The 143727-nt window shown below is 42.5% G+C and overlaps 5 protein-coding genes and 1 long non-coding RNA gene across 10 annotated transcripts; 1 reads left to right on the top strand and 5 right to left on the bottom strand.

Annotated features, from left to right (window-relative positions):
- Positions 1-11581: 11581 nt before the first annotated feature.
- On the bottom strand, positions 11582-12709 carry LOC129199822 (E3 ubiquitin-protein ligase Topors-like). The gene has a single exon (XM_054810869.1). The coding sequence runs from the start codon at positions 12707-12709 to the stop codon at positions 11582-11584; it is 1128 nt and encodes a 375-aa protein (XP_054666844.1).
- A 22673-nt stretch (positions 12710-35382) lies between these two features.
- On the bottom strand, positions 35383-44169 carry TMED7 (transmembrane p24 trafficking protein 7). The gene is made up of 3 exons (XM_054810624.1): positions 43816-44169; positions 40709-40954; positions 35383-38322 (listed from the first exon to the last, which is right to left on the bottom strand). Exons 1-3 carry the CDS (start codon positions 43993-43995, stop codon positions 38086-38088), a joined length of 663 nt encoding a protein of 220 aa, XP_054666599.1. The 5' UTR covers positions 43996-44169; the 3' UTR covers positions 35383-38085.
- A 35051-nt stretch (positions 44170-79220) lies between these two features.
- On the bottom strand, positions 79221-89635 carry CDO1 (cysteine dioxygenase type 1). Of its 3 annotated transcripts, XM_054810627.1 has the most exons (6): positions 89263-89635; positions 86782-86859; positions 84688-84845; positions 82030-82203; positions 81874-81882; positions 79221-80021 (listed from the first exon to the last, which is right to left on the bottom strand). In XM_054810627.1, the coding sequence occupies exons 1-6, from the start codon at positions 89457-89459 to the stop codon at positions 79957-79959; spliced, it is 681 nt and encodes a 226-aa protein (XP_054666602.1). In that variant the 5' UTR covers positions 89460-89635; the 3' UTR covers positions 79221-79956. The 3 variants fall into 3 exon arrangements, with proteins under 3 accessions (XP_054666602.1, XP_054666600.1, XP_054666601.1); XM_054810625.1 differs by lacking the exon at positions 81874-81882 and having other exon boundaries at positions 82034-82203; positions 89263-89598; XM_054810626.1 differs by lacking the exons at positions 81874-81882; positions 89263-89635 and adding an exon at positions 88684-88707 and having other exon boundaries at positions 82034-82203.
- A 1853-nt stretch (positions 89636-91488) lies between these two features.
- On the bottom strand, positions 91489-94033 carry LOC129199725 (uncharacterized). Its single transcript, XR_008574725.1, has 3 exons — positions 93919-94033; positions 93329-93393; positions 91489-92080 (listed from the first exon to the last, which is right to left on the bottom strand). It is a non-coding gene; the product is annotated as an uncharacterized LOC129199725 (long non-coding RNA).
- Positions 94034-99027: 4994 nt separating this feature from the next.
- Positions 99028-105121, bottom strand: ATG12 (autophagy related 12). Its single transcript, XM_054810632.1, has 4 exons — positions 104782-105121; positions 104482-104618; positions 102868-102930; positions 99028-102528 (listed from the first exon to the last, which is right to left on the bottom strand). The coding sequence occupies exons 1-4, from the start codon at positions 104948-104950 to the stop codon at positions 102469-102471; spliced, it is 429 nt and encodes a 142-aa protein (XP_054666607.1). The 5' UTR covers positions 104951-105121; the 3' UTR covers positions 99028-102468.
- Positions 105097-143099, top strand: AP3S1 (adaptor related protein complex 3 subunit sigma 1). 3 transcript variants are annotated; one of them, XM_054810629.1, is made up of 7 exons: positions 105097-105300; positions 107762-107853; positions 110293-110404; positions 118689-118760; positions 129322-129429; positions 141799-141941; positions 142598-143099. In XM_054810629.1, the coding sequence occupies exons 1-6, from the start codon at positions 105232-105234 to the stop codon at positions 141925-141927; spliced, it is 582 nt and encodes a 193-aa protein (XP_054666604.1). In that variant the 5' UTR covers positions 105097-105231; the 3' UTR covers positions 141928-141941; positions 142598-143099. The 3 variants fall into 3 exon arrangements, with proteins under 3 accessions (XP_054666604.1, XP_054666605.1, XP_054666603.1); XM_054810630.1 differs by lacking the exon at positions 142598-143099 and adding an exon at positions 132415-132456 and having other exon boundaries at positions 141799-141932; XM_054810628.1 differs by having other exon boundaries at positions 141799-143099.
- Positions 143100-143727: the final 628 nt, after the last annotated feature.

Genomic DNA, 143727 nt, shown 5'->3' with positions numbered 1-143727 from the left:
GGGGTGGATAATGTCCTGGTTCTGGCAAGGATAGAGTTAATTTCACAAAGAGCCAGGACAGGTGAGCCAAGCTGGCTGGGGGCTATTCCATACCATGTGACATCATGCTCACCATAAAAGGGGGCTAGTGGGGCAGGGGCGGGTTCGGTGTGGCTCCGGGACAGGCTGAGCGTCCGGTTGGTCAGTCGTCGAATCGGTAAATTGTTCTTTGTTATCACCCATTGTGAATATCTGTTATCAGTACTGTTGTTGATTGTTTCCATCTCCCTTGCTGTCCCAGTAAACTGCCCTTATCCCAACCCTCGAGGCTTTGCCGTTGTTTTTTTTTTCCTCCTCCCCATCCCGCCGGGGGAGGGGGGAGTGAGTAGTGCGTGGCACCCAGCTACCGGCTGGGGCTAAACCACATCAAGAGCCTTCCTGCCCTCAAGCAGATCAACACTCCCACTCAGCCTGGTGTCATCTGTGAACTTACTGAGGGTGAACTTGATCCCCTCATCCAGACCATTGATGAAGATATTAAAGAGAACCGTCTGCAGTGCTGAGCCCTGGGCAACACCACTTGTGACAGGCCACCAACTGGATTTAGCTCCATTCGCCACAAGCAAGAGAGGTTCTTTTTCCCGTTTTACAGACAAGCCACTGGACCAGAGGGGGGCAAATCCTTCCGTCTCAGGTCCCGCCGTGAGCGTGGGGAAGGGGTTCCAAGGCAGTACCTGAGTCAGGCTAGGGAGCGAGGCTGTCTCAAGTCCATCTTAACTGCCAGATCCCAGGACAGTATCGCAGCCCTCCTACTCCACTTCTGAAACCTAACAACCTTCACACTTGTGCTTGTTTATGCTTTCAGCCCACACAGGCCGGCATGGCTGGTATCATGGATGAAATCACTTGGAAGAAGATGGGTTACGTGCCTAGATTTTGGAGATAACACAACCTAATAGCAAAGTCCTGAGGATGAGCAGCCGGGTACTTTGGGGACATCTTTACACTCTCTAGACCAATAAATAACACTGACTGTGCTCTACCAGGCACTCTGAGTACAGACAGGACCCCACGGGTTTTACGTACCTCTGACTTCAAGCTCCGCTGGCCCTCCCTTCCCCCCGCAAAACTGCTGTATATTTTAATGTTGACTCGGGTGTTTCAAAACTGCACTGCCCTCCCTTTTGGCTGCCCTGTGGCTGGGCTGCAAGACGTCTGTTGAGAGAGTATTGCTCTGCACTTTTCCGTATATCCACAGAGAGAAGAACAAGAAATCTGGCCTTAAAGAACCTGCGGTCTACCTGGGCTAAAATAAAGGACTTGGAGAAGGCACCCTCGTACCCTCTGTGCAGGCAGGAAGAAAAACGCAGCGTTTGAGAACTGAACCCACACAATTATTCAGGGGCTTCGTTTTTGCTAACGGGCGTCAGCATCATCTTCCTCTGCAGTCCTGCAGTTATCATAAGGCCAAGTGCACGGAGGGAAACAGTGGCTGAACAGAGACTGACCCCACACTGCCTTCCCCCAGCTGTCTTGTAGGGCAGCATCTTCTCCTTCAGGGTGCGTTGCAGAGAGAGGGCGAGCGTTTAGCACAATGCATTCAGGCGTCATTACAGAGAGATCCTATCCTTTTCTTGCTCAGCCTGTTACAACCGGTGTTTGCCAGACGGCGTGGCTATATTGCTCCCCAGCGTTTCTTTTCATAAGGCTGAGAACTTGTAGCCTGCTGCTAGCTCACCTTATTTGCGGGGAAAGAGAATGGTTTTGGTCTGAGCCCTTCCACAAAGGCAAGGCATTAACAAGGAGAGCCACATCCCTGGTGCCCGGTGAGGGAAACACCTTTCTCTGGGATGAGAAAGTAATGACTCGGATAACAGGCACAACAAACAGTCTCAGGAGTGTCTGATTGACTGGGTATGGGAGATGGGTGTCTGTCTGAAGTCCACTGAGGATGAATAGCAAACAGAGATAGCAGAAGGAAACGTGGGAGAGTTAGACCTTCCTGGGCCCTGGTGGCGATACCCCCTGACACATCGCCTTGTTCCCTGGGAGGAGGCAATCCTTCCCCAAGGGTGGAGGAGACACTCTGGTAATGCCACAGGTGGTGGGATAGCTGGAACCTAAAGCCAGTGGGAGGAAACGAGAAACCTGGAGAAGCAACAGTATCGGTGATGCTGAGTCTTCAGTTCAGTGGAGCAAGTCCTGCCCATTCAATGTATCTCAGACTCGGCGGTGAAAGAGCAGCAGGATAAAAAAGGCCTATTTCTCCTTTCAGAAAAGAGCTTTTAAGAAAACGAGCCAAAGGGGAAATGTCTGATTCCTGCCAAAGCCATATTCTCTTTGTTCTCTCTCATCCATTGCCTCTTTAGAGGGCATTTGGCATACAGCCACATCAGACCATTGGCATGGAGGGAGGGATGTGGGGTCAACAGGAAAAGGTCAGGTACTGGGGGTATCTGTACCAGCAAGCAGTAAGGGAAAAACAGTCAGCCTGGATGCCTCCAAGAAAGCGCCAAACATTTTTGAGAACCTGGTGTCCTACAAACACTCACGATGAACTTCTTCCTATCCTCTACGGAGATGTGTTACCCTCTTATAACCCAATGGGAAGATGACGCATTCCCATGTGTGTAGCCCAAGGAGAATGCCTTTAGTGTCCTTCTACCAAGCAGAGATGAAGGGACAGTGAAGAGGACACGGCTGTGTGGCAGCTTTGTTTAGGGTGGCTGGGAGGAAGAAGAGTGCAAGTAGGTATAGGCAGTGCTTAGCTCGCACGGCCAGATCTTGCCCAGGCCCAGGCAAAGGTAAAGGGCAGCAACTTAAAGAGCAACGTGGGGAACAGCAAACTGGGAAACTGCTGCGGGCGTTTGCACTGGCGAAGGTGCAGAGCTGAAGCGACGGAGCTACAGATGTTCAGTTAGTTGAATTAGCAGAACGACAGAAGGTCCATTAACATAAGCTTTCCCCAAAGAGCGCGTGAAGGAGGTAGAGATGCCCTCAAAGGTCGGCGTTAGAGGAGTCATTCTGCGGGATGCAAAGCTCACGATTACGTTACGAGGGGGCAGTTTCCTGTTGCTGGCTGTGGCACAGGGATCTGCTGGTGCGCAGAGAACGTGTTTGTTCTCTCAGGTGGAGAGTTCTCCAAATGGCAGCAGCTGAGAGAAATGGAGAGACCTGCAGGGGAGGTGCAGGGCAGTCCCACTTGTACTGGGGCAGTCCGAGCGGGGCATAATCTGCAGCGGACTGCCCACATTTCCTAGACGAGAGCCACCCCACAGCTGGGATCACAGGGCACGTGGGAGGCAACAGAGAGCGTAAAGGACAGCAAGAAGCCGCTGGTGCGGGCAGCAAAATCTGTTACTAGAGCCGGGTAACTGGGCTTGTGAAATCAAATGACAGCCTGCTGCTGGGCACAAAGGCAGCAGGCATCATGCAACACCTAGAAGTGAGGCTCCACGGTTAGAACTTGGCTCACTGTGATGCCCACTGTGTGGTGGAGGCTGAGATCAGCAAGCAGTGGACTGTGACATCACCAGGCAACAGAGTGTGACCTCGCATCCCTCGCTGCTTATCTTGGGGTGCCGGCAGAGGCTGGCCCAGCCTGGCTCGTGCCTGGACTCCTGCCGAGCGTGCCTGCGAGGTCTGGAGGGTCGAGCGAGGCTTCTCCCGGTGCTGGGTGGTGCTTTGGGGGCTGCCGTTGGCAGCTCTCGGTGCCCGTCCCGGAGCCGTCCCCTGTGTTTCCCTGGCCCTGCCTGGTTCAGGCAGCCGGGCACCGCGGGGCCAGCTTGCAGCAGCGGAGGTGAGCCGTGTGGGGAAATGTGCCCCCGGGGTGGCCGTGGGGCAGGCGATGGGGCTCTGGGAGCTTGGAGGGTGTCCTTCTCGAGGGGCCTGGGCATCTCTTCCTCCCATCCGTTCCCTGCCCTGGGACAGGGAGTGACCTTGGACTCTCTCCATTTTGCAGAGTGTGACACCCACCGCTGCAGCGCCAGTGAGAGGGAGCAGCTTGTAATCCTCAGCGCTCCCCAGCCCACCACAGCGCACAGGCAGCACGGCCATGGAGACAGAGTGGAGCTGCCCCATCTGCGGTGACGATCAAGAGGACGTTGCCTACATGTCCCCTTGCCTCCACCAATTTTGCTTAGGCTGTGCGCTGCGCTGGGCACGGCAGAAGCCAAACTGCCCCCTGTGCAGGTCGGTGACGACGACCATCTTGTTCTCTGTGCGGTCGGATGACGATTATTTGATGTTCGACGTCCCAGGCCCCACTGAGCCACCGGCTGAAGACCGCCAGGAGGAGCATGGGGCTGTGGGACCGGTGCCCAGGCCTGAGGTGGGCGGCTTCACTCCTGAGGTCTGGGCGGACTTTTTCAAGAGCCACCCAGACAACATCAGGCCCCTGCTGCCGTGGCTGCGACAGGAGTTCAGGGTGATGTTAGAGGATCGCAGGTGGGAGGTGGCTGCGGCAGAGGGCACCGTTGTGGCCCACCTGTGCCTCTACGGGCTGGATGAGGAGGCGTTGGTGCAGCATCTGCAGAACAGCCTGACGGAGCACACGGGACCATTTGTCCTCTGGCTCATCGTCACCGCTGTGCGCCTGTTTGGCAGGGAGATCCACAGGCACCTGGGCCAGCAGGACCCCCGAGCTGCCGGGGAGGAGGACAACAGCCCTGCAGCCAGCTCCAGATCCACCAGCCCCAGCCACACCAGCTCCCAAGGGGCGACTCCCACCTCCCACCCGGCCTCCTCCAGCAGCCCTGCAAGGTCCAACGGGGAGGAGGAAGCCGGCACGTCGCAGGCTGCTCTGCGAGGGGATTGCAGCCGCCCCCCATCTGCGCCCGCCCCTGCAGAGCAGGAGCAGCCCCAGGAGCAGCCGGGGGAGGTGGTGGCAGCAGCAGGTCCCTCTGCCCGGGGCTGCAGCTGCAGCCCCTCCACTCCCAGCCAGGGCAGGGACCGCTCACCTAAGGGACACTGGCACGCCCCAAAGAGGAGGGCCCCCAGCCCACAGGACTCCCCCCAGCCCTGCAAGAGGCTGCCCCGCCGGCAGCACTAGCAGGGTTTCTTTATTCAAGGAAATAAATGCCTGTTTCACTGACACAGTCTCTGGGTGCTGCTTTCTCCCCCTTCTCCCGGTGCCTCTCCCTCCCCCTTGTGCCACACCGTGGTGGCACCAGTCTGCTGGGGGGCAAGGCCATCGGCCCCTGAAGCCTCAGGCCATGTCCATCCTGCTGGAAATCCTGCTGCAGTCACGCACCGCATTGGAACAGATGCCGAGGCCAGAGTAGGCAGGAGGCAAAGCTGGTTCTGTTGCAGGTCCAATGGCCTCAGCCTGCATCCAGTCCCTCTCTCTGCCCAGCTAGCAACACTTCTGCTCTGGTTTCTGTCCGCTGTCTAACGTCATGCAGGGCAATCTTACTATGGAGAGGGCTGTCAGGAGGTATGGACTAGGGGCCGGGGCATCTGAGCCAGAGATAAGCCTTGGGGTAACAGGATTTGGCAAGTACGGTGTGATTTCTTCCAGCCCAAGCCTGTAGCAGGAAAAACAAATCCTTCAGCTTTCACCTCATGCCGGCTGGCATTTCTCTTCTCATTTGACCAACAGACAAAGTGCGTTCACCCGTGCACTCACATTCTCCTAAAATCTCACAGTTACTGTACGATGATAGTTGGATTGTTTTGTGTTGTGTTGTGTTGTGTTGTGCTGTGTTGCGCTGTGTTGCATTGTGTTGCGTTGCGTTGCGTTGGGTTTGGTTGCTTTGGGTTGTGTTCCGTTGGGTTGGGTTGAGCTCATTTTTGAGCTGTAGAAACTAATGCCATCAACCCATGCTGTCGTCTTTATAGCTTAGCATAGCATAGTACAGCATAGCATAGCATACACTAGACTAGACTAGAAGAGAATAGAATATTTCAGTTGAAAGGGACCTATCAACGATCATTTAGTCCAACTGCCTGACTCCTTCAGGGCTGACCAAAAGTTAAAGCATTGTATCTTTTGGGACAGCAAGGACAGCTGGCTTCCTCTTCAGCCATAATGCTCACGAGTCTCGGGCTGAATGGGCTTCTCTGGCTTTATAAAAGCTATTCCAATGTCAGATCTAGACAGCAGCACCTGACTTGGAATCCTCTAATCAATGTAATTAGTTGTGCTTGTGGTAAGGTAGTGTTCCGTCCAAATGAAAACAATCCCTGCATTGTTTGTATGTCTCGACCAAACAATACATCAGTTCCTAAAATATATTCATGGAATGGTGCTAGTCACACGGAGGTAGAAAATGGAGGGTTTTTCCCGATAGCTAGGGTGACTACAGTTCTTATTGCTGGAGTGGCAGATCCACCTAGACAACAGATATAGGCAGTAGCTTTGTGTGGAGTCACCGCACTATGTAAAACAGTCACTTTGCCCCAGTACGCACCAAAGCTAAAACCGATATCTCCCTGCCCGAGCGCCATCAAATTTGTAGGGATACATACGAGTGTCGGTCCCCCGGGTGGTATTCTGCCACAGACGCTCGACCTTCGGGGGACCCGCCTTCCCTTCGTTGCCTTTTTCCAGGTAACTTCCACAGGGTACTAGGAGCACGGGGAGCTGAGGGTTTAACATGATTTTGTTGGCTAGCGGGTAGTTTCTGCTATCGCTAAAAAAGATCCGAAGTTGGTAAACCATTTATCTCATCCCTTGTCACTCTCCTGCTTGCACTAAATCCATCCACGTTTGTCCCCTAGTAACTTTGCCAGTAGTTTTTAATACTCCACCCAACTTCTTGCCTTTACCCTTCTGAATAATTCCAACTTGTTTCTCTGACCCTCCGCCCGCTGTTGCTAGGGCCCTCATTTAGTTTACCAAAACTCCCACAGTTCCCATAGCAGGCATCACAGTTCCCAGCAAAAGTGGCTTTAATGAACTTGGAGCCCCTTTAAGCAACTGTGTTTTCATTTGTAAGGTTATGTCTGCTCCATCAGGACCAACACCATCTATTAATCCAATAGCTACTACTAGTTGCCATAATGCAACTGTCCTTTCCTCTATAGTTCGCCAGTTTTCTACAGCAGCTGCTAGCTCACCAGGTGTAGGGTACACACCTACAACAACAGCACATAACCATTGATACAACGAAGGAGCTTGCACAGGATTACCAGCACCATCACATGGAGATCCTATTCTGGCCAAATAGTATTGCACTTGAGCATCTGTGGACAAAGGACTCATCAGGTTTAGTTCATCCCTCAATAAAGCCAACGACCCCGCCCCATTGTCCCTGGCTCTAACCATCCAAGCTAACAAAGATTCACCAGATTGCTGTTGAAATGTGGTTAGAAACTCTCGTATTTCTTTTGGGGTATATGTCCTACGCTGCTCAATCACATTACTGCCTATCTGCTGCTGTTCTCACATTTGCACCAACGGTCCAGCTTGCACAAAGGACGGTCCCGAATCTTTTTCATATTCAATCTTGGAGTCTGAGTCAGAGGAGCTACTCCAAATATTACCATCCCATTCTTCAGGATTCCACGTGGGATGCGACACAGCCACCCAAACTTGTGTGACAGTTGCTGGAGCCTTCCCATATTGCCCTTGTCATTTATTCGCTACTCTCAACATCAATTGCTCAATCTTGTGGGTTAAATCTTGACTCTTTTCTGCTTGGTTAGTAATAACCTCTTGCATTATAATTTTCGCATCCTGTAAATCCCCATTCTCCCGTTCTAACTCTTTCACACGTTGTTGTAAAGCTGTTATATCATCATCCAATGCTTTTATCCCAGTGAGAAGAGCCCACCCTAACTTTCCCACCAACTTCCAGGATGCCTCTGAGGCATTGCGGAAAGGCAGGCTTCTTATAGCCAATTCAATCGCCCTCGGGGTTACTTCTTCCCCCTTTGCCAGTTCTGGCCAATCTTCCGGACTGGCCAGCTTAGTAAGCAACGCGGCTACCGACCCTCACAGCTGCATCTGGGGCCACCCTGGCACACCGTGCGGACGTGCAGCTCCATCTGAGCTCTGGCCTTCCCCTTTCACCTTTCTCAACCATGGCATTGCTGCTTGTGTATCCTGCCGACTACGCCACTTGTCAGATCCAGGTGGCAGCACCCGACTGGCCTCCGCCAGTGGTGACACCGAACCAGACCCAAACAGGGTCGGATACACAAACACAATGCACGCACAGATGATCAAAAGGCTTTTATTACCTCAACGGCCCAGCGGGGGTTCCCCAGTAGTTTCCCACAAGAGGTAAGCAGCAAGCGGGGAGATCCCTGGCACCGCAGAGCAACGGCCCGTAGCGGGGAATGATGTGCACGAGCTCGTGAAGTTTTTATGTGAGGATGTCCATGCACAATAAATTGCTACTGAGAGACAGTCAGAGCATGCACAAAGCACTGGCGTGAGAAGGTTCCTCCATCCTACAGCAGCAGCTCTTCCCCGCCCTTACCTCCCCATCAGTGGCAGATGCAGCAAACTCACCATCCCGCAGACTTCCCTCCCCCAGGTCTCAGCTCTTTCACTCCCAGGCTTGCAGTCATTTTCCACACTTACTTTACAAGTGTGCCAAGCTGCACCTCATTTATAGTCCATGCAGTATGGAGACGTTCAGTCCACATTTAAAGACTAAAGGAGTGGTGAAAAAGAGAGATGAAATTACTTGTTAAAAAGAAAAACTAACACCAAACCCACATGAAACTCACATCAACACAGATGTAGAGGATTTCAAAGCCATCGTTGCATTGCTACGGTCTTGACCACTGATCCACAGCTGCATTTCTTCCTGTGGTGACATACTGTTAGGTGCTTATGGTTCAGCTTGTCCATTAATCAGACTTTGCCTTCACCCAGGCCTCTTGCTGAAGCACACACTGTGATGAAGAACAGGCTGCCCCTCAGCTGCCCATGGTCAGCCACACACTGCTTACAGCCAGAAGGATGTACAGGCTGCAACGCATGTCTTCACAGGAAAAATATGTCATGTTATCCCTGGACGTGTGGCAGTCTCGCCGTCACTGCGTCAAGATGGTGGGATATGGTGGGCCCTGGCCGAGGCATTCTTGGCCCTTGAGGCTATGCACCGTTGGAAAGCAGATGAACCACCGCCACCCAGCGCCGTGGGGACAGGCGGGTCCCTTCAGGCACCCTCGGCACAGCCATGAGGCAACGAAGCTGTTGCTACCGCCAAAGCTGCGTTTTACCCTGGACCCTCTGCAGAGCGGGGGTGTTACCTCATTAGCCATAGCCCAAGCTCACGGTGCACACACAAAGCTTCCTCAGTCCCTGGGTGCCCGGGACCCCTCTGGAGGAGAAGGGCGGGACGTGGACCAGCTCGCCCACGGCTAATGGCCACCTGCCCACAAGATGGCATCCCCAGGGTGAGGCGCAGGGGCCTGCAGGCTCACCCACATGGTGGTACTTGTCCCTCTAGCAGTAACCTGTGAAAGAAGGACACACAGGTGTTTACAAAGATACCGCGGTTGTGAAATAGCTGTCGGGGACCGTGACAGCGTTACCCCGCCATCGAAGCTGGCCTGTGCGGCAAGCCTGTGGCAAGCCACGCGGCACGGCGCTTCTGCACGACTCTCAGACGCTCTCTTTTGCCAGGCTCTTGGTCCGCTCAAGCAGGAAACGGCTGCAGCAGCAGGACTCATCTCTTGCGAGATGCTTGGCCATGGCGGGCACTCCAGTGTGATCCGTGCTGGAAATGCTGCTCAGCTTGCATTCCCTGAGCTGGGAGGTACCAGTGTGTGCAACTTCTAGGCCATGGGGGGAAAAAAGAGGTGTTTCCACAGAAATAAGCCAGGTGACTCCAGAAATATCAACAACCCTGTAAGAGACTTGCAAATTTATTGTGATGGAACTGTGTAGAAAAATACTGGTGATTTAAAAGCTCTAGACTTCACTGCTCCTCCCAGCTCTCCTCCTTCTGGGGTACAGGACGAGCCACGCTTCTCCATCACGTCCTCAGGGATCAGGCCTTCAGCTAAACAGAAGGAAATGAGTGGGCACAAATGGACAACTGTTTGAAGGAGGCTGAGGTGATGCAGCATACCTTTGGTTTGGCATTGAATAGCAGAAAAACAACCTGCCTGGAAAAGACCTGCATCAGAGGAGCTGACATGTAAAGAGCCCTGAGGCCACGTAAATGGATTTTTCGGGTCTATACAGTGCTACATCACAGACAAGGTGTGGAGCAGGCTCTTCTGCTGCCTGCAAGAGCAGTATCTTTCCTGTTTCAGAAGGCAGTGGTGGTGAGAAGGATGGAAAAATGAAGAGGCAGTTGGGCTGTGTTCCCAGGCCTGTGAACTCAGTAAGGTTTGCCCATTGCTAACACGCAATGCTGTCTAATTTCTCGCCTTTAGAGATGTGCTGCTTTCTAAAACGGACTGGGAAGGAGCACTGTCCCCCTCCATCAGCCTCGAAGGACTGTCTCCTTCCTTCATCTGCCCAGGAGAGACTCTGGCCTCTGCCACTGGCCAAAGTGCATGAGAACAGCAGCTTCTCTTGAAAAACAAGACTTTTCCTTTTCTCCCACACTTCCTGAAGTCCTTCCTTCCCGCCTCCTCCAAGTAACGCCCAGCACAATTTGAGGTATTCTCTAAGGCACTTTGCACTCTTGCTCTTTCTCAGAAGACTGAGACTCCTCAGACATGAAATCCCAAATAAATCACAGAAAGAGAGCCATGTCATCAAATGTGGCAGGCCAGATTCTCAAGAAGCAGAAATTGATACAACTCTGCTGAAATCCTTGGAACTAAGCTAACTGAAATTAAGTAAAAGATGAAGGACCTGGGCTGTAGCATAAACACACTGTTACTTGTTAGTCTGGTGTTTGAAGTGGCGGAATGCAGTGTCCAGTGCTGAGAGATGTTGCGCACCTTCAAAAGATGTCAAATTCTTTGCACCACTTGCATTCCCTTCACCTAACACTTCCCTCGCTGTCACATACCCGCTTTCTATCTGACATCCACGTGACTTTTACAGTGGCTTCTCTCCAAGTTCCTCACACAGGGATACTGGTCAGTTCCTGCACTTTGCTTCTTCCGGGGGGGATAGCGAGGAGTACCTCCCAAGCTGTTCCCTTGCTCCCCTTCTGCATCTTGCCTGTGTGAGGCTGTTTCCCAGCTGAGCTCCTCTCCGCCCTCCCGGGAGCACTTTCTTGCCCCCCGGGCTTTTGTGGGCTGAATCGTGTCTGCAGATGGCTCAGGCACATCTAACAGGGTGGCCACAGGGGCTCACTGCGGCCAGGAGCACATGGCGGAACAGTGACTACCTGTTCAGTTACTGTGCTCGCTGCTTGCTACAAATAGGTCTCAAAGCTGCAATGTTTGCAGCGTATCCCATACACTACCCTTCTCTGTGTTCAGAATTACCTGTGTTAGGGATTTTGGAGAAATATCAGAAACAAAAAGATGAGGTGCTACATGTGACTACTTCTTCCTTCCGTCTTTGGCTGCATTTAGTCATTAGTTCCTGCTCTCCGACAAAAGGATCAGCCAAAATACAAACAGAATGTGTCTGACAACCGTTTCCAAAGTTTTAAAGAACATCAAAGACGTGGACTGTGTCAGGGAAATAGGAATTTATTTCCTTTTCCTTGAAAGAAGGGTTGATGGAGCCCTGCTAGTGCCGCCGGCGGCGCGGCCTCTTGCAGGGCTGGGGGGAGTCCTGTGGGCTGGGGGCCCTCCTCTTTGGGGGACGCCGGTGTCCCCTGGATGAGCGGTTCCTGCCCCGGCCAGGAGCGGAGGGGCTGCAGCTGCAGCCCCGGGCAGAGGGACCTGCTGCTGTCACCACCTCCCCCGGATGCTCCTGGGGCTGCTCCTGCTCTGCAGGGGCGGGCGCAGATGGGGGGTGGCCGCAACACCCATGCAGGGCGGCCTCCGAGATGCCAGCTTCCTCCTCTCTGTTGGAGCTTGTAGGACTGCTGGAGGAGGCTGTTTCTGGGGTGGTAGTCCTCTCCTGGGAGCTGGTGTGGCTGGGGCTGGTGTGGCTGGAGCTGGCCGCAGGGCTGTTCTCCTCCTCCCTGGTAGCATGGGATCGCTGCAGCCTCCAGGCCTCCTCGCTGCACCGGTGCATGATGACATCGATGAGGCCATGGACCAGTGGTGCTGCGTATTCGTCAAGCACAGGCTGCAGCGTCTGGACCATGACCTCCCCATCTGGACCGTAGAGGCAGAGGGCGTGCAGGATGATGCTCTCCACTCTCTTTGCCAGCCACCACTGGGCCCCATATATTGCCTCCAGCTCCTGGTGCAGCCAGGGCAGCACGGGATCGAGGAGACACTGTTGTCGTTGGAAAAGTGCTGCCCAGACCTCGAGGAGGAGGCCACCCACGGCCTCAGGCCCTGCAGCCCCCTGCTCAGCTGGTGACAGTATCCCCTGCGGAGAGGATGGAGGGGACACCACAGGGCGATGGGGGCTGTTTTCAGCCAGGTGGCCAGAGGTATTTCCTGACTGGCTGCTGGCATCTGGTGAGTCTTCAGGGTCTGTGGCGACCCATTCTAGATAGTCGTCTTCTCCCAGCACAGAAAACCTGGCACTCTGTATCGGTCTTCTGCAGAGTGGGCACACTGGTGTCTCCTGCATCCACCGCACGATGCAGCTCACGCAAAATTGGTGGAAACAGGGCATCACATAAGCAACATCATCTTGAGCACCGCAGCAGATGGGGCAGCCCCACTCTGTCTCTGTGGCCACATTTGCGCTCTCCGGCCTTTTGGGAAGAGCTGAGGATGAGAAGTAGCTCCCCATTGCTGGTGCTGGGTCTGCGAAAGGGTGTCGTGCGCTGCAAAATGGAGAGAGGCCACGGTCACTCGCTGTCTCGTGGTAGGGAGGGGATGGGAGGAAGAGATGCCCAGGCCCCTCGAGAAGGACACCCTCCCTGCTCCCGGCTCCTCAAGCCCCATTGCCTGCCCCACAGCCACTCCGAGGGCACATTCCCCACACGGCTCACCTCCGCTGCTGCAAGCTGGCCCCGCGGTGCCCGGCTGCCTGAACCAGGCAGGGCCAGGGAAACACAGGGGACGGCTCCGGGACGGGCACCGAGAGCTGCCAACGGCAGCCCCCAAAGCACCACCCAGCACCGGGAGAAGCCTCGCTCGACCCTCCAGACCTCGCAGGCACGCTTGGCAGGAGTCCAGGCACGAGCCAGGCTGGGCCAGCCTCTGCCGGCACCCCAAGATAAGCAGCGAGGGATGCGAGGTCACAGTCTGTGGCCTGGTGACCTCACAGTCCACCACTCGCTGATGTCAGCCTGCACCACCCACTGATGTCACAGTGGGCCTTCTGCTTCTGCAGGCGCACAATATCAGGAGAAAAAAAGTATCGCTTCTTGTTTTCTACTTCTACATGTTCGTGTTGCAATCTCTTGGTCACCTGCAAGACACGCCCATGACTGTGTGTCTCGTCCCCACTCCTGAGGCCTCGCAGATGTCTCCTGCAAAGGGGAGCGTGGTGGGAGCAGTCAGCGTGGACTGCCCGTGGCTGGATGATGCCTTCCCCATCTGGCTGCGTTTCCCTGTGCAATGCCGGGATCTTCAGGAGGGACCTGGGTGGTCAGAGGCCAGCCCTGGGTGAGAGTCTCCCATCCTGCTGGGTTGTGCCCCCCGCCGGCAAGGAGAAGCCTAAAGGGCCAATTTGCTCCAGCCACATCCACTCCCGCTGGCACTCGCCCACAGTGCCAGCTCCCTCTCTGCTTACCGACTCTGCCATGCTTTGGGTAGCTGGTGCTCCTGGCCAACTGTTGCGTTGCTGGTCCTCACAAGCACTAGCGATGGGGCCTGACCCTCTAGATGCAGGAAGGAGTGGTAGCTGCTGTCCCTCCAGAGTACGGTAGAAGGGCCACAGGTGCCCTGCTCACAACTCCGGGGAGCCCAGGATCGATCACCGCGTGGGCCGTGCTGTGCCATCATCCGTTCTTGCCTCTAGCTCTTACAGTCATTGAGAGTCATTAGTCCAAGCACTTCTGTTTTCTGTTAGAAGAGCTTTACCTGTTAGTTTTGAGTTTGATTGTGTGACGGTGCAGGGTGCTGCGTAGGTCGGCCACATGGGTCTGCCCATTAAAATCTCGTGAGGTGACAGCCCATATATTCTATTTGCAGTGCTTCTCGTCTGCATCAATGGGAGAGGCAACTTTACCTCATTGTGCTACCTGGAAGCCACGAGCAGCGTATGTGCAAGTTCAAAATGAGTAAGGGGATGTTTGACACAGTTCTCTCTGCTGAAGCAGGTGTGATGGCAGAGCTGCTTCTCAGTGCTGGTCTGTTCTGCCTCGCTGGCGATACTGTGTCTAGGTGGACAAAGCTTGTCCACCTAGGTGTTTGGCCATGAGGTCACCCCTCAGCCTCCTTTTTCCCAAACTAGACAAACCCAGAGTCCTCATCTGCTCCTCACAGGACATGCCTTCCAGTCCTTTCACCAGCTTTGCTGCCTGCCTCTGGGTGCATTCAAGGACCTTCACGTCCTTCTAAAATTGTGGCACCCAGAACTTCACACAGCACTCAAGGTGAGGCCGCACCAACACTGAATACAGCAGGATAATCCCCTCTTTTGACCGGCTGGTTATACTGTGTTTGATGCACCCCAGGATGCCGTTTGTCCTCTTGCCTCCAGAGCACGCTGGTGACTCACACTGAGCCTGCTGTCAACCAGCACCCACAGATCCCTTTCTGCAGGGCTGCTCTCCAGACACTCCTCTCCCAATTTGCACTTGTGTCCCGCATTACTCCGTCCCAGGTGTAGAATCCGGCATTTGGTCTTGTTAAATTGCACGCCCCTGATGACTGCCCAATGCTGCAACCTATCCAGATCCCTCTGCAAGGCCTCTTGTCCCTCGGGAGAGTCAACAGCACCTCCCAGTTTGGGATCATCAGCAAACTTGCTACTGGTGCATTCAACTCCTGCATGCCAATCATTGATCAAAATATTGAGCAGAGCAGGCCCTGGGATTGAGCCGTGAGGAGCACTGCTGGTGACTGGTCATCAGCCAGACGTAGCCCCATCCACTTGTAGAACTCTTTGAGCCCTGCCGTCCAGCCAGTTCTTCACCCAGCACACCATCAACCTGCTCATCCCACATTTGGACAACTTGTCCAGAAGGATGCTGTGAGGGAGAGTAGCTAAAGCCTTAGTAAAATCCAGAAAAACTGCATCCACCGGCTTCTCTGCATCCACTAGGTGGGTGACCTCATTGCAGAAGGACATCAAATTAGTCCCGTTAGGCAGGACTTTCCCTTTGTGAAGCCACGTTGACCGTGCCTGATGACTGCATTGTTCGTTGACTGTCTTTCAATAGCACCCAGTATGATCTCTCCCCGCTTCTCCGCCTTTCTCAAGAGGGAATACCGTAACACCTGAATGTGGCATTTATTTGGCCCATCCTCCCTGCTGTGCCCCTGTGTTGGGTTTGGGTGGCAAGGTTTTGGTAGCGGGGGGGCTACAGGGGTGGCTTCTGCGAGAAGCTGCTAGAAGCTTCCCCTGTGTCTGACAGAGCCAATGCCAGCCGGCTCCAAGACGGACCCGCCGCTGGCCAAGGCCAAGCCAATCAGCGCCTCTGTGATAACATATTTAAGAAGGGAAAAAAAAGAAGCTAGAGAGAGCTTTTGCAGCCGGAGAGAGGAGTGAGAAGATGTAAGAAACTCTGCAGACACCAAGGTCAGTGCAGATGGAGGGGGAGGAGGAGCTCCAGGCGCCGGAGCAGAGATCCCCCTGCAGCCCGTGGTGAAGGCCATGGTGAGGCAGGCTGTCCCCCTGCAGCCCATGGAGGAAGGATGAGGGGGTGTAGAGATTCCACCTGCAGCCCATGGAGGAAGGAAGAGGGGGTGTAGAGGTTCCACCTGCAGCCCATGGAGGACCCCACGCCGGAGCAGGTGGAGGCACCCGAAGGAGGCTGTGGCCCGTGGGAAGCCCACGCTGGAGCAAGTTCCCAGCCAGACCGGTGGACCCGTGCAGAGGGGAGCCCACGCCAGGGCAGGTTTGCTGGCAGGACTTGTGACCCCATGGGGGATCCCACGCTGGAGCAGTTTGCTCCTGAAGGTCTGCACCCCGTGAGAGGGACTCCATGCTGGAGCAGGGGAACGATGAGAGGAGTCCTCCCCCTGAGGATGAAGAAGCGGCAGAAACAATATGTGATGAACTGACCGTAACCCCCATTCCCCGTCCCCCTGTGCCGCTGAAGGTGAGGAAGGTTGAAGCTGGGAGTGAAGTCGAGCCTGGGAAGATGGGAGGGGTGGTGGGAGGTGTTTCAAGGTTTGATTTTATTTCTCAGTCCTCTACTCTCTTTTGCCTAGTAATAAATTCGATGAATTCCCTCTCTAAGTTCGGTCTGTTTTGCTCGTGACGATAATTAGTGAGTGATCTCTCCCTGTCCTTATCTCGACCCACAAGCGTTTTGTTATACCTTTTCTCCCCTGTCTAGTGAATGAGGGGAGTGAGAGAGCTGCTCTGGTGGACACCTGGCCTCCAGCCAGGGTCAACCCACCACAGCCCCTGAACCAGATTGTACGGTTGTTCTTGTTAGAGAACAGCCCTTGTGATAAAACCTCATCAATTTACGTGCATGTCATGCAACCATGCCAGACCAAATCCTGTACGGCCTCTTCTCCTGTGGGCTCTAGGGCTGGTTGTCTTAGGCAGAAGTCATTTATTGCACCCAGAGATGCTCCCTCTGCGCTTCATTCTTGAGAATTCCTTGACCCAGTAGTCAGCATTCCCCTACTACTACCTGTCCAAAATTCGCAGCTTTGTGAATCCTGCTTACCACTTCTTGATCACTCTCTCCTTCATAGAATGATAGAATCATAGAATGGTTTGGGTTGGAAAGGACCTCAAATATCATCTAATTCCAACCCCCCTGCCCTGGGCAGGGACACCCGCCACTAGACCACGTTGCCCAAAGCCTCATCCAACCTGGCCTTGAACACTGCCAGGGAGGGGGCATCCACAACCTCTCTGGGCAACCTGTGCCAGTGCCTCACCACCCTCACAGTAAAGAATTTCTTCCTAATATCTAATCTAGATCTACCCTCCTTCAGCTGAAACCCATTCCCCCTTGTCCTGTCACTACACTCCCTGCTAAACAGTCCCTCACCAGCTTTCCTGTAGGCCCCTTCAGGTACTGGAAGGCCGCAATTAGATCTCCCCGGAGCCTTCTCTTTTCCAGGCTGAACAACCCCAACTCTCTCAGCCTGTCCTCATAGCAGAGGTGCTCCAGCCCTCTGATCAACTTCGTGGCCCTCCTCTGGACTCACTCCAACAGCTCCATGTCTTTCTTGTACTGGGGCCCCCAGAGCTGGGTGCAGTACTGCCAGGGGTGTCTCACCAGAGCAGAGTAGAGGGGCAGAATCCCCTCCCTCAACCTGCTGGTCACACTGGTTTTGATGCAGCCCAGGACATGGTTGGCTTTCTGGGCTGCAAGCGCATGCTGCCGGCTCATGTTGAGCTTTTCATCAATCCACACCCCCAAGTACTTGTCCTCAGGGCTGCTCTCGATCCATTCTCCACCCAGCCTATAATCGTGCTTGAGATTGCGCCGACCCACGTGCAGGACCTTGTACTTGGCCTTGTGGAACTTCATGCAGTTTGCACGGGCCCACCTCTCCAGCCTGTCAAGGTCCCTCTGGATGGCATCCCTTCCCTCCAGCATGTTGACCCCACCACACAGCTTGGTGTTGTCGGCAAACCTGCTGAGGGTGCACTCGATCCTGCTGTCCATGTTGCCGACAAAGATGTTGAACAGTGCCAGTCCCAGTACCGACTCCTAGGAATGCCACTCGTCACTAGTCTCCACTTGGACATTGAGCTGTTGACCACAACTCTTTGAGTGCGACCATCCAGCCAATTCCTTACCCACTGAGCTGAGTGGTCCATCAATTGAATCCATGTCTCCCTAATTTAGAGACAAGGATGTTGTGGGGGACAGTGTCAAATGCCTTGCACAAGTCCAGGTAGATGACGTCAGTCGCTCCTCCCTTGTCCACCAATGCTGTAACCCCATCATAGAAGGGCAACAGATTTGTCAGGCACGATTTGCCCTTAGTGTAGCCATGCTGGCTGTCACTAATCACCTCCTTATTTTCCATGTGATCAAGGAGGTCAGTGGTACAACCCAAAAAAGTCATTTTTGTTGTCAGTCTGTGATTTCCACCTGCGTGTCCTGTGATGCTCTTCTGTAATGCTTTGATGCTGTTGCTGCTTTCAGAGTCTTTCAGGCAGAGTGCTGTTCTGCCCCCTGAACACCTTATCGCATCATTGCTATGAAGCTGGCAGTCCGGTTACATTGAATCCCATTGATCCTCCATAGTCCAGCTCTCTGAGCTGCCCCTTGTATCCGGGTGCTCCTTGAAGGCAGGCGTTTCAGCGCCTCTAACTTCTTTTTCAGGCTTCAGGAATAGGTGTACCAGCACCTGAAAATTTTGCCCTTACTCCAACACTGAAATTTGCACGTGCCATTCAACCGACATTAGCAGACTAATTTCCTTTCCTTACCGATTGCAATCGTTCTTTTCGTTTCCCTCCTGGTATTTCCCAAGGGGCGCTGAAGCCTAGCTGTATCCGCTTTTGAGATCACATCAGCCTGCACTGGGTGCTCTTCTGCATCTCTGTGCTTTCCCCCAGCTTCTACTGGAAGTAGTCCTCCAGAAGCCTTTGAATATTCAGGGCCAGAAGCCTCCCTTCCTTCCAATCAAAATGCAGCCTTCTCTTCTTGCTCAGGCTCCTCTTGTCCCAGAAGGCTTCCTAGTGCTTCACGGCTCTAAGTCCTTCCTTGCTACATCTCATTTGGGCTCTGGATTTCCGTGTATCCCTGCCTTTGCATGTGGAATTGACAGTGTCTCACGGAATGCAAGGTCTTGATCCTCAGCCACCTGCCTGGCAGCCAAAACGGGGCCTCTTCCATTGACCTGCATCAAGGGGCTGAAGATGGACCGAAATAAAAAGCTGTGACTCTGGAGCCTCACTTCTAGGTGTTGCATGATGCCTGCTGCCTTTGTGCCCAGCAGCAGGCTGTCATTTGATTTCACAAGCCCAGTTACCCGGCTCTAGTAACAGATTTTGCTGCCCGCACCAGCGGCTTCTTGCTGTCCTTTACGCTCTCTGTTGCCTCCCACGTGCCCTGTGATCCCAGCTGTGGGGTGGCTCTCGTCTAGGAAATGTGGGCAGTCCGCTGCAGATTATGCCCCGCTCGGACTGCCCCAGTACAAGTGGGACTGCCCTGCACCTCCCCTGCAGGTCTCTCCATTTCTCTCAGCTGCTGCCATTTGGAGAACTCTCCACCTGAGAGAACAAACACGTTCTCTGCGCACCAGCAGATCCCTGTGCCACAGCCAGCAACAGGAAACTGCCCCCTCGTAACGTAATCGTGAGCTTTGCATCCCGCAGAATGACTCCTCTAACGCCGACCTTTGAGGGCATCTCTACCTCCTTCACGCGCTCTTTGGGGAAAGCTTATGTTAATGGACCTTCTGTCGTTCTGCTAATTCAACTAACTGAACGTCTGTAGCTCCGTCGCTTCAGCTCTGCACCTTCGCCAGTGCAAACGCCCGCAGCAGTTTCCCAGTTTGCTGTTCCCCACGTTGCTCTTTAAGTTGCTGCCCTTTACCTTTGCCTGGGCCTGGGCAAGATCTGGCCGTGCGAGCTAAGCACTGCCTATACCTACTCGCACTCTTCTTCCTCCCAGCCACCCTAAACAAAGCTGCCACACAGCCGTGTCCTCTTCACTGTCCCTTCATCTCTGCTTGGTAGAAGGACACTAAAGGCATTCTCCTTGGGCTACACACATGGGAATGCGTCATCTTCCCATTGGGTTATAAGAGGGTAACACATCTCCGTAGAGGATAGGAAGAAGTTCATCGTGAGTGTTTGTAGGACACCAGGTTCTCAAAAATGTTTGGCGCTTTCTTGGAGGCATCCAGGCTGACTGTTTTTCCCTTACTGCTTGCTGGTACAGATACCCCCAGTACCTGACCTTTTCCTGTTGACCCCACATCCCTCCCTCCATGCCAATGGTCTGATGTGGCTGTATGCCAAATGCCCTCTAAAGAGGCAATGGATGAGAGAGAACAAAGAGAATATGGCTTTGGCAGGAATCAGACATTTCCCCTTTGGCTCGTTTTCTTAAAAGCTCTTTTCTGAAAGGAGAAATAGGCCTTTTTTATCCTGCTGCTCTTTCACCGCCGAGTCTGAGATACATTGAATGGGCAGGACTTGCTCCACTGAACTGAAGACTCAGCATCACCGATACTGTTGCTTCTCCAGGTTTCTCGTTTCCTCCCACTGGCTTTAGGTTCCAGCTATCCCACCACCTGCGGCATTACCAGAGTGTCTCCTCCACCCTTGGGGAAGGATTGCCTCCTCCCAGGGAACAAGGCGATGTGTCAGGGGGTATCGCCACCAGGGCCCAGGAAGGTCTAACTCTCCCACGTTTCCTTCTGCTATCTCTGTTTGCTATTCATCCTCAGTGGACTTCAGACAGACACCCATCTCCCATACCCAGTCAATCAGACACTCCTGAGACTGTTTGTTGTGCCTGTTATCCGAGTCATTACTTTCTCATCCCAGAGAAAGGTGTTTCCCTCACCGGGCACCAGGGATGTGGCTCTCCTTGTTAATGCCTTGCCTTTGTGGAAGGGCTCAGACCAAAACCATTCTCTTTCCCCGCAAATAAGGTGAGCTAGCAGCAGGCTACAAGTTCTCAGCCTTATGAAAAGAAACGCTGGGGAGCAATATAGCCACGCCGTCTGGCAAACACCGGTTGTAACAGGCTGAGCAAGAAAAGGATAGGATCTCTCTGTAATGACGCCTGAATGCATTGTGCTAAACGCTCGCCCTCTCTCTGCAACGCACCCTGAAGGAGAAGATGCTGCCCTACAAGACAGCTGGGGGAAGGCAGTGTGGGGTCAGTCTCTGTTCAGCCACTGTTTCCCTCCGTGCACTTGGCCTTATGATAACTGCAGGACTGCAGAGGAAGATGATGCTGACGCCCGTTAGCGAAAACGAAGCCCCTGAATAATTGTGTGGGTTCAGTTCTCAAACGCTGCGTTTTTCTTCCTGCCTGCACAGAGGGTACGAGGGTGCCTTCTCCAAGTCCTTTATTTTAGCCCAGGTAGACCGCAGGTTCTTTAAGGCCAGATTTCTTGTTCTTCTCTCTGTGGATATACGGAAAAGTGCAGAGCAATACTCTCTCAACAGACGTCTTGCAGCCCAGCCACAGGGCAGCCAAAAGGGAGGGCAGTGCAGTTTTGAAACACCCGAGTCAACATTAAAATATACAGCAGTTTTGCGGGGGGAAGGGAGGGCCAGCGGAGCTTGAAGTCAGAGGTACGTAAAACCCGTGGGGTCCTGTCTGTACTCAGAGTGCCTGGTAGAGCACAGTCAGTGTTATTTATTGGTCTAGAGAGTGTAAAGATGTCCCCAAAGTACCCGGCTGCTCATCCTCAGGACTTTGCTATTAGGTTGTGTTATCTCCAAAATCTAGGCGCGTAACCCATCTTCTTCCAAGTGATTTCATCCATGATACCAGCCATGCCGGCCTGTGTGGGCTGAAAGCATAAACAAGCACAAGTGTGAAGGTTGTTAGGTTTCAGAAGTGGAGTAGGAGGGCTGCGATACTGTCCTGGGATCTGGCAGTTAAGATGGACTTGAGACAGCCTCGCTCCCTAGCCTGACTCAGGTACTGCCTTGGAACCCCTTCCCCACGCTCACGGCGGGACCTGAGACGGAAGGATTTGCCCCCCTCTGGTCCAGTGGCTTGTCTGTAAAATGGGAAAAACAACCTTTCTTGCTTCAAAACCAATTCAAAGGATCTACTCTTTGCCATTTGGAAATGAAATATCTGTTCAAATGCACCTGTTTCCTTTCCCCATCTGATTCCACCACCTGGGTGTCCAAGTCTGGGTGTTTAATGTTGTTGTGGTTCAACCCAGCAGGCAGCTAAGACAACCACACAGCCATTTGCTCACTTACATCACTGTATGATGACATACAGTACTATATAGCATTTAATATCATACAATTTAAATCATTGCCTGTTCTCACCCAAAAATCAAATTCCTTTACGTACACATGAGACTTTCCCATTCTTCTGCATCACCCACCAAGTGCACCCAGGTCCTTGAGCAAAAGCAATCCCGTGGATGGGTTTGTCTTTGCGCGAGGCAAGAGTAACCCAGATTGTCTTCCCTAACATATTCCTTATGTGCACTACAGGAACTTTAACTCCTTCTACAGTATGTAAAAGTTTTGATTGTGTAGGGCTGTCTCGATTGGTAGACCCCCTAGTGTTAACTAACCAGGTGGCCTTTGCTAAATGTATAGCCCAATGTTTGAGGGTCCCACCACGCATTGCTCTCAGTGTAGTCTTTAACAGCCCACTGTATCGTTTGATTTGCCCAGAGGCTGATACATAGCAGGAGATGTGATACACCCACGCAATGCCATGCTCTTTGGCCCAGGTGTCTATGAGGTTGTTTCAGAAATGAGTCCCCGTTTTCTGACTCAATTCTTTCTGGGGTGCCATGTCACCACAGGACTTGCTTTGCAAGGCCCAGGATAGTGTTCCGGCTGGTGTCATGGGGCTTGGGATATGTTTCCAGCAATCTGGTGGTTGTAAGCACATGGCGCTTGCCTTGGTGGGTTTGTGGGAGTGTGATGTAATCAATCTGCCAGGCCTCCCCATATTTATATTTTGGTCTTCCCATATTTATGTTTTGGTCGTCATCTTCCATACCAGAGAGGCTTTAACCGCTTGGCTTGCTTGATTGCAGCGCATGTTTCACATTGATGAATGACCTGTGAGATGGCGTCCAGGCTCAAGTCCACCCCTCGATCACGGGCCCATCTATATGTCGCATCTCTTCCTTGATGGCCTGAGGTGTCATGGGCCCACCGAGCTATGAACAATTCACCCTTATGCTGCCAGTCCAAATCCACCTGAGCCACTTCAATCTTGGCAGCCTGATCCACCTGCTGGTTGTTCTGATGTTCCTCTGTGGCCTGACTCTTGAGTACGTGGGCATCTACATGATGTACCTTTACAACTAGCTTCGCTAGCCAGGCAGCAATATCTTGCCACAATGGGGCAGCCCAGATGGGTTTGCCTCTGCGTTGCCAGTTGCTCCGCTTCCACTGCTGTAACCACCCCCACAGGGCACTGGCCACCATCCATGAGTCAGTATAGAGGTACTGCATTGGCCACTTTTCTCTCTCAGCAACATCTAAAGCCAGCTGGATGGCTTTCACCTCTGCGAACTGGCTTGATTCACCTTCTCCTTCAGCAGCTTCTGCAACTCGCCGTGTAGGACTCCATACAGCGGCCTTCCACCTTCGATGCTTTCCCACAATGCAACAGGACCCATCAGTGAAGAGGGCATATGGTTTCTCATCTTCTGTTAGTTTATTATATGGTGGGGCTTCTTCAGCACGTGTCACCTCCTCCTCTGGCAACATTCCGAAATCTTTCCCTTCTGGCCAGTCTGTGATCACTCCCAGAATTCCTGGACGGTTGGGGTTTCCTATGCAAGCCCACTGTGTGATCAGTGCAACCCACTTACTCCACGTAGCATCAGTTGCATAACGTGTAGAAGGAGCCCTCCCTTTGAACATCCAGCCCAGCACTGGCAGTCGAGGTGCCAAGAGGAGCTGTGCTTCAGTGCCAATCACCTCTGAAGCAGCTTGAACCCCTTCATAGGCTGCCAATATCTCCTTTTCCGTTGGAGTGTATCGGGCCTCGGATCCTCTGTATCCCCAACTCCAAAACCCCAGGGGTCAACCTTGAATTTCCCCTGGTGCTTTCTGCCAGAGACTCCAGGTAGGGCCATTCTCCCCAGCTGTGGTGCAGAGCACATTTTTTACATCTGGTCCTGCCTGGACTGGCCCAAGAGCTACAGCATGAACTATTTCTTGTTCCAGTTGCTCAAAAGCTTGTCATTGCTCAGGGCCCCATTTGAAATAATCCTTCTTCCGGGTTACGTGGTAGAGGGGGCTTACTATCAGACTGTAATTTGGAATGTGCATTCTCCAGAAACCCATAACACCTAAGAAAGCCTGTGTCTCCTTTTTGTTGGTTGGTGGAGACATGGCTGCTATTTTGTTGATAATACCCATCGGGATCTGACACTGCCCATCATGCCACTTTACTCCTAAAAACTGGATTTCCTGCGCAGGCCCCTTCACCTTACTTCGTTTTATGGCAAAGCCAGCCTGCAGCAGGATTTGGATTATTTTCTTCCCTTTCTCAGAAACTTCCTCTGCTGAGTTGCCCCATGCAATGATGTCATCAATGTATTGCAGGTGCTCTGGGGCTTCACCCTGTTCCACTGCAGTCTGGATCAGTCCATGGCAAATGGTGGGGCTGTGTTTCCACCCCTGGGGCAGTCGGTCCCAGGTGTACTGGACGCCCCTCCTAGGGAAAGCAAAGTGTGGCCTGCACTCTGCTGCCAAAGGGATCGAGAAAAATGCATTAGCTATATCAATTGTGGCATACCATTTGGCTGCCTTTGACTCCAGTTCATATTGAAGCTCCAGCATGTCTGGCATGGCAGCACTCATTGGTGGTGTGACTTCATTCAGGCCACGATAGTCTGCCGTCAGCCTCCACTCTCCATTGGACTTCCACACTGGCCATATGGGACTGTTAAAGGGTGAGCGGATTCTGCTGATCACTCCCTGACCCTCCAGCTGACGAATTAGCTTGTGGATGGGAACCAGGGAGTCTCTGTTGGTGCGATATTGCCGCCGGTGCACAGTTGTGGTAGCAATCGGCACCTGTTGCTCTTCAACCCTCAGCAACCCTACAACAGAAGGTTCCTCCAAGAGACGAAGCAAAGTAGACAATGGTTCAATTTCCTCCGCTTCCAAAGCAGCTATTCCAAAAGCCCACCGGTAGCCTTTTGGATCTTTGAAATACCCTTTCCGGAGGTAATCTATGCCAAGGATGCACAGAGCCCCTGGGCCAGTCACAATGGGGTGCTTCTGCCACTCATTCCCAGTTAGACTCACTTCAGCCTCCAGTGCAGTCAGCTGTTGGGATCCCCCTGTCACTCCAGAAATAGCGATGGGTTCCACCCCTTCACAGTTTGATGGCATTAGGGTGCACTGTGCACCAGTGTCCACTAGGGCTTTGTACTCCTGAGGGTCTGATGTGCCAGGCCATCGGATCCACACAGTCCAATACACCCTATTGTCCCTTTCCTCCACCTGGCTGGAGGCAGGGCCCCTCTAATCTGGCTCATCATATTTGCTACTCACCTCTTGCAAAAAGGGTTTAGACATCCCTTCAAGAGGATCGTAAGCGCGATCAGGCCTTTCACTTGGTCTGGGGGGCTGCCCAGTGGAAACTGGAGCAGCATTGTTTCTGGAAGAGTCCCTTTTTACAGCTGTCTTGCCTTGTAACTCATGTACTCGTGCCCACAGGATTGAGGTAGGCTTCCCATCCCATTTCCTCATGTCTTCTCCGTGGTCACGCAGATAAAACCACAGAATACCTCATGGTGTATGCGTTCTATATCCCCTCGCCAGAGCAGAGGAACGCTTACTCCTAACAGCTGCAATACGGGTCTGTACAGGTGGGGAGTAAGATATATCCTCTCTGAGTTGCCGGACGTCCTGGGACAGTTTCTCCACAGCCGAGACGAGGGAGGAAGAAAGGCTCTCTTCATATTGCCGGAGTCTGCCAGCCACTTCGTCCACTGTGGGTGCCTCTTCACTTTTTCAGTCGATGACTGCCAGTGAGTTGGTCTACGATGATGGTGCACTTCGTACAAATTTTTGCCACATGTGTTGGGTACACTGGACTTCATCGGGGTCTGTGGGCAACTGTGCGTTGTCCAGATCATAATAAACCATCTCCCGCACGGCTAATTCCCTCAGATATTGGATACCTCTCTCCATGGTGGTCCACTTGCCTGGCCGACATACGACATCTTCGCTGAAAGGATACCTTTCCCTCACACTTGACAGGCGTCGCCTCCAGAGGCTGAGGGCCTGTGCCTTCTTCCCAATTGCCTTGTCAATTCCCCCTTCCCTAGACAAGGATCCCAGCTGCTTGGCCTCCCTGCCCTCCAGTTCCAGGCTACTGGCCCCATTATCCCAGCAGTGGAGCAGCCAGGTAATAATGTGCTCCCCTGGAAGGCAGCTGAAATCTTTCCGCATATCTCGCAGCTCACTCAGGGACAGGGATCGGGTGATCACTTCTGGTTCTGGCTCTTCTTCTTGTTCTTGTGATGGTCCCGGTTCATCATCATCTTTCACTAAGCGAACCGATTTCCTTGTGTATTTCTTTTTGTGTATAGGGGTGACTGATACTGGTATGGGTTGATCTTTTGGCTCGGCTACAGTGCCTGTTGCAGGGGCTTGGGTAGCTGCAGTGCCTGTGGGTCTGCTCTCTCTCTCTCCCCCCCCGGATGGTGCTGTCTACTGTCAAGCCGTGTTTGACAGACTGTGGCCAGAGCCTATCACAGCGCAGTAAGTTGTGTCTCCTCAGAATACCCACAGCATTTTTCTTTCAAATATTCTACCATTTTATCAGGGTCTTGTAGTTGTTTGGGAGTGAAGCTCCAAACCATTGGGGGTGAAAAGGTCTCTAGATACCCACCCATACTCTCCCACATGCCATGCCAGCCCTGACTATTCAGCCTCAGGGAAGATCCCTGGGTGGTATTCTTGAAACAATTTTTGCTAACCCTGAACAGGACTTGGAAAACATTCAGGAGACCTAGCAATAGGAATATACTGGCCTGAACAGTCCAAGGGCAGTCAAAATTCTCAAAAATTGTTGTAACCAACCAGAAGGGAAAAGGGGAGGTGAAAGAGTGGGAGAAGGTATCCCCCCTGTCTTCCCCATAGATTGGGTGCAATTATTAATCAATTCTGAAAGATATTGACCAAGGTACAGGCCTGACAGAAATGCTACATACAAGTACCAGCTCAGACTCATGACCGTCGATGATATCTTATCATAAGTCGTTATCACACAATACAACAATATGAGAACTTGAACCCCTCTCCCAGAGGTGATAAACAGCGCCGCAGGGATTACATAGAGTAAACACGGGTTTACAAACCAGAGCCATGTGACCAAACAGAACATCGTTATGACCAGCGACTGTTTCAATAACATTATAAATGCTTATAACAACTTTGTTTTTTCAAACTTGTCATTACCACAACCCCTCGAGCCCCACGTTGGGAACCAGAAAAGGACTGACGTGGTTTAGCCACAGCTGGCAGCTCAGCACCACACGCCACTCACTCACCCCTCCCCCGGCGGGATGGGGAGGAGAACGGAAAAACAAAGGCAAAGCCTCGTGGGTTGGGATAAGGACAGGTTACTGGGACAGCAAGGGAGAGGGAAACAATCAACAACAGTACTGATAACAGATATTCACAATGGGTGATAACAGAAAGCAATTTACCAATCCCACAACTGACTGACAGGACACTCACTGACTAGTCCCCTTTTATGGTGATCATGACGTCACATGTTATGGAATAGCCCCTAGCCAGCTTGGCTCACCTGTCCTGGCTCCTTGTGAAATTATCTCTATCCTAGCCAGAACCAGGACACCATCCCGCTTCATGTCCTCTCCATGGTGTTACTGGAAAGCGGCAAAATAATTCACTCACTAAGACTTATTTTGAAGTTTTAGAAAGCAGGCATTCTTTATTGTAGCGCTCGGTGCATGGGGGATAACTCCACCTAACGTGCACACCCAAAAGACAAAACTAACAAGTATTTATACTATGTTACTATACATATTCATTATATTTCTGAGTAGTGCTTATCACATTCATGGATTTTCTGGGAACTCGTTAGCATATGCTAATGTCTTTCACGCATGTTTGTTGGCACCTCCGGGTGGTCGTCCGGGGTCTTCAGACTCAGTCCTGGTATCACACATACCTTATCCCTCAAGGCTGGTTTTGTGATCACCTTGTAACGCTCTTGTCTTTGCGTATCTGTTCTTCCAAGGCCAAGCTGTTTAAAATGAGATTGTTCCAGAGCTTCTTATTTTACAACTAATTATTTTCTAAGTTACAATGGTTTCCCTTTTGTTTGGTTACGTATATTGAGCAATGGCTCTAATTGCTTGAATTGATCTTAATATTTCAATATTCATAGGTATCAATGGTCATGCAGGTAAAACCACAGGGTGCTTTGTGGTGTGTACCCTCTATATCCTCTGTCTTGAGCAGAAGAATGCTTACTCTTAGTAGCTGAGATACTGGTTCATACAGGTGGGGAGTAGGACATATCCTCCCTCTACTCTGCCCTAGTGAGGCCACCTCCAGAATATTGTGTCCAGTTCTGGGCTCCCCAGTTCAAGACAGACAGGGAACTACTGGAGAGAATCCAGTGGAGGGCTACAAAGATGATGAGGGGGCTGGAGCATCTCTCATATGAGGAAAGGCTGAGACAGCTGGGTCTGTTTAGTCTGGAGAAGAGGAAACTGAGAGGGGATCTTATTAATGATTATAAATATCTAAAGGGTGGATGTCTAGAGGAAGGGGCCAGACTCTTCTCAATGGTGCCCAGTGACAGGACAAGGGGCAATGGGCACAAACTGGAACACAGAAAGTTCCACCTAACATGAGGAAAAGCTTCTTCACTTTGAGGGTGACGGAGCACTGGAACAGGTTGCCCAGAGAGGTTGTGGAATCTCCTTCTCTGAAGAATTCAAAACCTGCCTGGACACAATCATGTGCAACCTGCTCTAAGTGTTCCTGCTTTAACGGGGTGGGGGGGGGGTGGGGGGCTGGACTAGATGATCTCTAAAGGGCTCTTCCAACTCCTACCAATCTGTGAATCTGTGAATATCCTCTTTGACTTGCTGGAACCCCTGGGACAGTTTGTCAGTTTCTCCACAGCTGAGACACAGACCTGTAGGGAGGAAGAAAGACTTTCTTCATATTGCTGGAGTCAGCCAGCCAATTCATTCACTGTTTGTCTTTCCAGGACATTACTGCCAATGAGTTGGCATATGACTATGGTGTGCTCCGTATAAACTTCTGCCACATGGGCCATGTGCACTTGACTTCCTTTGGACCTTTGGATAACTGCTCGTTCACGTCATCATAAATCACCTCCAGCATGGCCAATTCCCTCAAATACCAGGAACCTCTCTCCATGGTGACCCACTTGTCTGGGTGACATATAACAATACTTTTCCCTCACACCTGACAAGAGTCACCTCCAGAGGCTGAGGGCTTGCATCCCTTTTCCCATCACCTTGTCAATGCCTCCTTCCTTGGAAAGGGATCCTGGCTTCCCTACCCTCTAATTCCAGGCTACTGGCCCCATTATCGCAGCATCAGAGCAGCCAGATAACTATGTGCTCTCCTGGATGCCGGCTGAAATCTTTTCGCATATCTCACAGCTCACTCAGGGACAGGGATCAGGTGATTACCTCTGGTTCTGCCTCTTCCTCCTGTTCTCCTGATGACCCTGCTTTGCAGTAGTCTGCCTCATCCACTTCTTCCCTTAGTAAGATTTTCTTCCCTTACTAAACAAGCTGATTTTCATTTCAAATATTTCTTCTTGTGTATAGGGGTGACTGATATGGCACAAAGTGGTTCTCTGGTTCAGCTGCAGTGCCTGTTGCCAGGGTTGGAGTAGCCACAGTGCCTGTCAATTTGTCATCAGATTCAGAGATCTCCTCTTCCCTTTGAGGGTACTGAATAGTGTTGAACAGAGCTCGGTAGGCATGGGCCAGGCCCCAGCATGTTGCAGTGATTTGCGTCTCTCTGGAATTGCCAGGGTGACAGCATACTTTTTTTGAAATATTCTACCAGTTTTTCAGGATTCTGCAATTGTTCAGGGATGAAGTTCCAAAACACTGGAGGTGCCCACTGCCCCAGGCACTTGACCATATTCTCCCATATGCCTTGCTGCCCATGACTATCCAGCCTCGGGGCAGATCTCTGGGTGGTATTCTTAAATCATTGTTTAACCCTAAACAAGACCTGAAACACATTCAGGAGGCATAGCAATAGGAACAAGCTATTTTGAACATCCCAAGGATATTCAACATTCTTAAGAGCTGTTGTAACTGGCCTGGAGGAGAAAGGGAAGGTGAAGGAGTGAAGGCAAGTGTCTCTCCTTGTCTCGCCCACAGATTGGCTCTCCAAGGAGAAAGGTAAAGAGTGTAATTATTGACAGTTTCCATGAGATGGCTCCTGAAGTATGGAGATGACAGTAATGCTGAGTACAAATACCAGATTAGTCTCATGACCAGTAATTTTATCACATCATAATCCAGTGCTACATACATAGTACAGCAAAATAATAACCTTAATCCAGGTCCCAGAGATGATAAAGAGCATCACAGGGAATATATATGGCAAGCAAGATGTTACATAACACAACTGGGCAAACAACCACAACAACTCTAAGAGCAAATAAATCAACTTTATGACCAGTGACTATTAAATTAATATAATGCATGCTTATAACAAATTTGTTTTATAGAATCATAGAATGGTTTGGGTTGGAAGGCACCTCAAAGACCATCTAGTTCCAATCCCCCTGCCATGGACAGGCACACCCTCCACTAGACCACATTGCCCAAAGCCTCATCCAACCTGGCCTTGAACACTGCCAGGGAGGGGGCATCCACAACCTCTCTGGGCAACCTGTGCCAGTGCCTCACCACCCTCACAGTAAAGAATTTCTTCCTAATATCTAATCTAGATCTACCCTCCTTCAGCTGAAACCCATTCCCCCTTGTCCTGTCACTACACTCCCTGCTAAACAGTCCCTCACCAGCTTTCCTGTAGGCCCCTTCAGGTACTGGAAGGCCGCAATTAGATCTCCCCGGAGCCTTCTCTTTTCCAGGCTGAACAACCCCAACTCTCTCAGCCTGTCCTCATAGCAGAGGTGCTCCAGCCCTCTGATCAACTTCGTGGCCCTCCTCTGGACTCACTCCAACAGCTCCATGTCTTTCTTGTACTGGGGCCCCCAGAGCTGGGTGCAGTACTGCCAGGGGTGTCTCACCAGAGCAGAGTAGAGGGGCAGAATCCCCTCCCTCAACCTGCTGGTCACACTGTTTTTGATGCAGCCCAGGACATGGTTGGCTTTCTGGGCTGCAAGCGCACACTGCCGGCTCATGTTGAGCTTTTCATCAATCCACACCCCCAAGTACTTGTCCTCAGGGCTGCTCTCGATCCATTCTCCACACAGCCTGTAGTTGTGCTTGGGATTGCGCCGACCCACGTGCAGGACCTTGTACTTGGCCTTGTTGAACTTCATGCGGTTTGCACGGGCCCACCTCTCCAGCCTGTCAAGGTCCCTCTGGATAGCATCCCTTCCCTCCAGCATGTCGACCCCAACCACACAGCTTGGTGTTGTCGGCAAACCTGCTGAGGGTGCACTCGATCCCGCTGTCCATGTCGCCGAAGAAGATGTTGAACAGTGCCAGTCCCAGTAACAACCCCTAGGAATGGCACTCATCACTGGTCTCCACTTGGACATTGAGCCATTGATCACAACTCTTTGAGTGTGACTATTCCTTATCCACCGAGTGGTCCATCCATCGAATCTGTGTCTCTCCAGTTTAGAGACAAGGATGTCATGCGGGACAGTGTCAAATGCCTTGCACAAGTCCAGGTAGATATGTCTGTCATTTTTCCTTTGTCCACCAATGCTGTAACTCCATCATAGAAGGCCACCAAGTTTGTCAGGCGCAATTTGCCCTGTTGGCTGTCACCAATCACCTCCTTATCTTCCATGTGCCTGAGTGCAGTCTCCAGGAGGATCTGCTCCATGATCTTGCCAGGCACGGAGGTGAGACTGACTGGCCTGTAGTTTCCTGGGTCTTCCTTTTTTCCCTTCTTAAAAATGGGGGGTTTGTTTCCCCATTTTCCAGTCAGTGGGAACTTCGCTGGACTGCCAGGACTTCTCAAATATGAGAGTAGCCTGGCCACTTCATCTGTCAGTTCCCTCAGGACCTGTGGATGCATCTCATCAGGTCCCATGGACTTGTGCACCTCCAGGTTCCTTAGATGGTCTCGAATCCGATCTTCTACAGTGGGCAGTTCTTCATTCTCCCAGTCCCTGCCTTTGCCTTCTGTGACCTGGGCAGTGTGGCTCAAGCACTTGCCAGTGAAGACTGAGTACCTCAGCCTTCTCCATATCCTGGGTAATCAGGTTGCCTGTTTCATTCTGGTGGGGATCCACGTATTCCCTTGTCCTCCTTTTATCACTAACATACCTATAGAAACTTTTCTTGTTGGCCTTAACATCCCTGGCTGGATTTAATTCTACCAGGGCTTTGGCTTTCCTAGCCTGATCCCTGGCTGCTTGGAGAGTTTCTCCATATTCCTCCCAGGCTACCTGCCCTTGCTTCCACCCTTGCACCCGTGCATTCGTGTAGAGGCATTTCAGTTGTGTCCCCGATGAAGCTGACTTACTGGCTGGAGTGGTTGGAATTCTTTTTATGTATTCTCCCAGTGTTTCCCAGTTGGTTCCCATTGCATCTGGAGCCCCTGGCTCATCTGCTGTAGGCTTTGAGCATGCTGCCCTGTGTCCAGCATGAGTCTGAGCAGTAGGCTGAGGGCCCTCACCAGCACTCCCTCCCTCCAACCTGAGCACATCATCCCACAACATGTTGCTGGCAAGCCTGATGTTATCCCCCTCCCCCTTCGAGCCTAGTTTAAAGCTCTGTTGATGAGCCCTGCTAGTTCCTGGGCAAAGATCCTCTTCCCCCTTTTAGAGAGATGAATCCCATCAGGGTTCATCAGGCCTGGTGCCGTGTAGGCTGCCCCATTGTCAAAGAACCCAAAGTTGTGGCGTTGACACCAGCCACGGAGCCATGCGTTTATGGACTGCGTCTGCCTGTTCCTCACAATGTCGCTGCCCAACTGGAAGGAGGGAGGAAAATATTACCTGTGCTCCAGATTCCTTCAGTGACTGTCCCAACAGCCTGAAGTCCCTTTTGATTGCTTTTGTATTACGTGTCTCTGCTTCATCCCCACCCTCATGGAGGAGCAGCAGTGGGTAATAGAGGGCCATACCAGGCTGGGGAGTTTCCTCGTAAAGTCCTTAACACAGGCCCCAGGGAGGCAGCAGACTTCTCTGAGAGCAGGGTCCACCCTGCATATTGGGCCCTCTGTACCCCTCAGAAGGGAGTCCCCTACAACTATAACCCAACTTTTCTTCTTTGTGAGGGTGGTCACAACATGAGGTGCAAGCCTTTCTGGCCTAGGTGCTACCTCTGGTGTAGCTTGGCTATCATCCATATCGTCCTTTGAGTGGCCTTCCACAGCCAGAGACTCATACCTGTTGTACAGGGGTACGTGGGAAGGCAAGGTGGGCGAGGATGAGAAGGTTTGTCTGCCATGCCAAGCATGAACTTGCTTCCATTCACTCCTCCCTTTGAGGCTACTGCCTTCTGCCTGGCAAGGGGAGGATACAGGGTCCCCTTCACCTTGGTTTTTGTCTGTTAGTTGTCCCTGTTTCTGTCTCGGGGAGGGCAGAGCTTGGCTCCACCAGTCTATCTCTTTCTCAGCCTCTCTGATGCTCCTTAACCTTTCCATTTCTTCACGTAGTTCTGCCACAGGCTGAGCAGATCATCCACCTGGTCACACCTCATGCAGCCAATCTCACCACCGCCCTTCCCTGCCAGTGCCAAGCTCAGACACTCCCTGCAGCCTGAGAGCTGGGTGGCTGAATGCTTCTGTGGCAGCTCTGTCTGGGTTGCCACGTGCCTTCTGGCGAGCACAAAGGTTAGAGCTTTCTGCCGGGTGAGTACCATGGCTAAACTCCTTCTGTGAGAGGATGATGATCACCAACGGACTCCCCTCTTGAGCAGGTAGAGTGACTAGGCCCTACTCGCACGCCCTGCCTGCGCAAACTGCCGTGCAAACTGACATCCCATGCTCTGTTTGCCCTCTCTGTTCACCACACTCTGGGTCACTAGCACTCCCTAGGCTGCTTTTTATAGGCTTTGGGGTTGGCGCCATTGCTTTGGCAACACCCAGGTCTCGTCAGTGGTTCCCGCAAGGGCAGCTGGCTTGTGGTGGGTCTCTTCTGCCTCCCTGGCATTTCCCTGCCTCTGGAAAGTCAGGAAAAACCCTGCGCACCCAGATCTGCTGCTCCGCTGTGGGTCGGGCCGGCACTGAAGCTGCACTCTTTGGCGACTGACATGCTCTGGTCAGATCTGTCTTTATCGCAACCCTTCATGCCCCATGTTGGGAGCCAATAAGACTGTCCTGGTTTAACCCAGCAGGCAGCTAAAGCAACCACAGAGCTGTTCACTCTCTCCCCTCCTCCGCAGTGGGATGGGGAAGAAAATTGGGAAGGGGGGGGGGCAAGTAAAAATCATGGGTTGAGATAAAGACAGTTTAGTAGGACAGAAAAGCGAAATAATAATAATGATGATGAGAAAAGAATATACCAAACAAGTGATGCACAGCGCAATTGCTCACCACCCACTGACCACCAATGCCCAGCTAGTTCCCGAGCCACAGTTCCAACTCCCAGCCAGCTTTCTCCCAGGTTACATGCTTTGGTCAGCTGGGGTCAGCTGTCCCAGCTGTGTCCCGTTCCAGCTTCTTGTGCACCCCCCGCCTCCTGGCTGGCTATGAGAAGCCAGAAAGTCCTTCATTTGGTGTAACCATTGCCAGCAACAACCAAAACACCCATGTGTTATCCACATTCTCATCCTAAATCCAAAACACAGCACTATACGCGCTGCTGGGAAGAAAATTAACTCTATTCCAACTGAAGCCAGTATGCAGTAACACATCACTGAAAGATAAGAACTTAACCATACTTCTAGACAAAAGCTTTTTTTAATCCAATTACTGTAAATATTCTTGAAAATTTTTGAATGTACAGCAACTGACACAAGAGAAGACATAAACAGGAAGAAAAAGCCATTTTGGAAGGTGTCCACACAAAGCAATGATGCCTACTCTATCTTGTTTTTAAAACTTAAATGGTAGGTGCTAAGATTCAGCAAGAAGCTACAGAATGTATCTCAAATCACAGTTACTACATAATATTTGAAATTTATATTCCATCATTAGACAACACTAATTGGATGCACCTATCTAGCTCATCCCACACTTACCTTGCGTCTACAGAATTAATGTGAAAAGATACAGTAGATTCCAAATCATGCCTGGCATCTGCAGTCAATTACTTTGAATTCCACTCCAACAGGAACAGATTTATGACTACTAGTGCCTGCACTGCTAATGTGCTGAGCAAAGAGCCAGAAACCACACTATCTTGCTGAAACTTGAGTTCTTCCAGTGACCTGAAAGCACAGCTCATTATGAACAGCACTTCTTGATGTACAGCAATAGAAGTAATGATCAAGCGTCAGGTGGTAGATTAACTGTAATGTGTCGACTACTCAAATCATTATTCAAAGCTTTTCTGAAGAATAATGCTCCCCACTTCCATAGGCAAACAAAACAATCAGACCATATTCATATATTAATTTTTATTTTCCCATACAATATTCACAGGGTCTGCTTTTTGTTTTATTCAAACTAAACTTCCCCCCCAAAACTAACACAAGAACTGACATTTCAGGACATGAAAAGTTCTGTAAACATAAAACATCCAAGGAATAGCTGAAACCCAGGGCCATTAGCAATTAAAAACACAGTTATATCCCCTTTAACGCAGAGTGTTTACTTATGTCTCCCGCCATTAACCAAACAATTCTTTTCATATATTAAAGAGACGCAGCTTTAACCAAAAGTCACAATGCATTTCTTCACCCACTGCGTGTTAGCATGTGTTTTATTATATCCTATTCAGTCACTTATTTTAAAAACTATATACAGCTATGTTTAAACGTGTATTTGTGCCATGTTTTTAATAACACAAAAATAAAGGCATTTTAAGCTATTGCTGCATATTATGCAGCAGGATACCAGAGGATTGGTTCGAATATCTAAATTCAATGCAAAAGTCAAGTCCACTAAACCTCTGCAGTGGGAGCAATACTGAGCTGAACAGTCCCACTTCACACATTCAAACATTACGAAAGAATAGACACGTACGTGATGGCTGACCACTATCTGTTTTATCCCATTGTTCACCAATTTTGACAGCACACAGAACAACTCAGTGGAAAAAAAAACCAACATGTTTCAATCTTTAAAACAAACACTTTTGCTGTGATTAAAGCTACACAAGTGATATTCAAACTCCAGAAGATAGTAGTGGACACTATCAAAATCAAATCATGTTTTCATCCAACACTTGCACTCAAAGTGTACCACTTGCTTCATTACTGTGTGCAATGCAGCACAAAAAGTACTGAATATCAGCTGCTCAAACACAAGAATAAAGCATATAGGTACAATCAAGAATATTGTGTGCAGGCACAGATTTGTATCATAAGAAGAAAGCACTATTTTTTTGTTTTCTGATATTTCTAAGTATAAATCTGGGAAGTTTGCATCCCGGAATGGGACTGCAGTATTTGCAATTCAGTACGGGATAGAAAAACATTATATATAATCCTGCATTTTACATACATTAAGCTTTTTAATGTCACCCCAGTGACATTATAAATAATTTTTGAGCTGAGTTTTTTCTTCAGTTTCCAAAAGAGCAATCATTCAGTTCACAACATAAAGTAGGTGCACTGTTGTTTACTTTTTCAGCCATTACAAGATTTAAAATCAAGTCATCTTAGATCAAGTCTTCAGACTGCCCAAGTGTCACCTGTACACGTAACTTCAATTTTTTGCTAGACATAATACAGGCAATTAATAAGGGCTTAGCATTCTTTCTCTGCTTGCTGAGAAGTAAGAAGCATCTTTCAAATTAGCCAGTAATATACGACAAATTTTTTCACCTTAGTTCAGTTTGTGTGCACTTAAGAATTGGTCAGTCTACTCATTCCTCCAGAGCCATTTGAAGTTTAACCTTATTATGACCAGCTCAATTCAAGCTCTATGTGGGTACATGCATTTTCTACCTTCCACATACAAATAAAACAAGACTTTACAGTACATAAGCTACTAAAGACATGAGCAGTGGAAACAATGTAACTATAACTCTACCAAAAAGATAACCTGAAATATTTTAAACATTTCCTGACCACTAGCAAAAAAGAGTGGCAACTAGATGCACAAGGCCATCAAGTATCAGTGCACCACATACAGGAACGTAAAATTTACAGCATTCGTGCAATGCAGTATCAATATCAAATTGGCCTCTTAATAGGATAACAATTTAGTAAAAGGCTTTGTATGTGCCTACCACATAATACAACCTCGTCCAGTGCTGGCGCTGTGCTGCTTAACAAACCAAGCTACTTCTGGTCTTAAATCCAAAAAGCAGCAGCAGCATAGATGAGTACAGAAACCGTACAATTTCAGTGACAAAGTTACAAGGTTCCCTATTTTATTGCATGCTTTTTAAAAAAACTTGGAGTTTGGGATTTTTGAATGCAGAAAGTGGATTTCCTGAGTAGTCTCAGCTTACAATTTGTTCAGTAAAACAAACATTGTGAAAGAGGAAATGCATTTATTTTAATACAGAAGAATGTATGTTTAAGTAAACATACTCAAGCATAAAAATTAGCAAGTTTTGAGGGTGGAGAATTACCAGGCTGATGGAGAATTTGCACCATGATGTAGTAGTGCCAAGCTTACAACAATTCTACAGATAAGCAAGGGGTATCATTGGATTATTTTTTTAACAGCAAATCAAAACAGTGCACTACAGTTCATCACATTTGTCTTTTCATAATCCGATATATTCAGCCTGAAAATTTAAATCAAATCAAATGTTCATATCTATTGGTTCTCATATCAGACACTAGACTGTTGGGTTATTTTAAGGTGTTATACTGCAGATGGCTAACCTTACCGGTAAAAATCAAACTTAGTTCAGACTAAAATCAGTAGAAATTAAGAGAGGCTGGTCGCTGCCAGATATTTGATACAGGAATCAGAAAAAACTTGAGTTCCAAAGTATTTTAAAAATATTTCAAATCATGTATCTTTTTCATAACATTTTGCGTCTGTTTTGTGATTTTTAAAGGGATGAGGGGTAGACACATTTGAATGTTGCATATATTCAGATCCTTTGTACCTGCAATTAATTGGAGAACAGTAATTGTTACAGATGAGTAGCACACAATGACCTGAAGTATTACCACTACCAGTTATGAACCAACACGGGTTGTTGTGGTTCTTTTATCCGAGAAGAAGCTTTTGAGGAGAAATACCTGCCCGATACTAACGACAAGAAGAATGATTGCTTCCCCTATTGACCAGTAAGCCACCCTCGTGTTTAAATCCTCAGCTCTGCTGCGGCCCTGTGCTTCCCTCAAGCGGAAGTGAGTCTGGTAATCGATGACAGACTTCAAAGCTTCATGAATTGAAACACACGCAGACTCCATCTAGAGAAGCAAACGAATACACACCACTGAATTAAGAACCCTTCTACTACTTTTTCTGAGAAGTTTTGTGATTTGATATTTAAAAATTAAGATTCGTGTAACTTTGCAAGCTAAGGATTAACTTAGTCTGTTGTCAGACGGAAATACTGTAAATGCAGTAAAATTGATCAAACTCTATTCACAGGTATGCAACAGACTAGTAAATACAGAAGCATGTGAAACTACAGATCTAATATAAAGCAATGGGCTCTGAAAATGACTACACAAATCTTAAATTTATGTATATTTGGGTGCAAAACAAACATTAGAAACACTTTTGAAATGTCAATGATCTCCGCATTGTTAATTCCACACATACCAGGAAAACAAACAGTTGCTTATAACATTAAGATGCACACACTATATATTAAATGCTTCTGTGTTTTACAAGTGTGACATTCTTCATTGCATAATTCTCACCCAAGTGGTACAACATTCTAAAAATCTACATTACTGAACTCAACATGTTATTTTGGCAAGAGACCCTTCTCTTAGTCACATACACAAAAAGTGGTTAGAGAAAGGACAATTCTGTTACCTTTCAGTGTTACTGAATGCTCCATAACAAACATGTAACAAATACTGAACAAATTGCCCAATTTCACTGTAATTTTTCATTTTAAAAAAAGTATTACCAGTTTTCCAAGCCCTAGATAATATTTCACATAAATTTCTTCCACTTTCAGTTTATCTTCTGTAAGTAAAAGTCAGTACCCCTTACTGATCACCAAAAGATTAATCAATAGATCTTCAAAATACTTTATTTGTAGTCACAGATTGTTTTTTCTGGTTTAGGGCTTAAAATTACTATTTCCTAAAGATCAAACAGCACAACCTATCATAAAAGGAAATGTTTAACACCCTGATAAGACCACTCTCAGTTACTTATATCTGTGTCTAACCATCTTTTCAAGTTGATGACTTTTAAGACAGGTATTTCAACAAGTCTAAGATATTCTTCTCAACAAAATTCAGGAAGAGGTTTTCCAAACTCAGTTCTGCCATTGGTGTCACTGATAAATTATAGAGCTCTCCTAGTCTGCACAAGGGATTTAAACACAAAGTCACTCTGGTTTTAGGGATTTACCTTTTACTGCGAAAGGCTGGCCAAATCTGGTCATGATACAAGCCTCAAGAAAACTGCAATAAGAACCTTCTTACCAAAGATGTGCTGTGCTCTGAAAATTAACTTTCCTCTTCCCAAATACCTTATTTGCATTGTGTACGCTACAACCCAGTCATGAACAATTCTTTTGTATGTCTTCTCCCACAGGCTGCAAGGTGCTGCAGAGATGCTACACCCAGGAACCCCAAGTTCTGTGTTCTCAAAATCCCTCTGCTGATGCCAAGATAGCAAAAGAAAAAACAGATCTAACAGAACACACAGAATGAACAGAATGAAGACTAAAGTAAGGAAAAGATATGGAAAGATCAAGAATCAGAATACAAAATAAAGCAGAGCAGAAGAGCAACAAGACAGAGCTGTAGCTGAATTAACAGCAAGCCATCTACTCACTACAGATCTCAGCTACTGCAGCTTTATGTGAGATGAATTCAAGTGAGATTGCCATTTGGGAAGCAGTACATATACCACTGAGTCCAGACTAACAAAATAGTGACCATGGCCAGCATTCTTCAATGGTTGTTTAAAGCAAGGTTTGGTGATGGTTATAATGTGAGAACATTAGTGGGTATTCATGAAGCAAGTGTTCCAAGGGAAGTTTTAATAGATTTAGATTGGGTAGGGGTGGTACAAAACCTTAAAATCCTGAGAATATAATAATAATGCTCTGACACTTTGTAGTGTCTTATAAAGGACAAATATCTAGAAGCCAGCTAAATATGGCTGATTTTGTTCACTTGTTTATTTTGCCAGAATTTTCTTCTCCATTTTAAAAATGGTAGTTACATGAGAGGTCAACTTAAGTCTCCCTCAAAAAGGACTCTACCATTTTAAATATAAAAGCAATTCTCAAAGTTTCTCCAAAGTTTGAAATTTTGAAAACCCTGATCCACCAATATTTACAGTTTGTGAAATCCACACTTCAAGAGGCACAGAACCATGGTATTAAAAGGAAGTTCCCTCAACGCGCACACACACAAAAATAAAACAGTGCCCTAGAGTTTAAGTTACTACCTTAATTTTCTCTTAAGCACTTGGTGATTCCTCCTCAGCTCTGCTCTGTGTTCTATAAATCGTATCTTAAGAAAGAAAGCTTATTTGTAGTAATTCGGATTATTTTAAAAGCTCCAGTCCATTGATTTTCAAAAGTGATATAGATATCTAATGCAGCTGAACTTGAAAAAACATCGCCTCCACCTGCTGTCAAACACAATAGGATTTTACCTGGGTAAGTGCAGTTACTCTGTTCTCACTAGGAAATAGTGGTGGATCTTCTCCAACCTGGAAATCAAAGTACACAGTTTTGTGTGTGAAAGTAGAGAATTCGTTGCTGAAGCAGAATTTGTATGTTCCATTTCTGGATGCAGTAAACGTGAAGCTATCATATTGTTTCTTCATCTCTTTGTACAATACAATGCCATCAGGATCTTCCAACCGACAGTCAACATCATAATGGCCTCCAGTGATCACCTGAAAACAAAAAGCAAGAAATTTTCTTTTTAACAAAATAGACATTTATATATTTCTTCTAAGAAGTGTAATTTGTCAAGTGGTACTGCAATTTTTTTTGTTTTAATGAATGTTTGAAAATAAAATGCATTAATGTGAAAATCTTTCAAAGCAAGTCTGCAAAATTATTTTCTTAAGCAAGACATTCAAAATACTTTAGGTTCAGGATATGTAATGTCAACTATATTTTCAAATCCTTTATGAGAGCAATTTTAGTTACTTTGTTATGAATAACTGTACAATAGCAAAGGCTGCAGATGAAACTTGATGGGGCAGCAAAGACATTACTGTAACAACTCAACCATTTGCTCTATCCACAAGTGCTCCATGGAATTTATTCAGCCAGAGATTGCTGACATGCATTAAGATGGCTCCTTTCTGTACGGCCAAAAGAGTGTAACTACCCTATTTGCTCAAGCTGCTTTAGGCTGCAGGAATGGCATTCGACCAGTAGAACAGGTATTGCAACATAGCTCTTCACTTGTGCTTGTGAACAGAGCAATGGGGGCGGGGGGGGGGGGGGGGGGGGGGGGGGGGGGGGGGCGGGGGGGGGGGGCGGGTAGGGGGGTGTCTGCTGGCTCCCTCCGCACAGTTAGTCACAGCATTTCTTCCCATAACTACCACATCCGGATAATGCCTCCATGTCACTCAAAACTTCATGTGATTGACTCAAGGTTGGGGTTTTTTTTTCAGGCTTTGATTACTGTTGGTCTATGGCATATTGCTCTGTAGACTAGCTATCCCACCTGTCCAGAAAGACTAATCAGTAGCTTAGGTATTCATAATTTGGGTATTCTGATGACTCTTAAGCTAGTAGTTTTACACTTAATCCTTGCTCCAAACTTTTTGCTTTTAAGACAAAGCATGCTGAAGGAGGAAGATACTTATATCTAAAGGCATGTCCCTTTTATATGTGTGCAGAAATCACTGACATATTATAGTATCTGAGTATCTGCACTTCAGTTCATGCAGTATTATTTGAACTCACATCAGTTTATTCAGGTATCGAGTTATTAAAATGATCATATAAATGGTACAACTGAAATAACAAAAGATCTGAGCAGTAGCTGCTCCATAAACAAGAAGTTTTAAAAAATATTCAGTTGGCAAGCACTATTTTCACAGTTTTCCCAAAAACGTGATGACAGGATACAAAGAGCAAAAGAATTTTTGAATGTCTGGATCTCCGGATGTCTCTCCCTGGGTGTCTGCATCTACATGAGATTTTCATACAGAAATGCTTACCTGGCTGGAAGGACAAACAAAAATAAGATTTTCTATAATGAAACAATGGCTCATTTTTGAAGTATGATCTCGAATTTGACAGGGGTATGCTTTTTATCAATTACATGAAAGTCACTCACATTTAGTTATATCGCACACCCTGAAAGGGCCAGTTTACATAACCATGGTAAAGGTTTGCCACAGCTTTAAAGTTCCCCTAGGATTCTTTCCCATGGAGCTTGCGTGAGCCTCCTCTCAGCTCTTGAGACATACTGGCAAAGGACCTGCACACAGCACTTCAGTCTACTGGCAGTTGGTCAAATCCAGACTTTATTTTTAACAATGCCACTCCTGTTCTGATCACTGACAAAAGTGACAACAGTAGGCTTATCTGTACAGCAACATCCAATGATATCCACTTCAAAACAGGGGAGAAAGGACAGAAAAAACTTTATGAAAATAACAGGCAGGGACAAGAAACATTTGGGTAGGGAAAAAAGATGTATCTAAGAACAAACTAGAACATGTAGGACAGAGCAACAAGGACTGATATTTGGCAGCAACACTCCCCAAAACAGAGAGGTGGGCCAACAGCCGAGAAACAAAAAAAACCCCACCAGACTTCAAAGAGTCAAACCTTAAAAGTACATAGCCCCTTCAAAAGCCCCCAAAGGTAAACGTGATTCCCATCATCAAGGATGACTTCTTTCTCTTGCTGCTGCTATACTATCAGCAGCTTCACCACCTGAAGCGGCAGACTGAATGGTTCAAACTCTGCTGATACACTGACAGGCAACAAAACAGCCATGGCTGCTTGCCTGATACATCTCAAAGCTGCACAGCGTGCTCTACCATGACGCCTACATGTTCAAACTGTTAGAAACTGGGAAAAGTAAGACAAACTGTGCAGCCTCACTTAATACATGCATGTTAACCACAGTTTTCAATAAGATGTCAGTTGCCTGCATGTTTTATTTTTTTGTAAGACTACTGCCTTGCTATATCCCTGTGTCACTTTGCTAGTAATGCGTACCTATTCCATCACTTTCTGTTTGCTGTAAGACCCCCGTTTGAACCACACTCTGAAATAAGAAGCACTAACTCCTTAAGTTGTACCATGCTCATCATGCAAATGCTTCACAAACCGCGAGGAAATTACTTTCGCGCCATCTTGTTGGGCTGCGGCGCTTTAAGTATTCTCCACGCTGTTCAGATGGGCCACTGCACGACAGTGATAAGGGCAAAAGACACCACCACCTTTCAGGGCCAACTTTATACGCTTTGCTTAGCTCTGAACTAAACTCACGCCTCCCGCCGTTCCTGCACAGTACAGGACAGCATGTAGCATTTCCTCAGCTGAGCTGGAAACTGCATTGGCTTCAACCGCTGCTCCCGCGCCAAGCGCTTCTCGGAACTACGCAGAGCAGCCGAAGAGAGCGCAGTAAATGAAGGAAACTGAGAGGCTCCCCCGCCAGCACAAGCTCCTCAGCCACCGCTCCCCGGCGGCGGGCCGGGCGGGGGCCCAGCTCCGCCAGCGCGGCGCGGCCCAGGCCCGGGGCGGCGCCTCCCCGTGAGGCCGCCCTCAGCCGCCCGGCTACCTGGAACTCGAGGGTGCACTTGGTGCCCTGGGCGATCTCCTCGTAGAAGCACTGCTTGGCGTTGTCGGGCAGCTCGAAGGTGATCTCAGAGGCCCGCGCCGCGCAGGCCGCCAGCGCCACCAGGAGCAACGGCGGTAGCCGCCCCCACGGCCGTGCGGCCCGGAAGCCCCGCAGCGGCATCGTCGGGCGCGGGGGGAAGACAAGGGGGGACGCAGAGCGATCCGGGGGCGGGGGAAACGCGGGGAGATGGCGGCACGGCGGGAGGAGGAGGCGGCGGCGGCGCCGGCGTGGCGGAGGGGCCGAGCGGGGAAGCGCGCAGCCACCCGGAAGCGCTCCCGGAGGGCGGTGCCGCCCATCACGGGTACTTCCGGGTGAGCGTACCCCTCCCGCGGGTGATTTTGCAGACGTGGTGTGCAGCGTGCGAAGGGGCGGGGACAAGGGCGGGGGAGGGGCGTGGCCGAAGCGTGGCCGAGGTTGCCGGCGGGGGCGGGGCACGTCGCGCGCGCCGCGGGAGTTCCTCCCCTGCCCTTCCGTCCCGTCGAGGCTCTTGGCGCTACGCCCACTGAATGCGGTCACCCAGGGGTTGCATTGTCTTCAGTGGTCCCATGAGGCGCGATCTAGAGCTGAAACAGCGGGCTCTAATCGCCGGGCACCAGTGAAAAGCAAACCTCGGTGCTGTCGATCGTCAGGGCTAATACACAGGAATGAATCTGAAGACTTCTGCCTCACAAGTCATGAAACATTCATTGCTCCAGAGAGAGAAAATACTCATTAAAGTGCTCACGCTGATTGCAGGAATGTCGGCTTTAAGTTGTACTCCAGTAAATAGTTATTTTTACAACGTAAAAGAGATTCAAAAGAAGAAATCAAAGATAACTTCCATCCTTACATTCATTTTCAGTCCTGTGGTAAATCGGGCAGACTGGGAAAAAGAAAACTCGTCTCCAATCTCCCAGACAGAAGGAACTCGTAAAGGTGTGGGTCTGCCTTCCCATTCTGTTCCTCCAGAAAGGGGCTGACCTGCGCCAGGTACGAAATGCCAAAAGAGGCACCGCACTGGGATGCCACTTCGTAACCCTCGAGCCTTAATGAGGTCACTCCTGAGCTGGCTTGCAGAGCCTGTGAATTTCATTCTCAGCACAGTATGAGAAGCCTGGGCTTCAGCCTTTGAGGACTGTGGATTTCACAGGACAGAGGTACCCAAAATTCATATGTTGAAGGCTCTGATAGGTTTGCAGGTGTGGATTAAAGTGAGATGGCAGATGCTTTACCACATATCTACCTCACTTCTGAGGTGGACATCATCCACCTATAATTGGCCCTCAGATGTCTGCTGTTTTCAATTAAACACACTAGTTTTATTTCAGATTGCAATAAAGTATTGGCTGATAAGTGAGATAGCTCAAAAGCAGATTAAATTTCTGTGCCATAGGAGGCAGCTTCAGCCATTTTACTTAAATCAGTGACTACAGGGTGACTACATACTCTATATGCCTGTGCAGAGTGTTCCCAATCACCTTCATGTGGCAAGAAATACATTTCAGGAAGACTCACGCTGTGATTTCACTTCAGCAACTGAAGTGATCCTGTACAGTTTATGGTTTCCTAGTTCCCTTTTTCCAGCTATTTTCTTAAAGCCTTGCTAAATAGGCAAAATCAGTCTTCTGTACCTAAGAAATGAAATTTGGAAACCTGTCATCAAACAACAAAGCAGAAAGGGAAAGATGCCTGGTAAAACCAAGATAATCCTGCAGAGCAGGTAAGAAAGGTGTCTGGTGGCACCTGCAGAATAAGCAAAACCCAGAACATGTCCTGATCCCCAAAATAAGTCATCAAGAGCAGATGAGATGACTTCCTTTTCTTTTGGATTGGGGACGGAGAATATAAAACATTAACTGAGTAAAGAAGAAGGATTGCAAACTGCCTGCAAGGACCTCTCAAGCCTGATCAGCTTGGCCCTGGTGACTCAGGACCATCAAGGAGTGCATCCATCAGCACTAACTCTGTAGCGTCAGTACCACTGTGCTGTGTGCTCATGGCTCATCTGGGATAGATTGTTAAGCAATAATAATTTTGTGTATGTAGAGGTAATGACTGATAGTAATTAAGAACTATTAGCAACATGAACTGCTTATGAAAATCAGTACTTCTTTTGAAGCTTGAAACTGGCTTGGTTTGTCCATTTCCTAAATACCCCAGTCACAGCATTATCCAATGCCCTAAATGATGTATGGACCTATATATTAATTCATAAAGCTAAGGATCTGAGCTTTCCTCTTTTTAAAAAAAGAATTACATATGTCTTTGTACTTGTTGATTTCATTATAATTTTCCTTGAGTTAGCCAGTTAATAATTGGTAATCCTTACAAGAAATAAAAAAATTAATCAGGTTGCTGGTTTTCCAGGTTGCTGGTGCTGCTGTTACTGTTACCAGGTTGTTCTGTCTCTATGTGTAACCGTTCTGTTTGTGAAGTAATAAAATTTCACATTATCTTTATTATTTTACTGTATAAGTGATATTTGAATGTTAAACCAAAAATAAGTTCAATAAATGTATTTTAGAGAAGAATCTTTCTTTCCTACTGGACAATCTATTTAATTAGGGTGAGACAGTTTCAGATGCTCTTCAGCATACTTCTTGCTTTAGAAAAATCTTTATCATTTTTTCTCTATTATGACAGAATATTTGCAAGCAGAATTCTGAATTACAATCTTCCCCAAACATACATGCATAGCTACATAATTTCATTACTGTGCTTGATTTTTTACTTCTTTTACCTTCTCATTCAAAGACTAGGGGGAAGAAAGGATTCATTTTACCGTTAGATTAATTTGACTTGAAGTTCGTAAATGTATCTTGCCACTTACTGTCTGTGGAAAATTAAAACTGTCAAACGGCAAGCATTTCTTGCACAGGCGTTAATTAAAACATGCTCTCCTGAGGAACACTAATGAACCATACTGGTACAAGCAGTTCATTTCTTCAGAAACACACATGGAAGCAGCTGCAAAAAGTCTGAAGAAACCTGCAAAGTAGAGGAAACTCAGGTGTCTGTATTTCTTCATCTCTGCTTAGTAGCTGAGATAAGTTTCAAATCTTTTCTCCTGAGGTAGTTAGAGACCTTTTGCCTATATTAGAAGCTGTAGATATGGATGTAATTTCAGGCAGATAAAATGAGATTTTTATGACTGAAAAAACATTTCCTGTTATTTGAATAGTAAACCACAAAAAGCTCTTCTTCATCTTTACAGTCCTTCAATATGCAATCATCCTAACTGGAGATTTTGAAAGGCATTTTCATAAAATTTCTTAGTCTTTCAAACCTTTCTAGAAATCTAGTTGTGTATAACAGTTAAAAAATCTACTTTACTGTTTTCGTTTAATTCCCACTTAAAGTACATTCCACAGTATGCTTTACTTTGCTGCTCAAACGCACCTAATATGATAAAGCTTCACCATTTTAAGTACCTCAGCTTTAAATATCTTTGCTTTGGGCTTGTCTTGATGGATTTTTACATAAACAGTAGACACTATATTATGACTGTGAATAGTGATATCCAGATATTGATTCCTGCTTACTTGCCAGTACAGTGCTCAATTTTTGATAGATTAAAATGACTAAAATAAGCTGGTCAGGTTATAATACAAATTAATCTTCCTTTTCTCTGTCCTTCATACTTGAAGAACTAGCCCTGAACAACTTTGGCATCTGCAAACCAATTGAAGGGCAGTCAAGTATACTAACTACTAACATGGTTTCATCCCACAGTTCTAGAGTGATTTGTGCAAAGTCATGCTGTGGAGGAAAAAATCACCAGACCTTAAAACTGCTTGAATTTATCCTTTCTTTTAAGGTTCAGTGCATTTTCTAACCTCTGTTCTCATGTTTTCAAAACTGCAGTGAACACAAAATGAGCTTGTTTGTGTCTAAAAAGTGAGTGTGCTACTGTCTATATATTGATTACATAAAAGCCAAAGCACATCCAGACAGGACACCCCAAGAAAATAACATATTTAAATAAATGTTTTAGATAAAAAACAAATTTAGCTGCACCCAAAATTAAGCATTTACTGTATTTCCACATATACAGCTTCACAGAGGAAGAGGTCGAGAGCTGCTGCAGTACCAGGAATTGGCTGTCAGGGAATGGGAAGAAGGGAGATTATTGGGAAAGTTGTGACCCTTGTTACCTTCTGAAATACCCCACATGCACTCTTACAGAGTCTCAAGTCTTCTTGTCTCTTCTTGACAAGAAGAATTTGTGCACCTGTATTCATGGAAACATAGTACCTTGATTGTCAACATTTAAAAAAAATATTTGTAAGTAAGAAGTTCAAATGAATACGAATCTGTTTCAAAATGTCAGTGCCGGGGTTTGTTTGTGTGGTTTGGGTTTTGCTTGTTTGTTTGTTTTGTTTTTTGCTTTTTTTTGGGAGGGTGTGTTTGTTTGTTGGGTTTTTTTTTTTGTTTGTTTGCTTTGGGTTTTTTTTAAGACAAATAAGTGGAATAAACATGATTGTAAATGTTGCAAAAAGTTTTTACGTTACAAAAGGTACTTCCACCCTGCCACGAAAAAGCAGAGCTAAGCCGTGAGCTCGGCAAGCCACTGCTGGGGGCTCCCCCGTGCCCCGGCTCTGCTCGGGGACCCCGACAGCGGGGTCCCGTCACTTCACAGGTGCTGCCCGTGTTGCACGGCCCCCAGCTGAGACCCAGCAGACAGGGACCTTCTGCTCTTCCTGTAATACACAAGAGGGAGCTCTTGGTCACAACAACTTTCCCTCGTGCTTCTCAATTTTTGTAAAAGGTACATTCTGTGCCTCGGCTTTTCTTACATTCAAAGTGGCTCTTTCAATTCAGTGATAAATGGATATAGGAAAGCTAAAAAAACCCCAAAACCCCAAACAGTGACAATCTAGGCCATGCGTAATGTAGGTGTAGCTCTAAGGAATGGGTTACAATACCCAAGGCTTGTGCATCGGTCATGCTTCCAGTTCAGTAGTGAAAGCCACATGTCACTTTAGGTACCTGGGACTCGCTATATATAACATACAGAGATCTCCATCCGTGAGGCTCACCAGCATCTGCATCCTGAGCAGGGGCCTGCAAAAGCTTTTCACAGGGAATGAAGAAATGCCAGTGGGTTCTGTTATCCATGGCAAACGTGGCCTGCTCTTGGCAACAGGCAGGGATTAATTTCTGATTAACATTCACAGCTCCCAGTCCTCTCCAGGAACAGGTGTCTGCACCAGCCCTGTTACATAGCACGTAGCGCTGGGGTGAGGCAGTATGGACCTTCCCCACTAATTCAGTTTCTTTAGGCTCAGGATGTACGAAAGGCTGGTTCCCATCCATTCTCTGGCTGAACCTGGACTTCGGTGGACGGTGTGAAGGGCAGAGGAAGGCTGATAAAACTCAGAAAGAGACAGACAGTGAAAGGTTGGCTGCATTGAAGTAGGTAGGAACCCCAAACAATGCCCTGGCCAGATTTTCAGTGAAGAATTTGAAGAATCCAGGCATCATTCCCCCAGCACTCTTCCCAGTGGCTCACCTTTTGTTTTGGTTTTTTCTCCCAGTCATGGCTGAATTTTGATTAATGCTGTTACACTGACCTAATGAAAGAAAGACTTGTTCTTTCATATGTGCACTTTTATCCACTCAGATTTAAGGTACTTACAATAAAACACTTAATAAAAATAGTCTACTCTTTACTACTGTATGGAGGTGGTCTAATAAAACATATCATTCTCTCTACAGATATTGTTTTAATTAAAGCATTTTAAGAAATATTGTGGCTTCATAAGTAATGGACAGGTTTTAAAAGACCAAGAACACCTTTATGCAATATAATTCTATATATTTTTATTTTCTGTTTTATACCTAAATAGCTCTTCCCCATTCATAGTAATCCCAGCTATTCATGCCCAGGCTGTAGTTATGCACTGAAAAATGAGTATGTTGGCCTGTTACCTTCTGTCATCCTGTAATTATTGCTTATAAGCAGCAGTCAATTGAACAAATAAAGCCTTTAGCATGACTGGCTTTCTAATAAATATGCTACTCTTAATATTTCCCAAGGGAGGCAATACAGAATTTCATATAAGTGAATAAGGATACCCATCTGGTACACACTCAGGCTACCCAAGTGTAGTCTGTTGATTCAAAAAACCATCTGTCTTAATCTTGGGTAAAATAACACAAGATATTGAATATTTATATATATTATCAATGTGTTTAAAAATAAGAGTCCAAGCCTGGATGTGGCAACCTGTAGCAGGTGAAGTCTAGGCAAAGATCATTAAATAAATCCATGTAAAATACCCATGTAGCAGTGTCATGTATAGAAAAGACATGACACTGACATGTAGATAACACATGAGAAAAGAGAACCAAATGTGTTGCTTGAGGTGGAATAAGAATGAAGAAAACAAGATTAAGGGCAAAAGCAGACATCAGGTGGGATTGAAAATAAGAACAACAAAGCTGCTACCCAGGAGCTTATAGCTGTTGTAAAATTGCCTTGCCATTCTGCAGAACACGATACAGACACATGATTGTGCATTTTGGGACACACAGTTAGATGAAGAAACATGGGAACTCTTTATAGTCTTCATTCTTCTCTTTTTAGCTGCAAAAGAAGTGAAGGGTCTGTAAAGTGCATATTGCAGCAAAAGTCACACTTACACAGCTTTTATATGATTGACCAAAGCATTCAACAAAAATAGCTGGCAGGTGAAGCGTGGCTAGAAATGGCCAGAAGTTGGGTGACAGGTGATAACAGCTTCTAACTAATAGCACAGGAGGGGTTGTCTACCATCATCACTAAGAAAATGAGAGAGGGACACTCTTTGAACAGTTACACAAAATGCTTCACAAATACTATGCTGACATGAGTGTGCGCAAAAATCTTGGTTCTAAAAAGTGCCTCAGTTTGTAGACTTGTGCAAAGACATTACAGACACCGGCTTCTGGAAGTGGTAACAAGAGAAGTGGAAAAGGAACGGGGAAACCCACAAAATTATTTGACCTCTTGCATGTCCACAAAAAGATGAGTAATGCATTGACTATTTTAGATCACAAAGCAACCTTGGATTTCACATCTTGAAATTGTGACAGGTTGTGACAGAAAGTAAGCTGTTTAATTGTGTGTTTGTTTTTCAGAAAAAAAACCCCTTACGTGCACACACCATTTCTTTCACCCATTTGTGTAGAAAAAAGTGAAGGATTAATTAATTACTAGGCAAGAGGTACAAGAATACAGTATGCCTCCCTGATTTGTTCTGCAACTAGTCCACATAAAGAAATACAGATATATAAACTTAAGAGTGATCTTATCTGCATCTAAATCCAAAGCCTAATTTAATGGAAATCTCAGAGAATATACTAGGACAAGACTGATAATGAAGATTCTCTGCCCAGAACGTAGTCTTTCAGAAAATGGTTCTCTTTACTACAAATTGGCTCAGAATAGAAGCATCTAAAAAAGAGCCTTACCACAGCCACACAGAGCTTTCTCAGTGCGGATTGCTCAAGACTTTGGGCTGGGAGCCTGGAGTCAAAACTGAACAAAAGCCTGTCTGGTTAAGAAGAATTTATTTCCAGCAACCTCTGTTCCACAATGGCAAAGCTCTGCCAGCCACATGAGGCACAGCAGGAGGAAGAACAGAATCCAAGAGGAAAGTTGGCTTTGTACTTATTGCAGCCTTAGTCATCCTTTTTGAACAGAATTCAGCTGTCAGCCATGTGGAAGACAAACACTTGCGAGAAAGTACAGAAACAGCTGGTATTAGAGGTGATATTGCAGCCAGCATCTGCTGCACTTTTTGCCAAGTCCTGCTGTTCTGCTAGATGAAAACAGTAATGCAAGTCCTGTCATAAAAACTAATGCATTGGGATGAATGAGGACATCCAACAGGAAATTAGGGGAAAATTTTCTTTGAAAGAAATAAAAAACAAGGATGATGACATGTTTTTATGGATTGTTTGTTGTTGTTGCAGTTCTTTACTGTATCTTGAGCACAGGGAAATAGTAACATTAATGGACAATAAAACCCACTCACTTTCTTCCTCTTAAGGCTTCTATTCCAGACTCATAGTTTCTGTTTCAGCATACTCTAATTTCTCTGGTAATCATCTCATCTGGCCCTTGGAAAGATATTTTCAAAGTATTCATTTAGATAATCCACCTAAACTTGAATTGTTTATTGTTTGTCTTTATAAGGGATACCATAAAGTCCATGGGACCTATCACAATGATGTAAAACAGGTAGCTATCACTAGGTTAATAGATAACCAGGGTTTAGACCAGCACTGTGTATGAAACCAGAGAGATCTCCATGCTTGTGTTTTGAATTACATATCAAAAATTTTGATGGTGGCTGGTACTTAATCACAGACTTGGAAAGATGATACGCTTGTGCCAATCTGCAAAATTTAATTTATACCCATGACCACCTTCAAAAGATCCTTCCAGTCACTTCTGTTGGCAGTTTGGCAACATACTTTGTGTCCTAGAAGCTCACAGGTTCTTTCAGTGCAAAGAGTTAGTCCGTTTTGTTAGAGAAAGTGGCAAAGAATCTGACAAACCTGGTGTGGTATGACACAGGCATTTTAAAGCAGACAGGGGAGAATTTTAAAGTCTCTGTGGGAGGGAAGCCAGAGCAAGAACATAAGGGTTTGCTTCAACAGTTATGTTTGTTTACAGGCAGAAGAAGAAAGGTTAAAACAGTATTGATGATGAATGAGAGGCTGTAGCAAAAGTCATTCTGCTAGGACAGGTATTTATTCTATGTTCTTGAGTGCTTGTAGATCTTCTTGGTGCCAGGAACTGCAGCTGTTCATTTTTCAACTTCTTTTTTACAACTTATACTGTTACACATTTTCAGTACAAAAATAAGACAGACTGAAAGTTGACTATGGTGTAAAAGTATGTAATAATTAAAGCTGTACATAGAAATAAAACATTAAGCCAGAATCTTGATTTTTAATATGTTTTTAATTTGCTTAATAACTTATCAAGGTACAGACAGGATTCTGACGAGGCCTTTTTCTACATAGATGAAACAGAAAGCTGACGTGAAGAAACAGTGCAGAGAAAATAAAATATTTCAAGAGATCCAGGGGCTTAATTTAGTGTACTGATTCCATTTTTAAAAGTCATATGAGACCACATTTTAATTCAAGAGGACTTTAAAAATGGTACCTGTTATTACATTGCAAAATATTGATGTTCATAATAATGAACTTTGTAGAATGAGGCTGAATGGAGGTTGCAATGCATTCGTTTTTTTCTGGAATTTAGATGCTCAGAGTATACATTCTGCTCCTTAGGCTAAGTTAGAATTTATGTCTCTGGGTTGACACTATTACTAACTAATGAGGACTTTAAATTGTAGGGCTGCATCTGCAAAAATTATACTAATCATCATTACTGCAGTATGAAAGTCTGGACACCAATACATGTGGTTCTGGTGACAAAGAGAATATGTAGTTTCTTTCACTCACACATACCCTTTGCATTTGTACATTTTTAATATACTAGAGGTAGCAAAAAGTGGTACAACATGAGAAAATAAAAATACTCCGTTTCCTTCCTGGAATAGGAAGCACATTGTGTATTTGCATTCTTGAAGCAACTTTGGGCTTGGACAGGTGATAAAAATAAAACTGAGACTATGAGTAATTCTTTTCATAACAGTAAGTTTACAAATTGGAGAGGGAACATTTATAAAATTACTGGATTTTTTCCCCCAGTATATATGTCCTTTTCCTTTTTAAACATATTGCTATGTCTCTGCAGATTATCACTAGTTCATCATTCTTAACTTTCTGTATGTGCCAAAGAACATACATACGTTCCTTGTGTTCATCTATTCAGAATATTAGCCATAACTTAAAGAGAAGAGGAATCTAGCATGGCTGTCTTCAACAAGACCTTTCTATTTTATCAGTGTTAGACAGAGAGTAACTCTTTAGTCCTGAACTCTTCTCTCCAAGAAAAAGAAATACAAGCAGAGAAAATAAACATATGCTTTTTTCTTTCTATAGAAATAGCTAATTCTTTGACTGTGAGATCAGTTCTTCCCAGTCCAAAAGGATCACCTACTTGAGTGCGGAGATATCCAAAGTTTACCATGGATCAGTATGATGCCTCTAATGCAGCCACCTGATCATCTATCTGTGCACCTGCACGTACAGGTCACCCAGCTGAGGGCATCACATTCTGTCCTCTGTTACTTCTACAGCAGGACACAAATGCTACAGCTCAGCACGTTTCTTAGAGAGCAAAAAGGTGAACCAGCTAACTGGGTGTCATTACAGACAAGAACTATAGCACTCATCATGATATATTCAGCCAGAGGGTAGCAGCATCTCAAAGATTAAGACATTCTCTATCTTGTTTTCACATCAATAAGTTTTTAAGTCATACATTTTTACAATTAGTCATTTGCCACACTGATTAAAGTAGGAAGCGTGCACAGTTATGTAATGGGACATAAGTGGTTGCAATTGCTAAATCATTTGCACCTGTCCAAAGGGAATGCAAAATGGAGCAGGTTTATGCTTGCTTTGCAAAATGGAAATACTAATGAAAGATTAGGAAATAGTTGTAATCAGAAAAGGTGAGTTTGGGCAAAGAAGGATCCTGCATTGCTCATTTCTAATAAAACTAAGCATCTGGGAGCAGTGATATTATAGAACAGTGTGCCTAAAGAAGGTCTGTCTCTTAATTTGTGCTACAACATACTAATATGTTTGCTTCTAATGTTAAGAAAGTATTCTCCCTTGCCCTCTCCCCCACAGAGAGAGAGGAAGAACCACTGTCTCTTTAGAAGACAGAAATCATTAGTACAGCTAGAAAACAGGATGATTATTTACTTTAATGGAAAAACAGAGAGGATCACTTGTTCCAAGACTCACTTAAGCAAATCAGTTTCCCCGGTAAAGAAATGCATTTCAAAGGAAGATAGATTTGAATATGTAAGGTTAACATTTACTTTCCTGAAATTCCTCCGTAGTTTAGCTATATCATTCAGGTACTCTTCCAACATATCAAGTGTAAGGCCTCCAAAGGTTAGTTGCTCATCTTCCTGAAATGCTACTCTTCTGCCCTGTTGATATGATTTTTGCAATTGTGGCTCTATACCTAGGAAAGACGTACAAAGCTTTCTTTCAAAACTAAAAACCTTGTTCTCCCACTTCCCCCCCCCCCCCCCGACCCATTTAGGCAGATCAACAGAGATGTTTGATTCAGAAAAAACAATACTGCTGAAAATAGAGTATGAAGATTATAGAGCACCTTATAGTTTGGAGAACACAGTAAAAACACCCCAGTGATTCAATAAGCTGTGAGTGAAATCTAGGCTGTAAATTAAGTCAGTAGCAGAATTCCCATTGACACCTTTAGGCCAGATTTTCTCCCTAAATATACAGTAGGTAACTTGAGACACAATACCTTTAGGTATTCACTTCAGTAACAAAGCAGTAGTAACAGCATTGCAGGGAGGGATTGGAGCACAGTGCTAAGACTCCTGTTAGTTAAGAGCCTTAACTCAAACTTTGATTTTATCTGCTTGTCAAACAAAGGATCACCTGTACTATAGCTGCACCTCTGCCAGCCAATTAAGGTCAAAGAAAAGGCTTTTGTAGTGCTTTAGATTAGATTGCTTACCTTCTATTTAAGGAAATACACAAGTAATGCATATGTAAAATTAAAGAGTTTTTCCTTTCTTCTTGTTCCTGCTTCTCAATCCTGTAAGTGAAGAAGAACAGTAGGTCCCCATGTCCTAGAGCACCAGGCTTGAGGAAAGCTACAGTTTGTAAATTAGCCTAAGGTCTGTATTATTTCACTTCAGAAATTAAGATCCTCTTTACTTTGTGAGTCCTAAGCATGAAGAACAAAGGAGATAGTGACTCCACAATGGAGAACAGCAAAAATTAATTTAGGAAAGGAAGAATAATCTTTGTTAGGCTTTTGTTTATTTGCTTGTTTCACTAATTGTTATTTGTCTTCATTAACAAATTATCATAATGAAAATTTCAGGAGAGACACTTATCAACATTGTATCTGTACTTAGGAACTTGCGGTGATATCCTTTTTTCTTCTGAGTAATTGTTGAGCAAGCTCCCAAGTCCAGTGTTTACTTCTTACACTTTTCAGGGTGGAATAACAAACAACCTCCCATTTCGATTTAAAACATCTCTAGCAATTAATTTTCTGACCCCCTCTGCAGCCATATGGATGCAATATCATCCAACAGTCATTGCCTTCTAGTGTTGCATGTGTACCTAACACATCCACACAAAAACAACCTTCCGAATTGCTGGTGATCTGAACAACAGTAATTTTCCCCAGCTAAAACTCTCCAATCTGTTCCCAACGAAACACTGTGCTCTCGCACAAAAAACATGGATTTATGCTGATTAAGCACCATTTTTATCAGCAGGGTGTGCACAATCAAGCATATTTGACTCAAATACAGAAGCATAAATTGGTTTACTCAGTTAAAAGCTTTGAATCTGGCAACTACAGATATTAGGCAGAGCTAAAGGAATCCATAGTGCTTATGGATCCTGATTCACTTTTGGCCTTTAAAGCAGAATGCTAAAGGTAGGCAGGAATTTCTCCACTCGCACTAACAGAGCATTGAGTTCCTGAGAGCAAGAGATGCATTCTTCTTCCGAATAATTTTGCTTCTTCATATGACCTTCCCTTGCTAGTCTGACACAAATAGGCTTCTAAATTATCATTATGCTGTGCGTTACTACAAAATTGACAAGCATTCCTGGCTGCCTCAACTCAAGACAAAAGACTAGTTGCAAGCTGTAGGAACTTCAGTGGCATTTACTCAGAAAAAGGAATCCTGCCTTTGTTCAAAGGCATAAAATTTACTTTCAGATTTAATTCATTTCAGTGGATGGATGAAGCCAAAAGAGGTAGTTATCAAAAAGGGTACATATATATTTTTCAAATATCCCTTTAGGATGTGCCTGCCATCCTAGTCTTGGAAATAATCAAAATACTCTGTTCTGTCCAAAGAACTGCTACAAAGTTAGTATGAAATTTTCATGACCATTAACTTGAAACCAGTGCAATGATTTAGCTATAATCCTCAAAATTACTGATCAACCTTTTTCACCTAGTCAGCTATTTGCTGTGATGTAAAATGAGGAAACAGTTGCTTGGATGAGATTAACAAGCAACTTCTTATCATTGCAAAATTGAAGTGTGCAACTGCACAAGCAAAATAGCTTTTTACATTCTGTTTTTAGCAGTTACCACTTCTTGTCTTATTGTTAAACTCCATCTTACTATTTCTGTATTCCTGCTTGGTGTTACCTTAAAAAACCAAAACAATTATCTTTCCTGCCCACTTTTCTTTTTTTTTTTTTTTTTTAAAAAAAAGCATTTGCTACATTCCCAGCTGTTACAAGAAATTTAAGCATACAGATTGGTTTACTCAGGTGTTTTGGCTAACAAAGGTCAAGAGGATTGGGTTATAAATATGTAAATCATTAATTGTAGTGTGTGTTCCTTTTACTGTGTTGCTGAGAATTGCACAGAAGAACAGAGATTAAATACTTCCCTGTAGGCTGCTGTTGTTTTCCTTTCATGCTGGAGTTAACTCTGCCCTGGTGCAAGAAGTTGTCTGCTCAGTTGTATTGGTTCCTTCTGCCGGCCACTTGAACATCCACAAAGAAGTAAAGTTATGTGGAATTTTCTGTGATTGGAGTCCTTACTCTTCCTGGAGAACAGAGCCTTGGTTTAAAATGCTATAATATCAAATATTGTAAGGATGTCAATCTTCCATTTTGTCAGATGCTTTGATACACATACATGTTTGTAGCAGCAAGGGGCTTTAAGCAGATCTGGGAGCTCATAGGCTCAGATGACTGATCCCAGAGCATCTAATGAGCGAATACTCCCACTGAGTTCAGTGGGAACATTTCTGAGCTTACAGTGAAGTTTGTGATTTGATGGTTGCATATTGGTGTCTCTCTGAGTATGTGGTAAATAAAAGCCTATATCCCAAAAATACGCATCTAAGTTATGGGTCAAATCTACCGCTGCTGCAGTGCGGTACCCTCTGAGGGTAGACGTTAGCTGTGGGGTAAAGACCAGGGATCTAGGGCAGACCTCAGCTGTTGCAGCCCGTGACTTTGAAATTGCAGTGGTTAGTCACTGAGTGTATTCACACAGTGTTAATGAGGGTCAGGCTTGGGATATCACTGGCAGGGCAGTATTGCACTCAAACTTCACATGCTCCATTTCTGAGTGGAAGTTTGGACATATTTTGAGGCTCCAAGAAAGGGCAGGGGCAGGTTGTGCCCCTCTGAACAGGTCTGTGGAGCTCAGGCTGAGGTAACCTCTCAGTGGGGCTTTGGGGGTTGCAGTGTGGCTGACTGGCAGGTGCAGACCGAAGAGTAATCTTGAACTGCACTGAACTGATACTGCAGATGTATCCAGGCCATGCAACACTTGATGCATGTGCTTCTCATTGCAGAAGAGGGACCTCCACCAACAGCTACCACGAAGAAGAAACTTTTAATATGCAGGGTGCTTTCTTACCAGCAGCAAGATTAGCGCTCTAAGAAAACTTGGAAAAGCAAGCAATGAAATCCTGTAGAAGAGGCAGAAACTGCAAAGTATCTAGCTTTGAAAAAGGTGTGTAAGAGCCAATAGTGAGAGCTGTGCTAATGCTTTGGCATCCAAATCCAACTAGCAACCTTTGACTTTATGCCAGTTCAGCACTGGGTGTGAAACACTTGGCAGTTTGCCTTGACTTCCCAGCATTTTTAGGTCTGGAGACAGAGAGAGCAAAGAGGGAGAGAGAGCAGACCTGAGTATTCAGAAGATTGTATAAGTCTTGTTTCTGTTTCTTATTTCTTCTTACAAGAAACCATTCATGCCTTTTGGGACTATGGAAGACCTAACTCACAAGGATCAGTTTAGGGAAACAAACCACATCTCCTGTTTCTTTAAAAGTGCTATTTAGAAGTATTAAGTTGTATTTTGTGCTCCCCTTGCACAAAAAAATATTTCTTGTCAAGGAAAGATATTATCAGATATGATTTTCAGGAAGTGAAGTATCCTTCCAGCTTGGAACACCAAACTTCTTTGTTAAGAGACAGGATTTTTTAAACACCTTCCCTTCTCCCAGAAATATCTGAACTGCTTAGAGTATCTGGAAACAAATGGTCACAGCTCCTAAGAAATTAGAAAAAGTAAAAATATAAGAAAGTTTATTTGGTTAGTTAATTTGTGTTTGCAGAACAAATACAGTACATCTTGATGTTTAACCTGACGCTTCAGCCAAAGTAATTTTAGATTCAAGGTGTGCTTTTCCAATTCAGTGGAATAATTTTCCTTGTGTTGCAGGTGTGTTTACCCAAGTCAGAAGAATATATATACACACACACATATATATAAAATATATGGTATAAAATCAGAAGTCTTCTCACTAATCACATAACCCTGTTTCTAAAAGTTTTAAGTTAACAGGAGCAAAAGTATCTTTGATATTCTGATAATTATAGATTTTGCTTAGAGGTCTTTTTCCCATTTGCAGTCCTCTTCTCACTCAGAACTCTGTGTGGAAGGGGAGGGAGGGCAGGTTAGGCTTCCAAGCATCGCTGCTACAGACCTTTGCTGCAGAAAGCCTTGTCAGGCAGAGGGGGTGATCTAGAAGCAGCAGGGTTAGCAGAAGAAAAGCCTGCTAATCACAGGTCACTGGCATTTGAAAAGATCCCACCAGCCCTTTCCTTCTTTGCCTGTATTACCGTTCAGTTATGTACACTGATTTCGGTGCCTGTAGTACCAGCTTTTATTGCAATCATCTTCCCCCCTTGGGCAGCACAACCCACAAATTGGCTGCTTTGGTTATTCCAGCATCACTTTGGGAACCTCAATGCCAAGCATGACTCTGCTACTTCAAAGCATTGATGCTTCAGGAAGATATTGCGGCAACTCTTACAGGCATTACTGAGAGCAGTAGCATATCCCACAGTCTGCCAATACTCATGCCTGTTTTTTCCCACGCCGGCTTGGAGAAGGAGGCAAAGCAACAGAGACGTTCATTTCTCCACGTTGGCAAATCCCATATACCCTGTTTTGTACTATTCACACTGTTTTGTTCCCTTGCATGTGTTGAATAGGATTAACAAATAGAGTTTTTCCTTTAAGCTCTGGTGAACTTTACTAAGATACTCAGAAACTGCATCAGAAGTTTTAAATAGTCTTTCTCACTGGTGGTTCTCTTGGCACCATAATTTCTTGTCTTAATAGAGGCACTGACACTTTGTCAGTGACAGTTCTTGTTCTTTATCACCATCAGAGTGTGTGACATATTAACTTCCAAGCAACCTAGAGGTTTTATTTGCTGTCACAGATCTCTTTAAATATTGACCTCTTTAAACATTAAACATTACGGACAAACACCCCAGAATTGATGATGCAGAGATTGCAAAATAAATTACTGTTTAAACCATGGAATGTGCAACATGACAATTCAGAGCAGCTGTCAGGGCCACCTCCAGCTACCCTCTGGAAAGTGCTCTCACCAGCTGCGATATCGGTGCTAATTGTGGTTTCAGACTTATTTCAGGAAGCATTATCGTCAAATAAGCATACTGATGAATTGCTTTAATGACTCCAAATCAATCTCTTATTGTTTGTCCTCTGATCTGTGGAGTTGTTACTTTGTGAAAAATAAGGTGTCATTGGTCATTTGGGCTCACCAAAAATGAAAGTATATGACTCAAGAGGTTTAAAACTTCAGTAGTAAGGCTTATATCTAGGTGTATCTTGGTAATTTCCTCTCCAGGTAAAGATGTATTGGTCAGATCTTTGGTTGTTGAAATCAGTTTGGCATTTGTGTCTCTATTACCTCAGAGAGTTTGCCCAGGTCCAGTTTCAAGTTCTTTGTGTCAAACACCTTGCTCAAAGAAGGGAATGCAAATTCTTAGCCATTACCACCCCCCGTCTGAGTTTTCCAGCTGGATCTGTCTCCTTTTCACTACACTCGAAAAATAAGAAACAGCCGTCCTCTGGCAAGCCTCAGAAGAGTGTAAACAGTGCTGTAGTTATATGCTATACACCAGATATGTTTTACTTCAGCTCAGAAATAATCCTTTTGCAAGCAAGCTTACCTCCAATCCAGAAGGAAGACTGTTAACAAGGGAAGAACTCACAAGATGGACTGTGCACATACCCAGACCGTACACTTATGACCTATCTTCAGGACTGTATACTTATGACCTATCCTCTTCTTTTCTCAGGAGAGAAAAACCATGCTTTTACACTACTTTTCAGGTGAGACAGAGCACAACTTTGAAGCAAACCTCCTGATTTTTCCCACATACCACGTTGGAGAGAGGTCTTGAACCATACTATCTGGATTACCTGCAGATAACACTATCGCAGAAGATTTGCCCCTGCAGTGCTCCAACACTAATGAGTTTTCCATTCACAGGTCAGACCAGAACCAGTCTGAAGTAAAACCTACTGCATTTCAGTAGATTGTCAATATATTTCAACATATTGTGGAATACCCAGTCCTCAGCACCAACTGTTTTACTGTACAGATCCACTCCTACAATGTTACCCTACTTGTCAATATATGCATAGCCCAAATGATCTTCTGATATTCAGTAATCATCCATTAGGTTTTCAACTGGGGTATCACCTTTGGTAGCTGTTAACTAATTCATAAACAAACAAAAATGAAGAAAAAAAAAAACCAACACAAACCCAACCAAAAACCCCAAAGCAAAACAAAAGAAATTATCTCTGGTTCAAAACTGAAATGTCACTTCTCTCTAATGCTTTTTCTTCTGCTACTACAAAGCATGCAAGGGAAACACCAAGAGACAGGGCTTCCATCCACAGGCCTGATTAAGGCTCGGGTGATTTAGGTCACTGTTACTTCATTGACTTCAGTGAACAAAATAACTACACATCCCAGATGAAGACCTAGACAAAAAGCATTTTGCTATAAGCACTGACTGCAAAATCAAAACTCAAGGATAGATTTTAGTGACTACAATAAAGATATGACACCAGGACAAATAACAAGATCCATTCAGATATTTTCTGCCCTCCATTCCAAGCCTCCAGTTTTACTATGTTAGTGAGGACTGGCTGGAAGGATCCCTGGTGCCAAGGTGAGAGCCACGGGAAACAACAGCTCCATCCCATGCAGCTCCACAGAATGTGAGCTAAACCCCTACACTTTAGGCTTCCCTTTGGGTGCTAGATGTTTCTGTATGTATCCCTCCATCTATCCACATGCATCTGTTCTCAGCCTAGGCAGTATTTAGAAATTATTTCTGCCTCAGAAGTTTACATTTATTTCCTCCTGTTTGAGCAACCTTGTGTTGATCTGCTTTAAATTAAGAACATGGGTTATATCTCTTAATTTTAAGGAGATTTACCCCAGCCTTCATTCTAGCTAGCAGTATTCCCCTCAGCAGAAGACGCAGGTTAGTACTCCACCTAAAGATTCACATTTTTATCTTAAATTTCCAGATCCTGTTTCTAAATGAAGATTGATATGCTGAAAAAGAATCTACCTGGAAGAATCCTTTTCTATTTGGGAAAGAGATCCCTCTTTGGCACCTGCAGTTACTTAGGTGCCTTCCCCATTCACCATTTGTCAAAGATACAGGACGTCCATCTATCTCCTGCATTTCCAGTGCTGCTAGGTCTTGGCGTTTCAGAGAATTTATTTCTTTTCCCAGTGACCAAAGAATTGCAGACCTTCCTACCAAGTGCACCTGGAGGTAGGCAACAAGACTACTATAAAGGGAACGTTGTTGAATGTACATAAACTGGAATTTTACTGGGGCTAGTTGAATTTTAAAATCTAAGTGGAAGGTTACAGTCAGCTGAACTGACCTTGGAAGACCTACAGATAAAAGACACAGGTTAATTCAGCTGTAAATCTGTGCAGAATGGTGTAGCAATGGGATGATGGTCCGAAGGCAAACTGCTGGCCTAACTTCAGGTAACTGCTGAAAATTATTTTCCTGAAAACATAACAATTCTAGAATAGACTTATGCCCTTCCAAAGAAGATTAGCTGGTGTGCAAAAGATGCCGGATGACTAAAAAACCCCAAAATTGTTGTATATGAGCACAAAGCAGTTTATCCTGTAAAAAACTCCCAACTTTCCCACTAACACAGGGTCTAGGACACAAAGTCTTGGTTTGAATTTTCATGAGTGAATTTAGACTCCCAGACACTTCTGAGCAGACTGAGAGCAGTGGTGCTGCACTTGAGTTTGCTAGATATTGGATGAGGTACTAACAACTGTCCTTCCATCTCTTATGGAAGTTAAAATCCAAGACAAGTTACAATAAAAGCAGCAGATAAATCGGCATCTTTAGCCAATGTGCCCTTTAATCCAAACAAGTCTGAATATTCAATTTTGCAAGTGTGATTGTGCAACTCAAGATAACTGCTCCACTTCTGTCCCACTGCTCTTTAGTTAGTCACCACCTGTGGTGTTTTCCACAATGCACGTCATTGAAACTATCCTATGCAGATTATTATTAACTTATACATATGAAAAATATTTTCTTTTCCTACTGCCTCTCAAAAAACCTGTTTCTCTTTCTTTGCCTCCATCACTTCATGTTCAGAAAGACTTTACTGCACGAGTAAGAGCCTCAGTGAGTGGAGCCACTAATGGAGGACAAGCAACATATCTCAGAAGCTGGTCAGCAGTTCAGCAATTTGTTTTTCTCTCTTTAAACCTATGAATAGTTTCAATCACCCCTGTATTTAAAGTCAGAGATATGCTTACATGACTTAATTGAATTGGGACATTACACAGAAAAAGACTATATCTGAGCCTGTGACACCAAGTGCAATCAGCATTTAAAAAAAAGAAAACAGCACAGACTCAAATCCTGATTCTTGCAGGTCAGGAAATCACTGAACTTGGAGATTTATTTGACAGAACTTACAATATATCAGATCTGACTGAAGATCTGGAAACTGCTCAGTGTCTTGCCAATGCCTTTAAAAGGGAAACTCACCCAAGAGTAATACAATGACAACTGCAAATGCTTCATGGCTGTGAATAAGAACGCAACCAACCATCTCACACAGCTGAGAAATGCTTTTCTAAGGCACACAGCTGCACTGTTGGGCTGCCTGATGGTCAAATCTCAGAACACAAGCTTTCTTCCACCTGACAAAGAGCATTCAATTTTAAAGAGTTTATATGGCCAGCTTTCTAGCTGCGAAGGGCTGTTGAAGCATTTCAGTTTTGTTTTTCACACACTATCAAAAGATGTTTTGTTTTGGCTTGTGTGCTTTCAAAGACACAACAGAAATATTTACAAAGACACTATTCATGTCAGTATTTAACTGCTGATTGACAGCCCTTCTTCTGCATGCTGGTGAAAGCTTGCTGAATTGTAGCTTTGGCTGGAAGGAGTCAACAGTGAAATTGAACACCTCTTCCTCAATCCCAAATATCTGCAAATCTAAAGGGCCTTTTGTAGAAAGAGTACTGAGTTTCAGAAAGCAAGGCAAGAAAGGAAAATAATTCTTTTTTTCAGTTCTTTCCTTGTGCTTATTGCTACAGAGTCTAACTCTGACCCCTGAACTCAGGGTAGATATTTCTACCATCCTCATCAGCATGCCATCTGACAAGAGGTTGTTAGTTTTGTTAGGTGTTTTGTTTCCTTCCACATCAGTTCAATGAAAGAAGGACAAAGTTAAAAATGCTGGCTGTTCTTATGTTTAACATATTTACGGCAGAAAAAAAAAAGTTGAAACAGGCCTTGTTAAGTAATGGGACCTTTTTTTCTGTGTGTCACTGAAAACTTTGCCTTTTCAAGGCATGAGTTAAAAACTGAAGAAGTAGGTGTGTACTTTTGGTTTCACATCATTTAACAAAAAGTGATTTCAATGTTTTAAAGCAGTATTTACACACAATTGTTTCCTATAAGAAATTCAGGAAAGTTTCCATAAAACAGCTGTAACTTATACCTTTTTCTAATATTTTGAGCTTTCATTTTTAAATCACTTTTAAAGCCCTCAGCTGAGTATTGCAAGACAAACGTGCTGGACTTTGCCTTTCAAATACATGGAAACAACTTGGCATTTGCATGGGCCAAGATACTTAGAAGAGTTTCCATTTCAGCAGTGGACTTTTTGAATGTTTATACAGTAAGTGAGACAGAATCAGCCCTAATATTCTACACTGTAAGAATATACCAGGAATAAGTGGTCTGCAACTACATTAATATTTGAATTGTCACTCTAGTATGAGAAAGATTTATGTAATTTAATGTTTCAGAATATTCTGATACGTCAAACAAATGTGAAATAATTGAATCAACAGAAATATCAAGATGATTTTTTTTTAAAAAGAGAGAAAATAAAAAGAGAAGAAAGGAGCAAAAAGAGAATAGCAAGTTATTAATAAATGCACATTTCATATCCAACTTTTTGACAAAATTTTGTGTGAGATTCTGTTCTCTGGGTGCCCAATACTTTTGCCACACTACTAAGTGTGTAAAATTTGAAAGTCACCTTTGTCTCAAGAATTTTCACCTATTCAGATATTCCTCCATTACTTGACACAGAACAGACTTTCTTGCTTTTTTCTCCCATTACTTTAGTTAAGCTGCTTGTCTCATCAGCCTCTCAACAGTCAGCATGTCTATGGATCTGTTTGCAACCTTACCATCAAGCTTTCATTTGAAACTGCTATTTTATATTGTTCTATCAGCCTTTTATCGTGACCTCAAAGACTATGTTTCTCCAATTACTGATTTCACTGTTGAAAAAAAAATCAATGACCATTTGTGGATATCTTATGGAAAAGATTTTGGGAGCACAATGGTGGAAGAGGAGAACTTCAGGTAGAAAGAATGGATTTAAATAGCAATTTTTTCTTCCACTTTTAAACTTAAACAAGCAAATCTTATAAAGGACAACTATGTAAAATGCTTTCAGAGGAAAATGAGGAAAATTATCCTGCCCAAATAAAATGAGAACTTTGCCTGAAGCTATGCAGCCATCACTTTGGTAGTGCCTGTGTACATGAAGTGCCCCAAGACACACATACACACACACACACACACAAAAAAAAAGCAACCCCACAAAACTTCTTCAGAATTTAGAAAGAAAATTCTAAATTCTTTCTCTGTATATAAAAGGAAGCCTCTTTCAGCCCTACCACCTTAAATGTTGTCTTACAATCCTTTTTTTCTACTTTGTATGCATCTATGTCTTGTACATGCATATCTAAGTACTTGGAGGCATGTGTAGGCATCAACATTCTTTCAAATTCAGTTTTCCCTAAGGTTTTTTGAAATTCACCCTATTCCAAAACTTAACTGCCAGGTTGCTGCAGGAAAAGTCTATTCTAACATCAGAAGTATACTGTCAAATTCAGTACAAGAGCCTTCAAAATTCATAGTAAACTGTAAAAAGTGGCTTCAGAAATGCACACCTGTTTTATTAGCATAATGTGGTCTCTGTCACAAGCATTAGGGTGTTTTAAATAGAACTGTTCTGTGATGCTTTCACCCCAGCAGTAGCTGTGGTCAGGCAAGCAAGGCTGTCTTAGAACTTCATCTAAACCCTGATAGTCTCCTTTTGTAAGTAAAATTGATTCCCCTCTTCCCCACGTCTGTCCCAATTCAACTTCTGGAACTGCCTAAAAGTTCAATCCAGGTTATTCTTCTGGACAGCTTTTTTCACCTGCGTTGTAGGACACGTAGACACACTATCTGTAGGTATAAACCACCAGCTGATCTGAACTGCTTCGTTTTGTTATTATGTGTATTTATACTCTATCATACACATTGTTAAATATTACCCCAAAGAGCAAAATGGAGTGGAAAAATACTCCGGTGCCTGGTCCAGGAGCAGTGAGTGCAGTTCCTCAGAACACCACAACCTCTGGTAGCTTTGAGCAAATCATTCTTCTTTCTTTGCTAATGTTTTTGTCTCAGAAACTGTGTAGTAATTCTTCCTTTCCACCAAAACTTTTCCTATTTTTATATTCAGACATTGTAAGCTCCTGGTGCAGGAAGTTTTTTGCTCTGGCTTTGACTGGAAACAGAATGAGAAAACTCTGTCTCACCTTCAGCTTTTTGTGCACTCTGTTGGAATGACACTAACATAAATGCTAAAAATATTTGGCCAGTTCTGTTGAGGCCATTCAAACTAAGATTATGTTTGGCTGTTTTCAGCTTTTCCTCATTGTGCAAGATGGTGGTTTTAAATATGTTATTGCTAAATTAGTTTAACTGTTCCTGTATAAATATAGCTAGTTACCATCTGAACAGCTAAAACACCGTTTTTCACAAGGTGCCTGGCTAGGGTGAATTTCCAATAAGAACGAACGAAATACTTCTGCTTGTGAAACAGACAGACAGGGTCACCTGTGTCATCCCTGGGCCACGCTGGAAAGGCATATCTTTGAGTCAACAGGGTGACGTGACCTGCTCTCATCATTGATGCAAAAGTACTGGCAAGTTTGGAGAACTACAGTTGGCAAAGTTAAAAGTTAGCTTTGTGACTTTCCCTTGGGTTGGATGATGGGAACAAACACCTCACTTTAAACAAGCAAAATAAAAGAAAAACAAGTTTAAAACAGGCAATGTTTTTGTCATATCCTATACATCTAGAGAAAAGAAAAAACTAATACATATTGTGACCGAAGGCCAAATGCTGAGCCTTGGCTACATATGCTTTGGCTCCCATTGTAATCAGCAGAAACTCTACAGGAGTTTATCGAAGGTCAGAACTGAACCCTGATTTGAGCTCAGATCAATATAACCATGTGATTTCACCAGCACCACCTGAGTGTAATAAAGTAGAACTTAAGCCATCATATCACTGATTAATGCATTTCATGTTTAAGTAAAGATACAGAACTTTATTTAAATATAAATGGCAGTCCAAGGAAATGAAAGTCAGTATAAACTGAATGAATGCCTTGCTGTACAAAACGTGAAACAACCAGCCATTTATCAGAGTGTAGCTTAATTATTCTGAGTGCAAGACAGTAAATCTGAAGGAAGAAGAGACGTGCTAAGAAACCAGACATTAAAACTACAGAAGGAGAAGCAACTTATGAGTGGATTTAAGTCAAACATATCACCTCAACTGCAGAGCACAAGGCAGCAAGCAATCTTTATCCTAAGTGCTGATGAGAACTGGACACTTCCAGTTGGATCCAAGAGAAAAGTACACAAACTGTTCTCCAATCCTTCTGCTACTGAAGAGAGGAGTATTTTCCCCTTTTGAGATTTCTACTGCCTTGAATTGGCTTTGCATCACCTGTTTCGTCTGTGCCTGCCATGGCGTCAGACTACAATGAATCTTCTCCTTCCAGAACATCGTAGTTTTCATTCCACCATCTGTCTTGGCTGTCCCTTAGGAAGATGTCTGTATGAAGCGCAGGCTTTGACACGGAGCGTGAGTTGAACGCCCAGGGTGTCTGCTCTCGGCAATGCAGGGTCTGAAGTACAGGGCAGTTCTAACTCCATTCCAGCAGAAACCACGCAGGACGCTTGCTCTAGCTGTGGTCACACTTTTGTGCATCCTATGAAGGCAGCCAGGCAGGACTTGATATTTAAATTTAGTTCTTGAATAAATAATTCCTATTTCCTTGTTTATGAACAGGCATATATGCGATCCATACATACAGATATAGATACAGTTGTTTAGAGTTGGTTATATACAGATAGATACAGTTGGTTGCATATAACAACCTGTCCTAAAATGGCACATGTCTCATCATTATAATTATTTTTATTAAAAAAACCACCAAAACTTTTGGCAAAGAATCTTACTCATCTCTTTGGGATGCACTATTCAATTTACATTCTCAGAACAGGAAAAATTACCCCACAGAACCCTCCCAATTTGCTTTTCCTGAATATTCAGTTTAGCTGAGTTTATATATTTAGCAAGTAGATTATATTTAGAAAGTAGAAAATTCATACATCCAAGGAAAGCATAAAATGTTAAATAAATCTGAAATGTTTGCATATTATGAAACAGTTTTTAAGTTTTGATCTTCCCAAGTGATAGTGAAGATTGTTTATTATAGTGTGACGTAATATGTGCTCTATTTTAAACTGTATTATGATTTAAAATATTTTACTACTGAAGGAGAAACACACAGATCTTAAACAAGCCAGGTTTAGAGTAAAAGCCAGAAGCTTCCAGCTGCTACTGTGCAACATACCAGCAGAACCTTTCCTGTTGGCTGCTAGGGTTTCTGTTACATTTAACCTTGAGCTGTTCTGGTAATGTGGGGTGTGGTTCCACTTCCCTACTCCATCATGGCCACACTAGTGCGATGGTACATCATCGACACCGCACAGCAATGAAGATGTCTACCACAGCTCCCCCAGAAGGTACTGAGCATTTTGTTTGCACAGACAGCAGATCTGGCTCTTGAATTCTCTCTTGTTTCTTGCCTTAGCCATATACAACCTCTTAGAGTTTGGTCTTAGGCGTTAAAAGGACTCCCAAGAAAAGGTCTTGCAGATTATGGTGACTCTTCATTCTGAAACAACAATTTCTTTGTTATTTCAATATCCTCCTCCTTCAATGCCGCAGTTGTAACCATATCATCTTATCTATTTGACTTAAAGCAGGAAGCATTAATGCTAGCAAATGTGAGGTCCCTATGGAAGCTGATACCTCTAATGCACACAGGCCTGTTAGCCTTGATATAACCACCATGGACTACAAAGGAGAGAGGCAAGACAGAGAATCCTGTCAATTTGGTGCATTTGTTTGGGAGGTTCAAGCCCTGAAATAAGATATAGTTTGAAGATGTTTGAAAAGAATACAGTAGAAGAGTGGAAGAAAAATCTACACATCTTCCACACTAGATGTGTTGCTTTGCCCATCCCTTTAAACCATCCACTCTGCTTTGTCAGAGCTTTTCCACGTAATCAAATTCCCTATCCTGGCTGTAGCCCATGATGCATGCAAAATAAGATTGGGCAGGGGGGAAGAATCTAGGATAGAAAATCAAGAGGAAAAAGGAGAGAAAACAAGATGGAAAAAGGAAAAAAAAAGAGGAAATAAAACCAGATTGTGAGCTAATACTACATTCCCACAGACCCCAGCTAGTGAAAAATAAGGTCCAAACCACATCTGGCTTATTTTCCCTGCTTTTACTACAATGAGATATTACTGGTCAGCATCCAGCAAAGATGACACCCTCTTAACTTGAGAAAACCTTCATCCATACTGAGAAACACAGCTGCAGACCAGCCAGTTCTTCAGTGAGTAGTAATGCCACTTACCAGAGTAAGACAAAAAGTGGAAAAAAGAAAGTATCTCATTGGAACTGTAGTTGAAAAAAATGTGTCTGTGTGGAAAAACATAATTTCCAAGTTGAAAACTACCCAGGAAAGAGGCTTGGAATAGTGGAAGCAGTAAACAAATTCCTGTGAGATGAACTAACATTGTGTCCTGCAATGAAAAGTAATCGGAAAGTAAAGAAAATAAGTGGTATGGTGCCAGAACATGACAAAAACCATCATGGAGTCTCAGACCTCAGCTAGCCCAGGCACTTCCGGTGCTAGGCACCTCTTGAAGAAACAGTCTGTCTCCTGTTTGACCCAGGAGAGTTTACGGGAATTTATAAATGATAGCTGCCTTTGCTGAAGGGGATCTAACAGGAATAAAGACATTACGGCATTGGTGCTGCCCTTTCCAACCCCACAACTGCAAAAACTCACCCTTACATCATTAGGATTGAGATCAACACCACTGAATCCAGTTGTACTTCCATGGGAGTCAATGGTAAAACTCAAGATTTATTACAAAAGCATTTGTCTGAAAAACCTGTCTGAACTTAATCACTGACTTATTTTGCAAATCACATTTTATTGCTCTTTTTTTTTTTTTTCTGGGGGGGAAGGAGCTGATATTACCCTTCTGTAAAAGATTCCCAACTCCATCAGGAACCTTCCTGTCAACCAGCAGATTGCCATCTTAGACATAAATTTCTTCTGAGATGAAATCATATGTCTCCATGCAGGAAAAGGTTGTATGTGCCTGAAACCTGTCCATCTTTCTTAATTGTACTAGCTGGTCTAATGACACTTGTGGAAAGAAGTAATGTTTTATTTTGTATAGGTCTCTGGGGCATTATTCTTACTAATTTATGAATTGTAAAATTGAGTTGCAAGGCTCACCCTATCACAAAGACGCCCCATCATGATCACCTGCAAGTCAATTACCTTCCTTGTGCCTCATCCAGAAATGTGATGCCAAAGGATGAATGCATGGAAACTACTGACAAATCTGGAAAAGCCAACGGTAACCTGAGAAGTTACCTGAGAAGTTACCTGAGAAGGAACTTGAGAAGGAACCTGAGAAGGAAACTGAGAAGGCAGCTGGCTTGTGAGGTCCTGTGTCCCATAAAGAATCTGAGCTTAGGAGAAGCACCAACAGAGCTGCAGCATCCCAAAAGCATTTAAGAGCCCAGTGTGTACCCCAGAACAGTGGTCCAGTGAGTGTACTGCAGCAGATCTCTATCAATCAGCAAAAAACAACAAGTCCAGATACACCCATGATTCATTCAAGTGAGATGGCGATACTGGCTCCTATAACCCATGATGTCCCCACCCTTGTAGACAAGGCCATGTACTTTGGCCCCTAGTAGGAACTTCATGTACTTACTAAACAAAAATAAATCTCTTCTCAGCATTCTTAATGTTTGGTATAAGCTATTTGCATCACAATAACATGGGTAGCAATAACATTGAGAAATCAGCACTGCTTTTAACTGCTAAGCCATTGCCCTTTCACCAATCAATAATTCCACATCTTTTCTAAGGGAATGTTTTCCCCAGAGTCCTCAGGGGAATCTTACATGGGGAGATCTTATGTGATCTTAGGAAGCAAAGACTGAGAGTTGATTGATTGAAGACTTCTATAAAAAATTCATTTGAGATCTGGTTTGTGTAGGCAATTCTGGTCTTAGAACCTCATGATTACTGCCAGTGGAACTGCTTGGTCTAAAGACATCATCTTTCCTTCTTTGCTGCATGGTTCCTCATGCACGGCTATTTAAATTCTGTTTATTTGAACATGGGTTCACTTCCATGAACCCAGAGCATGGGGTAGTATGCAAGTGTATCTCTGTGCTAACTTAATGTGCTGCTGCTTTTCACTAGGGCCATGAGAAGAAGCTGCTTCAGGCCACTGTATTTCTTTAACAACAAGATTAGAGTGTCTGCGTAGAGAGCTAAAGCAACTGCTAGTGCTCCCAAGCTGTCATGTCAGTCAGTAGACCTGGTACAACACCAAAATGTTTTCTTTCTTCCCTTCCGAAATCTGAAGGAGGTAGCTGACAGTTGAAGTGGTTGCTGCTTCACTGTTTATTGAATGTGACCTGACCACCACACTTTCCTTTCCACCTTGCACCAGGGTCAGCCAAAAGTACGTGCAGCTCCTCATGAACTCTGATGATTTACTGCTCCCCATGAACTCTGATGATTTACTGCTCTGCATGTAACAAACAGCATTAATTTCCATGTGTCTTAATATGCAAAGACTGTTGGTGCTCAGAAGCAGCTTCAGCCCTAGCCTTTGTAAAATAGATGGGTAGACAGATAGCTGGAGGTAGCAACTGCTTGGCCTGTCCATTTCAAATCATTGGTGAGTCTTACTTCTGAATGTTCCTCACTGAACTGGACAAATGTCTTCACACAGTTAATCCAGGGAGACTGCAGCCCAAGGCAAAGGCTAAGTTTTGGAATCTCTCTGTCATACTGTATAGATGGTTCTCAACACAGGTTGCAAGCCCAGGCTAGTGGTGCTGTGAACATGCAATCATTTGCAATCACCTAATTTTTCTCAAGTGATAGTGAGATATCACTTATGGATATTCAAATAACAGAGAGAAGCAACTGTTTCAAAGAAATTACTTATAATTTAGGTAAGCATTTAATGTTGCAGTGACTCCGTGACTCACTCATTTACTCAGGATCCTCTTACTAGCTGCTCCATAGATGCAAATAAGGGAATTCCAAAGGCAAGTCAATATTTGGGTCTTGTTTTGTTTAGATCTAACTGGTTCCCAAAACCCCACCTTTATTTTAGTATGAGTCTATGGAAAGAATTTTCCATTTGTTTTGAATAATTTTCAGCTCTGTGGAAAAGACCTGCATAACTCTTTGGGACTTTTTGATTACGAAAGATGCTTTTATTGAATGTTATGATTGTGACTTCAGAGTCAAGGATTACTACAAAATAGTAGTATTATTTCCTTCGGGTGTGGGCTTTCCCTGTAAAGGAACATTTGATATTTCCAAGTCTTAGTTCAACTTTTTAGTCTTACAATAGAAGTGCAAGGTAACTGAACTATAGATGCTCTATAAGAACATTTACTCTCCTTATTTTTTAGCTCTACATGGAAGATGATTTTTTTTAGACAGCAATAGAAATATAGACTAGCTAAGTGGATTGGAAACTAGCAGGGAGTTTACAACACATTTGTCTGACAGAAGGTGACCAATTTCACTCTGCCTCAATTTCCTTATTATTGAAGAACTTAATATTACTCACCTGCCACAGGCTTGATACAGTAGGAATAAATATTTTTAGGAGATCAAATGCTGCAGCCATTGAGGCTATACAAGTTACTTTAGACATAATTTAGCTCATCTGGTGTATCAGAGCCTACTTCTCTAATACCTATAACATACTTCCATGATCCATGGAGGAATGGCACTAGTGATATCACTTGCATGCAAGAAGACAATAATAATTTATGTTATTGTACCTTATGCATTTCATTTTCATTGAAAACCTTGAGTGCTTTTCCTACCTGGTTTAAGAAAGTTTACAACTGGAATATTGCAGTGCTCTGCAAAATGCCCTAACCACTGTGTTAACAAAAATTCTAAGTTTAGGGAGCCTGCAGATGACTTGCTTTTTTTTCCAAGAGCTTTGTGCCAACAGAGCAGGGGCCAAAATTCAGACTATAAACCTTAACCCAAGGGTTTTATTTTTCCATGATATTAGAACCCCAGAGTAGGTATTACAAATGAAAGGACCTCCTTAATCTGAGTTTATGTTGCAATGAAGCAATGAAGTGAAATGCAAAAGCAGACAGGTGTGCTCTTCGTTTTAACTGATGCAATGATGTGGGAAGGGGCTTTTCCTCTCACACTTGCCATTTATCTGAAGACTTTAATTCTGAATACTCCTGGCCAGCATGAAACACTGGAAGTTAAATCTTTCCTCAAGCACTGAGGGAGCACCTTTTCACTCATAAGTAACCATGTTCAGGGATGGCCACAGTTTGAAATGTCAGGTAATAAATTTAACCAGAATTAAGCACTCAGTCCCAGTAAAGGCTTAAAATAAGAACCACTGTTTCAACCAATGAAAAACATCATGAGTTGGTTGATGGCAGTATTGCTATTCCAATCTATATTGAATAAAGATCTAGCCCAAAAAGGTGATAAGGCTTCCTCCAGCCTCTGAGATTAAACAGGGCTGTTTTGCACATTTCCTTTGAAGCAAGCTTTTACAAATCCTGTTTTCTTTCCTATGAATATGCTTGGTAAATATTCTCATACGAGCAGTCCCGGGCCCATTCAGAGCCCTAGTTACGACAAAGGAATAGCTATATGCCACAAGTCTGAGTGACTCTCAGCAGGTTTTTCAATATTTCAGTGTAAAATTCAAGCCAGGGTTTCTATAACCGTATGTAACCAGACCTCAAATGAACTTGGTCTTTGCAGTAGCAACAGACCCTCAGCATTTAGAGTAGTTCTCTAATCTCCAGAGTTATTCCTGCTCCTCAGGATTGCTGGTTCTCATGCTTAGGACATGCACATTCAGGGCCATCCTCTAAGTGTGTGACCGGCAGGTCTCTGCACCTAGCACCAAGCACTCACCTGGCTGCTTTGCAGTTCTCTTAAGGGCAAAGCTTTGTGCTTGCCTGCAGGTAGAAACAATGGAAGAAACATTTTTCAACATGCTTATTTGATCAGAGTGATGATTGCAAAGAGGTGATGTGTTGCAGGGGTATCTTTTTCAGCTAGGGAGAGAAGAGGGGGTTCATTTTTCTGGCTGCTGCTCTCAGAGTGTCCTGAGATAGTGACTTACAAAGAAAATGAAACACTTTGCATTCACAGTGTGATTTAAAAAACAAACAAAAATTAAAACCCCAGAGATACTGAGGATCTGAATCTAACTACCAAGTGAGAGCAGAGAACAGGATGTACCTCTCTTTTGGAGCAGAAATTTTGCTTTCTGGTCAGGGAACATGTTTTGCTGGTGATAGCTTTGTGATTTATGTGGATCTCAGGGACACTGGCCAGATCAGAGTAGCATGTGCCACACAATCCTCTTACATAATTTCTTTCATTATTATGAATTAAGGAAGTAGGCTAATGAAGTCTCATCCCCTAAAAATACATTAATTCACATTTAATTATCAGGTTTTAAAATGATCTTCACCACCATTGGCCATAGGTCAGCCAGATAGCTAAACTAAACCTGGGAGAGCACAGGGGTCTCAAAGAATACAAATCTGAAACCAAGACTAGGATGAGCATGAAAAAATAAACCAAAGCATGAGCCAGTGAACAGCATATACACTTTATCTTTGTGGTTCAGAAAAGGATTTTTTTTTTCCTATTGGGAAACGAAGTGCAAATAGAGTTGATTTTGACATTATGTGTTCCTCTGAACCTACAATGAGACAGGAAGGAGGCACATCTCAGATGTCAAGAAGTTAAGCTTTAAGAGAAAACAATGTACTCATCTGTCTGTACCAAAGGCTTTTATTGAATTGGAGAGTAAAAGCAAAGAGGAAACAGGTCTGGAAAAGACATGAGGTGTTTCATTATTTTTTAAAAAAATCCCAAACATTTCTTGTGTAGCATGCAGGAAAGATCAATAAGGTTAGAAGAGTCTGTCTATCCCTATTTTGGGGGTCATTCATCCCTGAAGAAATACAATGCAGTATAAAGCACCCACAGGATTCAAAGATATGAGATCTAATTATTGAATAAAGTAAGAGTCAGAACTAGTCTCGAAGGCCTGCACAATTAGTCCATGGTAGTTTTGCTTCCTTTACCAGCCAGAGAGGCTGGAGCTACTGTCCATGCCTGGAACATAAGACTTTCTGGCATTTAAGGACAGCAAAGTCTTTCATGAGCTAAACTATCAGGAGCAGAATATATAGTATGGTTGAAAAGTACTGAGCTTCATGTCATTCTGCTTGTCTCTGCAAACAGAGTCACTGTAGGCAGGTCACCTCTTTTAACCTTGGGAAGGCTATATTCTTGCAACACAGCTTTCTCTTGGCCATGAGAGGAGTGTGAAAAAATAACTGTAAGGATTAGCTAGTGAATAGCACATCTTGTGTCTTTGTGGTTTAGGGAAAAAACTTTGTAACAGAAGCAGGGTTACATATAGGGTGGATTTTTGATTCTGCTGTGTTGCTCAACAATGGAAGAAGATTAATAATGCTTAAACATCAAAAGACTTAATTGTCACCAAGGCTTAAATGACAAATTGAAGTAATTCGTGTATGCTAAGAATTTGTACTGAGTTAGAAAGTAACTCTAGGCTCAATTATCCACAAGAACATTAAGAAACTCTGTTTACGCAGCAAGGGACCCTCTCCCCCCAACAATTTGTGTTAGAGGCTTCAGAGCTCCCACACCTCAGCAAGAGAAGAAAAACAAGCTGCTCACCTGCTGGTTATACATAGGTGGAAACCCCCAGAACACGTCCTGAGCTTCTGTGAGCCCAGTTGTCATCAGTCACAGCCACACAGACAGGAATAGCATTTCCATTCCTGGAAAAGTCACTGTCGTCAGCTTTTCCCTTGCATATGGTATATGCCTTCCCAGGCAGCCTTTGCTACAGAGCCTTCCCATGTAAAACATGCGTTTGATAAATGACTTCTCTTCTTGCAAAATTTCTAATAATGATTCTCCAAAACAACCAAACACAATTTGCTGAATTCATGTAAACATTGCACTTCACCCCATTCCTGGCATTACTTTGCCTCCCTATGTCTTTCTGTTGAAGTTCCTTCACCGAAATCTTTGTTGATGAGCCAAACCATAGTTAGTCTGAGTTCCTCCTGCTGTTGCCAGCCTGAATGATTAGTAGTACTAACGGTTTAGGGCAGTATCTCTTACCACTTAAGCATCTTAGTTGTAACCCAAGTAAATGTTAAACTCTCTTCAATTTACAGTGACACTGTAATAACAATAGCATCTTCCCAGATGAAAGCATATGAAATGCTAAACATCTGTTCATTGCCCAATGAAAGCTAATTGTCAGCCTCCAGCATATTGCTATGCCATCAACCGGCCAGTTAGCACTACTCCAAAACTCAAGTGCTCTATACAGTAGAAGGTTTAATACCTTGGCTGTTCAGCCATAATAATGTGCAAATACTATTTTGTTGTTACTGGTTTCTGTGTTTTAAGCTAGCACAGGTTATCTGAACATATTTGTGTAAGTGAAAAGGTGGCTCTATTTCTAATTGTATCGCTTCATATTTATTGACTAAATATTGCTTTTGGTAGGTATTAGCTTTATGCTTGTGCTTAGGAAGTAGTAAAGGTGACAGCTGTGGTATTTGTTCTAAGGACTCTGGACCAAATTAATCATTTCTCTTGAGGTATTAGTGATCTTTATGTTGGATAGGCTATCACCATATGTTTCTGGTATGGAGGGCATAATTACCTGGTGAGTACCTTGTTCTGAAATACTGAAATTCCCATATTATTCTGTGCAATGTATGATATCATGTTTACCATGGCCAAACAGTGTTTGGGACAACTTGGGTAGATAATTGTTATCTTTTCTGCTTATATTTCCTCTGCTTCACTTGCTAGGCATGTGCGTGACTAGTTGGAGTACTGCTTAAAGTTTCTGTATCAATGGATCTTGGTACAGATAGCTGCTGTCATTGCTGCAGTGCTTCTTGGCTGTGTCTCTGATCATTCCCTTGATGTGACTGAATCTGTGATCTACAAGCTGTTGGGTTTGTCCCTTAATTTTACCTGGTAAACAAAAGCATGATGAACACGCTATATTTGAAGTTAGTTAAGTGGAACTGCTCATGTCCTGTGAAATGGGGGAGGAGGGCAAGTAGTGGGTGCAAACTGAAATGCAAGACATTTTGTTTAAACATAAGGCTTTTTTTACTGTGAGGGTGGTCAAACACTGGAAGAGTTTGCCCAGAGAGGCTGTGGTGCCTCCATCCTTGGAGATACTCAAAGCCCAACTGGACGTAATCCTGAACTACTTGCTCTAGATGACCTGGTATGAGCAGGGTGGCAGGACTGCTAGCCACAGCTTATCTCTGCTGCTCTGACACTGTCACAGCAACTTGAGCCATGACAAATTAAGATGCTCAAGCCCAACATCTGGCTTGACAAGATTTTTCGGGAAATGGTTCACAGTGAATGAGAAAGAAACATGCTAAACTCTGGGGTATGCTGGAGCCCAGTAAAAGCACAGGGGATTCTTTACACCTGCAGTGTCATTGCTCCTAATGCTTCTTCCAGTTTTGGGCTGCATATTCCCTTGACCCCTTTTTGCCACAGCATCCAGGTCCACCTCATGCAGACAATCCTCACTTACTGCTGATGCTTATCCTTATCCCTGTTCTTTTGCCTTTAGGCCTGCTTTATCTTTTTTTTTTTCTTTTTTTTTTTTTTTTCCTTTCTTCTCCCTCCATGTCCCCTTTCTTCCCCCCCCCCCCCCCCCCGCCCCGGAAGGGGAAAAATATTGCAAAGCACCTCTGCTGTCTCACTTGCCCTCAAGAAGTAATTACAGCCCAAGGGCATACATTCATTTAAAACTCTTACACTGCTCAAACATTTTTTGAAAATTTGACACAGCCTCCCTGGACACAGAGTCTCATAAAATAAGTATTTTCTGGGCTTGTCAATATGGAGAGAAATATGTGACTCATGTGAAAAAGATACTGTTAAAACTTAAACTGCTGCCTGAGTAACCAGCAGTCACCTACAAGACTAGGAGACTTGCTATACATTCTCTACTTGTCTTATCTACTAGCTGCATTAAATTAATGGGATAGCCTCAATGCAGGGCAGCTTTGCTGATTGTGGTATATTTAATGAGAGTTAACTTTATTCGAGATAGTTCTTTCCTTGTAACTAAATCCAGAGGATAAAACTAAGCATCAGTGACTCCCACCAGCTAAGCATCAGGACTCCCACCAACTTAATTGGGATCAGGATTCTTCGCATGTTTGAAATACTTTCAAATTTTTAAAGCCTTTTCTAATAGTATATTGCTTGGAAAAGACTTAGACGTTCATGAGGAATGTGGATTTTGGTAAATTGCGATAAATATTTTAGTGAACAGGAGAAAAAGGCTGAAAACTTTGAAATCTGTGCACAAATCCAGTTTTATTTCAGTTACCTTCTTCAGTAGCTATACAGAATACTCTGGAAACTGGACATTAGCGGAATTAAGTATGATTAGTCTTATTAAAAACCCAAATCTCTGCCCAATCAGTTTTGAAAATCATTGTACATGAAGCATTTTGCTGCTCCTATTTAAAACAAGATCTGACAAATGAAATTGTAAAAAATAAAAAGTAAAAAATGCACAAAACTATCAAAATGGCCTAGAGCATTAAAACCTAAAAGTCTTAATTAAAAAAAAAAAAAAAGAAAGAAAGAAAGAAAGAAAGAAAGAAAGAAAGAGCTGCTGTTAGTTGTATCTAGTGTACTACCCATAGGTACAAGTGACTGGAAGCTTAGAAGTTTATACAGTTATTAATTACATTGAGAGCATACATACACCTAGGCCTATTAAGTAGTGTCAGATGATGTTTTAAAACCCTATTTCTGATATTCTCAGTGTGGTATCAGAAGTGGAATTAAAAAGAGGCTAGAATCAGAAATCAAACTACTTAATTCTGACAGGAGCCTAAGAAAAGGCATCTAACCTCTGAAGTAGTTTATGGCACTAGTTAGCTTAGTGTCCCATAACCGGCATTCGCTCGGGGGGGAACTGTGGGTGGCCTGGAAGCTGCCCTAGTGTACTTCTATGTACAAGGTATAGAAATATAGCTGGCTGTCGGCCTTAGCCATGCGAGTCTTCTGTCCCTGGTTAAACATTCAGCAGGTCTTATGCAGCCGTGTGCTGGTGCTTCTCAGTTGTTCTCCTGCGGCACAACTGTCCCCTAAAAGGAAAGAGGAGAGGTTGCTGTCACCAGTCACCACTTACTTCATGACCTCAGCATGGGCCTTTATTCCCAGAGTAAGCTCAGCACCTTAAAATACCTTGCGTATACACTGCCAGTAGTCCTTGCCAGAGTGGTACAGAGGCCACCGTGCACCTGACAAAATCACCCTGTCCATTGGCTCTATGTGACCATGAGCAAGCCCACAGTAGAAGGGACAGCTGACGAGTGCTTCCTCCTTCAGGCTATCTTTTCTCCCCAATACTCTGCTCTACTTCATTTTGACAGAAACTGCTTGAAAGTCCAGCTTGGAAGACAGGCTGCAAAGAAAAAATACCTACCCCAGCAGAATTCCTGGCAGCAGGAACTGATGTGCTGTGACACCCAAGACAAAATCAGTTTTCCCTCAGTGAACTTTTGGATCAGTGTTCTCATGGTTTGTACCTGAACTTTGTAAACAGTTACTTCCATGGGCAAGTCTTTGGATATATTACATACTATTTTAATTATTAGGCCTATATAACTTGTTATGTATTTATGGGAGATTTACTTAATTAACACTTCATTATGGCCAGAAGCCACTAAGGATTTACGTGTGTGTTTTACCTGCAGAAAAATTTAAGGCAAAGAGGAAGCACTGAGTGTGCTTTAGCTAGGCAGATCTCACTCATAAAGGATACACAAGTATACTTTACATTACTCTCTTGGTGTTTTTAACTTACAGTTCTCTGTCTTCCTATATCCTTTTGAGATCTGTTAAGTAGAAGAGAGTTTAATTTTCCAGTCAGCTTTCCAGAAACCCTCACTGAGACCAGAAGGTTTTTGTAGTGTGAGTCATTTCAGGCAGCTGGATGGCTGAGACTCGCTACCACTTTCCCCCTTACTGGAATTCCATTTACAGGAATTCATGAAAGAGACCAAATGATTAAGATTTGCCTCTCTCCTGTAAGCCAGATCCAGCTTCCCACAAAAGGTACAAACACTACCAGTTGGTTACTGATCAGGGGTAGGAAAATAGACCAAGTCAAAACATGTAGTCTCGCTTGTTATCTTACATATTTAATATTCAATAAACACTTAAAGAGAAAGCAAGCAGACACTGATTTCTTGTGTGAATTTTGTTCAACATTTTTCCATGTTTATTTCCCTTTAAAATCTGAATTATGAATTTGAGTTTACTTTCTCAAGGACCTTTCAAACTCAGGAAGGTAAAAGTTTGTGTTTCAGCTGTTTTGTAAAGTTGCAATCACGTAATGTGATAACCTTCAAAGAAATAATTTACATGATACTTGTCAATTATATAAAACTTTAACTGGATCATCCTAAGGGCTCACTCCAGGAAACTCCTGAGCACTGAATTTCTGCTGTCAGTGAAAGGTGAAAGTCTTCTCTATCTAACAAAACCAAACAGTCTTTGACTCTCTGTGGCTGAACATCAAGAATCTGTCTTTTCTCCCCATATAAGTAGTTTTGTTTCCCAATGCATGGAAGAGCACTAAAAGGAAGCCTATTAAACTCTCTCAGATGTCCTAGCTTGGTCCCCCAAAGCTGATCTCGAGATTTCTCTTATATCCAAATAAAATCTCATGCACTTGCGCAAAAATGCAGACAACAGCCAGCCACTCTACTCTCAAAGTGAGTCTTTCTGTGTCAAAGTTTTGATCTTAAAGAATTAAATATAACTTTATTAAGGAATTCTTTACTTCACAGTAAGCTACAAGGTTTAAACTAACTGACTTGAAATGGGATGCTTTTTGGCACAACGGTTCAGGCAGGAAAAGTTTCACGTGACTGAAGCTGGCCAAAACAATGTAGCTGCTTCACAGTTTTCCATTGACGAGGTTGCATTTACCATCATTTGCTGCCTGAAGATGCTTAGCTAGTGGCAAAATTCTCACTAACCCTCCTCTCTGCTCAGAACTGGTCTCCTGCTGATGAAGGAGAGGCAAACTAGAAAGCAGGGAAGGGATTTGCACGAGGGAAGTGCAAATCGAGTGCTATCTTGTACTTACACAGGGAGTCCTTTCTCCAAACTGGCTGTAGAAGGTCATCTTGACTTTGTGCTTGTGTCCAGTCCTCTGATCAAAGGTGTTACAGCTGTCGAAGGGTGGGCTGTACAAATGCAGGCTAACAGCAGACTCCGTGTGGCTTATGTTCTCCACACGGTGCAGGCCAATGGAGTCTACACCACCGAGGGCAAGAAACAAGAGGTTGTGTTAGCAGCAAGATTTAACGAGATCTCAAATGCCTGGAAAAATGCTTTCTAAACCAAAAATCATGAGCAAGCCAGTTAGGTATGCCTGCACTTTTGTGGGCAACAAGTAACTCGGTACAGGGAATTTGACTGCTGCTCTCTAATTCAGAAATCTCCCAGATTCCTAAATACACAGTTAATTCAAAATACATTATTGTCTTACACACTTCATGTAACTTCTGGATTATCTGCTACAGGATAAAGGCCAATAGAAATCCACAGAAACTTAAGGAAGGCCATGCTGTCAGTAATTTCCTAGCTATCATTCCCAAAGGACTTCAAGGTTATTTACTTTCCTAGGAGATGCTGTTGTTATAGATGTTCCAGAAGCAGGAAGGTTTGTGTTTCTAAAAACTAGCAAGACATTTTACAGGGAAAAAGCTAATTCTTAGCTTGGTAACAAGGTTATCAGTCACATTAAAGGTCAGCTACATGTATTTGGGGCATGGAGTTATGGACAGAGATGTAGTTGTCCTCTACTGCAGGCATCTGTTTCCTAATTAATCCTTCCAATTTATTAGTTTGGAGAATCGGCTTTTCATTCGTCTGCTCTTTTGACTAAGGTGATAAATTACTAGTGACTGGCGTACTTCCAACCTTAACTGAATAGTAAGCATTATTGAACATGTAATAAAACAAGGCACTGTCTGTTGCATGGTTACTAATGAAGTAGTGGCACTTTCTGCAACAGCGGCGTAGAAATCCAGCTATTACATAAAAATGTAAGGTATGAAGAATCACATCCATGAATCAAACCATTTCCAATCTACACTAAAGTGGAATTTTTGAGTTACTTGAAAGAGACTTTGAATTTAAATTTATGACCCTGCTGTAAAAACTCAGGCCTTTGTACTTGAATAAATATGTTATATAATACCTAGACCTGTATTGTGCAACATAGGCATGATACCCCAAGAATCCTGAGTACACTCTTAACTCTGATATATTTGAAGTGTAAGCTCTAACTGCCATTAACATAGTTTATCTAAATAGAGGAGGTAGGGGAAAAAAGTCCTAAATCCGTGTTTATCTAATGGGGGATTCAAATAAACTCTGTTTAGTGGGTTCTAACCTTAAAGTGCAAGAGCAACCAAGAAGAGCACAATAGAAACGTGAAGGTCACTCATTACTGAGGTAGTTAGGGCAATCAACACACTGTCAGTGTTTCCCTTCTACTTATTTCACCTGTTTCTTGTAAACCAAAATATCTGTTATAAAACATGGCAGAGATCCAAACTGCCTCAGACAACTGGATAACAAATTTGTTTAAAACAACCAGGGAAGCTTTGGATCAGATGCACACAGGATGCAATTGCTTGCATCGGAAAGAACCACATAGGTAGGGAAACCTGTCCTGAGTCTGAGAACCCACGTCCCTGGCATGGGAGTATCAATGGACATGTCAAGCTCCTTCTTGCATTTCCTGTCCTATGGATTTTGTGTTTTCACTTAGTACGGCATACCATCAACAGAGGGCTGCAAAGCACTAGTCTTTCTTCCCCAGCACCCTTACCCTGGCTTAGTCCATAACCCAACATGAGGCTGCCTCCAACTGGGGAGTTCCCAAGGTCAGCCCCACAAGGTGTGTGCTCCAGTTTTTAACTCATCACACAAAAGGCAGACAGCCCCTGACACTTTGCCTCTGTTCTGCTGAACTCATTGCTGTTCAGCATGGTGTGCCATGTCTGTCATAGGATCAGAATACATTACACCCAGCTGGCCACTCCAGGATGGCCTCCAGTGTAGCACAACGTGGTGATGGTTACAGATATGTGTAATGGCATAAATTTAGGTACCTAGGGAGCCTTAGTGGTGGAGACTTAATTGTCTCTCAGCATCTGTGCAGTCAGGCAATATTTTTTTGTAGATTGGGTAGACTTGAGCATTTCAATTCTGCTGATGCTGCATTTCAGCACTACAGTCTTTTGTTAATTGAGTCCAGAAGTAGCACTGAGGATTGGGGCTTCTGCTCCTGGCTTGTCAATTTATTCCATAGACAGCTTTTACATTTTTCACCTAGGATTTCCATGACTGACCAAAAGGATTATTTCTTTGAAAAAAATCTAAACTTTGGTTCACTTATTTCTCACAAAATACTATTTAAGGTCTATATTTACAAGCAATTCCTGATAGTCATTAGGGACACAATACTGAAGGCTGCTTGGTCTAGAGATACCCAGCATATTTAATTATCAAGCAATTGCTGCAATATCTTAAGATTGAGTTAAAAGTACTCGTTTTATTAAATCTAAATACAGGTTTGTGCAGAATCCAGAGAGTTACGTTCTTAAACTGTGCATAAAGCCAATAATATTATACTGTTAAAGGCAGGAGAACAGAGAGCAGATGAACTCTTCTGTTAGGAATAATACTCATAGACAAGGTGTTGTCAAAACAAGCTTAATAGCTTACCATTAATGTAGGCACAGTGATTTTCCCTCAAAACTCGTTCAGATTTCTTAGTCATTTCACCATTCCCCTTTTTCTCAGGCCATTCAAACAGTGTTTCCTTTAGATTTCCCTGGAGGATCTTCATAAAGCAGTGTGAGTCAGTGTGATCATGGATGCTGCTATATATGTAAAAGAATAACCCAACTCAGTGTGATATACATAGTTAATTTCATTTCAGTACAGCAAATAGGACAGATGGCTTAACATATTGTATCTGGACATAGCCCTAGAATGAAATGCCATTGCACAAAAACCTTAGGGAAAAAAGATTCACCGTGACTAAGGTATGCCTACTTAAAACTGCTGTTTCAGAAACATATTGGCATAAGCTCACGTATAGCAGGACTTGGAGAAGAGTCAGGTATTGATCAGCCTATGACTTTGCCACAGAGAAATACAAAAGAAGTCTGAAGGAGGACAGAAAAATTCTTCAGAACATAAAAACTCTTGTGGGTCAAGAAACAAAACGACGCTTCCCACAGTGACCCCAAGGAGAGGCGGGTATAAACTTGCAGGTATACCTGACATTTGCAAATCCACTATGCTCACTCCCAAAACATGGGAGAAATGAGCTACTTCTGCTTAATTTCTATGGTCTCTTTACTGCTGGGGTGCACAGGCACTTGTTGAAGAAAAAGTGCTCTATCTCTCACTCTGATAGTACTAAGTACAATCAGAAACAGTAAGCTGTTAATTTCACTAGTTTGGCAAAACATGAACTAAACAGCAGGATCTGGTATGATTTGTCTGCTTGCTAGATCTGTCTCCTTGCTCCAAAGTACATTGTAATTGCTACATTTGAAGACATATGGGCTAGATACGCAGTTTAGTTCTGGTTTGTTTTTTTTTTAATTAGATGACTATTACAGAAGTCAATGGCATTAGGACAAAGGGAGAGTCCTCCACTCCTCAGGGGTGAGGAAGAAGGGGGGAATTTGACCCTCCCAGAAGTACAATGCTACTGCATTTCGGTCAAAAACTTGGTAGTTGTACATTACTGTTTTCAGTAAACAAATGTCAGAGTTTCTTACTAACTGAGATGCCAAGAGAGCAGAGCTTGCTCCAGGCACAGAACAGTTCACAAATGCCACGTTGTCACGCTCCTTCCACAAGCCATGAGAACAATCTGATCCTCCTCATGTAGGAAGCAAAAACAACTTGTGGTCTCAATCTAGCTCTAGCAAATGCTCATCCAACTCAAACACAGTTTGACATAAATTATAGGCTTTGTGGGAATAGCCTGGAAGGAGTAGAGGTGGTGGGCTTGGTTCCTATATCCCTCTGAGTATAACATCATGGCATCCCTTAGAGAATACTATAAATGTTCAATTGCATGCTCAATTAAAACAAACAAAAAACCCCAACTCTGATATTTCCTTAAATTTTCTATTTATATGCAAGAACAATCAGTCAAAACCTGCAAGTTTTGTTATTCCATATTTTGTGAAAGACCCCCCCAAGGGACAGATCCTGCCCTCACGTTTGTAGGACTACAGAACACAGTGTACAGTCTGCATATACAACTCCAGAGGCCACATCAGCAGTGTGGTCCGTTTTGAGGGAGGAGATGGGATGTGTGAACCTAAAGAATGCCAAGTACTCCTGGAAAGGGGCTCCCTCCTCACAGCCCACAGTCCTAATCTGAACCTACTTTTCTCTTCGTGTCACAGAGGTGGCGTTTAAACACCGTGACAGAACAAAGACTACTTAAACTGCACTAAGTCCTGCTTCTGTAACCAAGTGTTGTACAGGTCCGTTGTACACCCACAGGACCCACTGTATCTCTGGAACTAAAAACTTCCTCTGACAAAAAGGAAGCTTAGATTTGGTAGAAAAACAGAGCATTTTTACAAGAGTGCTCTAAAAATGTTCACGAGGTACAAACTCACAAAAAAATATAGCAAATATTCAGGACTGCTATACCAAGAGGAGCTCTGCACTGCTTAGTTTCCAGACACTTTCTGATAGCTCACTTGGGGCTGATTATTTCTATGACAGTGAAAGATACAGTGGCTTTATATCTGTCTGCTAAAACCATAGTCTTTGAATACAAACCTGCCATGCCCTTCACCCCAGCACAAGATCATCAAGTTGAACTTTCCATTTCCATTGTCCACAAGATTTCTCGTATACCTGAAATACAAAGTGTTTGCTTTTTACTGTACTGATGTGCCTATAAAAGATAACATTATACATACATATTTATGAAAGAAGGTTGTGACATATATAAATCCTTTTTCTTCTTTTCCTTGAAAGCCAAGTTTTACATGGGGAAAAATAAAATAAATGGTGTTTTTAAGCTTTTTTTTGGTAAGAGTTCTTTTTCTGGAAAGAAAAGAAATTTACATATTTAATATTTTATAATCATATTGCTTTTGAATTACATAGATGATTGGAGTTTGGGAACCGTGAGTCTGAGACTAATGTGGTAGACAGGATCAAATCAAAATAGTTATTGAATGAAGTCACTTCAGCAGCTGGCTTATAATTAGAAACAGACGACTGCAATGAAACAAGAAAAATACATGGTTACATTCTTCTGCAGCTCCTTTTCAGATATTCTTGGCTTTCCTTCTGTTACGCAGCACTCATTTGTACAACGCCAAAAACCCAAAGAAATAAGACGTCAGGCTTTCCATACACTGTCCTTCTACTCTGTTCCTGAAAGTTCTATGTCTTGTACTATAGCATTCATGTGTGGATAAATGACCTGTGGGGTAATTTCTGCCAGCATCTACTTCTAAACAAAGTTCATCAGAGCAAGATTCCTAAAAAAGATTTTTCATATGCTAAGTTGTAGATGGGACAGAATAAGCTTCCTCCTAAAGGCTTTTTATCCATGTGTGTGCTCTAAACTGTGATTTGCTGTCAGGGCTTGGAAACATCTTTAATAGCAACATCTTATATTTGTTTCCTTCTACTATCCTGCAAGCCTCCCCTGAGCTCCTGCTCATCTTGTCACATTGAAAAGTTCACTAGAGAAGGGACTGGGATTTTGCTCTATACATTACTTTCCATATGCGGCTCTTCTGGTCTGGGGCTTGTGCTTCCAGCTGTCGTGGTGCAAGTAACCCAGTGGGATGTCCTGGTTTCATTTTAGCTCTAGTCATGACTATTCACTCTTTGCCAAGTAAAGCAAGTATTTATGCCAATGACAGGATGCCTCACTCTTGCCTAAAAGATGCAAGCAGGGGCACACAGAAAGTGCACTGATATCAACCAAATGTTTTTTCATTAGTTTCCCCATAAGACTACTCTATTTAAATCAAGATAGGATGCTCATAACAAATTACTTTCCAAGCATAACATGTATATCTATATGCTACCTCTCACTGCATCCACAATTTGTGCGTATATTGGATAGAAATATTTTTCTGATGATGCCAGAACATAAGCAATCAATGCTGGCACTTGACTAAACTTTTCAAGTGTTATTATTTCTGTACAGCAGGTCTGGCTGGCCACAAAAACCCAAAAACAAACAAAAAAAAAGGCTGCCATGCTACTTCTAATGTTAGCACACTTTGTTTTTCCAATTCTTAGTTTCTTATGTTCTGTTACAAATTTTGTGATTTGTTCTGAATGGCAGATAATCACCACGAGGTGAAAGGTTAAAAAACAATCAAGCCAGAGTGATGCTTTCATGACAGCAAGGTTAAAAAGAAAAGTTTTGGGGGTTGGGGGGGGGGGGCAGTTGTTTCTTTTTAAAAGGAAATGCTCAAATAATATTGAAATTTAAGACAGGGACACCACCAATGGCAGGAAAAAAAATAGTTGTTAACAAAATAGGAGTGACTCAAAACCCTAACAAGTATTTTTCCTTCCAACTGGCAAACAGCAAAAAGCCTCGACCAGCACTACCCGCAGGAGGAAGGGACTGAAGCGTGGGGGGCAGACGGCTCCCGACCCACCGGTAAGGCCGCAAATACACGCACGGGTTCCTCTACAAACACCCACTTGGGATCAGTCTGTTCCCCATCCCAGCACACCGTGCAACCTCCGTGCAAGCCCCGCGGAGCGGTTTCTGCTGCTGATATGCTTCTTTTGGGCTATTTTTTTAAATTTGCTGTTGTTGTTGTTGTTGTTACTTCAGCGCGTTCCTGTCTCCTCCATGGATTATCCCCGCGGGTCGGAGTGGCACCACGCACCGGCGGTCCCCCGGCTGCGGTCCTGCGGGCGACCCGCAGGACCGCAGCCGGGGGACCGCCGGTGCCTTGTGCGGGGCAGCCGCCCGCCGATGCCTCCATTGGCCGCCGCCGCCCCGCCCGCTCCCCGCCCCCGCCCGGCCCCGCCGCAGGGCACCGCGGATCGGTGCGGTGGCCCCCCCCCCGCCCCCCCGTCGTCCTCCCCCCGGGGGCCTTTGCCCTTCACCCCCTCTGCGCGTTGCCGGACGGGCTGTCAGCCGAGTCGGGTCGAGGGAGAAAGAGGGGTAGGCGTCCGCCCTGCGTTCCGGTGGTCCCCGCTCCCCGTCCGCGGCTCTGCCCCGCTTGCACGGTGAGAGGCGCCAGGATCTCCCTGCTCGGGGGTGTTTTGTACCTGTACTGGTCGAATTTGGCGTACTGCAGCCACTCCTCGGGGTTGCTCTCGTACGATTCCATCAGCGCCTGCACTTCTTCCACGCTGACTTTGTCCTCGGCGAATATCCGATGGAGGATGCGGATCAGCTCCTCCAGGCTCCGCGCCTTCCACGTCTCCGTCTGCACCGGCTGTTCCATCATCGCCGGTTGCTCCATCGCCGTCAGCCGCTGCCCCCGGCCGGCCCCCGCCGCCTCCCTTTATGCGCCGGGAGGCACGGCGGGAGCCTACCACCGCCCCGGCGGGCGGAGGGGCCGGGCGGCGGCGGCGGGCGGGCCCGCGGCCAGCCGTGCCCGTCCCCGGGAGCGGGGCCACCGGCCCTGGCGGGCGGGGGCAGACAGAGCCGGCCGCAACGGCGCACCTCGCACTGCCTGCTTCTGCCTCCGCTCCGGCCGCCGTCAGCCCATCCAGCGAGCCCGGGCGGTGCAGAGCAGGTCGGGCTTTAACGCCTCGGGCAGGCAGGCGTTTGGCTCTCTGATATCCCCGGTGGAGGGAATACGAAGTGAAGAAGTGGCTGTCGCCGCTGGGTGGAAAGCATCTCTCCCGGCAGCAGCCTCCACGCGAGTTTCCCTGCCAGACCCCTTTGTGTGCACGGCTTCATCCCTTTTGGACAAGGTCTGCGGCTTACAAAGCGTGGCCTGCCACTGCCCCCGTTACTTGTATCACAGAGGAAGAAGCTTCCATGCGGATAAGCTGCACTGAAGTAGTGTTAATTTGAGGCTTGCCTTAGAAAAAATACATCTAGAAGCTCTATTTAAAAGCAAAGCAAAAAGCACTGGTATCTATTTCACACAGAAAATTGCTGCTGGAGGTTACTTTATACTGCTGAAAGTGCTGTTCCTTGAAAACCATGCACTCTGCAGTCACGTTTAGGGCTGCTGTGAACGTTTGCACTCAGTGTGACACCTAGAAATGTAACAAATGGGACAAAGGAGGCCATGCTAAGATGAAATCCTCACACTCCTCAGTCTGCGAAACCTATATACTGGTTGCAGACCAAACAGATGTCATGCCAGCTGTCTTCATCTCCAACTCACCTGTTAATAGGATGTTTATTAGTCATGAATTCTGGCAATGGAATTCACTATATGTCATAGAATTGTGTTTTTAAAAATCCATCTTTTCTTTAAAAAAAAAAGTTCGGCTATTTAGATATTCAGCCTGATGATTGTGGGGCTGGAAGTAAGCAGATTGGTGCTGTGGTCTGCTGTAGTTCTGAGGCTTAAAGGTGCTCATAATACTGGCAGCTTGCAATCCCCCTTAGGGACAGTTACATTGAGGGATTTCTAGCGTGCTTGCTTTCCCTTCCCTCTTCCTGACCTCTGCATCAAGTAGGTGTGAGAAAAAGAAGCACCATTAATACAGTAGCTACAACTTGAGAGGCTGGATGAATTTCTGGCACCACTGCAGTCAGGAATACATTCCCATAGATTTAAATGTGGCTGGGATCTAGTGCATTGGAGTGAAATACAAATGACTGAACTGAATAGGTACATTGTCAGGCATCAGTCCAGAAAGAGCCTCTCCTGGCACACAGAAAGCAGGCCTAACCTTATCGTGACTTTTTTAACAAGTTGTGTTTGTGTGTGCATGTGTGCGAGAGAGAACTGTGATGATTTCAAGCAGACTTTTTAAGGTCTGAAAGAACCTAAGGCCATCCTGAATCTCTGAAACACAGCCAGGATACACCAGCACTGATGTCAACAGCCATGTGTGGTTAAAGAGGAAAACATCCAGTCTTCCTGGGAGAACCGCAGGTAGTGAAGGAGCACATCACTTTCCTTGGTAACTTGTCCAAACTCACAGCTAGGAATGAATGCCTTATTTCTTAATGAAATTTGCCTCAGGTCTGTTTTAGCTATTGGTTGGTGTCAAAAGATTGTATGGGCAAATAGCGCTTCTTTTCAGTACTTGCTTGAGTATTCCCATATGGACACCATTAAAATTGCTGTAGGTTCCAAAGAATTAGTGTGAAACGCCCTATGTTATTTATTTCAAAGGCAGAATTCACATAATTTTAGAGGTTGTCAGAAACACTGCCCAAAGGAATAAAACATCTTACCAGAATAAGTTGTTGTAAAGATTACCAAAGTGGGTTGTGAAATGAACAGAGATAAGCTTTCAAACATTTTTGTTGTTGTTTTTATTCTGATATTCCCAGAATCTGATTTAAATTACTTTCCGGCAGTTAGAATGTCACTCTGCTTATTTGCATATGTATGTGTTTGGTGATGTTCTGGTATTTAAATCCAGAAAAAAAAATGAATTATGCTTCTGCAGTGAATCCCAGAAACCTCAGAACTTTGACTCCTTTGCCACAATTTTGACAGGATCATTCGTGATTCTTTTAAATACTGTTAGTAAAAGCAAAAGGACATTTTATATCTTCCTCTGTTACAACCAAGGGATCAGGCTGGATCTCCCTACTGCAGTTTCAAACTGCTGTTGTTTATTATAGCTCACCTATATCACTGTACCAATTTGTTAAAGTTTTCTCCTTGATTACCAAAACCTTAAATTTCTTTAGTAGTAATAGAAAATCTTATACTTTTATTTGCTCCTATTCAAAAGTTTTTCATTTTGAATCTTTCAACATTACTTGTTGATCCTGGAAAGTTCTATAGGTGTCTATTACTTGATTGCATGAAAATCACTAGGAACAGTGTTTATGGCTCTGCAGCTTGTGTTTTTGCTAATACTCCATGGACAGAAATGGTGCAAGAATCTGAGCACATACAGCAGTTAACATTCTAGCTTCAGTCACTGAGGACATCTGTCACTGAAAATTAAAAAAAAAAAAAAAAGAAAAAAGAAAAAAGAAGAAGAGAACATTGTAATCCACACAGCATAGGAATTGTCTTCACATTCTTGGTTGTGTTTCTTACAAATGATTGTGCATCATTTTACCCATTTATTTTTATTTCTGAAAATCATATATTCATATCCTTGTAGAAATTAACTATTGCCCATATTTCTCAACTGTTCTATTAGTACAGAATAATAGTCAGTCTGTGGGAGGCTTTATTCCAACAAGTGTAAGGGATGTTGTAACTTTCAAAACCAAAAAGCTTAGGTTCCTTTCAAGACCAATTACTTAAAGCTTATTTGAAAAATAAGTCCAAAGCTGAGGCAAATGGCACAGTGATTGACATCTAGGTATCTTACAATGCAGGATGCAACACTGCAGCTGGTGTTTAGTTCCTCAGGAGCTGGAATACACACCAGTAACGGTATCATGGATAGTCACACAACAATGAAGTGTAAGAAACTACAGAAACAATAATTTTTTAATCAGAACTCTACTGTACCAACATGCCTCACAAATTAGGTGTCTCACCCTGTGTTTGGGTAGCACCAGTTCTCTCAGTCCTTGGCTTTTCATCATTAGCAGGTATTTAGTACTATATTCCCATTGAATAATTCTGCAAGAACTACATTTGCTAGTTCCTGTAATCAAGGTCTCGTACCTTGTTTCTCTGATAAATGAGCTAATGAGCTTTGCTTAATGATGGCACACCTTGGTGTTTCTCAGAGGAGATACGTAATCACATTTGGTTCTCCTGAAGCTGTGTGACGCTATGACATCTGTAGGACAACACATGGGTACTTCATACTCATGTGCTCAAATACCCAGTCCCTAAAGTGGATGTATAGTCTTTGGGCTACATATAAAGAGCAAGCATGTAGCCTCGGGGAAGAAGCATGAAAGTCTAAGATCTTTTCCTGCATTTCACATTTTGCAGCCCTTGTGAAAAGCACAGAACCTCAGAGGGTTTACATTGAAAGTGAATCATTCTTGCATTCTTTGTGACATAACTTCATTGAGAGGCAGAGAGGAAACCAATAAACCATTCCTGCTGATACCCTGACAGTTAAAGCCTTGTTTTGGAAAATGGGAGTTTGGGCTTTAATCACAGAAACTTTGCTTTACAGACAGATGCCCAACCACTCAACTATTGTCTAAAAGACAGGTGTAAGCACTTCAAGCAATCATTGGGCATGATGTCTAAGTCCAAGACAGACTTACCAGCTTACCCAAGCATATATTGGCACCTCATCTCCTATTGGGGTGCAGCTCACAGGGTTTTTCTCCTGACGTATTGAGGAAAAGCTTCAATTAACATTGATGGCATTAATGAACTTCACTGTTAGACACTCTGCACCATATATTGGGTCTGCATATGTAACTTGGGATTGAAGATTTTATAATGCATTGGGTCATTCCAAATAAAAATCGTGGACAAGTCAAAAGTGGGATTCAAGGTGTCTGAATCCTCAGACTATTGCAGCAAATAACTATACTGTGTCTCTTTGGTCTGTGAGCCTGGACAGGTAATAGCACTTCAACCCAATAATGAGCATTTACATCTCCTCCTCCAGACACGACAGGTTTTAGCCCTTTACCAATGGTATTAAGTCTCTGTTCAACTAAGTATCTTTACATTTGTAGAGAGGGCTTTTTTAAGAGAAAATCTGGATCTGCAGCTGTAGTGCAAGTTTTAGGCCTAGATGACTCAATGGCAATACCTCTCTGAGGAGGCATAATAGAAGACAACATTTTGTCACACAGATCATAATACAGATAAAAGGTTAATAACTGGCACCAAGGAAACTCACCTTACTGAAATACAACATTGTGTTGGGTAGTCCCAAAGCATTACAAAAGGGTTCCTGCCTTTTCCTTTAAGCTTTGTATAATTTAAGGACTTCATCCTGCACCTGAAAACCCAAAGTGCCTCAGCCTATGACACCTAGAGTTCTGTCCCTTTTATTTCACATGAAGATCTTTGAACTCTTGGAAGGATACCAATTGCACAGAAGAGACCTTCCAGGTTATAATCAGGAGGAAACATAAGTAAATGTTTGTTGCAGACGTCACTCAGACTGCTGTTTGGAAGCAATGCACCATCTAAAGCAGCAGCTCCCAAACTCCAATCTGGAAGACCAAGCTAAATGATTATTGAACCCTACATCCAAGTGGGATGACTCCTTCTGGGGTTGTGGAACAGCACTGTGGCTGTCCCTCCGTCATATAGCCTGGAAAGTTAGATCGATTCCTCAGTACACAACAGATTTTGCATGAGAACCTGCTGCTTGCACAGTGATTCACAAAAAAAGTCTGAGAACAAATCGTATCAAACACAGATCATGAAGTGAAATATCATTAGACTACAAAATGCAGTAATCAATGAGTGAAATGAGGGCACCACATGCCATACACTGAAAATGCTAACAACTACTAAACAGCATGTGTACTGCTGAAGGAACAAAATAAACCACACTGAAGAGCTGTGAGGCATTAAACCACAACGCACAGAAAGGACTCTTGGAAGAAATCAGTTTGATCCACTTTTCGGTGGGAGGTTAGTGCACTACGTCTGTGTTATAAATAAAATATAAAATATTGACATTTCTCTCTGTGAGAAAAACACTTTAAAATAAGTTTCTGTTTCTTTCAATGTGTGGTATTTATATGGAAAGCTAAAGTGCTGGCTAGTATTCTCTGCGCTGACAATATTTAGTGTGCAGTTTCCTGTTTGGAGCCCTTCTCTTCTTTGAGGTTTTCTGTTTCAGAGCTTAAGAGCTCTCAATGCATTTTAGCTCCCAAACGTTGCTAGGGTTATTAGTTCTGTTACCGAACCAGGTTTCAGGGAGAGACATTTTTGTCTGCTTTATTGTCATATACTGATTTTTGCAATTGGAACATGTAACTCAACTCCCCCTCCTTTTTTTTTATGCTTAAGCCTGCTGTGCAATTATATTTTAACATTATATTCCCTCAGACCAATTTATATATATATATTTTTATATATATCTCATATATATAATTTTCATGTGAAATTATTCCATGAGAAGATACAGAGCAAGGACACTGAGACTCCTGTACTTTTTCCTAAATATTACTATTTAATATTCAACATCTACTTCTAATAAGGAAAGGTGTGAGTGAATGGAGATGTATAAGTAGTACTTCCTCATGATCTATAATCTTAACAAAGTGTTGCAGGATCTAGGTATCGGTAGGCATTTAGAGCAAGCACATATGTGATGATTACATGGAGGGGAAGCTGGAGAACCATTTAAAAAAAGTTCTGAGATTGCTCCTGGAGTTCAAAAAGGGACAATGTTTTTCTTGCCAAAGTTTAATTCTTCTCAATGTGCGTACATGGGATCAAATCTCACCTGAAATTGGGACTGTGTATCCACTAATATCCCAAGGACTGCCCTCTGGCACAGAGGCCAGCTTGCAAAGAACAGTTTGCATCTGCATTATTTACCTTTTAACCTCCAGAACAGGCTGGTCACGTCCAAAGTGCCCACCAGAACTGGTGCCTTGCCAACTCCTGAATTGTGCACAGGCCAAAATCTGTGCCAGCAATTATTCTACCAACTAACTGTACAGATCACTGAGCTAAAGTGCCCCAGAAAATTTCCTGGCACTACTGAGTCTAGTGACATAGATGTAGTGTGACTGGCTTAATGTTAAGCTTTTAACATACTTATTTTGGTCTCTCTTAAGTCAATACTGTGATTCATTCAACCTTTCTTAACCACATATTTTAGGATAAAATAACCTCTAAATGAGTTTTTGTCTCTCCAGATACGTTGGCATCAAGTCAAGTTTTCTGACTAAAATACAGTGAGATGCACCTGACATCTCATGGCATTATGGCTATTGAAGAAAATGCAAAGCGGGGACAAGAAAACTATGTAGAATTTTATGATGTTTAGCCTTAGAATCATAGAAGCGTTTTGGTTGTAAACGACCTTTAAGATCATCAAGTCCAACTGTTAACCTAACACTGCCAAGTCCAACCACTTCCCAGGCAGCCTTTTCCAGTGATTGATAACCCCTTCAGTGAAGAAATCTTTCCTAATGTCCAATCTAAACCTCCCCTGGCACAACTTGAGGCCATTTCCTCTTGTCCTATTACTTGTTACTTGGGAGAAGAGACCAAGTAGTGAGGTGCGTGTCAGTCTCTTGAGTCACCACCCCTGGAGGTGTAGATGTGGTGCTTAGGGACATGATTTAGTGGTTGGACTTGGCAGTGCTAGGTTAACGGTTGAACTTGATGATCTTAAAGGACTTTTCCAACCAAAATAATTATATGATTGAACATTCACCTCTCTAAAACCTCCTTTCAGGTAGTTGTAGAAACAATAAGGTCTCTGCCTCCTTTTATCCAAGCTAAACAACCCCAGTTCCCTCAGCTGCTCCTCATAAGACTTCCTCTCTAGACCCTTCACCAGCTTCATTGCCCTTCTTTGGAGACGCTCCAGCACCTCAATGTCTTTCCTGTAGTGAGGGGCCCCAAACTGAACACAGTATTCAAGATGCGGCCTCATCAGTGCCGAGTACAGGGGGATGATCACTGCCCTAGTCCTGCTGGCCACACTATTCCTGATACAAGCCAGGCTGCTGTTGGCCTTCTTGGCCACCTGGGCACACTACTGGCTCATATTCAGCTGGCTATTGACCAACATCCCCACGTCCTTTTCCTCCAGGCAGCTTTCCAGCCACTCTTCCCCAAGACTGTAGCATTGCATGAGGTTGTGACCCAAGTGCAGGACCCGGCACTTGGCCTTGTTGAACTGCATAGAGTTGGCCTCGGCCCATTTATGCAGCCTGTCCAGATCCCTCTGCAGAGCCTTCCTCCCCTCAAGCAGATCAACACTCCCGCCCAACTTGGTGGCGTCTGTGAATTTACTGAGGGTGCACTCAATCGCCTCATCCAGATCATTAATAAAGATATTAAAGAGAACCAGCCCCACTGGGGCTGTACTGAGCGCTGGGGAATACCACTTGTGACAGGCCACCAACTGGATTTAGCTCCATTCACCACAACTCTTTGGGCCAGGCCACCCAGCCAGTTTTTTACCCAGCAAAGAATATGCCACGAGCAGCCAGTTTCTCCAGGAGAATGCTGTGGGAGACGGTGTCAAAAGCTTTACTGAAGTCCAGGTAGACAAGATCCACAGCCTTTCCCTCATGCACTAAGCGGGTCACCTTGTCATAGAAGAAGATCAGGTTAGTCAGCAGGACCTGCCTTTCATGAACCCATGCTGACTGGGCCTGATCACCTGGTTGTCCTGTATGTGCCATGTGATGGCACTCGAGATGATCTGCTCCATAACCTTCCCCAGCACCGAGGTCAGACTGACAGGCCTGTAGTTCCCCGGATCCTCCTTCCAGCCCTTCCTGTGGATGGGCATCACATTGGCTAACCTCCAGTCAACTGGGACCTCCCTAGTTAGCCAGGACTGCTGATACATGATGGAAAGTGGCGTGGTGAGCACTTCTGCCAGCTCCCTCAGAACCCTCGGGTGGATCCCATCCGGCCCCATAGACTTGGGTGTGTCTGAATGGAGTAGCAGGTCGCTAACCATTTTCCCTTGGATTATGGGGGCTTCATTCTGCTGCCCATCCCTGTCTTCCAGCTCAGGGGGCTGGGTACCCAGAGAACAACTGGTCTTACTGCTAAAGACTGAGGCAAAGAAGGCATTAAATACCTTGGGCTTTTCCTCAGCCTTTGTCACTATGTTTCTCCCCGCATCCAGTAAAGGATGGAGATTCTCCTTAGCCCTTCTTTTGTTGCTAATGTATTTATGGAAACAGTTTTTATTGTCTTTATGGCAGTAGCCAGATTAAGTTCTAGTTGGGCTTTGGCCTTTCTAATTTTCTCCCTGCATAGCCTATCGATGTCTTTGTAGTCCTCCGGAGTTGCCTGCCCCTTCTTCCAAAGGCCATAAACTCTCCTTTTTTTCCTGAGTTCCAGCCAAAGCTCTCTGTTCAGCCAGGCCAGTCTTCTTCCCTGCCCTGGGAGCATATTAAGTATGATGCTAGCAAAGCTGAAGTGTGGTCTCCACAAATAAGAACAAAGACATTTAACATGTTTTCTTGTCAAATGTTTTTGTTCTCTTGATGATCCAATACAAAACAAGGTGAAACCACATTTTTTTAATGCATATGGCATTTTATACAAGCTTGTAATAGTCATAACAATCATGAAAAATCCAGAGTAAGAGGCATTTCCCCCTCTTTTTTGTCTCATCTCCAAGTATAAAGATGTTGTAGTATGATAATGCCTTAAGTAACCTTTGTACAACATCCCTGAATTGTAATTAAGACTTCAGGATAGTCAAGAACAGTGTAAGACAAAACCTGGTGCAACTAAAAGCAGAATTTGATCTGCAAAATTAATATGAACAGCAGCAATGGACAAACAGAAGCTGCTTTAGACTTGAGAAGGAGTTTGCAGAATGGATGTGTGAATTGCCACCCCCTCACCTTGATTTTACTGTAGTTCAGTACATTCAAGATTATGTTGTGGGGATAATTAACACAGACACAACTTCTGTTAATACCTTAGCAGTAACTCTTCAAGACTGACACGTCTCGAAGACGGCATTTGCTCAATATGCACATAGGTGACATGACCATGTATTTTATCATTTCACTCTCAAGGAAACTTTAGTTTTAATTAGCTCCTTCAAGTTTTCCATATGCTTTTAATAATAGTTCAAGCTACAAATTAGAAATGTACAATTAATGCTAGTCTCTAAATCACTATCTGAATAATAATTCAGACAAGTAATGCCTCCCAGTTTAGAGGGTTTCAACCTGGTGATTGTTACCTTGGAAATAAGATAGCTGAATTTTGTGTAGTGCTATTTGTTAGGATCAGGATATTGTGAAGTACTAAGACTTTCATAAAACCAGTATAATTTTGCTTTCCAATACTTATGTTTATTTCTCAATCTTTAAAAATTAGTTTATTTACTGATTTTTTTCCCACTTGCCTATTCTGCTAATTCAATTACATAAAATCAAGTGAATTAAATTATATTGCAAATATTGGCAGTTCAGTACTGTAGCATCTTTGGGTGGAACACAATACTCTTCTAAGTCTAAACTTTTTTTGGGTCTTGCACCACTCTCACAGACTTCGCCAAAAGGTCAACTCCTACTTTCACATCCTTTTTCCTCCCATTGTAGCAATTGAAGGCACTTAAACTATACAGTCAATGCTTTTGCTCAAGGCATACTGAATACAGAGAACATATTTCATGTTCTACTTAAGCTTCTGATGTTTCCAATTTACTGGAAGTATTCTTTTTAAGGAGAGAAGTACATACATTTTAAAGCATTTCAGGATTATCATGTAAGATTTAACATCTTTTGCAACTGTCTTTTGCAAATTCTACAAGGAACATGCTGCTAATCATTTATTTGTTCACCCAACACATTATCTACTTGATATTTGCAGTCTACTCTGTTATTTAAAACATGCAGAAGGAAAAGTTTCTGCTGCTTAGAACAGTCACACCCTGACTCCAGACAGAGAGAGCCCATGGTCCTTAAGGAGCTACCAGAGATAAACGAGCACTGACTACCTCCCTGATGCGAGAAGGTAGAAAACTACAGGGAAAAGCGGCAAAAAGGAGAAATCTCTTAGAAGCTACAGGGGGAGATTAGTAGAATTGGAACTGGCAGTCATTAAAACGAAAGGAACAGAATAAAGGCAGCCAGTTACAGCATCCAGGAAAGAGAAAGCAAGAGCTGGATCAGGTGAGTATCACTGTATACTGGTACACTAGGGGCCAAGACATAGTTAGTTGAGGTTGGAGAAAAATTAAGAGCAGAAAAATACTGGAGCAAACAGTAATAAATAAATATTGTTCAAGGAACAAGCTGAACGTTAAATAAATGAATAAACCCAAGCTGCATGAGTTATCCAAGTTTAAAAATGCATGTGGTGAATAAAAGAAATCCAAACCATTACAGTGCGTTTTATGCTACTTTGAAGGGATTGAGGCAAACAATTGTTTTTTCAACTCCAGAGGATAAAAATTATCTATAGATTCAATATGAAGGAGAACCTTCTACCATTAGCTGGCAAGATACAATGATGTAGTCCTTCTTCACATTGAGATCCTCATGGGTTTTTATTTGTTCTTTAAAAACACCACAAACCAAACCACAAAAAAACCCGCAACACAAACCAACCAACTTTCTTGCATCACTTCTGAAGAGTACATCTGCAGTATATCAGTAGTTTCAGTCACTAAGATCAAATGAGGTGAAAGGCACCAACAGAACATTCTATAGAGAGCCAGACTAGTAGCTTATCTTAGGTAAACGTACTGCCACACAGGAGAACAAACTACGTATACTTGTAAGGCCAGTGAGTGGACATAGTACGAAAAAGATCGGAAAAAAAAAATGGGAAAAACTATGCAAATACATTTGTCCTTGTGTACCCTCTAGTGGCTGTGCAAGGTTACGCTGGCCCCACAGTAACTGAGCAGGTCATTTCAAGAAATGCCTACCTTTGCAACAGTTCTCCTAAATAAAGACTCATGAGATCAGGGTTTTGAGTAGGCACAAGTATGGATTCTTTGAAGTGTTTTAAGTTTACAACCAATTTTACCTTGTTAGCTTAATCCAATGAATCCAGGTTTTCTACTTAAAAAGTGGTAAAATATATCAAGCTATTCACATCGCAAGCATTCAGGACAAGGGGCTCATTAAAATGTATATTTACATAAGCTAATGATGTGGTCACAGAAATTGGCTGCTAAAATGATTATAAAGCAATGTTATGAATGATTAAATTTCAAGCCCCTGACAACACACATTGCCATAACAGATCCAATAAACTTTCTGTCCTCATGGGGTAGATTTTCAAAGGTAGATTCCTGAGGTGTAGATGTGGCACTTAGAGACATGGTTTAGTGGTGGACTTGGCAGCGTTAGGTTAACAGTTGGACTCAATGATCTTAAAGGTGTTTTCCTACTTAAATTATTCTATGTGCCTGTGCTCCTGCGATATATGCAGGCTGCATACAAGCTGCAGCAATATCAGTAAATTAAGCTGAGTATTAGTTCTCCAGAAGCTCTCCAAGGGTGGAACCCATCTGATACACAGGCTGCAGAGACCACATAAGAGCCACTTACACATGCAACAGCAATGAATGGCTCAAGACCATTGTACAAGCATGCTTTAAACTAGAACAGGCTGTTTTGCCTGTATGTGCTGAAGAAGTGAATTACATCAGGGACCAAAACTGTCATCCAGCATAAGAACACTCTGCAAGCAAACACCTAACATTTAATTTAGTACACTTTAAACAAACATACAAGATTGTACAGCAGACATTTAAAATAACCCACAACCCCCCCCCCAACCCATCTAATAAATAAAAGCAAAGTTCAGTAACCTAGTCAAAGTACCAACTCCTCTCCAGGATGAAAAAAAAATCCTCATTATGTTACGACTTAGCAAAAGGATATAAAGTGCATTCTATTTTGTTGATGGCACATGCAGCTGGTGAAACAGGAAAATAACAGCAGCCAAAAGGAGAATAGAGTAGATTTTTAGCACCTTGTGTCTATTTCCTCATTAACTGAAAGATGGAACTAGATCATTCAACTAATGATGCCAGTCATTAAACAGTGCCAGAAGAAATACCTTGGCAACTCCTGAGGCATTCAGCCTTCAATAAATCGCTACACAATTTGGGTGGGAGGAAAGTATTTCTGAGGCCTATCATTATGCTGTGCCACATAAATGAGGTACTTACGCTACCAACATGATGAAGGCACAGGGTGAAGAAATTATATACCAATACCTACATAGTAACTATGAGGGGAAAAAAATCAAAATACTGTCTTGAAATGACATGAGATAATGCACGTTCAAGATGAAGAGTCCACAAAGAATAGAATGCACATAATAGATGTACAACATGTCAGAAGTGAATCCCAGGCTACATGTACAATAAACATCCCTTTTAATAAAAAGGAACTTTTATCTTCAGTACAGCATATAGAGTGACAGAGCTGCCGAGTCCTCCAGACAATTATGAAATAGTTTCCCTTCAGATACGTTGAGAATTCAGCAGCAAGAGAGCTGGCTCTACTCTATAGGTGGCAGATGCAGATTGTTTTCTGTACCCCAGATGTACATCAGAAAAAAGCTACATGATCAGATAGCCTAGGTAGCTCTTCTTTTATGCTATTCATCTGCATTGTTTCTATAAATGTACAGTCATAAGCAGAAATGCAAAAATCCTTCTTTCTGTGTGTTTATAGGTTGAGTTTAAGAAAGTTAGTTCCTTTTCCATTTTTGAAGACAATATCTAACCAACTTTATTCCTTGTCATTCATCCCCATGCCTGAGTTTTGCAATAATGCAGTACAAGCTTGCCATCACTTCCAAAACACTGCAAGAAGAAAAAAAAGAAACAAAACAAGAGCCGTTAGATTAATCATGGGCTAGGATATACATGAAGCAAAACAAACAAAAAAACTGATAAAAACCCCTCTCCTTTATAATGGGAGGCATGACAACATACAGCATATGAAGGAACGCATTTCCAGAGATTGTATGAAGTCATGTCTCTTTAAATCATATTCATACAGATGTGTGAGTATCAACTACATTACATTAAATGCAAGATATTACCAGAATAGCTAGGGGCAGTAACAGATTTCAAGTGCCAGATGTGTACTGACAAATTCTGTTAAGCATATTTGGAAAGGATATTTAAGATGAAAGTCACCTCATAGAGGGTCCCAACTTCTTGGTCTGGAGATGGAGCAAAAGACTGGTTCACGTATATGAACTGCAAGAAAAGAAAACAGATGATGGAGACCGCCCATAGATCATAGATCACATAGAAGAAACATTCTGCAGCCAGAGGTGGGTAAATCTGTCCTCTGTTCACCATTTATTTTATAATCTTTACAACCACACCAAAATACCATGAATTAGTATTTTCACTTCAGCATGGATGGGCAACATGACTTCCAGGAGCCAACTCTGACTGGCCAACCAGACCAAGCCAAAGCAAGCACGCTGACTGCCTTCTCCTGCAAGTCGACTCATTAGTCTCCCATACAGCAGCACAGAGTGAACTCACTGGTTTAGTTCTTGCTCTTATTTCAAATATCCAAACCATTCCCACTATTCCAAATTTGATCAATTAGATCAGCAGTCACAGAAATTAGAATTATTTTGTTCTTTTTTAAAGTCATCCTTCTCACGTCCTGTTCTAAACATACATATGCATAGAGTAGCTAACGTCAAAGAGGGCATTGGGATCTGCAGTGCAAGATGGCAACGTGTAGTACAGTATCACGTGCTATTTTCAAAGAAGAGTTATAAAATTCCTAGGGCTTTGTTCCTGAAGTATAGCCTTACGCTTAAAACACACTGGAAGACTCCATGCTCCTCTATGTTTTTTTCTGAGAAAATGAGATTGTGGTTAAATTAAACTGTTGAGAATATCCATGAACAGTAAATATCTGAACTATTACTCTTCTTTGAGATATTAAGCCTTGGGAAAAAGAAATCCTTCACCATTTCCAGGTGAAAAAGGCTAGTGAAACTGTTTACGCCTATATGCTTAAATAAGAGCCTCCAGACCAAGAACAGAGTGATTTCATTTATACTTTAGCTATTTTAATGAGCCTTAACTTTTTATCTTAAATGAAAACTTTGAAGTGTATGCATGTTAAGAGTTTACTGCCAATCACAAAATTAGTGCAATCATATTTCTGTTTCCAGCTCTCCCAATGTTATCAGAAGGCCACTTGGGCTTCACAGGAAGGAACGCATAAATAGTACTGCTAACGTGCTGCGAACATTTCCAACCTAACCATTTTAAAAGAGAAATCGGTCCAATGACAGTAATTAAACTGTTTGAGAAGTAAGTTCTTAAGGAAACAGACACTACTATTCAGAAAGTCTTTAGACTTTTTCCCAAATACTCCTTCCACATACCTGACTTCTACAGTTACACTGTGCATATGAACCTTTCACTGAAATACATCGCTGGACAACATGCACTCAGCTCTGCATGTCAGCATCAGACGAAATGAAATGGAGACACTGCAAAAAGCCCAATGGTTGGAGCACTTGAGCACATCCAAACTGCACCGCTACAGCTCATCTCAACGTTACGCTGCGGTGGGTACTTTGAAGAACTTTACTGGTGCTCCTACGCCAAGTTTCCTACTAAAAGCCACAACCTAGATTCAAACAGTCTTCCTGCAAGGTGTGACAGTGTGGACCCAGGGTGAGCAGAACTCCCTGCCACAGCTGGCTCGCGGCCTCCCCTGCGACACACAGGGCACGCCGGGTCAGGCCACGCCGCCAGGTACACCTGCCCTACCAGCTGCTCGGAGGCCATCAGCTTGAGGAACTTCTTGATGAAGTCAACGAGGCCTTGGATGGTCCGGGTCCGCTCCACGGCCCACTTCTTCGTCTTCATGATGGGGGTGTCGCCCACGGCCTTCAGCAGGATGTCAACTGCGGGGGGAGGGGCTCGCGTTAACGCCGCCAGCCGCGGACCCGCCCCCTCACACCCTCATTTGCCGGAACCACCCACGCCTACCGCCGATTGGCCAGCGCACCTGCCCGTCACAGCACAGGCCCGCCCGCCCGCCCCGATGGTGACTTCTCGCCCCATTACTTTTCTTTTTTGTGTCGCCGGCGGGCTCCTCGGTGCCCGGCGAGCCGACCGGAGGGGGGGCCGGGTCAGCTGTCCCCGCTGCAACTCCGCCTTCCGGGGCTTCCTCCCCACGCTCGCTTCGGCCCTCGCTCTGAGGCGAAGTAGACGGCTGCTCCTCTGCTTCCGCCATGCTGCTCCCCGGGCGGCGGAAGTTACGCCAAGCGAGGCCACTCCGCAAGGCGTCTGGTCCCTTGCGGGACGCCGCCTTCCCGTCAGGTGACGGGGAGGGGTACGTCACATGCGGCGAGAGCAGTTCCGCTGCTAACGGGTGTCGTATCGCCGGCGACGTGGTGCGTGCCACCCGCTGCCGCCGCCACCGCCACCGCCCTGAGAGCGGGGGGGGAGGGGGAAGGGCGGGGAGGAGGAGCGGTGCAGCGCAGCGAGCCCGGCGGCCGCCGCCCCCACCCCACCATGATCAAAGCGATCCTCATCTTCAACAACCACGGCAAGCCGCGGCTCTCCAAGTTCTACCAGCGTTATGTACGGGCGGGCCGGGGCTGCGCGGGGCCTGGTTCCCGGGCTGGGGCGGGGTGGGGGGGCGGGGCGGGGCAGGGAGGGGAAAGGAAAGGCAAGGCAAGGCAAGGCAAGGCGGCCGTTCGTCTGTCTGTCTGTCTGTCTGTCCGTCCGTCCGTCCGTCTGTCCGCCCGCCCGCCTGCCTGAGGTGGCGGGTGTCTCCGCCGTGCAACCCCCGGGTTTCCTCAGGATGTGGGGGTTTGTACGCGGGGACCCGCCGGCCCGGTCCTGCCCCGGCGCCTTCGGCAGGTCGTGCCGCCTGCTGCTCTGGGCTGAAGGCGTTGGCGTGGGCCGAGGGCGTGGGAAAATGGAGGGTGCTGAGGCCTTGTGAGAGCCGTCAGTAAGGAAAAAGATTTCGATAAAGCTGTTTTCCCAGCCAGCGTTCTTTTCACTGGAAACGGTCCTTTGGTAGTCCTGAAGATGAAGGAGGGGAGTCGTTCAACAGCAAATTCGTCTCTGAGCTTATTTGTGGAAGAGCTACTCGAAACTCTGCTAAGCTTTTTATGCAGACTTTCGTGTGGTCTGTCTGATGTAGTGCTGCGTGTCTCCATGCTGTGGCCGAGGTGTTGGAATTGGGAAGATGAGTTTTATGAGACTCATAGGCTCAATAAGCAGAGCCTTTTCCTGTGGAAACTTTTGGAGTATTGTAAAAATACAGTGGACACAAAAAAAGAAATATAGTGAAATAGAAAAGTACATTCTTTTATGTGGGAGAAGGCAAGTAGCAAAGCAGCAAGTAGAACATGCAGCACAAGCACTTGATCTGAATGAAAATAAAGTGCAGCCCCAGGAAATTAAGGAACAATTCAAGCATAAGAAATTTTAAGCTAATGTTTTGATCATGTACTGTGTTTCCTAGCAAACAGGCTAAGCTCTGCTTGGGCTGACCTTGGATATTAAAACACAAGAAAACAACTGATGCTTCCCAGAATTATATAAACAAAATATTTCTTTTCAGTAGTGGTGTTACTTACTTGGATTTGTGGCCACTTACTTGCAATTCTGGGTGTTACAGAAGTCATATTTAACTCTGTTGGAAGGGTTGTATCGTCCACATTTTGGAGCAGAAATGATGACTATGACACTTCAGTTTGCACTGTCGGACTTTTAATTAAGGGAGTGTAACTGATACAGGTCATTGCTGTGGATAACTGAATTTGATCCCTTCCTTAGAAAGGCAGTACTGGGAAATTCTAATATATGTTTGTGAACTCATTTTGTTCTTTCTCATCATTTCTGGGTTACCAAGCAGATGTCTTTCATTTGCCATTTCTAATTTAAAAATTAAAATGGAATATTCTCACCTACACATAAGCATTCCCCTTGTTTGCATCCCTGCTCTTTTCTGGATAACTTCCATTGCAGCTACACTAGCTTACTAAAGAAGTTTCTTTCTTTTTTTCTCCCCCTCCACCACCCTCCCTGTCCCCCCTCCCCCCCCATGAATGTGGAAGTAACAATTAAATCGGTAAATGAAAGACTTTGGAAAGGTATACAAAACTTGTGTTAATGTGAAACGTTAGCTTCCATTCTCATTTTCCATTCATGTGTAATTATCTTCTTGTGTCTTCTGTTACTGTTGTGTAATCGAAGTCCTATGAGGGAGAAGAAGCAGGGGAGAGAGAGGAGTGAATGGCAGGAGGATACGAGATTTTTCTTGTCAGCTCCACTCTGCTCTACTATTTTCATAACCGGAATTAAAACAAATCCTCAGTGATTAAAGTAGGGTAATATATCTGTATAAACAGAACACCTTGAAATTTTTTGACTGTGGAAGTAGAGACATGTTGAAAATAAGTCCAGTCTTACAGAAGGGTAGCAAAAGCAAGTGTGCATGAACGGTGGAGTCGCAGTGGGGACTCTTCTTACGTCAAGTGAATTCAAACTTTGGAGTCATGTTTCTGATCTGCTAGAAGGAAAGTTAATGGCTTAGGAAAATCTGTTGCTCATGATGCTGTTGTATTTTGAGCTATTTCTGACAGAGTTAGGTATTGTGAATTTTTAGCTTCCCCACCCCTTCAGGCTTTTGAGATTTTGTTTTCCCTCCTCTTCGTGGATGAACGTAGTTTCAAAGCATGTCTGTAGCTATTCAGGCTATGGTAGAGATACAAAAAATTCAGAATACTTGAGATGACTTCCTGCTTACTTGAAGAAACTATTGTTAGATTTTTTTTTTAGAAGTTTCTTAAAGATAATCACTATTTTCACAGTTATTTCTCAGTGATGTATCCTCCTGCAACTTATAAAAATGTCTTTTCATGTTGAAATGACAAAAACAGCATGCAGCTTGTTAAGTGGCAGATTTAAGGCTTCAGAAGTAGATAGTTTGAGGGTACTGATATAATTTGTGTTTTTTATTAGCTGTGTGTGCTGTGCATTGTTAATTAATCCATTTTAGCTTGATAGCAAAATATGTTTTCTTTCATAGAGTGAAGATACGCAGCAACAAATTATCAGAGAAACTTTCCATTTAGTATCGAAACGTGATGAAAATGTCTGTAATTTCCTGGAAGGAGGATTGTAAGTATCAAGTTTGAAATAAATGCCCAATACTTATTGGCTAGCAAATATTATTATTGCTGATTGTAATATAACTGTTTTTACAGTTGTAATGTAAATGCCATGTCACTTGAAGTATCTTAATACACAAATAATAATACCATGTTGCACCAGGTATACTTACTCTTTACCAACTGAAGCGTACATATATATATATATATCTCAAAATGACTTAGGCAATAAAACTATTTTTTTCTAGTGCTGTAACTGACACAGTGCCATATCTAGTGGTATAATTGTTTCAGACACAAGATGGGGAAGAAACAAGCGATGATACCTAACCAGTTTCCCTAAAATCAAGCTAAAGATTTCTGAAGAGTCATTGGCATATGCCATACCTATTGAGAAAATTAAAATATTTTTTAGCTGGTGCTTTGGCTTGAGCTCCTAAAATTTGAGTGCCCAGACTCTGACAGTAGGATTCCTCAGCTTTTTTTAACAGAGTTCAAGCTTGGTGTATAAACTAGGAAGAAAAAAATAGGTTTTAAATGTGCTAACCAACACAGTTTCAACCAAGATTTTTTATTAGTATAGGTAGAGCAAGGTAGGAGAAAAGCCAGACTTACATCTACTGTCTCATCTACATGTACAAAATATTCTTTCTTGAATCATCTTGGTTGTTTTTTTTATATGGCCTTGCTTAGTTGAAGAGAAGATGAAATGGAAAAGTGTTTGATTTTGAGATATTAGTCATCAAGACTAAATAGTCACAAAGCCGTCCTCTAGAAAAAGAGGTCATAATTGATGGAGTAAGCTCATGATCTCCAGTCTAAACATAGAAATTGTCATAGCCAGTTAAATATTGTAATTACAGAAATTTCTGATTACTGAAAGTTAGTATGTTGATGCCCAAATTTTCTGTGTGCAGAGTCAGTTAAATGCTAAGCTGTACCATGTCAGCTATGATGTCTTTTTCCTGATGAAGATGATTCCTGATTTTTAAAATGTTACTATTTTTTAAACTAAAATAGTTCTCTTTGAGCTACTTATCTGATGATTCTATCATTAGGTTCTTGAAGATGATTTCAAGCTGGAAACATGCTGGCTTGAATCTGTAGGTGAAAGACAGAGGCCATTTGGAGCCTTTAAAAAAAAAATCACAGTTGTGCAACAAAAAGAAACTAAGACAGAGGACACAATTCTGGCTTTCCTCCCACTGCTCAATTCTGGAGTTACCATTTCAATATTTTTTTTTCAGGTTTTTTTTTTTTTCAAGACAAGAATCACTTTATAGTTTGCATTTACGCAAAGGCTTCAGCTGTTTATGTGCACTAACTCTGTGTACTGAAATATTTGAAAGAATTGGGTAAATAAAGCACAAAAGAGGAAATTGCCATTTCTTTCCACTTTCATATTTGTTTGTAATATTTTTGTCTGATACTTCTTATATGTAGTTCCTGCCCTTCAGGAGCAAAGTGTTCCCCTCCCCCCACCCAAGCATTAATGCAAAGCAATGTGCTTAAGCAAAAGTGATCTAAAAGATTTCATGTTCTTTTTATTTATGTGTTCTCTCCCTGTGATAAAGGCAGAAAATAAAGGGATAAGGAGTTATATGCTGAACAGGTGATTCAATTCTGGTACAGAATTAAGGGAGAATTATGATGTTCATAGCCATGTAGGTTCTGGCTACAAAATATTTTCATTTCTATTTGAGCAGGCCTCCTCCTGCTCAGAGCAATGGTTAATGGTCTGAAGAACATCTCTTCTTATGATTTATGTACCTTCTTTGGGAAGGCTATAGTAGAAGATTGGAAGAAAATACCTGTTTAGACCTCTCCTCTTCTTGCTCAGTAACTTGATAATTAGTGAGTCCATAAAAATTTAATTGCTTCTGTGACTTTAACGTTGCATCACAAGCTATTGGTTATAGTACAGTCTTATTTCTCAAGATATCAGACATTTTGTAGCATGGGAGTGTTACCTGTTCTTGGTTATTAAATGGACCATGAACCTGATTTAAGGCTTTTTCTGTAATCCAAGTGCCAGTCTGCATTACAGTTTTCTTTTTCTGTTGATGCTCCTCTGAGAAGAGCAGGGAAGGATTCATAGGCATACACTCTCTCTAGTGTGTTATGGAAGTACATTTAATTTCCACTTTTTGATGAAACTGCATGATCCGTTTGAATGGATTATAATCCAAAGGTGCATATGTGGATGTAATTATTATTATCCGTATGGAAAACAATGTGCTTGTGTGATAAATGTAACTTGGGCTGTCTTGGTGCTTAGTGTTCTTCCATTGTAATTATATCACAAAATAAAAGTTGTGATATACTTGGATTTGGGAAAGCTCCAGCCAGCCATGAACAATATGTGTCCTATTAACTGAAATATCTGTGAGGATTTGCCCAGCTTATCCTGAGATGCTAACTAAGCTTTCCTGTTTTCTTTCCTGTTTAGATTAATTGGTGGATCTGATAACAAACTTATTTACCGACACTATGCCACCTTGTATTTTGTCTTCTGTGTGGATTCTTCAGAAAGTGAGCTTGGCATTTTAGACCTCATACAAGTAAGGTTTTTTTGTTGCTTTGTTTTTTTAATAAGTGGAATTGTGCTTCTAAGTACCTTAGAACTTCAGTACTTAGCTGTGATCTTTCCTGTAATATTTGGAAGTGAAGATGGCTTTCATACTGTGACCACAACCAAAGTGCTGAGTATTACTTTTAGACTGTTTGCAGTTTTCTGGACTGTCTTTGAAAAAGTTATTTCCGAAGTTGATGAGAAAGTAAGTAAACAGGTTGTTTGGAACCTCCTCAACAATCAGCAGCTATTTTTTGCAGCAGCTTTTCAAGACTTTGTTTTGGCTGCAGGTAAAAATGGTGCAGTTCAAACATTTGCTAGACAAGTTTAGATTATGGGAACCTTGATACATAAAACTCTGTGTGTGTATATATACATACACATACACACACATATATATGTATTCACTATAAATATATAATAGATTAACACATCCAAAACCTCTTTGGATGAGATTTCCTTTGTAGTTTATGAGTTTTTGGTCAGATATACCTTAGAAAATGAGTGCAAGTGCTGTCCTGGGTATGTGTTCTGCACCAGGAGGTGAGTGAGGAGAGGTGAAAAAGACAGCTGGTACAGGCTCTTTCTGGATCTCAATAATAAAGGCTTAACAACAAAATGACTTAATATGATAACTGTTTAATAAAACAGAATAAGAAGAGGAATGTAGATAGTAAATTTTGCACCCCTTCAGATGCTCAGCATCCCGTGTTCATGCAGCATCCAGTGGAGCCCAGGTGGATTTACCCACAGCGCACTGTGCAGAGCAGATCCTGTCCATGGAGAGAAGCTCTCCCTTTTTGTGGACCGTTTGGCTATTATATAATTTCCTCACAAGAAAAACACTCTATTCCTAAAGGATGTTGTCATGAGAAATTCTTGCTGCACTTTAAGGTATAGGCAAGGCCATACAGGTGGCATAATCACCTGCTGCTTGCAGGCTCCTTCTCCAGTGAAGTGACTGAGGTTATCCTGCAGCCAAGGAAATTGTGCAGCACAGCACAGGCCTGTGCCTACTCGGGTTAGATGTTACGTGTATCAGTAACTCCTAAACATGCAGTGGTCTCTTGGTCAGGATCAATACATTCCACTCCTTGATCCACCTACAGTTTTCCTTTCCCAAAGACCTTATAAGTTATTGTTGAGGTTTTACCCCAGCTGGCAGCTGAGCACCATGCAGCCGCTCACTCACTCCCCCGCATTGGGATGGGGGAGAGAATTGGAAAAGTTAAAGTGAGGAGACTCGTGGCTAAAGACCGTTTAATAGGTAAAGCAAAAACTGCGTGCACAAGCAAAGCAAAGCAAGGAATTAATTCACCACTTCCCATTGGCAGGCAGGTGTTCAGCCATCTCCAGGAAAGCAGGGCTGTGTCGCACATAATCGTTACTTGGGAAGACAAATGCCATCACTCCGAACGCCGCCCCCCACCCCCTCCCCCCATCCTCTTCCCCCAAGCTCCTTGTAAACTGAGCATGACATCATATGGTATAGAGTATCCCTTTGGTCAGTTTGGGTCACCTGTACTGTCTGTGTCTCTTCCCAGCTTGAGAAGCAGAAGAGGCCTTGGCTCTGTGTAAGCACTGCTCAACAATAGATCCATAGAACAAAAACATCTCTATATTATCAACGCTGTTTCCAGCACAAATCCGAAACATATCCCCATACTAGCTACTATGAAGAAAATTAACCCTCTCAGCTGAAACCAGGACAGTTATAGATTATATTAATAAGATACAGGCTTCTCAAGCACAATGGAGCAGACATGTCCTATTCAAGATCACTAAATCCTCAAATATAATGTCTTCTGCAAGGCTCCCAGTACAGCATGTGTGATTTAAACTGTTAAATATGTCTGTATCAACTCAGCAATAAAAATCATGTCTGGTAATACAAATGCTCTTATGTCAAGAGAACTCTGACTACATCAGTGATTTTTCACATTAAAATTTGCACATAAAAATTTCACTGATTGTTAGTGTAGTTGGATGTGGCATGAAATAGTTTCACACCATGAAGTGATGTATGTCATTACATAAAATGGGTCTATATATATATGTATGACTCATTTACTGTTAAGCCTTTCAAAAGCTTGCACATCAAGAAAATTGATTTATTACATAAGTAAAATCTGTGGTATCCTAAGACATGGGCCCATGTCTATTGATTATTTCACTGCAGAAAGCATTGTGAGCCTTAAAGGCCTCACAGTTCCCTGCAGACCTTCCTTGGAGCTGAATAGCTTCTCACAGTCACCTATTAGTGTTCGTAACAGCTCTTCAATGTTCAGTGCTCTTCTGGACAGTAGATCCAAATTGTCCTTCTGAGTGGCTGCGTGGATAGCAGGGAAGGAAACTCTTTTTCTAGATTCTTATATCATCTTTGGTCATAGAAACATTCTGCTATATCTGAACAGTGCAAGTTACTGGGTGAGGTGTACAATGGACTTACCAGTTCTTTGCAGTGTACAGAGTTTCTTAGTTCCTTGTTGCTTACTGTGTCTTACTTGGAAGTGCTAAAATATTTATGATCTGAGAAAAGAAGCATGTTTATATTTCATGGACTTAGGGATGTTTTTCAGATAAAGTGGGTATTATAAATACCATATGTTTAATCAGATAATAAGGATAGAATCTAGGTCAATCGCCTGACCTGTTATATTTTGTAGGGCCACTATGCAAGGTCAGATGTCACATCAGTAGCTCCCAGTTATTTTCAGTTACACAGCGTAACCTAAATTTTACTTTAAGATGTTGAAGCAAATTGCTTGAACTTACTACTACCTTTATTTGTACAGCCTTCAAACTGTCTGAATTAGGGAGATCTTAAACTTTTCTCTAAATTGTGTTCCTTCTTGTGCCAGAAGTATTTTGGTGGATTTCAATCTCCCAGTCTTTATTTTCATGTCTTTTCCATTACACCCAATGTTTAATTACATGCCAGTGTAATCACTTGAAGGAAGCAGAAATGATAGAAATGCTATTTCTGTTAATAGAAATAATTCATTTTTTTCTGACCCATATAATTTTGTTTATAAATACAGTTTCACCACAGTGTCTGCAGCTGTTCAGTATTCCCATTTTTCTAGATCATTGTAATTCAACCATTTGATTATAGTAGAAAGTATACAGACATTACGTAAACTTTTTTAATTTCCAGTCTGGCTCACATGAAGGATATGATTAATCCTCTTAGCAATAGCAATCAGAATTAAGTGTATCTTACACTGGAAAAGCACCCTGAGAAGGTTTATTATTACATCTGAGCCCCACCTGCAGTGCAGACTGGTAGTGTATATACACATACACATCTACTCAAGCAAACAAGCTTTGTCTGTTTTTTGTTCAGAAGTGTTGAACCGTTTTCATACATCTTTGTTTACTATAGTTCAGAGATAACATAGGTAAGAGTAAGCCATCTGGAGTTTGTTATGAATTGTGCATATAATGAATTATTTAAATAAGTAGTTACATAGAGGGCTAGTTTATGATCTCATGAAAATAAACTGGTGAAATGAACCTAGAACTCGGTCTAGCACTTAAGAGTTTTCTGTCTTGTAAACTGAATAGAACTACAGTAGATTAGATTACATGTGACAATCTGCAGTTCTTTTCAGCATAAAGTTTTGTTGTAACACTTAAAATATTTATGTGAAGGCCACTTATATCATCATTAGGTCGTAGCTGTTTCACAGGTGAGCCTTGGCTCAGGCTTAGTATGCACAGTATGTGTTACAAATCATAGACTCTGCCTCAGATTTTATATTGTATTCAAACTAGATGTGCTGGAACACCTCAGGCAAATTCATACTGTTTATTTTTGTCCATTTTTGTTTGGTTTTTTTTTTTTTTAATACAGACACAAGATTCTGTTCATTGGTCATCATCTGTGCTATACTTGGTAGGCTTTGCAGTCTTTTGAATTCAGTGTAAATTGTGTCATGAGTTATAGCTATTTCAGACTCTTCTTGTTATCTTGTGAAGTGTAAGTTTATAGCACATGGAAGTAAAGCACATAAGAAAATATAACTAGAAGAACGTTTTGACCTAAAAAGCCTTATTGGTAATGTGTTAAGTCTATTGGTAGGTCTCCCAGGAAGACCCAACGCACTTGTCTTTGGCCTGGTCAGCAGGACTTGTACAGTCTTTCCCCTACAGCGTACTCTTGGCATTCTCTGTATAATCCATGAGTAATTAAAAAAAAAAAAATCATTGAAAGAAAACTGGGATGTCAGTGTAACTGTGGGAGAATGCAGCGGCTGCTGCAAGAATTTCCCAATTGGAAAGGCTGTGGAAGCATTGTAGTTGATTTCGTATGTTTGTAATGATACGTGAACAATGACTTGTTAAAGGTCACTGTTAAAGCAGAATTGAAACCAGTCTTGTGTGTGGAGAACTGGCTATACGATCAGACCGTTATGTTCTAAACTAGTTGGAGTCTCAAGTAGCATTTGAACAGTCAAAAGCAGTGAAGGAGAGGGTTCTCCATAGGTAGATCAAATTAATTCTATCTTAAGGTTTACCATTGCTGTTTAGCATAGGAAGAAGGATGGAATATTCTTGATATGAATTATTGCTGTTGTTTTTACTTCATTTTTTGTACCTGCTTTTGTTATTATTTGACATTATCTAACATCAGATGTATTTATTGATTAAGTGTTCTGATTTTTCTGCTAGCCTTGTTATCTTGCCAATATTAATGTGTCTTTTATGCCTTTGTCATCTTATTTGCCTAATTAAAAAATGAGCCCTTCATTGTAAAGGTGGTGTTTTATGTTTTGACATATTGCTGAGTATAGGGAACTCCTGGCTTGTATATCGCAGAATGGTTTGGGTTGGAAGGGACCTCAAAGACCATCTAGTTCCAACCCCCCTGCCATGGGCAGGGACACCCTCCACTAGACCACGTTGCCCAAAGCCCCATCCAACCTGGCCTTGAACACTTCCAGGGAGGGGGCCTCCACAACCTCTTTGGGCAACCTGTTCTAGTGCCTCACCACCCTCACAGTAAAGAATTTCTTCTGAATACCTAATCTAAATCAGCCCTCCTTCAGCTTAAACTATGTATCCAATAACAATTGGTATTTTCATTCATATACTTTACTCTCCAGGTGTGTTTCTGGCTTTATTAAAGCATATTTACTACAAAAGAAAGTTGTGGGTTTTTTCCCTTTTTTTTTCTCTCTCCTTTTTTTCTGTTTACTTTCATGAAGATGTGCATGGGTTTTTCTTCAAACTGTAAAAGATTATGGTTTCAAAAATGAAGCACAAGGGGGAGCTAGTAATTCATTGTGCATGCATTCTTACTTCTGTTTGACTCTCGTTTATTTATGTTTCTTTTCTAATAATGTCACAAGGTGCATTTAAACTGACGTGTGGTCGGTATGTGTCCCCCAGTACAATTGGTGTGTTTTCTCTTCTGGTTATTTTGATCTGCAAGTCTGCAGCATCTGAAATAGTTACTGAAGTACTTAAATTCTAGCACTGCTTGCCACAGCGTGCAATTCATTTGACTCTCAACTAGAATTATGATGAAAGTAGCTCTAATTTTATTTACCATATTGATTATTTGAAGGTGTCTTAAAATAGGTCAAGGAATTTTAGTGTAAGAAGATCTCATTTACCTTGTAGACTAATGCATTTAAAGACCAGTTATTTGTAATAGATGTATACTTTGTCAGTGCTGGCCTAACTCTGAATGAACACTCCATCATGAATGGAAGATTGAAGAAGCTTCCACAGTTTCCATGAGAAATCCTTAGCCAGTGAAGAAATCTCTCTGAACAATACTCACCGCCAGCTGATTTCCATTAGATTAAAAAATGTTCAGTGTGCGTTACTGGTCATGCATTGCAAGCAGAGATCTGTGAGTTCATTCAGTGTGTGGTGTTGTCTGTATGTAATGGGTAAAGTTTTAAAAGTAATCGTTGTAACTATGAATCAAATGTTGTTATAGGAGAAGCCCTTACTGAAAGAAGGTAACAATTCCAGTTGTCAATGTGTGGGCGAAAAACACTGGTATATGGGGGGGGCTTTTTTGAGGTGTTTTTGGTTTTGGTGTCTTCCTTTGTTTTCTAAGGAACTAGGTGGATGTCAAAATCAAGAGTATGTAAATTCATGTGCAAACTTGGTGATGTATATGAGGAATAATTTCTTCTCTTTCAAAAATAGTGTTGAACTGTTAGCTCTGTCAAACTGTTAACTAAAATATTTGGATAAAGGTTATGTTTACACTCTATTTCCAATCTTCTTCCTGCAGCTGATATCAAACAGCACTGTCCTTGTAACCACATTCTCCTAAGGTACAAGGAAAGTAAGAGAACATCTCTGGTCACTTGTCTTGCTGCACATGTGTAGTTTGTTCTGCTTAACGTATAACTTTTTTGTTTGCTTGTCTCCCTTCTTTATTGAAGACTCATTATCACAACAAATTAACAATTACTTGAAGAAGAAAAAAAGATTTGCTTCGCTTAGCTTCAGTATAATTTAACAGAAGCATATTCATTTACTTAGTTACCTGTTTTCTGTGAAAATGCTCTATGTTCCTAGTTTAAGTTATGAATTGGTATTTTGGTATTAAAGAATAATCCTTGCTCTAAATGCGTGGAACATTAGTTATAGATGTAGTTTGACTTTAAAGTGGAGATTGATAATAGTAGTAATAGCAACAGCAGAGTGTGTTCCTCTTCTCTTTTATGGTGTAAGCAGGATCCGAGACCGGGGATTCAGATGTAAAAGTAATCTTTCTTGATATGCAGGGTAGACAAATGGAAATGGCCAATGTTAAATAGACCTGCTTCTTTGGGTCTGTAGCTATAAATCTGTATCTATAGAAGCAGGCTTTGTATCCACTTTTTTTTTGTCAGCAGAACATGGCTTCTCACTCCTATTTCTCTGGGCCCAGGCAGTTTGAAATCTGAAGGTTCCTTTCAAAGACTAAGATGGGATTAATAAACCACGTTGAAAAGAGAGAGAATAAAATCAGGTGTTTAACTTATTCCATACTGCTGCTTTAGTGTTTGAGTTTAGAGTTGAAAAAAAAACGAAACCCAAACATACAGTGACAATGTGATAAATAATATTAAACACATCTTGTGACAAAATGACCTTGAAACATATAAAACTGAGATTAAAATTTCCCACAAGATGCAGCTTATTTAGTAGTCATTAATAAATGATCTGTAAATTCTTACAGAAGTTCTTTTTGAGGACCCTAAGCTCTCAAACTCAAGCATATATTTAACTTAGAGGTCTTGACACATCATGTCTAAGTCAGTAGGAGTTATCCCTTGCATAAAGGGACCTGTACTTAAAAATCTCTAAGACTGGGAGTCTTTGTCAGCACTCACTGCAAGCACATGATGATTGGTGTTCAGGAGCTTCAGGAGTGCAAGTACAGTCATCTTTTTATTGTCTGGCCCAACTGGGGGCTGGGATGCTCTTAATGTACCAAAACTGACTAATGTGAGTACCAATGAATCTGTTACAGAAGTACATAGAGCAGAGTAACATACAGTCCATATTTGGCAGAGATCATCAGTGGCTGGACTTCAGCAGCTGCTTGGATTTTTCTGCTTTGTACACTTAGATTCTAGATTTAGGCAGGGGTTATTTGCCTGGGTACAAACTGCTGGACTTTTCTAAGTTTATGTGGCAGTATGGCTGACAGGATCAGCAGGTGTGACATTGAGATAGCTACCTTTTTCCTTGTTCCATCCTGAATTCAGCAAGTCTAAACCAGGTGAAACCTGCTGTAATGTTGCTGGAAGGTGTAATGCTGACAAACTTGCATGGTGCTGATAGTTTGCATTGCACATGTGTCTCTGTGTGGCAAAGTTAACAGTAGTCTGGTTAACTGGGAGATGCCTGTAATGTAGTAATTGTTAAAAATAAAAATAATAGTAATTTTTAAAAAAAACCCTAGCTGACTTTTGCTGAATAATTGGAGTCTAATGAAATGGGAAGGAGTGCTTTGAATCACAGCTGAGAAAATTGTAGCATAGATGTTACTGTTTTTTCAAGATGCAACTATTGTTTAAAATTGTGGCTTTTAGCAGAGTTACAACATAAACTGACTTGTGCATACAGTTTTGCCCTCTACAAATAACATATTGTTGATGTAATAATGTTAACCACATAATTTCTATAGATCCTTTTAATACCTTAAAATCTGCCCAATGTCTGTTTTCTCTATTTGCTTTTATTAAACCCCACACCTAATGGAACTATTGAGTTTCTGTTAAAGTTTGACCTCTCGCTTTTTTTCCCTCTTGCAGGTATTTGTGGAAACACTAGACAAATGTTTTGAAAATGTCTGTGAACTGGATTTAATTTTCCACGTAGACAAGGTACTGTGATGAGCTCCTGTAATAGTTCTTGTCAAGTAAAATGTTTGGTTCAACTGATACTTGGTATTAAACTCTGCAGAGATTCTACTTTTATTGTCAGTGAAATCTGGACAGTTTCTATCAACATTTTATTTTTAAGACTTGAAAGGTGTAGTGGAACATGTCTTTATGAGGAAAAATAAAATAACATGGGAGATTTGCAGAGTGTTATTGCACTTATAATTGTTAAATTGGAGACATCTGAATATTCTCAGAGTAGGACTTAGTTTCAAGCAATAATTTGTTCCATTTTGTTCATGGTTAGGTTTTAGATTACTCAGAACTGAAATTGTTACAGGGTTTTCCTGTTAAGACTGGCAGTTGCCTTTCAGATGCTATGAATATGTAATTTAAATGCTGTGTGAATCTTTCTCTTCTAAATCTCAAATAGACATTATGTCTTTTTTCAAACATGTAGAAACAATCTTGTTTAAATATTCCCAGCTATCAGGAACAAGTGTTTTATTTATTAATCTAGTTTTGAGAAATGCTATTAATATAATAATCTTTCATTTAAAAGGACGTTGGCACTTCTTGGTGTAATACCTAAAATGCTGAGAATAGAATATACAGAATTTATTCCTTCAGTTGTATTTTGTGCCTGCTATTGCTCGTGCAGTCATCTCTCCCCATCTGTGAACACCTTTTTGCATCAATGGCAAGAGATGTGAAAGGAAAATAAGACAAAAATCACTAAAAGTGGACTAAAAATAGTAACAAGTTAAGTATCTGAACCATTTGGAACTATATCAGTTTGTTTCAAAATCAGGAAGTTCTTTTGAAAGAAACTACCTTGATCAGACAGTGAAATTCAAATGACCTTGAATAGGTGTTTGAACTGATACCATGCTCATTAGGATTTCTAGCCTGGCTGGAACACATTGACTGTCTCCAAAATGGCAAATTAAAGTACAGAAGAATTTGAGTAGTTCATATATTGGCTTCTGAGCTTAAAGAACCCAAACACTGCGAGCGTTTGGTGACAAAGAATTTCATCTTCAGCTGCAGAGTACTTTGGCTGCTATGCAGTCTAAGCTGTTGCTCTGTAGCATGTTTCATTCAGTAGCATTCCTTAACATAAGCAATCTTTTACACCTTATAGGAGAAACATCTTTTTAATAAAATGTATACAACTTATGTGCTTCAAAATGTTAAATTTCTTGAAGAATATTTTACTTAATATCAGATATGAGATGATATTTTCTTCTTGGAAACTATTCATCAAAGGGAAGCTAAAATTTAAGTGTTTCATTTGGTTTACTAAAAACCTGCATGAGAACCCCATTAAATATTTAGGCTAGAATTTTCAAACTCTGAGGAAAATGTGAACCCTAAATACTAATTAGATATTTTAGCAAAAATAACCCTTTCCAGAATAAAAGATCAGTGCAACATTAAGTTAGAAAATTTTTGAACATGGCATTAACCAGTGCAGTGATTTTTACCTTGAGCATAGGTTGACAAAAGAATAAAATACAGAAACCTGAACTTCTGCAGCAATGCAAGGCTACTACCAGCAGTACAGTAGCATTAGTTGTGCAGTTGTGACTAATGGAGATGCGATGTCATCTCCATTCTTCTTTCCTCCCCCCGCCCCTGGTGTAATTGGTTTGTAACACTTACTTTATACCATAACATAGGATGAAAACGTTTGTTTAGGTACAGTTTAAGTTCATTAGTATTCTTGTAGATCTGTAGGGGGAAAAAATAGAAAGACGTATCTGTGAGAATGAAATTACAGCATTAAATTCTCTTCAAACTGCTGATAAGGTCACCTTGTCAAAAAAGAAAATGTGTTGAGTCTTCTGAGTTACAACACTTTAACCTTGTTTTGTGAGATATTTATGGCCTGATTTGTTAATAAATTTTAAGTGTGCAGTAGTGAAAAACAGCAACTGCTACTGGATATTTGGTACAGACAGAGTCTTATAGTGGATACTTACATGTGGGAGCTGTTTGGGGTGAAACATTTCAAATATTTGTATTTTGAGTGGTCTGGTGGTGAGAAAAGTGAGGATTGACTAATTGATTTGGATGAGAGTTGATCTGTGTCTTCTTCAGTTCTTGATGGAGTTGTGGAAGGTGACTTTCTTCCAGTCTCCTTGCTAGAACTGTCTAAAAAACAAGAAATACTTTTCTTGTAAAAAATGATGTAGTGTATGAAAGGGTTAACTATGTAATCTCAACAGCTGTATCCCCTTTAGTAGCATTTTATGTGGCATTTCTATAAGAAAACATTTACCTTCATTAGATAGCTGTCATTATACAGGACCCAGTGATGGTTTATAGTAACCTGGAGCCAAGAGAGATGCTTATTCAAGAAAAATATTGGTCTAGTACTATAACCTCATTTGGAGAATGGAATATAGGTGGGAATGACAGTGTTTCTTATGTGCTGTAACAGTTGAGAACTTGGGGTGTCCAGGAGTGTAGTTTGTACAAGAGAGAAGTGAGCTTCTCTTTTTACAGATCAGCTGTATTAAAACCAAACAAACTTAAAATCACAGAATCATGGAATGGTTTGGGTTGGAAGGGACCTTAAAGATCATCTAGTTCCAACCCCCCTGCCATGGAGTGGTTCAGCCTGGCCTTGAACACTTCCAGGGACGGGGCATCTACAGCCTCTCTGGGCAACCTGTTCAAGTGCATCACCACCCTCATTGTGAAGAATTTCTTCCTAATATCTAATCTTAATTTACCCTCCTTCAACTTAAGGCCGTTACCCCTTGTCCTGTCACTCCATGCCTTTGTAAACAGTCCCTCTCCAGCTTTCCTGTAGGCCCCTTTAGGTACTGGAAGGTTGCTGCAATGTCTCCCTGGAGCCTTCTCTTCTCCAGGCTGAACAACCCCAACTCTCCTAGCCTGTGTTCATAGGAGAGGTGCTCCAACCCTCTGATCATCTTCATGGCCCTCCTCTGGACTTGCTCCAGCGTTTTCCAGAGGAGGAGGTTTATTTCAGTCCTGTACTGACTCCTACAGAAGTGCAATGTTTCTCATGGAAAAGATGTTACAGAAAGCTATCATAAGCATCTTTTACAACTAAAATACTAGAAACGTTGTTAGGGATGTAAGGAAATACTTTTATTTTTCCCCAAGTTTTTGACACCTATTGAAATATCCCTGGGAGTATTATGATGTCTTCCAAGAGTTTATTATCTGACCAGAACAGTGAACCCTCCAGAATCAGATTGCAGCTTGAAGACAAGAGAATGTGTTTGCCATATTTTCATTGGAGAATTTTTTCTTGGTGCTTTCCTTCTCCGCATTTGTTAAAGCACACATTGATGCTTTTAGACAGGGCATGGAACAGTAGTAGGAAGCACTTTTGATTTTTGTAAAACACCTCAAAATTATTATTTCAAAATGGCAATTTCAGATTTTGAAAAAATGACATTCTCAACAGTCTGATTTCTTTTAGAATATAAATGTAAGAGGTGTATTCCATGTGCCTTCACTCTTTCACTTAAACACTGTTTTGAAGACAGTCTTGAAGTGTATTTTGCACTTCATTGCCACGTAATGCTTTTTTCAGAAATTTTTTATGTTTCTTTAGGAAAATAATTGGTGACATTTTTAATTAGAAAAAGAGAAAATAATGTGTAGTTGTTAATATGTAGTTGCAATGAAAAAGAAAAAATAGTTAAAAATTTATGTCTTGCTGTTGCTCATATCTGGGCAAACTTTTGCTAGTACTGTTTTATTCTTACAGTGTTTAAGAGAAGGGAGTAAGTGGATTACAATATTTACATAATATCATTGGTCACAGTTGTGATTTCCTTTCATTACAAATTAACAAGTAAAAATAATTGTATTCTGCTGTTTAAAAAAATCACCTCTTTAGAAGAAAAATGGGGCAAGACAAAAAATTGGTTAAGCTACTGTGTTAATCCATGCTTTATAAACATTTTTAAATACTGCATGTTAGAATTGTGTGTTGCATACTAAAAGTAGGAAAGAATAGAGAAAGGTAAGAAGCATTATCCAAGATATGGAACAGCTTGCATGGAAGAAGTTAGATATTGGAGATCCTGGAGGCAGAGAAGTAAGAAGTATATAAAAAAAATTGTTGAAGGGCCTGAAGAAAATGAATAACTGTGTTTCTCAGAAATAGAGAACAATTGGCTATCAGATAAAATTTCAGGAAGTAAGTTTGAAACAAAGAAAATGTATTTTTCATGATTGATATTTAAATTATGGAATGCCATTGTCCCTTTTTTCATAGATACCAAGGATATTATGAATAGGTTCAAAAGTGATTAGGCATATTAGACAAAGGAAAATCTGGCAGGGGCTATAAAATACAATACTATAGCAAGAAACAGCAAACAATCTGTGTTGCAGGAATCCTTAACTTGGAGATACTTGGAAGCAGAGAAGTTATATCAGGATAAATAGTACTCTTACTATTTCTTGCATAATATTTTTGTGTCAACTAGTGAGTTTTTGAAGCCAGATAATAATCTAGGTGAATTTTGCTTCTGACTTACTGAAGTTTTTTTTAAGCATGCTTGTGCACAAGTAGAAATTTTAACTTTCATGGTTTTTAAAGCCACTTGCATGATAAAAAGGTAAATGTTATTATGTACATCTTCTGTAATGTGAAATACTAAACATGAAATACCGAAACAACTGCTCAGTGGTAATTCATGGTACTTTAATTTGTGCTGTGTACTTACTAGAGGGATTTCTGAGTGCAAAATGATAATAAAGCAATCCTTTAAAACACCAGCTGCTAGGGTAATGAAGTAGTTTGGGGTTTTTATGACTAAAAAGATTAAGGAAGGTATTTTCTTCATGTTTTGATGTCGAATGCTGAGACTTCCTCTGTGGACTGGTGTGTGTTAGAAAACAAAATATCCCTGCTGTTCTTTCTGTCTGTAAAGCTTACTGTTATATTTGTAAATCTGCATATACAGTCTCAATTATGAGTAATATTTTTCATGAGAAACTGTATTCAGAATTGTATTAATTCTCCTTCCTCAGTGCATCCATCATAATAATGGCAATAACCACGAAAGGGTGAATATTAACACCAGTCATACAAGTATGCTGCTATCCCTATGCTCTCTAAGTACACCACTGTTCTGTACAGTTATAGCATCAGTAATATAGCTGGCTAGAAACCTGAAATTTGCACTCTGCCCTTTTTTATCTGCAGACAGTGCTCCCTTGTCAATTACTTCTTCATCTGTAGCTTGCTTGCATGTTGCAGACTTCTTTCAGAAATTACACCAAGGGGAACTGATGCCTTGGTGAGATGCATTCTTTGAACCTGTAAATCAGATTCTTTCTCTTGGTATCATGCAGCGGTTGCCTTGTTTCATGGTTACTGTTGGGCTACAACCTTACTTTTATAATCGGTGGTCTATGGGCTCAAGAAGCCTTTTTTTTCTTTTTCATTTATAAAATAGTAAACCAGTTCATCATCTTTGTACTTAGAAGCAAAAAATAATTTACACTGGAAAGGACCTCTGGAGGCCACACGATTTCATTCCACTGCTCAAGCTTCGTCACTTCCTGAATTTATGTCTGTCTTCATATTATACAAAATGCATCAGATCCGTCATGTCATAGAGTTGTTTAGTCATACATAATGTGCACTTACTGTAGAGACTTTGCACCACTACTGTTTTAAGGTGATGTTGCTAAATGGGCCTCTTACTGGCATCTGTTAAGCAATATCGCTGCATCTTCTACCAGGTTGGAGAAAAAAACAAACCAAAACCAATGAACCAAAACCCCCAAAACCAAACCCACTCCACAGGCATTTGTTTATGCTTTCAGTATTTTAAAACCATATGAAAGATGCTACTGCATGTGCTATGAATTCATAATTGAAGATGTGTCATTAAGTAATATGTTCAGTGATGTCTATTATCTCTTTCAATCCAAGTGATGATAGAAAACATTAATATTAATAATACTGTTTTCTAAAACTGGTGGAGATTTGTTTGGACACCTGTATAATTGCCTGTGATCCTGCTGTAGTTATTCTTTAAATCATTCACTACACTTGAGAAGTAGCGTTAGTACGTTCCTGAGCAATTCAGTAATCTGACTTTTATGAAGTTGGCTGATGCAAAACCATTGTATTTAGAAATGCAATGAATTGATCATGATTTTTTTTCTTTACTATTCCCATATATATATATGTATGTAAATATACAGACACTTTTGGTACGAGTAATATTGCTGACATATGCATTACACTTAAATTATCCCTAATTCTCTGCATCTAGCTTTATCCAGAAATTTGTATTTCCTGGATATCTATCCATCTATAATGGATAGAGCAAGTTTCTGGCTCTGAAGTGTTTGTTTTTACCAGTGAAACTCTCTCCACATCATGAAGTAGCATGTTTTTACCATAAAATGGTAAGATAATTCAATGGTAGACCTCGGGAGGTGCCTGGTGCAAGGTGTTGCTCCCAGCAGAGTGAGCCATGGGGTCTGGGAGGGAGGGAGGCTGCACAGCCCTGGGCAGCCTGTGCCACTGCTTGCCTGTCCTCCTGGGGAACAGTTTCCCTATGGCTGGTCCCAGCCTAGCCTGTCCTGTCCCTTGCTCTCCTGCCATGCCCTGCTGAGAATGGCCTGGCTCCCCAGCAGCCCCTCGTAGGCACTGAGACTGCTGTTAGGTGTCCCCAAGGCCCGCCTTGTCCAAGCTGAACCAGCCCTGGTGCTCCACCCTCTCTGCCCAGGATGAATGCACTAACTCCAGCCATTTTGGTTGCTCTCTGCTGAATTCACTCCAATTTACTGATGTCTTGTACTTGTAGGCCCCAAACTGGACACACTATTCTATATGTTGTCTAATGCATTATATATTTACTATGTTGGTTGCACTCTAGAGGAAAAAATTATCTCTCTTATGAGTGGTGTTGACAGGACTGTAATTGCTTACCTTTACCTATTGGGGGGGAAAAATAGCTACCAAAACTGGCATAATTTAATTACATTTATTTTTAAATGCACCTTCTAATCTGTTTCAGAGAAACCAGAACTCTTGTGAAAAGCTTATCAAATGCTCAATCTCTTCAGTCATTTTGGTGTAGGTTTCATATGGAGTTCAGCCTGTTACCTTAGAGCTTTAGTGTCGCAGTATTCCGTATCAGTAAGCTGATAGAGATTACTTGGGAAAAGAGGTCTTTTTTTTTTTGTAAAAACATCACTCATTATTTTTTGTTTTATTTTAAACCAGAAATGAATAATCCGTAAAGATCAAAACCTGCTCTTTTACATTATTTTGTTCTGTCCTGTTAGACTTCCACAGCTTGTTCTGTGAAGTTCTCCACTGAATAAGAGTGAAGTAAGCAGGAACTTACTAAGCTGTCATTTCTTGCCTCTTTAGTCAGAAATATATATTAATTATTCCTGTGCTTTAAAAGAAAGGCCAAGTTCTAGAACTTACCAAAGATTTCAAGAATGTAAGAGGAAGGTGAATTAAATTCCTTCTCTTCTCCAGGATGTAGGCTGGAATTTATGTACTTATCAATGCAGTTTGAGGTGTCTTACGCAAATTAAAATGTATTCTTCAACAATGGAAATATTCTTTTGACTTTAAAGTGAATAGTTTCTGAATTTTGGAGCTATTAGTGGAGGCTAGTTAGAGCTGGAATTTCTTCTTTGACATCACCAACTCTGCCACAAATTGAAAAATGAGAAATACTCCCCTAACATCTGGAGGTGATGACTGCGGTTGCTGTTTTGGAGCTAGGTGCATTTTTAAAAAGAAAATAAAATCCAAATCTATAATTTGCAGTAGCAAGTGATGGTATTTGCATTGTTACGCTGTCCTTTTAGTGAGAGATGGAAGTATTACACTTCATAGTAAACTCTCGGATTAGATAAGGCTAGCCAGAAAATTTTTCACTTGTGTAGGGAGACATGAATTATTAGTCCTTCTATAAGTCTGTATAATGCCCATTCAGAGACTAGAAAAGAAAAAAACCCTAAACTTCATAGCATGTGAAAAATACTCGCTTAGTAAATTCTTGATAAAATAGAACCAAAATCACCAGATAAATACTGTATTCTGAAGACTTTTGTGGTTTTCATGCTTTGTTTTTGGTGGTTATGAATATTGTAATAGCTAGTCTTTCTATATTCTGAGGAGAATCCCACACGGCTTAAAAGTTGTGCAGTAGTCAAGACAACTGGATAAACCTGTGGAGAAGCTTAAAAACATCACTGGTCTTGGAGTGTGATTGTCATTGAAGCTGCAAATCTGTCTACTTCTAAAACACATCTCTTGTACCATTTCCTACCTAAGGAATTATCACACATAACATTGTTTTGATTGGCTTAAACCGATTCTATAACATCTTTAGCCAGACATCTTTAAAGTGTCAATCTTTGACCAACACTAGTGGTAGAGCTGTGTTGTCTTCAAATGCCGTTCGCGGTTATTGTTAAATTTTTGATTAAGGAAAAAAACCATGCCATTTTTATGTCTATTTTAATATTTTTTTAATAATAGTTTCCATATTAAATATGTTGATATTTTCTTTTCGATACTAACAACATGTTAAAATCCACTTTTTTTACAGGTATAAACTGTTTCCTTATGCTGTGAGTGAAAATAAGTTTTCAGTAAAAAGAAGTAAATGTTGGTGATGTTTTTTCATTGCATTTGGATTGTCAGTGTAGAGTAAATTAACGTTAGATTACCATGTTTTTGTCATATTTTCTGATTGTGATGCTAAAAAGCTTTTAAATTCACCTAATAACAACCTAGGAGAATTAATTCTTTGGCACCACTTTTATATTATGCTTTTTAGCTTGGTATGTTATGAGGGACATATATACGCCAGGAGTAAATAAATATTCTCATAAATGTTTGATTCCTAAAGCTCTACTCAGCAGCAATAGACAGAGAAAAAGAGGTGTTTTCAGCCGCTCTGAACACATTCATTTTAAGTTTCTACTGAAATATACTAACGATTTATCAGGGAAACAACTCTTCATTTTTGTTCTTGAGGCATGGCACAAAACCAGGAAATGCGGTGGGTTTTGATATACTACTTGCAACTCATCTTTAGAATTGTTTGATTTAGAGATTTACTTTTGTCCTGATTTTGGCAGGGATAGAGTGAATTTTCTTCCTAGCAGCTGGTATAGTACTGTATTTTGGATTTAGGATGAGAACAATCTGTTGATAACACACTGGTGGTTTTAGTTGTTGTCAAGCAGTCAAGGACTTTTCAGGTTCTCATATTGCCTTGCCAACGAGAAGGCAGGGGGCACCCAAGAAGTTGGGAGGGGACACTGCCAGGACAGGCTCACCCCAAATGGTCAATATCCCTTTGTCATGCTCCATATATAACAGGGGGATGGGCTGCGAGGCAGTTCAGCTCGCAGTCTTGTGGAGCGTTGACTTCAGGTGGTGAGAAATTGTGCTGTTCATCACTTCTTTTGTATATTATTATTATCATCATCATCATCTTCCTTTTGGTTGTTTTTTGTTTTGTCCTATTAAATTGTCTTTATCTCAACCCAGGAGGTTTTTTTCCTTTTCCATTTTCAATTCCCTCCCCCATCCCACTGGGAGGGGGGAATGAGTGAACAGCTGCGTGGTTGTTCTAGCTGCCTGCCGGGTTAAACCACAACAACTTCTATCTTTGATCCACAGGGAAATTGCAAGAATATCCAAAATAATAGCAGCATTATGCTTTGAAGTATCTGATTGTACAATGTGTTTATTTCAGAAAAGTAATAAAATGTTCCTTGACTTCAGAATTATATTGGGATTAAAATATTATACATCACATATTAATACTGGATTTTTAGTAGAAAGTATGTGGAAGCATGCCTTTTCTTTTTGGAAAAAAAAATTAACCTTTAGATAAAGTGCAAATACAGACTCTGAGGCAGAGATTCATGAACCAGGGCTCACATCCCCAAATCAGGGTTGCACAGAAGAGGGATTTTAGATGTACCCATTTCATTAATGTCCCCAGCTGGTTTATGCAGTCCTTCAGTTTGAGTCCTGGCTGTCAATCTTAGTCCTAGATGCTGAAGACTCACTGTTCATGGTGTATCTCAGGTGTGTTAATTCTACTTCTAAGCCTAGTCTTGGTACTTATGATGGGTGAGCTGATGCTCTCTCTTCCTTCATAGATGTAGCCCAAAGTAGTTTTTAAACATCTATTTGTAAGCAATTTGTTTAATCTTGTAGAACCTACTCCTTAGAAGTATTACTACTATTGATGCTAATTAGAACTCTTGTCTATAGTCCTTGGATAGAAAACAGGTACTGAGAGAAAGATGAATGTGAAGGTTTCTTCTAGCATTGATAAGCAAAGTGGTACAGATGATGAGTTTGTAACAGAACTATGAACAAAGAAGGTACTGGAGAAACGAACATCACGTTATGAGCTTTGTTCCCAACTGGTTTTAAATAAATTGCTAACCTTAATTAAGTGACTTACAGAATGTATGTGTTCTTGTATTGAATCTAGATATCATCTGTCCAGATGCGTGTAGGACATTTTGCATTTTTAAATTTCCTTTTGGTCTTTTTTAGGTCCATAATATATTGGCTGAAATGGTCATGGGTGGAATGGTTTTGGAAACCAACATGAATGAAATTGTGACTCAGATTGATGCTCAAAATAAACTGGAGAAATCAGAGGTAAGAGTGATGCATTGTGTAGTTTCTAAACTAAGAACATGGCTGTAGTAAATGCATGCTATATAATGCTGTCTGTTCTTCAGGGGCAAACAGTATATAGCTGTTTGCTTATAATGCTAAAAATTGACAGTGTATCATTAGGTTAGGATGTTGTACCTTTCATCATAAGTAATAATTGCTTAGAGTTGCTGCTGATTAGTTTTTGCTATTTGTATCTAATAGCATTGTGCAGCGTTGCTATTGAGATACTTCTGTAGTTCTCTTAAGTTTCTATTGCAGAAAGCATTTAATTTCCAGTGTGTTTATTATGCTAGGCTAGTGACTATAGCACTTAAATTAGATAAAGAATCAAATTGTGTATACACAGACTGCATATTCCTGTCAGCTAGTATGTTTCTAGCACCTGAAATAAATGACAACATATTTACTGTCATGATAATACTGCAACACAAAATAATAAATTGGACTGAAATGATAGAATTTAAAGCCCAGTTTTAGACCCTTTAAAGTAAATGAGAATTCTGGTATTTTGGTAATCTGAATATTTGGTCTTTAGTTGAATGGATTTGAGTGAGAAAATGATATTCTGTGTATGCCTGTAACAGTCTGAGCAAGGGATACTTGCATAACTTGCGGAAATCCCTTTTCAGTTCAACAATTGTTGAATTTGTGTTTAGGAAAGAAACATAGTCTAAGAAAGGGTTTTAGAATTACTTTAGTTATGACACATGACCAGACATGCCTTGTAAGCCAGAATACTACTAGTACATCTTAGCTAAGTCTGTGATTGCTTCTTACTGATGAGAGTAATTCCACTGAAAAACACATCACCTGATTTTCAAAGCATAATATTCAAATTTCTAAACAAACCTTTGCTTGAGTTGGAGATTATTTCTAAAGTTGAAGTCAGCTGAGTAGATGGAAATATTGCAGGTGGCATAAATATGAACTAAATGACATTCTAGGAGGAGACCCAGAAAGCTTCCTAGTTTTAACTTAAGTCCAACAAAGAGACAAATGAATTCTTCACCTTTTTTGTGGTACAATGTATGCTGTTCTCCTAATTCTGCAATCTTGCACTACACCATCTCATGTCTTTTAATACATTTAATTGTCTGTTTTGCACAACTTCCAAACTGTATGCAAGCACAGGACAACATTGTATGAAAAACAGGAAAAAGCTAAGTATGATATGATACAGTGCATAGCAATATACATCCGGAAGGATTGTTTATAGATTATAAAGATGTCCAAAATGTTCATTTTAATGTTTTTCTGAAACTCAGAATGATCCATTGATTACAGAGACGAAAATTTGGAATTATTCTCATAAATTTTTTACTATATTTGAATAGCTTCTGTATACATGTATTTTTCTTTATTTGATGGAAAAGTAACAGTGTCCCAAAAGCTGAACTTACTGAGCAGCTATGTTCTACTGTGTGTTATGCACATATCAGTTTTACCTAAAAGCATTTAAGGTATTAATTCTTAATTATGTGAATTCTGTTCCAAATCCACTGTAGACCAGTCTCTGATTAGTCATTTGAAACACATCGATTCAGTGCAGCCAGCTGCAATATTTGCTGTTTTCCATTATTCATCAGTAAGTCATTCTTTCATTTAAGATGTTTTTAGTATAAATAGGTGGTAGAAGATGTAAAAAAACCATGTAGAGCTCAGACCGTATGCAAGGCAAGTAGCAACTTTTTCCTTTACATTCAGCAATGAAATATAGAAGGTAAAGAAGTAGCAGTGATAAGTTAAAAAAAACCATTTGGTGACTTGGATGGAGTAGAACATTTTGCAGTCTACTCACTGCAAATGTTTTTTTTTGTTGTTAGTTCAGTGACTGTTTTTTTTTTTCAAATTTAACAGTTATTGTAATGCTGAGATACTTCACAATACCTGATAACTATTTCCTCAGATCATTAATAATTTCTTTCATGTATATCCACGAAATTTCCTGATTGCTATTTCTTTTCCTTTTGTCTTTTTGATCAACATTTAAATCTTTCAACATGTCTTTCCTGAACATGTATTTTCAAGACACAAGCAAATCCAGTTCATGTAAATCAAAATCAGTAATAACTTACTATTTTTGAATGCTGGTCACTAAGAAATCGAAACTAGTGGATCTTCTTAATTTTTTTTTAATTTAAAAAAATAAATTTAAAATTTAGAAATTATTATTGATATAGTCTGTAGTTCATAAGACTGGCATCTATGCCCCGGCACTCTCGCTTTAGTCTGTCTGGCTTGTTAGACCTCTGTCATAGTTCTTGCATCCATAAAATAGCTGCTTTAAGGTTAAATTGCCTTTTGTTTTCTAGCTGAAATGATGAAGCTAGTAAAATTGTAACTGAGCTACATTTGCAGAAATATTTTAAATTTTTTATTGTGCCCACCTGGCTTCCCTTAATGTACAGAATTTAACCATTTGAAATCTTGTATTTTTTTAGTTAGGTATTAGGTTTCTAAACAAGCTTTTAGTTAGAATTTAATGAAGAAGATAGAATGTGTTTATTAAATTCACAAATGTATGAGCAAAGTTATCAACTCAAAGAATTTGTTAATGCTTTCAACAGAGATTAATTGTCTAAACCACTACGAGGGAGTCCCTAGCTTTGATTTCTGATTCAGCTCTTACATTGCTTAGATGGGCTACAAAGGAAATTCTATTTCTACCCTGAGAAATGTTGTCTTTAATGCATTTCCCTACCTTTCAGTTTAGTGTTTATCTGTGAATGGATTTCTGGTCAATCTTCCTGAAGCCAAAGGATCATTGTAATTAAGGGAGGGAATTTTTGGGAGAGGGGTCATTGGGATTTTATCCAGAGCCTCTGGAAGTATTGTAGGTAAACCTGGGCTACCTCTTCTCTATTTGGAGTGTTCAACTGCGTGTGATTTAGACTTTTAAGTTGAACCTCATTTTTTCCGAACCTCCTGATCTTTTCTAGCTCTTTCCATTCTTCTCTCTTACAGACCTTTATCTTTCAGTCTCCCAGACAGGACAGGTAGACAAAGGTATTGCTGACTTTTAGAAAAAATGTACTTTTAACAAAAAGGGAAAGCAAAATGATGTCAAAGGCAATAAATTATGTAGGCCAGACTCAAAAATTATGTGTAAAAAAATACCCATACTAGTCCTTGTAGCCTACTTTTTGTGCTAGTTTCTTCTTGTAGTTCCCTCATCTTTTTATTGGCTATAGTGTATTTTACTAGCTTTCCATTGACATCATATTTTTTATTTTATTTCTCTTCCTGCGTTTTAGAATTTAACTTTTCTTTGTATCATTGTTTAAGAAACAAAGGAATATGAAGTTCTATGAATATTAACAAAAAATACAAAACTAATCTGAATAAAAATTGAACACACAGATAACAATATATGATGTGATGACATAATAGAAATAGCTTCCTTATTGTGAGAACTTTGTACCTGATAATCTAAAATAGGTAGTATGAACTCTCTTGTTTTACCATTTAGTATTTCCAAATAAAAAAAAGAACTTTTACCTGCTTGCAGAGAGAATTTTCAGAATAAGGTTCAGGTGAACAAAATTAAAAACAAAAAAAATCACCAAACGCAACAAACTCAAATAGTTTTATACATACACAATAAAATTATAAGCGCAATTTGTAAAGATGATGTAGTGATACCAAAGCTGATCTTTCAACCTTAAGTATTTCAAACGTAAAATGAGAAAGGCTGTCAGCATGTACTCAACTTCAGATGTACATTTGCTGCATTTGCAGTCTGAATCACTGGATTTTGCTTTAAGATACCTTGATAACTGCCGTCACTGAACATGAATATTAGCAAGGAGCTGAAAAAGGAGGAGGAAAGTGTATGTTTGAAGTTCAGTTTATGGTCATTATTCCCCGTCATTTGCTGTTTGAAACATTTAGTTCAGCTCAATGGTTTGAATGCCAGTCAATGTTAGTTGCAGTACTTCAAAATTCATTTCCACTGATTTTAAGTATCTGTATACTCAAACGGCAGATATTTTAAATAGCTGGAATCTTAAGAAGATTAAGTTTATTTAATTTATGAATAGCTTTGCTCTTTACTTTTTACATGATTTTTCTCGGATAAAGTAATGTAATACTTTTAAGATTTAACAAATATAATTCTGTAATTGGATTTAGTAACACTAAGTTCTAAACCATTAGCTAAAAATATTTTCAGGTAGTATGACACGTTTTACCGAAATTTGAAGATGCTATAGCACATGAAGAAAATCAAGTAAATGACCTTCCTCTGCCTAATATGTGAACACTTGTAATATATCATCTGTATTGCATTGTAACAGTAGGGAGATTGATTTCAGGTTTGGGTTTGGTTTTGGTTGTTTTTTTTCTTTTTTATTTGTGCGAAGCTACTTTTATTTTTCTCTGTTCTGCTCACACATGTTCTGTTTTTATTTTTGGGTCTGGCAATGAAAAACAAATAAACAATTAATCATTCCCATCCATTACTCTCTCTGTGATTCAAGTGCTTAAAATTTCTAAGAGTACGTCTTAAGTCTTCTTATCTGTTTGGCCTCATTTTGATATACTTGCAGACTTCATTTTGTTTTTTCTCTAATTATGTTCATTTATTTAACATCATAAACAGGGAACATGATCATTCCTTTATATTATGTATTGCATCCTTTCATGATTTCATAACCCTGCTGCTTTGAAGTCATACTTGTTCTGGAAAGAAGCATTGGTATGAAACACCAGCAGCAGAGAGGTCCTAGTACCTCCGAAATATCTGGAAAATGGTGGCTTATTTTGCAAAGCGTTAGCCTTCATTATTTTGTTTTCCAGTAGGCTGTATATTTTTATATGTTTATTTTAGTGATAGCTAGCTCTGTGTAGAGTCATTTGGGATAATGGTTCGAATCTTTTTTTTTAAATTATATATTTGGATATGCATATTAACTATGTTTGTCATGTGCAATACTTTTTCCAAATGATCTGAATTTCTTTTTAAAGAGTAAAACAATGTTTCTGGGATCACTTTCATATAAAGTTATCAGTGGGGCACTATGAGAAACGATGATGATAAGAATGAAGAAAATTGATTATAGTGATAAATAATCATCTAAATGAACTAACAACAGCTCATATGTCTCACTTGATAGACTAGGACCAGTAGAATAAAAATTCTGTTATTAAATATGTCTATTTCAGTCTTTAAAATACCATTATTGTTTTGCATATGTGGCATTGCTCTTTCACTCTAAAAGTATATGAACATGTTGACAAGCATTTTTTGCAATAACTAAACCGAAAATTTTAACATAGAATATTTCAACATTAAAGTACAACTTTCAATAACAAATGAAATTGAGGATACAAAGCAGCTGTGGCAAAAAATATGGTGTATTGGTTTATTGTAATACCAACTGTATGCAATTCGTACTGTATTTCTGAAATTTCATTAATATGTCTTAAGTTTCATTTTCACTTGCTTAAGTCATTTGCTCGCTGTGACAGACAATTCATCATTCACTGCATGTTTAAAGCTTGCTACGTGTTTTGGTTTTTTTTCAAGTGAAACAGTTTTTTCTTTGCACCTCACCAACTTACCTGCTGAATTATTTGATAAAAAAGGCAGTTGAAACTTGGCCAGTTCAATGATACAGTGACGGCTCTTTTAATCAGGTACCTCTATAAAATGCTTAAATGCACACTGAGCTGGAAATACGTCTTGTACTACCTTTGTGTTTGTAAACGCAGTTCACTTTCTGTAAAAGAAATGATAAATGGAAGAACTGCATACTAGTTCACTGTTTGCCATGTTAAAAAGGAATGCTAAGGCATTTGGTTATAAGTTTAAGTACTTTTTGGTCATTTTATCCATTAGACATTTTTTGTGAACTGTTTATTTTCTCTTAGAAATACTGTATGACTATTGTGCTTGATAGAGTTGACATTAATTGTGATAAATAGCATTCTGCTATGCATATTATGTATACTTTGAATTACAAACCCACTTAATATAGAGAATTACAGGAGAAGAGAATGTAATAGTTTGAAAATCTCTACTCCAGCATATGATAGTGAAAGATAATCTTGCTGGCAAAAAAGAGGTAATCTGAAATTCGTAGTACTTTTGTCAGGGATCTTCGTTGATCCTGATCCTGAATGGTCCTCATGAAATATGACTGTTGGAAGTCGTGACTGTATAGGGGGGTGGAAGGGCAATGGTCATGTCAATTGTGGTATTTTAAATAATTTTCAATTGTGTCTCCATTGTATCCTATGCCATTGGGGCGGGAGGCAGGGACTGTAAGTCTGTGTAAAGAGGATAGCTGCAGGTAGGTAAAAATAATGACCGGTTCTACTAAAATTTTTATTTGTCCATTAAGAATAATTAACTTTCATTAAATTAGGGTAGGGAATCTCCATCCTAGTCACCTAGAAGGCATCTCTCTCTTGAATTGCCAGCCATGCCTGTTTGTGTGGACCATGTCCATCACGATATTTTTCTGGTTTCCCATTGTTTCAGTTAAAAATTGTATAATTCATTGCTTTTGTTACTACCTTATCAGTATTTTCATCTTCTCTATGGAAAACAGTTTACATTGCCCCACTTTTAGTTTTGCTTAAAGAATATTTCTCCAGTTACTGAATATAGAATTTAAGGGGTAGAACCAAATAAAAAGGAAATGCGATTATTGTTTTATCTGATAAAACTTCACTGGTAGTTACCTCTTTATTTCAATTTGGTATTTCCAGGTTGTCAAATACAAAAGGACAGTGTCAAGCAGCTTCATATCTTCTGCACTGTTTTTTAATAAATAGCAAGAAATTGCAGTGTCTGATATTGCTCCTTTAAGATATTGTACATTCAGGGATGCACATTTTGGATACTTGCATTTCCTAATACTACTATGTTAGGTCCAGATTTGCTCCTTCATGAAGTTATTGGAATTGAAACAGCCTCTGAAGTGAATGACCTTGTAGACTTGATGATGTTAAGAAAAAAGAAGGAAAAAGAGGCTTTGAAAATCCTTTTTTTTTAACCTTTTTAGTTTTACTTAGTCTGTACTTCTGAAAACTAATAATTTGGATTAGGTCAGGGCCAAAGTGAGAGCAAATTATTTGGTTGCATTAGAGATTTAAGATTTCCTGAGCTTTCTTCTCTACCCCCACATACCTTTCCCAACTTTTGACATGTCTCATCTATGAGTGTTTGTCAGAGAGGATGTTGTAACAGATGACTCATGGCTTTCTGGTCTTTGTTCCTGGTACTGTGAATCCTCCTGTGACTAAAATTTAGGGATTTATGATGCTTTAGCCTTTCCACATGATATAAAAGAGTTAGTTCAAAATCAGAAACTATAATTGGTTTTGGCTACGGGTTATGTTTTTGAAGGGAGAAGGCAGCTTTCCAGCCACTCTTCCCCAAGCCTTTAATGTTGCATGAGGTTGTTGTGACCCAAGTGCGTGACCCGGCACTTGGCCTTGTTGAACTGCATAGAGTTGGCCTCGGCCCATTTATGCAGCCTGTCCAGATCCCTCTGCAGAGCCTTCCTCCCCTCAAGCAGATCAACACTCCCGCCCAACTTGGTGGCGTCTGTGAATTTACTGAGGGTGCACTCGATCGCCTCATCCAGATCATTAATAAAGATATTAAAGAGAACCAGCCCCAGTACTGAGCGCTGGGGAATACCACTTGTGACAGGCCACCAACTGGATTTAGCTCCATTCACCACAACTCTTTGGGCCAGGCCACCCAGCCAGTTTTCTACCCAGCAAAGAATATGCCACGAGCAGCCAGTTTCTCCAGGAGAATGCTGTGGGAGACGGTGTCAAAAGCTTTACTGAAGTCCAGGTAGACAAGATCCACAGCCTTTCCCTCATGCACTAAGCGGGTCACCTTGTCATAGAAGAAGATCAGGTTAGTCAGCAGGACCTGCCTTTCATGAACCCATGCTGACTGGGCCTGATCACCTGGTTGTCCTGTATGTGCCATGTGATGGCACTCGAGATGATCTGCTCCATAACCTTCCCCAGCACCGAGGTCAGACTGACAGGCCTGTAGTTCCCCGGATCCTCCTTCCAGCCCTTCCTGTGGATGGGCATCACATTGGCTAACCTCCAGTCAACTGGGACCTCCCTAGTTAGCCAGGACTGCTGATACATGATGGAAAGTGGCGTGGTGAGCACTTCTGCCAGCTCCCTCAGAACCCTCGGGTGGATCCCATCCGGCCCCATAGACTTGGGTGTGTCTGAATGGAGTAGCAGGTCGCTAACCATTTTCCCTTGGATTATGGGGGCTTCATTCTGCTGCCCATCCCTGTCTTCCAGCTCAGGGGGCTGGGTACCCAGAGAACAACTGGTCTTACTGCTAAAGACTGAGGCAAAGAAGGCATTAAATACCTTGGGCTTTTCCTCAGCCTTTGTCACTATGTTTCTCCCCGCATCCAGTAAAGGATGGAGATTCTCCTTAGCCCTTCTTTTGTTGCTAATGTATTTATGGAAACAGTTTTTATTGTCTTTATGGCAGTAGCCAGATTAAGTTCTAGTTGGGCTTTGGCCTTTCTAATTTTCTCCCTGCATAGCCTATCGATGTCTTTGTAGTCCTCCGGAGTTGCCTGCCCCTTCTTCCAAAGGCCATAAACTCTCCTTTTTTTCCTGAGTTCCAGCCAAAGCTCTCTGTTCAGACAGGCTGGTCTTCCCTGTCAGCTCGTCTTTTGGCACATGGGGACCGCCTGCTCCTGCGCCTTTAAGATTTCCTTCTTGAAGAATGGCCAGCCTTCCTGGCCTCCTTTGCCCTTCAGGACTGCCTCCCAAGGGGCAACCTTGGCAAGCCTGCCAACCAGGCTCCTAAACAGGCCAGATTCTGCCCTCTGGAAGTCCAAGGTGGCAGTTCTGCTGACCTCACTCCTTACCTTTCTGAGAACCGAAAACTCTTGTCATTTCACGATAACTATGACCAAGATAGCCTTCATCCTTCACAACACCCACAAGTCCTTCTCTGTTTGCAAACAACAGGTCCAGTGGGATGCCTTCCCTAGTTGGCTCCCTCACCAGCTATGTCAGGAAGTTAGCTTCCACACACTCCAGGAACCTCCTGGACTGTTTCCTCTCTGCTGTATTGTATTTGCAGCAGATGTCTGGTAAGTTGAAGTACCCTCCAAGAACAAGGGCTAGTAATCATGAGACTTCTCCCAGCTGCTTATAGAATATCTCCTCTGCCTCTTCATCCTGGTTGGATGGTCTGTAACAGACTTCCACCATGATATCTGCCTTATTGGCCTGATTCTTTGGCCTTGATTCTTACCCATAAACACTCAACACTATCATCAGCATCATTAAGCTGTAAACAATCAAAACCCTCCTTAACAGAGGGCTACCCCACTGCCTCTTCTTCCTTCCCTTCTGAAGAGTTTGTAGCCATCCATTGCAGCAGTCCAGTTGTGGGAGTCATCCCACCATGTTTCTGTGATGGCAGCTATATTATAGTTTTCCTACTGCACAGTTGCTTCCAGCTCCATCCTTTTTGTTGCCCGCACTGTGTGCATTGGCATAGATGCACTTCAGTTGGGCTGCTGATCCCTCCACCTTTTTGTGGTAATTTCCACTAATTGTGCTCCTGATCCCTTAACCAGTCGTCCCAAGGCCCTAAAGTCTCTCTTGATTGCCCTTGGACTTGTTGCAACTTCATCACTGCCTACCTGAAAAATCAATGATGGATAATAATCTGAGGGCTGTACCAGGGTAGGAAGCTTTCTCTTCACATCTTTAACCCTGGCCCCAGGGAGGCAGCACAGTTCCCTAAGAAGTGGGTCCGGTCTGCATATTGGGCCTTCTGTTCCCCTCAGGAGTCTCCTGTCACAATGACCCATCTTTTTTTCTTTATGGAAGCAGTTTTCATGCAGGGCGTAGGCCGACTTAACCTCAGCAACACCTCCAAGCTAGATGATCCATTGTCCTCCTTGTTGTTCGGTTCCACTTGCACAGCCTCATACCTGTTATGCAAGGGCAGCTGGGAAGGTGGGGAAGTCACAGGGCAGACATGCCTGCTGCGCCAGGCAGGAACTTGTTGCCATTGCCCCCTATCCCTTCAGTCACTGTGCTCAGCCAGGCGGAGAGAGGACAGGGCATCCTCTGTATCATGCATCCCTCCTGCCTGTTGGCCCTGTCCCAGGGAAGGGAAGGTGCGGTTCCAGTAGTCTGTCTCTCGCACTCCTTGATGCTCCTCAGCCTACTTACCTGCTCCCGGAGCTCTGTCACTGAGTGGAGGAGTGACACCTCCCGCAGGTGTGCTCACTGCTGCCGTCCTGTACTGGCATAAAAGCAGGGCGCAGCCTGCAGCCTGGCACCTGGGTGGCTGCATTGGTCGTTGGTGGGTGCAGCGTTTAGAGAGGCCATGGCTTTCTGTCAAGTGGATACTGTTGTGCCCTGGTCGACCTGGCAGAGCTTCAGTGCCTGCTGCACAGGCTGCCGTGCTGTGCCATGCCGTGCCCTTTCTGATGTGCCATGCCCTGTTTGCCCACCCTGGTTGCCGGTGCTCCAGAAGGGCTTTTCATATATATATATATATATATATGTATATATATACACACACGCGCGCACACACACACGTACCTGTGTGCGGGTGGCGCTTGGCAGCCTTTGCTCTTGGCCCCACACTGGTCTCATCAGCTGCTGTCGCATGACCTGCGGGGTCCTGGCAGCTTTCTTGGCTGCCCCTGAGGATCCCCAGTTCAGGAAACCCCCTCTGCACTATACTAGAGAGCTCTCCTGTGGATCCTGCTGGCACCGGAGCTGCTTGCCTCAGCAACTTTGAGCAGTAATAACCTACCAACACTATTTAATAATCAAATACAACACATACTTTTCCAGAAGTTTTTCTTCTTTGTTTTGCTCTATTTCTTGCACAGCATTATTTTATCTGCAAATGGACTGTTTTCTTCAGTCTTTGGCACTCTTATAATGAAAGACCTTCCATTTCTACAGGTTTAGTCTTTTGTTTAACCAGTTCTTGGCACGTTGCTTTGTTTCTTGTGGATTGCTCCTTTTTACTGCGTCTGCAAGACGACACTCTCTAAAACTGCAGTAGTTCTGAAAATCACTTTGTGGTTTTTATTCTTTTTGAATATTTTTAATCCTACTTTTAAAACATCAAGATAAAAAGGGATTTTTTTTTTTTTACATATTCACAGAATTTGGAATGTGATGTCTTTTTTTGCAAATAAGAGCTCTGTGGGGATTTTTTCCCCAGCAAGAACAAAAATGATTTTTACATTTTCGTGGCAAGGCTGAAGTAAAACTACACAGATAATTCTAAATACACATAGAGAACCTGAACTTTTAGGAGAAACATTTCCATATTTAAAATGAATAGTACCTTTTCTACACAGCATCAAATACAGTAACAATTATTGGCCTTTTTTTAATAGTTGTTAAAATAACAAGGTTTTGAAGAGCTATTCTTCTGAAGCAATGAGGAAAGATCATGTTCAGTCTGTCTTCAGACCTCTGAGCTGTAAATCATATTTGTTAGCATTTCAGTAATATAGCCTAGCGTGTAAACTTGGCAGTTATTTTATCTAAAAGGCAGAACTGAATGGAACTCAGTAACGAACTTCTATATTGTAAAATGTGCGTATTTATACAGAAAGTCTTTGGCTTTAAATGAAGAGAGGCTACATACAAAATAGGTACTTCAGTGTTTAATTTGGCATAACCAGGTTACTAGGTAATGTTCCAGTGTGCCTGCGGGCTGCAGATAAGTTAGTGTATAACTAGATACTGTGGGATAGCAGATTACTACTTGGTCTGTAGAAATTATCTCTCTGCATGCTATTTATCACCCAGAAATGCAAGATGTTTATCCTTTTCATTTTAGGCTAAGCCACCTTGAAATACCTTACATGTATATATATATATATATATATTCATTCAGATAAGTAATATGGTTGAACTGACATTCAGTAACTCGTTACTTTGAGGTTACGTATTCTGAATCTGTAACTAATGTTAGTCAACTGTGAACCATGTGAACTTTTAGAATAGGTAAGAGACAAAGACAGCACATTGGGCTGTAAATACCTCAAGATTGTCTGTTCTATAACCTACACATTACACGTGCTTGGATAAGCCTCCTATTCCTCCCCACATACTTTTCCATCAAGTTGACATTACATGTTTTACCATATAAAAAGGAACGTGTGAACTGTTTTCTCTTTCTGGTTTAATATTTCCAAATAACCCATTTCATTCCAAACACAGTTACCATCTGGTCTTTCTAATTGTGTAACCATGGAAATACTTGAAAAGTTAGTTGTCTGTGTATATTGCTAGTGAATCTTCTTGTTACCAACTTTGCCTGACTTGCATTTTTCCTCACTTTATACACAGGCTGGTTTAGCAGGAGCTCCAGCCCGGGCTGTTTCAGCTGTAAAGAATATGAATCTGCCAGAGATCCCAAGAAATATTAATATTGGTGACATCAGTATAAAAGTGCCAAACCTGCCCTCTTTTAAATAACATGGCTACTCCAGGTAAAACCAAGGAAGAAAGGTGATAGAGATTTACCACATAATTGTTTACTAAATAAATGACATGTCTAACTTACTATTTGGATTAAACTCAAGGTACTGTATAGACATAATCTGAAAAAAATCAGTGTGTGGAGTTGAATGTTGCTTTTTGTCTTGTTTGTGAAATTAAAGGAAATGGGTAGTTCCTGTGTGATTTCTAAATTACATTCCTATGCCCTTGTAAGGCATAACACTGTGTCTCGGCTGCTGCAGTATTTTGGGAAAGTATTTAAGATGTTCTTTACTTCGTATAACCTATAATGCTGAATTTTTTGTATATTCACTAAAGTCTATAATTAGTGCATTCCTTAACTACTACTGCTGTTTGTCGTAATTATTTAAGACTTTAATGCTAATGTTGCATGGAAATGTTAAACTCTTGTTTTGTTTAAATAAAATCATAACAAACTGGACTTCTAAATACCTGTTTGTCTGAAATTTACTCTGCAATAAATTACATTATTTCCTATTCATGAAGCCAATTGACTATATATAAATACTGTTGTAGCAAGCATTAATGTTGTAGTTTAATCTCTGAAAGAATTACATGGGTGTATTGTGTTGAACATACTGGCTCTTTACATTCCTCACAAAAGCTGTTCATTATTATTCTGAAGGAAAAACTGCCTTTACTGAAGATCCGGTGACTTCTGTTTACATATAGATGTTGAGAAGATACTTACACAATCTGATAGACTTTCCCTGATGGTCTGACTTTGTTTTGGGAAAAAGGATCTCTGCAGTTGCTGTGTTTGTTGTGAGAAGTACAGAATGAGCTGAGGAGATTGGGCAGCTCAGAACTGTAAATGTGAGTGTATCAAATAATGTGATAAAGAAAGGCGCTCTGGAAAGATAAATGAGGATACTTTAATAGGCCCTCTGTGCCTAGTGACATTTGTGATTCTCTACTTCGAGAATTAGATTTATGAGATATATAGAATTGTCAGGACCTCAGAAAATCTAAGTGCTGTCACCTCTGTGTAAGTTGCTCAGCTCTTAAACTCTTTCATGATTTAAAAAAAATAAAGGGGGGGAGTGACTGGTTTTTATAATCATACTGTTAAGCTCTGTGTGATGTACAAGTCTGTTTCAGTGAATAATAAAAATATCATTGGGATATTTAAGAATTCCTGTCAAGTTTTCTTCTCCAAAAAAGTATGCAGTTAATACTATATATGAAAATACAATAATACTGTATCAAGGACAGTGCATTGCAGGACTAGTCTGAGAGGTCCTGTGTTACTTCAGAAATTTGGATTTGATGTAAACCAAGCATTCTTTTCCCTTGAGTTGAATGTTAAGACACACCCCATAGGATAAACTCAGAATCACGTAACATTCTGTGTTTGATCCATAGTAACTATCACTGGTGCCTTTGGAGAGCATTTGAGAGAGAAAAAGAGGGAGAAATTACTTTTGAAGCAGAAAATCTGATACAATACAATGAATTTTATTATATTTCTTGAGGAAAAAGAAACTTCATGTTTATTGTTCATATTACATTTAATAGGCATCAATTAACACTATTTTATAAATGCTTTTGAAAACAGAATTGCCCTCTCCACGCTTCTTGAAAAGAATATTTATTCTTCCAAATCAACTTTCTTAGTTTGAGCCTGCAGGAAATTTCAGGTGGGGTTTAAGTAGAAAACTGCCACTTTCTCATTTTCACTGAAGAAATTGAGGGAATGAAATGTGCAGCACTTTTTCCCCCCTATGAAGTTGAGTATTCTTTGGTATTCCCAAG

The sequence above is a fragment of the Grus americana genome, chromosome Z (assembly GCF_028858705.1).
Source record: "Grus americana isolate bGruAme1 chromosome Z, bGruAme1.mat, whole genome shotgun sequence".
Classification (NCBI taxonomy): domain Eukaryota; kingdom Metazoa; phylum Chordata; class Aves; order Gruiformes; family Gruidae; genus Grus; species Grus americana.
Note: the sequence above shows the minus strand (reverse complement) of the source record. Positions and strands in the feature narration are given on the sequence as shown.

Coding starts and splice junctions, on each gene's coding strand:
- LOC129199822 (XM_054810869.1), bottom strand. CDS start 12,709: ATGGGGAGCTACTTCTCATCCTCAGCTCTTCCCAAAAGGCCGGAGAGC.
- CDO1 (XM_054810627.1), bottom strand. CDS start 89,459: ATGGAGCAACCGGCGATGATGGAACAGCCGGTGCAGACGGAGACGTGG. Junction 86,860..89,262: donor GCCAAATTCGACCAGTACAG/GTACAAAACACC, acceptor TTTGTATTTCAG/GTATACGAGAAATCTTGTGG. Junction 82,204..84,687: donor TCACTGTGCCTACATTAATG/GTAAGCTATTAA, acceptor TCGGTGGTGTAG/ACTCCATTGGCCTGCACCGT.
- TMED7 (XM_054810624.1), bottom strand. CDS start 43,995: ATGCCGCTGCGGGGCTTCCGGGCCGCACGGCCGTGGGGGCGGCTACCG. Junction 40,955..43,815: donor AGTGCACCCTCGAGTTCCAG/GTAGCCGGGCGG, acceptor TTTTGTTTTCAG/GTGATCACTGGAGGCCATTA. Junction 38,323..40,708: donor GAGTAACTGCACTTACCCAG/GTAAAATCCTAT, acceptor TTGCTTCTCTAG/ATGGAGTCTGCGTGTGTTTC.
- ATG12 (XM_054810632.1), bottom strand. CDS start 104,950: ATGGCGGAAGCAGAGGAGCAGCCGTCTACTTCGCCTCAGAGCGAGGGC. Junction 104,619..104,781: donor CGGCGACACAAAAAAGAAAA/GTAATGGGGCGA, acceptor CTCCCCCCGCAG/TTGACATCCTGCTGAAGGCC. Junction 102,931..104,481: donor TGATGGCCTCCGAGCAGCTG/GTAGGGCAGGTG, acceptor CTTTTCTTGCAG/TTCATATACGTGAACCAGTC.
- AP3S1 (XM_054810629.1), top strand. CDS start 105,232: ATGATCAAAGCGATCCTCATCTTCAACAACCACGGCAAGCCGCGGCTC. Junction 110,405..118,688: donor GCATTTTAGACCTCATACAA/GTAAGGTTTTTT, acceptor TCCCTCTTGCAG/GTATTTGTGGAAACACTAGA. Junction 118,761..129,321: donor TAATTTTCCACGTAGACAAG/GTACTGTGATGA, acceptor GGTCTTTTTTAG/GTCCATAATATATTGGCTGA.